Genomic DNA, 103,799 nt, shown 5'->3' with positions numbered 1-103,799 from the left:
AATCCTTTTGTCCAAGACCAGAAGATGACTGTTCTTCAATGTCAGAGACTGATGGGTCTCCTCTCCGCAGCCTTTCTTTTGACCCTATTGGTCCTTCTACACTTGAAACCCTTGCAGAGGTGATTCAGTGCTCAAGATTTACATCTCAAGGAACACAGGTATTGTTGCCTGACTGTGTCCAATGAATGCACGTGAGCACTGGCAAGATGGGGATCCCTGAAATTCCTTTCAGGTGGGAGACCTCGGGCAGAGGGAACTGGTTCAAACAGACACCTCCTTGACAGGCTGGGGAGCAGTTTTGAGGGGGTGGATGGTCGATGGGACATGGAGGCCCTGCTGGCCCAAACTCCACATCAATATGCTGTTGAGAGCAGTCCAACTTGCTCTGCTCAACTTTCTTCCACAACTGCGGGACAAACATGTTTTCGTACAGACAGACAGCACCACAGTGGTAGCGTACATAAACCTTCTGCTGTGGTCACAGAAGAATCTGGCCTCACTAAGAGCTGTGCACCTCCCAGGGAACCTGAACACTGCGGCAGGCGTGCTGTCCAGGGAAGGCCCTCCGGAAGGGGAGTGGCGACTACATCCCCGAATAGTGAGTCGCATGTGGGGATTCTTTGGGGAAGCGGAGGTGGATCTGTTCGCCTCAGAGAGGAACACACAGTGCCCCCTCTGGTTCTCGATATCCAACCCCCCCAGGCCACTTGGCCTAGATGCCCTGGAACACGAGTGGCAGAGGAAGAGGCTATACGCCTTCCCCCTGATTCCAGCAACTCTGGAGAGAATCAGGGAAGTGGGCCACCAGGTCCTTCTGATTGCCTCAAGATGGCTGAGATGCCACTGGTTCAGCTCAATACTGTCACTCCTAGCGTGGACAGCATGGGAACTACCTCGGAGGCTGGACCTATTGTCACAGGCAGAGGGCACATTGTGGCCTCCGAATCCCTCCCACCTGCAGCTGTGGGCCTGGCCGCTGAACAGCGAAAATGGTCTGGTTTAGATCTTGAGCCCTCTGTTGTTAACATCTTACAGAGTGCCATGGCCCCCTCCACCACATCAACCTATAACAGAAGGTGGCACGTGTTCTGCCAGTGGTGTGGGGAGCAGGGGGTTGCTCCAGAATCTTGCGGCATAAGAACTGTGCTCTAGCTCTTGAGGTCTTTGTTCGATGCTGGCAGGGCTGCATCCACAATTAAGGTATACACAGCAGCCATTTCAGCATTTCATAATGAAGAGCAGGATGGTCTGCTTGGCAGCCAGCCGCTCATGATAAGATTTCTTTAGGGAGTCAGTCGATTTCACCCCTCAAGAGCCCCCTCAGTTCCCAAATGGGATTTGGATCTGATTATTGGAGTACTATCCAGACCTCTCTTCGAACCGTTAGACGCTATGGACTTGAAACATCTCTCTCTTAAGACAGCGTTTCTGGTGGCCATCCCCTCTACCAAGAGGGTTGGTGAGCTCCATGCTTTGTCTGTTAGTGATGAGTGTTATCGTCTAGGCCTGGGTAAGGCGAGCGTTACTCTGCAGCCTAATCCTGCCTTCCTACCAAAGGCCCTGCCCCCAGGTCACGTGAACAGGGAAATGGTGCTAACAGCCTTTTCCACCTCCATGCCCCCTGGTGTTGATGTACGTGTTCTGTGTCCTGTGAGATCCCTAAACACATACGTGAAGCGGACTCAGGCGATTCGTCACTCTGATCAGCTGTTTGTGTGCTTTGTAGATTAGTACAGGGTAAACCTCTCTCAAAACAACGGTTGTCACATTGGATTGTAGACACTATCCTGCAAGCATATAGCCTAGCTGGCCGCCCAGCCCCACCTCCTGGGCACTGCTTAAGGGAGTCCCCCTCTCTCACATATGTGCAGCTGCCAGCTGGGCGTCCCCCAGTACCTTTGCAAGGTTTTACTGGGTGAATGTGGCTGACCCTCATGGTGTGAGCTCAGCTGTGCTTGGTGCTACCCTTCCCTCGCAACAGTAACCTGTGGTTGGGCAAGGTACTGCCTCAAGCACCTATAGTGATGTGTTGCTCTAGGCTGTGTCTTACGGGAACCGACTTACTCTGGTATTGTCATCCCATTGAGTGACTAGCATAGTCCCGCAAGCGAAATAGAACGAAGGTTACTCACATAACCACGGTTCTATGAGCTAGGGACTATACTAGTCCAGCTGTCGGTTCCCTTTGTAGCGTCGGGAAGAGTCTTGAGGAAGTGATGCTATGTGCCCAGGTATTTATAGGGGGTGGGGGCAAGCGCATCACACCCGTGGCACGGAATTACTCTGACATTAATATCTCGACTCATCCTGCCGCCAGGTGGAAGGATATCCCATTGAGTGACTAGCATTGTCCCTAGCTCATAGAACCGTGGTTACGTGAGTAACCGTTGTTCTCTTAATGACGGCAAGGGCATGTGTTCGGTGGTTTCCACTAGTTACCACAGCCACAAAGTCAAAATTGGCTCTTTCATAAAAATTCATGAAAACAAAAATGTGCTTTTTGGTCTTAATTTAAGGATAGGGTTAGCAGTGTGGTTAGGGTTAGATTTGCATGAATGCCCACATGTAGAAACGCCCCTAATTGAGGGACGCAATCAAATCAAATCAAATTTTATTTGCCACATGCGCCGAATACAACAGGTGTAGACATTACAGTGAAATACTTACAAGCACACGACCAGCTGGCTCAACTGGGTACGGTAATAGATTAGGTCCTCCGCGTTCTCCAGCACCTCGACAACACCCGAGAGGATTCACAAATGTAATGGATTTTGTAAGTGATTGCAAAAATGTGGAGCATTAAAACTAAAAGCGGATTTGTCTAGTTCGGTGGAGACCCGAAGAATCTCAAGAGTTAACCAACCCTGTGAACGGGTTTGGTATCTCGTGTTTTTATACTTTAACAACGAAGTTAGGTAAGTCGGAAGCATGTAGGCTATTGTAGAGCTTTGTAAACAAAAAGGGAGTAATGACGTGATCTGGGACTTTAATAAGGACCAGCCAACCTTTTGATATAGGATGCAGTGATGCAATATGACAATATGACCGAGCAGCGAAGATTACCGTTCGATTTCAGCAGGGCGCGCCTCCCTCACCCCTGATTATGGATATAGTGACAAGATACTTGTCTCTCCGCCCTAACAATGGGAGTCCTTGTCCACAGAGGCACGGCGGGCTGTCTAGCTCCCGCCTATCCTTTCTTTGGATTGGTGGATACATCTAAGTATTTTAATACTTTTTTGAATATTCAATGAGGGTTGTTGACGTCAACTGCCTGTAAGCAATGGAGATACTATGTTACTAGCCTCATACCATGAATATGCATAGCCATCTTGAGACAACTCTGATATAAAGTGATGTCACGTGTCCTACTTATATCAGCATTACGAAACTTCTATTCAATCAAATAAACCTCACATTGCAAATAAGCCATTACTTTTTTGTTGACCAAATTTGACACTCATTGACCTCCATACAAAAACTCCTTGCATGTTTGGCAAAAAAACGGCACCTGTTGGAGGGAGACAGATTTTCCGCTGAGTTGGGCCTCTCTTTTGACCTCTTCCTCTCTGGGTAGACTCAGCAAAATGACATTGGGCTCGTTTGAGTGGTAAGGCGAAAGCAACTGACTGTAGATGAAAGTGGAGTGAAGCCGGGGGAGATGCATCTTCAACAGCCGAAAGTCGGACATTAATGTGGTTTTCCAACAGCAAGGCTCAGATCAAAATGGCAGTGTTGCTATCGTTTACAAAAGTTTTCTTTATAATGTCGACATAAACATGGCTCCAACACCCCCATATCACATACTCACAAACTGAAATCATATGTGTGTGTACATTGTACAATCAGTCAGTGAGATAGATCATGAAATATCACATTAATTTTTATACATCCACTGTATATATGAATCGTAGCAAAGTTGGTTCCTGTTTCAGTCATGTCTTTGGTCACATTCGCGTGGATCAAACAAAAACACCCTAATGATTGGTTGGCAATAGAGCCTCCCACAATGCAGGCGATGGCTGCAGGATGAAGTTGGTAAAGACCAACTGCAGAAACTTGCAGTCGACTGCAGTCAAAATGTAATGACCTTCGATCACATGATTTTTGTGAAGTTCATGCAGTCGACATCTAGGCGCAAATCGGACAATTTTTAACCCCATAATGCAACACACTTTGAAATCCGCTCGAACGTGCCCATTGAGATGAGCGAGATGCAACACTTAGCTCTCACACAGTCACACAGTAGCTGCGCATGTGCAGAGGTTCACTTCACACTGTTCACAGCGTGGTAGTCAGGGAACCAAAACAGCGGAGAAGTTGAGCATCACTTTTCACAGCTCTTAGTTGTTGCGGAAAATTGACCCACTATGCTGTTTACGTTCTTACAGCCTAAAAACACACCACTTCGATACAGCTATGACCGAAAGTGACTTTTTCGTAGCAGGTTAGGAGAACTTATGCAGCAGGTTAAGATAATTAACGTAGGTTAGGAGAATTAGGTTAAGGGTTAGCGTAAATGCTTTCCTAACCTGCTACGAAAATTGTGACTTTGTGGCTGTGGTAACTATTGACAACCGTTCCAAATTGAATGCAATCAACACTAACCCGGTTCACCCGGGGCATTAATAGAATCCCCTCAATAAGTGACAAAATATGGAATTTGTAGAAAACATGTAGCCTATCATGTTCCAGTTTATTTTGTGATGCACACCACCCAAACAAACAACCAACCAACCAAAACATACTATTTCCTCATTCTTCTTGAGGAGAACACACTTAACATTACATTGTGTGACAACATGGATCACTTTTTGTTATAAAAATATTTGCAGCTGCATGCCAATACCATCTCACTATTGGGAAAAGCATAGAAATAAGCCTTCAAGGTTAGTGAAAGAAAGGGGGGAAAACATTTTTGTACCTCTGAAAATGGTAGTGGTGAAATCGTTAAAAATAATGAATCTTCTATGGAATTTAAACAAGACAAAACTGTCAGATAAGAACAAAACAAAAAATATTGATTCTTCAAGACATTGATTTCATCCTCTCATAATTTAATCAGGATGTCAACTTTGTCTTGCATTGAGAGAAACTGCATGAATGTCTAGGAAAATAAACAGATGAGGGGAAAAACATAGAAACTCTGACAATTACTTTAATCTGAAGCAATAAAACAAACAATTTATTCAGACACAGGGCAAAAAGTCCAGTCAAGCATGATTTCTCAATAAACAAAGTATTTTTATCTGTTGCGATATCAAACAACTCCATTAATGCCCAAACGCAAGGCCTGCCATATGCCCTACAGAGAGGACTTACAAAGAATATAATGCTTGTAAATTGAGATATACTTGGAAACATGAGGGGTATCAGGGACTGATGTCGCTGTGCTTTTAGGAGTAGATCATCTCTAGGGGTTAAGAAAAAGACCTAAAGGCGAGGTGACTGTCGAAGTTTGCACTTAAAATGTCAATGCATTTGTAAAGTCTTGTCCATACAAAAAGCAAAACATTGAAACAATCAGGGCAAAAGTGAAATGGAAAACTAAATTCATATAACATGTAAAAGTTAGTGTTTGGTTAGCAGCATTAACAAATCCTATAACAAAAGTGCTCTATTTTTGGCACATACTGTCAATTCCTCATATTGCCTAGCTACTAAATAATCGTCCCATTGATTGCTGTTGATGAACAGGAGTAGTTGGAGACGGATAGCTACAGAGAATTGTATGACTTGGCTGCAAGTGCCCACTTTTCACACTGAAATCCACCACGGAAAAATAAAATCCTACTGTGAATGTTTATCCATGGGTCTCACATACAACACTGATTGAGACAAGCGCTTGACTTTTGTTTTTCTTTCTTCCAAGTGTAGTATGTTAAGAGCAATGTTGTGCATTTGAACATTCGCATGGGATAGTACAGAGTGAATTAAAAGTAAAAAGTAGTGACTTAAAACAAGGAGCAGAATGCCGATGGACAAAGATCTAAGTTTGAAAAGAAATACTCCCCCCCACCCCCTGTAAAAAAAAGAACAATCTGAACAACATTGGTTTGTCTTTAATTTAATTTTTGTCCAAGGTAGCTAAGTCCAATTCTCACTGAGCGGCACTGAGAAAAAAAATGGACGATATTCTTGTTTAATGGGCATGCAGTCCACACGAAAACAGGCCCCTGACAAAGTCCCGCAGAGCAGTAGCCATTCAGTTGTCGGTCGCTGGGTTGAAGAGGGTAACGCTGACATCCATGCGGGAAGAAGAGCGAGAGGAGCATCCACGGGACCGAGTGCTCAGAGAAGCCTTCAGCCTGACTGGACCACCTGCTCTCCACCCCCCCCCTTCATCCCTCTCTCTTTAAGCAACATAGTTGTATTGGTTGGGGTTCTCCTTGTCGCGCTCCATGTAATCTCTGTCAATGAGAGACTCTATTCTCTTCTTTAGGTCAGCAGGCTGTTGAGAAGATGAGCGTTAGCGAACAAAAAAACATGAAACCTCTCAAAATTAGAGTCCACTATGAAGTGCTTGTACAGTTTACATGCATCTTTATACAACGGGTGGGTCTAATCCTGGATGCTGATTGGTTAAAACAGTGTTCCAGCTGATGTCTATTCCACAAGTTACCACTGGCTAAGTCTATGACGTTGAAATGCCTATTCAGCAATCCACTGTCTCATCAGCCCAGCCAGGTAATTTATGAACTTGATCTCCACTGTAAAACGCATCTAGACATTATCTCCCATTTGTTTTGGTTTTTAACAGCAGAGATTTGTATAAACCTTGCTGTCTGTCTCGCCGACATTTGCAACATCGTTTCAATATTGAAATTTGATCTCCAGCTGTTCCATAGTAATGAACGTGTCGCGAGTCGGAACGAGACAGACAGGCAGACAGCTTTTCTCAGCCAGTCGAAATCATGAATCAGCATGATTTTTATGACAAAGAAATGTCAAAGAAGTCAAACAATACAACATGCAGCTATAGTTTGCTGTCTTTCCTGCTTCAGTTTGAAGTGATTGTGTTCGCTGTGTAGTTGGCTAGCTCTTCTGGTCTGAACAGTGTCCTGGCTAGAGAGAAAATGTTCTATGCCATGCGAAATTGTGCATCATTAGATCATTGTGATGGATGTATCCAAATAAATGTCACTAGAAAACAGATTAGGCAAACGCAAATGCAGCCACTTCGCTGTTCCTTTGGCTGCACTGTTTGACTATTAGCTAGCAAGCGAGGGATAAGAACTGGCAAAGGAACATTTACAACGAACGACTGGGTGGCATCCATAGATATAGAACTAAAAGACTTCACGACTATGGCAGCCTAACCGATAGAATGAACAACCAGCTGGCTTGGGTAGCAACCCTAGATTTGCATCGGGACTATATATCTTGGAAGGATGAAATAGTATGAATAAATTAATCAAAATAACATTAATCAAAATATGTCAATCATTATTTGAATATGTTGGTAAGCCGTTGTTTAAAAGTGATAATGCCCTCGAAGCCAGTGTTTGGAGGATATATTGGCACGGTTTGCGGCCCGAGACTAAACAAATCAAATCTTATTTGTCACATGCGTAGACCTTACAGTGAAATGCTTACTTACAAGCCCTTAACCAACGACACAATTTTAAGAAAGAACACCCAAAAATATTAAATAACAAAATAATACGAAATAAAAGTAACAAATAATTAAAGAGCAGCAGTAAAATAACAATAGCGAGGCTATATACAGGGGGTACCAGGACAGAGTCAATGTGCATGGGCACCGGTTAGTCGAGGTAATATGTACATGTAGGTAGAGTTATTAAAGTGACTATGCATAGATAATAAACAGAGAGTAGCAGCAGCGTAAAAGAGGGGGACACACACACAATGCAAATAGTCTGGGTAGCCATTTGATTAGATGTTCAAAATAACACCCGTGCCAATATATCCTCCAAACACAGGCTTCTCGGGCATTGCCACTTAATTGGATCATACTCTGCATGTCTGGGGTGAGTTTTCCAAAAGCCTCATAACTAACAAGGCACTTTCTCTCGACAACCCAGCCGCACAGCGACAAGAGTAACAAATTGTACAATTTACAGTGCATTCGGAAATTATTCAGACCCCTTAGCTTTTTCCACATTGTGACGTTACAGTCTTATTCTAAAGCTGATTAAATTGTTTGTTTCCCCTCATCAATCTACACACAATACCCCATAATGACAACGCAAAAAGAGGTTTAGAAACTAGAAAATGTATTCCCCCCAGAAAATTTAAATATCACAAATATTGATTTTAGTGTCAACTTAATGTATGTAAATTAAAATTGAAATTGAAATACAAAACGTAAAAATCTACCTGTAGTTGCAAAATTGCCCATACAGTGCATTCGTAAAGTATTCAGACCACTTGACTTTTTCCACATTTTGCTACGTTACAGCTTTATTCTAAAACTGATTAAATTGTAGTTTTTCCCCCACAATCTACACACAATACCCCATTATGACAATGCAAAAACAGGTTTAGAAAATGTTAATGTATTAAAAACCTGAAATATCACATTTACATAGGTATTCAGACCCTTTACTCAGTACTTTGTTGAAGCCCCTTTGGCAGCGATTACAGCCTCGAGACTTCTTGTGTATGATGCTACAAGCTTGGCACACCTGTATTTGGGGAGTTTCTCCCATTCTTCTCTGCAGATCCTCTCAAGCTCTGTCAGGTTGGATGGGGAGCGTCGCTGCACAGCTATTTTCAGCTCTCTCCAGAGATGTTCGATCAGGTTCAAGTCCAGGCTCTGGCTGGGCCACTCAATGAAATTCAGAGACTTGTTCCAAAGCCACTCATGCGTCGTCTTGGCTGTGTGCTTAGGGTCGTTGTCCTGTTGGAAGGTGAACCTTCACCCCAGTCTGAGGTCCTGAGCGCTCTGGAGCAGGTTTCATCAAGGATCTCTCTGTACTTTGCTCTGTTCATCTTTCCCTCAATCCTGACTAGTCTCCCAGTCCCTGCCGCTGAAAAACATCCACACAGCACGATGCTGCCACCACGCTTCACTGTAGGGATGGTGCCAGGTTTCCTCCAATTGTGATGCTTGGCATTCAGGCCAAAGAGTTCAATCTTGGTTTCATCAGACCAGAGAATCTTATTTCTCATGGTCAGAGTCCTTTAGGTGCCTTTTGGCAAACTCCAAGCGGGCTGTCATGTGCCTTTTACTGAGGAGTGGCTTCCGTCTGTCCACTCTACCATAAAGGCCTGATTGGTGGAGTGCTGCAGAGCTGGTTGTCCTTCTGGAAGGTTCTCCCATCTCCACAGAGGAACTCTGGAGTTCTGTCATTGGGTTCTTGGTCCAACTGTGGGACCTTATATAGACAGGTGTGTGCCTTTCCAAAATCATGTCCAATCAGTTGAATTTACCACAGGTGGACTCCAATCAAGTTGTAGAAACATCTCAAGGATGATAAATGGAAACAGGATGCACCTGAGCTACATTTCGAGTCTCATAGCAAAGGGTCTGAATACTTACGTAAATACATTTGTTTTGTTATACATTTGCAAAACTTTCTACAAACCTGTTTTCGCTTTGACATTATGGGGTATTGTGTATAGATTGATGAGGACATTTCTTTATTTAATCAATTTTAGAATAAGGCTGTAATGTAACAAAATGAGGAAAAAGTCAAGGGGTCTGAATACTTTCCGAATGCACTGTATGTTGGACAGTCAGTCTGGGTCATCAAGAAAAATAAAAGTACTACTATAGCTACGAAGCGTTTGGGAACCTCACCCCTGAGTGAAGTGCTCTTCTTGCACCCCATTTACTCACCTTGACGGGGAACTTAAGTTGATTGTATACTTCTGACACCAAGAGGTTATGGCTCAGAGTCTTCCTCATCTTCATGATCCGGACGATGGCGGCGTCGATCTGATACTGCCGGTCCTGGTAGACTCGTTCCGTGGTGCTGGTTTGCTCCTCCACCTACCAAAGACAATTCACCAAATGAATGAGTGGCTAATATTCACTTTTCCCTGGTTTTCTTCTGCTTTATAGACGGTACAAATAAATCAGTAACCAGGTTTCCATCCAACCTTTTCATGAGAGTCACGACAGGAAATGTTTCTGTAAACAGCTAATTTGTCAGTAAACCTTCCAAATGTTGACAACACACGATAGAGAAGGTGGGAACTTTGTCTGTCAAATTAATTATGCGATAAATGGCGGTGGAAACGCTTTTAAACGCAAATATCGATATAATAACCATCATATCGGAGTACACTTGGGAGTCACACGATGACATGAGTGGTCCTCCCATTATGACTCAAGAAGGCATGCAGTTTATTCGGCTACAGATGAAATCATTTATGAACTTCACAGGGTGGTTAAAGTGCAAGGTGGTGAGCTTGATGTTCCTTTCCAATAAATATTAGAGGGTCTTTATTTTTTATAAAAAATAATAACACATTGGAGTTTACTGCACCTGGTATTCCCAGGCGGTCTCCAAATCAAAGTACTAACCAGGCCCGACCCTGCTTAGCTACTGAGATCAGGCGTGTTCAGGGTGGTATGGCCACAAGCATATTTTGTTTTACCCCATTTTGGCTCGTCGCTGCAACTCCCCAATGGGCTCTGGAGAGGCAAAGGTCGAGTCATGCGTCCTCCGAAACATGACCCGCATGGCCGCTCTAATTCTTAACACACTGCTCGCTTAACATGCAAGTCAGCCACACCAATGTGTCAGAAGAAAGCTTGCAGGCGGCCCGGCCCTGCCACAAGGAGTTGCTATAGCGCCATGAGCCAAGGAAAGCCCCCTGGCCAAACCCTGCCCTACCCCTGACGGCACTGGGCCAATTGTGCGCCATCCTATAGGGCTCCCGGTCACGGCCGGACGTGACAGTCTGGGATCGAACCCCAGGCTGTAGTGGCGCCTCAGCACTGCGATGCAGTGCTTTCACCGCTGCCACTCGAGGGTCTTATTCTGGTGACATGATGATCGATGCTTGGCTGCCGTATGACAAATAATAATAATAATAATAATATTGCTCTTTTGTCCATAATAAATCTCATCATAGGCTATACCCGCACTGTATTTGCGAGCTGTTGGCTAGAGCGCACGTGCCAATACCAGAGTGGGCACATTCGCTATATCATTTTTAGTGACAGAAAGTTAGTTTTATGTGCATTACTTCATCACGCACAGACTTATCCACAACAAGTCAATTTGATGGAAACATATCTCTGATGGGAAAATGCGCATATGTTATTTATGTGGATATTAGAATATTTGCATGAAAACCTGTTGCCAATTGGATGGAAACCTAGCTATTGGAGGATACTGATTAAGTGGGAACATACAGTTGAAGTCGGAAGTTTACGTACACTTAGGTTGGAGTCATTAAAACTTGTTTTTTAACCACTGCACAAATTTCTTGTTAACAAACTATAGTTTTGCCAAGTCGGTTAGGACATCTACTTTGTGCATGACAAGTAATTTTTCCAACAATTGTTTACAGACAGATTATTTAACTTATAATTCACTGTATCACAATTCCAGTGGGTCAGAAGTTTACATACACAAAGTTGACTGTGCCTTTAAACAGCTTTGAAAATTCCAGAAAATGATGTCATGGATTTAGAAGCTTCTGATAGGCTAATTGACACCATTTGAGTCAATTGGAGGTGTACCTGTGGATGTATTTCAAGGCCTACCTTCAAACTCAGTGCCTCTTTGCTTGACATCATGGGAAAATCAAAAGAAATCAGCCAAGACCTCAGAAACATTTTTGTAGGAGGGACTGGTGCACTTCACAAAATAGATGGCATCATGAGGAAGGAAAATTATGTGGATATATTGAAGCAACATCTCAAGACATCAGTCAGGAAGTTAAAGCTCGGTCGCAAATGGTTCTTCCAAATGGACAATGACCCCAAGCATACTTCCAAAGTTGTGGCAAAATGGCTTAAGGACAACAAAGTCAAGGTACTGGAGTGGACATCACAAAGCCCTGACCTCAATTCTATAGAACATTTGTGGGCAAAACTAAGAAAGCGTGTGCGAGCAAGGAGGCCTACAAACCTGACTCAGTTACACCAGCTCTGTCAGGAGGAATGGGCCAAAATTCACCCAACTTAATGTGGGAAGCTTGTGGAAGGCTACCCGAAACATTTGACCCGTTAAACAATTTAAAAAGGCAATGCTACCAAATACTAATTGAGTGCATGTAAACTTCTGACCCACTGTGAATGTTATGAAACAAATAAAAGCTGAAATAAATCACTCTACTATTATTCTAACATTTCACATTCTTAAAATAAAGTGGTAATCCTAACTGAACTAAAACAGGGAATTTTAACTAGGATTAAATGTCAGGAATTGTGAAAAACTGAGTTTAAATGTATTTGGCTAAGGTGTATGTAAACTTCCGACTTCAACTGTATAGTGGAGAGTGACAGACTTCTTTGAACACCCGCCTCTAGAGGGCATTGGTTAGTTCTGTATCGTCAGTGCTTCAACTACACCAGACTCTGGCACTCATATTCCTATTTGAAATGCGTTTGGATGTATTCATTATGCACCAAAACTGGAACAGGCAGAGACTACCTGGACCTGTCTAATAAAAAAAAACTGCTGTCCAATAAAAACCTTTTAAAAAACAATGATCCTAATGAAAACAACCCTGCTGTGAGTGAGAGAGAATTTACTGTTTCTTTCATCTGGATCTGGTTGATCTTGATTCTGAAGAGTTTGTGTTTGAAGTCATCGTTGCAGGAGAACTTGTCTCCGTCCTCCACGTCTTTGCTCTTGGGGACTTTGTGGATGACCCGCGCCTTGCCACACGCCAATGACTGCAGGGTCCGTCGCAGCTCGCCGTCCTCTGCACACACACACACACACAAACAGTGCCTTCAGAAAGTATTCATACCCCTAGACTTATTCCACATCTGGTTGTGTTACATCCCGAATTCAAAATGGATTACAATACCCCATAATGACAAAGTGAAAACATGTTTTTAGACATTTTAGCAAACTTATTGAAAATGAAATACAGAAACATCTCGTTTACATAAGTATTCACACTTCTGAGTCAATACTTTGTAGAAGCACCTTTGGCAGCGATTACAGCTGAGAGTCTTGCTGGGTAAGCCTCTAAGAGCGTTCCACACCTGGATTGTGCAACATTTGCCCATTTCTTCAAGCTCTGCCAAATTGGTTGTTGATCATTGCTAGACGACCATTTTCAGGTCTTGCCATAGATTTCCAAGTAGATTTAAGTCAAAAGTGTAACTCGGCCACTCAGGAACATTCACTTTCTTCTTGGTAAGCAACTCCAGTGTAGATTTGGCCTTGTGTTTTAGGTTATTGTCCTGCTGAAAGGTGAATTCATGTCTGCAAAGAAGGTGCCCTTCTTTGCGAGGCATTGGAAAACCTCACTGGTCTTTGTGGTTGAATCTGTGTTTGAAATTCACTGCTCGACTGAGGGACCTTACAGATAATTGTATGTGTGGGGTACAGAGATCAGGTTGTCATTCAAAAATTATGTTAAACACTATTGAGTCCATGCAACTTATGTGACTTGTTAAGCGCATTTTTACTCCTGAACATATTTAGCCATGCCTTAACAAAGGGGTTGAATACTTATTGACTCAAGACATTTCAGCTTTTCATTTTTAATTAATTTGTAAAAAATGTCAAAAAATATATTTCCATTATGGGGTATTGTGTGTAGGCCAGTGACAGAAAATCTAAATGTAATCAATTTTAAATTCAGGCAAAATGTTTAAAAAGTCAAGGGGTGTGAATACTTTCTGAAGGCACTGTACATGCGCACGCACATCCCACTTTAGGTCAACACAAACTCAATCCAAAAGTACTTGGCAAAAGCACGAAAGATGATATTGATAATCATTTCTACTGTTTAAGCAAAATCTCTGAAAATAAATTGTTCAACTTCAAGAAGACTGCTATATTTGATCCATTAGGATTTGTGTTATAACTGAGACATCCAGCAGAATGTGGTACATCGTGATCATACAGACCTATTCCTGTAGCTAACTTGATCTCCTCCAAGGTGAATTCCTCTCCTTCGTTGAACATGAGCAGCACTAGCGTCTGAAACAGGGACACCTGAAGCTCTTTTTTGCCCTATTTGGGAAACAAAAAAACAAGACAGGGATACGAAAAGTTAGTAAAACAAATTTCTGCCTAAACATACTACACTGGACAAAAATATAAAAGCAACATGTAGAGTGTTGGTCCCATGTTTCATGAGCTGAAATAAAATATCCCAGAAAATGTTCCATATGCACAAAAATGTTATTTTGCAAAAATGTTTTTCAAATTAGTTTACATCCCTGTTAGTGAGCATTTCTCCTTTGCCAAGATTATCCATCCACCTGACAGGTGTGGCATATCAAGAAGCTGATTAAACAGCATGATCATTACACAGGTGCACCTTGTGCTGGGGACAATAAAAGGCCACAAAAATGTGCAGTTGTGTCACACAACACAATACCATAGATGTCTCAGGTTTTGAGGGAGCATGCAATTGGAATGCTGACTGCAGGAAGGTCCACCAGAGCTGTTTCCAGATAACCAAATGTTATTTTCTCTACCATAAGCCGCCTCTAACTTCGTTTTAGAGAATTTGGCAGTCCGTCCAACCGGCCTCACAGCCGCAGACCACGTGTAACCACGCCAGCCCAGGACCTCCACATCCGGCTTCTTCACCTGCGGGATCGTCTGAGACCAGCCACCCGATGAAACTGTGGGTTTGCACAACCGAATAATTTCTACACAAACGGTCAGAAACCGTCTCAGGGAAGCTCATCTGCGTGCTCGTCGTCCTCACCAGGGTCTCGACCTGACTGCAGTTCGGCGTCACAACAGACTTCAGTGAGCAAATGCTCACCTTCGATGGCCATTGGCATGCTGGAGAAGTGTGCTCTTCACAGATGAATCCCGGTTTCAACTGTACCGGGGAGATGGCAGAGTGTTTATTGGGTTGTGTGGGTGAGCGGTTTGCTGATGTCAACGTTGTGAACAGAGTGCCCCATGGTCGCGGCGGGGTTATGGTATGGGCAGGCATAAGCTATGGACAACAAACACAATTGCATTTTATCGATGGCAATTTGAATGCACAGAGATACCGTGACGAGATCCTGAGGCCCATTGTCGTGCCATTCATCCGCCGCCATCACTTCATGTTTCAGCATAATAATGCACAGCCCCATGTCGCAAGGATCTGTACACAATTCCTAGAAGCTGAAAATGTCCCAGTTCTTCCATGGCCTGCATACTCACCAGACATGTCACCCATTGAGCATGTTTGGTATGCTCTGGATCAATATGTACGACAGCGTGTTCCAGTTCCCGCCATTATCCAGCAACTTCGCACAGCCTTTGAAGAGGAGTGGGACAACATTCCATAGGCCACAACCAACAGCCTGATCAACTCTATGCGAAGGAGATGTGTCACGCTGCATGAGGCAAATGGTGGTCACACCAGATACTGACTGGTTTTCTGATCCACGCCCCTAACTTTTTCTTAAGGTATCTGTGACCAACAGATGCATATTTGTATTCCCAGTCATGTTTCCTTATATGAACTGTAAGTCAGTAAAACCTTTGAAATTGTTGCGTTTATATTTTTGTTCTGTGTAGATGACTGAAACATCATCGAAAAGACGGGTAGCTACCTCTTTAAATTCAGCTTTTAAAACACAATGGCCTAACGTCGACTGCCACTGTAGCTTCCTGCCGCTGTGCTTGCCCAGGTAAAACGTCTTGAAAATCTCCTGCAGTCGCACCATCTGGACAAGAGGGGCAGAAGTGTTAAACAATAAACATTGAGGACAGGGCTCTAAAGTGAGACCATTTTGATCGCATATGCTTCTAAATATTTTGCTGTGCGACCTGAAATGTTATTTTTGGATCACCAGTGTGCCTAGAAAAATAAATCACCTAGATAATAATTGTTGTAATGATTAGGCTTCGCTGTACAGTTGTTTTTGAGTGCCATAGAGAAAAAAAACGAGCACAGATTCATTTTTTCTTCCTATCGTGGATTGAAGCCGTTCCAAAACCACTCAAGGGCATTTGTTTACACCTTGTTCAGTCATGTTGCTAGTTAACAACCTGGTTACTTTACCAGTATATCCAAACATTTGGGGGCACAGAAAGAAAGAAAAATGGGATAGCTTATTCAGGAGATCAATGATCATAGCAATGAATGAATGACTGATCTCTTGCATGTCATCACTCACAAAATTGACGCTCTTAAAGAAAGTGTACATTTTTCCATGTAATGCATGCCAATAGGTAGTGCTTTTACACTATATAGAAACCTAATATTCCACGAATGACTTTGTAATTTCAATGACAGGTTTCTGTAGCAACATTTTAGCTTTTTATAATAAACCAATTCCCAATATAGTGTACTACTTTTGAGTCATATGGGCCCTGGTCAGAAGTACTGCTCTATAAAAGGGAACAGGGTACCATTTGGGATACAAACAAAATGTATTACATAGCAGGTCATAAAACACCAGAGAGCCTGAAGGGTTCGATATTTGCACTAACCTCTGCGGGCAGATGGACCTCCATTGGGATGTAGGTGGGCCAGTATCCCATGGTGAGGATGTTCACCGTCAGCTCAATGTTACCAGGGATGTTTTGACACTGCATGTAATAGAGAGAAAAAATAACAAAACATAATGTGAAAAATATAGGCTAATAATTCAAAAGTTATTTTGATGTGCAAGTACTGCCTCAACTACAAGATGCAATTTTGTATTTTTACATTTCTATAGCTGACTGCGTAATGTATTTGATACTTTTGCCCTAAAACTGAGATATCACTACTGATGATCATTCCTATTCCAGAAGCATGTGTACGAACCTGTTTGAACTGCACCATGATGTCCTTGGAAAGCTCCATGTCCTTGAACATGCCTTCCAGCTTGCTGGTGAATGCTGCTCCACATTCTAAAGAAAGGACCAAGGTTACGAGTCACTGGTCTCATTCAGTATCACATGCTTCATAGTTGTTGGTAAGAGTTCTATGTGTATAGTTAATAGTAGTAGCTAGTGGTGTGTTCTGATGTAGACAGTGGTGGGGGATTGTATGGGGCAGACCTGGGCTCAATACTATTAGAAATATTTATAATATTTTGAGTGTTTGATTGAGCCTGCCTCGAGTGTCAGATGGGTAGGGTTGGTTTTGCAATTTTGGGACTGTTCCATTGCATCAGTCAATCAAGCACAGCCATTTGATAGAACATGTATACTACTTGAACCCAGGTCTGATGGGGTACACTGGGGAACACACTGACCATGTTTCAGTTTCGACAGCATGGACTTCTCGGCATCCACGGAGGCACTCTTTCCCACCAGCAACCTCTTGGCCAGATCTTTCTTGTAGAAGGCCTCAAAAACATCTTTGCCTATTCAAGAATTCAAAAGTATAAAGTACAAGTACAAAGACAGACTTCTAAGAGACCTGTCAAAGAGGAGAGCGTTAAAAGGACCTGGAAGTAGATGGTTGGCTGAATATACGGGACAACATTACCATAAATGAATATGTTGGGACGACATTACCATAAATGAATCGGAAGATGATCATGATCTTGTCCAACATCTTCTCCAGCTCCTCGTCCGTCGCCTCCTTGTTTCCCGCCCTAAGCTTCGAATCTACGTGTTTTGCTACAAAATATAACCATTTGTGTTGTTTTATTTACATTTTTGTAGTTTACTTATAAAAAGCTGGAAAATAATTGTAGCTTAATAAGGTAGCTTTCAACTGACGGGAGCATAATACACACAAACATCTATGAATGAAGACAAGGTGAGCTCTCTTTCAGTCAGTTTACGTTGTAGTAGTATCATTATCATTTCTCCCATAGCGATAGCACTCGAACTTCCTTCATGGAACTGAAACGACATTCATAACAACATGATCATCATGCGATACCAACCTATGAGCTCAGCAGGTTTGTTTGGCCTCTTGTTGATGAAGGTCTCAAAGGCCTCCTTCATGGCATTGACAAACTTCTCGTTCTTTATGAAGCAGATGTCGATGATGTGGTCCACCTTGTCCTTGAAGTCCAGCAGCTCCTGTACCATGGTCTTGTCCTTCTCAGGGTTAATGACGATCGTACTTCCAAAGGCCTGTGAGAGGTTGGTAGAGGTGTTAAGGGTCACTTCAGGTCATATACTGCACAAATTAATGATTCCATTTTTCGACTGGGAAGGAAGAAGGAAGTAACCCCACACTTCCAAAATGTTAATTAGTAAGAGTAAATGACTGATTCAGGGGTGGAATTGCTGACCTAAAGACTATTGGTCTTTTCAAGCATACCTTGATGTACTCGATCCAGTGCTGTAGGAGGACTAGCACGCCCCCTCTCACCCGACTGAACAGCTGATAGAGAAGAGACAAGTCCTGGATTCTGTTCTCATCTAGCAGGTGATTCAAGCCTGGAGATGGAAAAATAGCAGTTTAGTTCATGGTACTAAACAATAACAGTCTCTCTCTTATTATTTGAGGTCCTCGTGATAAGATGACAATAACATTGCTATTTTGACGCTGTTCAAATGTCACCGATTGTAAGTAAACAAATTGTCCCAGTGTGTCAAGTCTGTAGTTTCTGATATATACCTTTCTGCAGAGTTGCAGTGAGATGTTCACCCAGTAGTTGCTTTTCCACAGTGGCAATAAGAGGTTTTCTGAAGAAAGAAAAAGAAAAGGAGGGAGGAAATGAGTCATCAATCTGTCTCTTTTCATTCTTTATATGTAGACCGGTAGATCCCGTTGAGACCGGTGCCAAGAAGGCAGCAAATCAAACATTCATTGAGTCAAATGTAGAACTTAAAAACAGAGGACCACAATACTCATGGACTCTTGGAAGACTAACCCCTTGTATCCTAAAAGCGATCCAATCAAGCAACAACAAAAAAAAAGACTCACTGTGTGCTCTGGTCTAGATACGTGATGACTCTGTCCGCTTCCTCCTCTAAGCGTTTGCTGACGTGATGGAGATACTCTGGGACCTGAAGAGACATTCAAGAAGTGATCAGATGAACCTATCCCAAATGCTTAGTCATTTGGGATACGAAGCCAAACAGCAGCCTATCCTTACAGGGGGAAACAAACATCTAGTGCTATGTAAAATCACTCCACATCAAATCACTCTAAAATAACAAAGTAGTTCAAATCTTTTTTACCAGCAGTAACTATAGTAACTGTAAATTGACTCAAGACTCAAAATGCAAACAGACCTGGTCCCAGATCGGTTTGTGCTGTACAGCCAAACATTACATCTTCGTAAAATCAAAATTAAAGTTTAGATTTGCAGAAGATGTTATCGCAGGTGCATCGAAAATGCTTATGTTTCTAGCGCCAACAGTGCAGTAATAGAAAGGTAACATGAAGATCATAGAAGTTAGCAATAACAGGTCTTACCAACTCCTATGATCATTGTCAAGTTTGGCAGTACAATGTCATTTTTGGCTATACAGAACAAACAGATATGGGACCAGGCTATGAAAATGCTGCCTCCAGTCAGACTCAATCAGTGGTGTTACGCTGCCTGGAGGGATACATCACCTCCCTCTCCTGCATCAGCCTCTGTCCCTCGGCAGCATACAGCCGATTAGTCTCCTCCAGAAAGCGCTGCTCAAAGGAGTCCTGATAAATCTGTCAGGAGAGGGGAGAACATTTGGTGTCATTAAAGCCATTTCTCAAGTGGCGGAGCTGATAGCACATCAACTCAAACCCTGACACAGGTGCTGCTGATTGCAAATAACACAGCTGACAAACACCCCTTGCTTTGTCAGACTTTTATTAATTTTTAATTGACTTGCCTAGTTAAATAAAGTTAAGAACAAATTCATAGACACAGCAGTGTTGGAGATATCCTCCTTGTGACTGTTTGTATTACTGTCTGGGAGTATTGAATGTTGAGTAGTACAATGAATCGGAGCCAAAGAACCAATGGCATGGGTCCAGGATAAACCCCTTGCCACTTCATGCACATCTGGAAGAAATGACTAGCTCTAAGCAACATATTTCCCTCTGCGCTAGGTCAATTATTTGCCAGATTATATACCATATACCTACCCAATCCTTTCAGATCTACACAAGTGCTTAGTGGGTAGGGGCTACGGGGTGATTCTGGACCGGGCCAATAGAACAAGATATCCACTAAGTAGACTTTCCCATGTCCTGTGTGAAGGGGCAGAGCCATACCTGCAGGTCAGAGAGCATGCTCAGTAGGCTCCGGAGCAGGCTGCGGTCGATGGTCTCGCCGCCGCGCTCCCTCTCGATGAGCAGCAGGATGCCGTAGATGGTCTTGCTCTGGACCTTCATGTCACTGATTATGTAAAACCTAAACAACTCTAGGCCCATGTCCCTGAAGACAATAAGGGTTATATTAATATTAACCATAACCAATTACTATTGACATAATATGGCTAGAGATATGACATGATCAATGTTTTCTACACAGAATGTTTATTTGAGGAAGAGAAACTCACCAGATTGATGGGAGCATTGAATTTTGTAAAACATAGGTGCGGTCCAAGAACAAAAATATACTTCTAATCATGATCTGTAAAAAAATAAATAAAAAAGACAAATAATATTAAGAATTTTAAGTAAAGAAATCATGTATAATCTCAATCAATCTCAATGACACCTATCAAATTACATCCTGCCAAAGACAGAGTCCTAAAGACATACCATTTGTCTGCAGTGATCTTGCCAACACTTGTCTATTTTCTTCAGGAAGAGCGTACTGTCCAGTACATCCGTGAGCACAGAGTCAAGGATGTAGCAGGTGTCATATGCATAACAACACAAAGCAGCAGCAGTGTCATTTCAGTACATAAAAGGACATGCATTCAAGTGGCGCAGTGGTTTAAGGCATTGCATCTCAGTGCTTGAGGCGTCACTACAGATCCGGGTTCGATCCCAGGCTGTGTCACAACCGGCCGTGATCGGGAGACCCATAGGGCGGCGCACAATTGGCCCAGAGTCGTCCGGGTTAGGGGAGGGTTTGGCCGGGGGGGCTTTACGTGGCTCATCGCGCTCTAGCCATGCCTTGTGGCGGGTCGGGCGCCTGCAGGCTGACTTCGGTCGTCAGTTGAACAGTATTTCTTCCAACACATTGGTGCAGCTGACTTCCGGGTTAAGCGGGCGGGTGTTAAGAAGCGCGGCTTGGCGGGTCATGTTTTGGAGGACGCATGACTTGACCTTCGCCTCCCGAGCCCGTTGGGGAGTTGCAGCGATGAGACAACATTGAAGTTGGGGAGAAAAAGGGGGTAAAATACCAAAAATAATAATAATTAATAAAAATAAAAAAAAAACATGCATTCAATATCAAACTTTATAATGACATGATTATAGTTCCTGTAGTTCAAATGACAAAAGCTATCCTCTAGTAAATACTTGAACAAAATAATTACTTATCATAATAGCCTACATTGAGTGATCAAGGACTGAACAATGTCTAAACATATATTGAACTGTGCTAAACATGTTATCTTTCTAGTACCATCTGTTTACACATAGAAAAGGATATTCTCTGAATTGATCGATTTGTGCCTTGATGTGGTCTTCACAAACCACCCGTAGCTGTTTGTAGAGCCTAGCAGATATCTTATGGGAGCAGAGGTTCTCGACAGCCTACACAACAAAAAGAAAGGATAGTGCTTGAAGAGTTTATTGCATTTTAGAGCTAAAACACTGATGATCTATGCATATCATATCTTACAGAAGACTACACTCACACCATATAATCTAAACATCCCATAACTCAACACAGCTATTAAATACTGCAGACATATCACGAGAATTATTGTCAAGCTCTTTCACAAGATACTGGCCTAAAGACATGGGGGAAAAAATAGGTTGTTTGTTTGGACTGTGTTTAGCTTACTGACTGCGAAATCATAGGGCTTGAATAAGAAGTCAAGGTCATGAAACTCACAGGGGAGGAGGAGGAAGACTTCCCATCTGTGGCCAATCATAATAATATCCACAGGGTTGTATTCATCAGGGCACGAAGCATAAAACGTTTTACAACGGACAATGAAAACAGGCTATTCTTATTAGACAAGTCCAGGTTGTGCCACCCTGTTTCAGTTTGATTTCTTCTGTTTGGTGCCTAATGAACATGACCCACGGCTGTTCTGAAGGGAAATGAGGCAGGTGCAGAATTTTCTCATACCTGGTAGAGTTCCTCAAGATTGTACTTGATTGAAGTGCTGTTTTGAATGGCTTCGACCGCCTCCTTCAGTTTTTGCCAGGTCTCGTGTGTGTAGTTCTCTGGCAATTTGGGTTTTTCTGTGAAGAAAAGTAGAGGGAAACAGTGTGAGAACGGTCATTCTCTCGTGTGTCATTTCAACTGTACTAAAGTTACTTTAACACAGAATTAGTATAAGACAACATATCTAACTATAACAATATTCAAACAAATGAGCTGCATCATGTCAGGCATTTAAATAGTGTATTATTGTGGATTTTACTGACTCACATATTCAACATTAAAATTGCATAGCTAGATTTCCCAGACTAAAGCAGATATAATTTTAGGCAAAGTAATTAACACCATTTTAGAATAAACTTTCACTAGAAGGGACAAATGGGAATACAGCATGCATCACTTTAATGTTTTGAATAAACTACCTTTGAAGTTCTTGATGACTAGTTTCTTTGCAGCTCCAGGTTTGCTGTTGGAGAAGGTAGTGGAGCCTGCAGTTTTCGTCAGTCCGTTTGCATGATGCCCAACAACCCCAGCCAAAAAAACAGTTTTCGTCTTGTTAGAAGAACACGATGCAGATGAAGACGACTCCTCAGCCATTTTCACATCCAATCCAATGAAATCTACTGAATCTTCGAACCTCAATTTCTTCTGGATTTGTTGCGATGTGGAGGAAGAAGAGGAATTGTTGGTTTTAGGAGATGAAGATATTGAATCAATGTCTTCCCTCTCAGAACGGTTTATTTTCCTCTTCTTCGAATTCGTGATACTAGTGCTGTCGTTATTTACATCTGAAGCTGCTGGTCTAGCCTCTTGGGTTGGCGGTGGGGGATTAGGGGAAGGTAAACCTGTTGGAAACATGAACAAATTATAATATAGCCAGTCTCCTAATCATAAACCTCCAGGTGTGCCGTGGGTGAACGAGTTGTGTTTCAAAGCTTTATCTTGCTATATTCCAAAAGATTAATCCGGTCTTTTACAAGTAGCCAAGAAACATACAATAAATTGTAAACTACAGCCACACTAGATCCTCTCTTTTCTTGTTATGGTTGCTGCTAGCAGAAGAAAGATGGTTGATTACTGCTTCTTCTTGTCTTGGCCTCTCTCGAATATCCACGTTGTGGAGCTGTACTTAGTTTTATCGGTAACTAATATAGTATGTTATTTCTAGGGCAAATATTGAATGTATTAAATGGAAATAAAATAACAACTGAAAAGTTCAGTATCAAAACGTACCTTCTACAAGCGATTCCATGACCTACAGGAAGTACTTTACCCCACATGTTACTGCTGCAAAAGTGGCTTTGCTAGTTAGCAAGCGTTCTTTAGCTGCTCACTGTCATTTGCCGCGAGATGGCGCCAGAGACGGTGTAAATTCATCACCGTGTAGTAAAATCTCTCAAAACACAGATGTATTTCTGTCATGGTCTAATAATGTGTTTTAATGTACCCCGCTATGTTTTACTGTCTAATGTTTAGGTTATATTTTCAACGTATAGAAAGGACATTGAAAGGATAGAAGGAAATTAGGAAGAGGGGACGAAGGACACATCTTAAATACTCTGTGCCATCGGTTCGGGGATCATAGCTAGAAGGGATCCAGCTTTTGTCAAATGAACGCCAGAAGTTGACATTTTTAGCAGTTTAGCTAACCCTAACTCTGTTCCTAACCTTAACCTAATTCTCCTAACCTGCTGCGACAAATCTAACGAATTTGACAAAAGCTGAAACAAAGATTTTGTATAACTAAACCAAGATAGACCACAGCCTGTCGTTTCCAATCCGAACAAATGAGTCAGTGGGCAGAACAAGCAAGGAGGAGGGCAGAGCCAAGCACGAGCTAGCGAGATTCTATTAGCCCGTTCTAGCATATATCTGTATATATTTCCGTTAGGGAACGCCTACTCTGTGAAGTGCGCGTGTGCAATAACTCAATTCGCCTTTGCACTTCTAAACAAAGATATTTTTTTACAAGTCTACTCTGTTCATAACCTAGTTTTGGGAACAGAAAACTGTACTGAGATCAAATGTTTCATCGATGAGAAAATGTGCAGATTGTCGGTCAAAATCCATCTCCTTTCATCTTCTCCCACTGCCAGCCACTCTTAACTACCATATTTCCTCTCACTGTGGAAACGCCAAGCGGATGCTTCACATTTATACATCCGGTGAAATATCTGTCTCATTGTTCTATCTGTAGCTGGATCCCTTCTAGCCAGGACCCGGTTGGGTTCGGCGCCTGCCGTATTTCGCTTGAAACTGTCGAATGTATGTCGCAAGCTGACGTCACTTTTATTGAATTTTTGTTTATCAAACATCAAGAAAATAATAGATTATAGAGAAGAACACAGTGAGCGCGACCCAACTAGGATGTTTAAAAAGTAGGTATTATGCATGATTTCCCTAACTAGCTAGCATCGTTACCATTGGGGCTGGCCCCAATCCCAAACATCAGATGGCTAGCTAGATAGTTAAGCAGCTAAATCAAATCAAATGTTATTGGTCACATACACATATTTAGCTAGCTACTAACTGTAAGTCGCTCTGGATAAGAGCGTCTGCTAAATGACTAAAATGTAAAATGTAAATAAGCTAGTTGTGTGTGTGCACAACAACACCCACCAATTGAGCACTATACTCAAATGTCATGTTGACAGTTTGTGGTTTACGTTAAAGCTGGCCATGTAGTTAGCTAAACAAATACCGAGTTTAGGCTAACTAACTACATGACCAGGCAGCTTGGTAGCTAGCCACTTAACTAGCTAACTAGTCAATGTTGTTAGTCTTCCAAGAATACTTTTCAAATGATAACTCTTGATTAGCTTTCAGTTGAGTGAAGAGTCAAGCTGACATGAATGTTTCAATTTTCTCATTTCAGATTTGATGAGAAGGAAAATGTTTCCAACTGTATTCAACTGAAGACCTCGGTAATCAAAGGCATCAAAAACCAGCTGTTGGACCAGTTTTCAGACATTGAGTCATGGCTCAACCATATCATGCCAAAAAAGGACCCTGTCAAAATAGTGAGATGGTAAGTCAAGAGGATAACATTTTCTTCCCTTCTCAGTGGCTGTGTTCGAGATCATCAAATCCATTATGTATTGTGGGTAAATGCTGACTGACTGATCTACAAATAAATGTAGTTATGATGCAAGGTTGATCAGCCAGTCGGCAGTCGCCTGCACTGTTGGCTGCAATTTCGAACAAGGCCATTGTTTTTGGATATTTATTGATCCCGGTTAACCAAGAAATAAAATCTTGCATAATTTGTCAGTCCACAAGATATTTGTTGACATCAGTTTGACTAGCCCAAGATGGGCTGCTAAGGAGTGTAGGCTAGTCTACTCCTTACGGTCCAAGGCGCTTATAAGTTATATCCAGTGACGAACTGGCTCTGGCAGCCAAAACAGTCCGAAACTCCATCTCAACGTGAATGGATTCTCAATTGTGATACGGTTCTGGAAGCATAAGGCCCTCTACTTTCATATCATATCAAAATAATTGTACAAAGAAAAAACGTATACTTGCTGTACACAGTTTTAACACAGTTGCAGCCGATAACACTTTTCTAGCTTCCTTCTTCTGTTATACACAGGTGTTTGGAGACGCTGGATAGCTAATTAGCAACAGGTGGTCACCTTTCTCTCCCATAAACAAGCCTGAGAGTTGGAATAACATGGAAATATGACCGTGTGGGATCAGTGTTAAAAAGGTTTATAGTAATTCAACTTTTTGTGTTTTTTATCGATGATATGAAAGTAAAGTTCCAAAGGTTTACAAAACCATATCGCAAGTAATATTAACGTTTAGACAGAGCGTTGGGACTGTTGTACACATTGGCCGTGCCGCATTGCATGCTTCGGTTGAGAACCCAAGAGGTCTGGGTATAGCCCCCCTTGGGGGAACGAGAGCAACTGTTTGACATGTTTTGTGTTCCATCATCCAACCTGCAGCCATGAACACATTGAAATCTTGACAGTGAATGGAGAATTGCTCTTCTTCAGACAAAGAGAAGGACCGTTCTACCCAACTCTCCGACTGCTGCATAAGTGTAAGACCTCTGCTCTTTTTGATGTGCAGGTACTGTGTCTGTTGAATTACTATGGGGTATATCCATTTGAAGTCAATCACTTTTTGACAGCACCCCTTTTGATTTGAACAAAACTTTCCATACATATTTGCCCATTGTAGAAGTGCTCAGAAAGTGACTTTTTGCCAAAATGTTGACTTGAATGGGAATATCTGTTGTTTTAAATTATACTGTCAGTCCTCCATAGGAAACCTATTGAAATCATAGAAATATAGATCATAGAATAGACATGACCATTTAAGTTGATATTTGACGGTGGGTGGACCCGCGACCATCTTTATGGTAGTAATTAGAAGTTAAAATGTCAAATCAATTGACATTTCAATGGTGTACCAGCTAAATTGCAGTGGTCTGAAGGGATAGGTCCATTCAGTTAATTATATTTATGTTTATGAAATGCACATTGTTATATTTGCTAACACATTTTCCTTGACTCCAACCCCATTCGATGCGCTGGACATACAGTTGAAGTCAGAAGTTTGCATACACCTTTAAACTCAGTTTTTCACAATTCCTGACATTTAGGTCAGTTAGGATCACCACTTTATTTTAAGAATGTGAAATGTCAGAATAATAGTAGAGAGAGTGATTTATTTCAGCTTTTATTTATTTCATCACATTCCCAGTGGGTCAGAAGTTTACATACACTCAATAGTATTTGGTAGCATTACCTTTAAATTGTTTAACTTGGGTCAAATGTTTCGGGTAGCCTTCCACAAGCTTCCCACAATAAGTTGGGTGAATTTTGGCCCATTCCTCCTGACAGAGCTGGTGTAACTGAGACAGGTTTGTAGGCCTCCTTGCTCACACACGCTTTTTCAGTTCTGCTCACAAATGTTCTATAGGATTGAGGTCAGGGCTTTGTGATGGCCACTCCAATACCTTGACTTTGTTGTCCTTAAGCCATTTTGCCACAACTTTGGAAGTATGCTTGGGGTCATTGTCCATTTGGAAGACCCATTTGCGACCAAGCTTTAACTTCCTGACTGATGTCTTGAGATGTTGCTTCAATATATCCACATAATTTTCCTTCCTCATGATGCGATCTATTTTGTGAAGTGCACCAGTCCCTCCTGCAGCAAAGCACCCCCACAGCATGATGCTGCCACCCCCGTGCTTCACGGTTGGGATGGTGTTCTTCGGCTTGCAAGCGACCCCCTTTTTCCTCCAAACATAATGATGGTCAGTATGGCCAAACAGTTCTATTTTTATTTCATCAGACCAGAAGACATTTCTACAAAAAGTACAATCTTTGTCCCCATGTGCAGTTGCAAACCGTAGTCTGGCTTTTGTATGGCGGTTTTGGAGCAGTGGCTTCTTCCTTGCTGAGCGGCCTTTCAGGTTATGTCGATATAGGACTCGTTTTACTGTGGATATAGATACTTTTGTACCTGTTTCCTCCAGAATCTTCACAAGGTCCTTTGCTGTTGTTGTAGGATTAATTTGCACTTTTCTTACCAAAGTATGTTCATCTCTAGGAGACAGAACGCGTCTCCTTCCTGAGCGGTATGACGGCTGCGTGTTCCCATGGTGTTTATACTTGCGTAGTATTGTTTGTAGAGATGAACGTGGTACCATCAGGCGTTTGGAAATTGCTCCCAAGGATGAACCAGACTTGTTGAGGTCTACATTTTTTTTTCCTGAGGTCTTGGCTGATTTCTTTTGATTTTCCCATGATGTCAAGCAAAGAGGCACTGAGTTTGAAGGTAGGCCTTGAAATACATCCACAGGTACACCTCCAATTGACTCAAATGTTGTCAATTAGCCTATCAGAAGCTTCTAAATCCATGACATCATTTTCTGGAATTTTCAAAGCTGTTTAAAGGCACAGTCAACTTTGTGTATGTAAACTTCAGTCCCACTGGAATTGTGATACAGTGAATTATAAGTTAGATAATCTGTCTGTAAACAATTGTTGGAAAAATTACTTGTCATGCACAAAGTAGATGTCCTAACCGACTTGGCAAAACTATAGTTTGTTAACAAGAAATTTGTGGAGTGGTTGAAAAACAAGTTTTAATGACTCCAACCTAAGTGTATGTAAACTTCCGACTTCAACTGAATGTGGGTGGAGCAATGTCTACATAAGGGTGCAAATTAAACTCACCAAAGCTCTGACGAAGGCCTTGAGGCCGATACGTGAAGTTTAATAAAGAACAGTGATACTAGCAAGAGCAGCATGCAGGTTTCTATTTTATCTCTTATTATTGAAATGACACCCACCCTGTATTCAACTGCATGTTGTGTCTCAACCGAGGGCTGGCAAAACACAAAAATCTCAGGTTATGTTAGGGTAGGCTAACATCAAAGTGGTGACCTGATCCTGCAGGTTCATGCTCTACAACATTCGCAGAGTACGACCCTACCTTACACAGAAAGCGGCACAGGTCCTAATCCAGGCACTTGTCATCTCCCGTCTGGATTACTGCAACTCGCTGTTGGCTGGGCTCCCTGCCTGTGCCATTAAACCCCTACAATTTATCCAGAACGCTGCAGCCGTCTGGTGTTCAACCTTCCCAAGTTCTCTCATGTCACCCCGCACCTCTGCACACTCCACTGGCTTCCAGTTGAGGCTCGCATCTACTACAAGACCATGGTGCTTGCCTACGGAGCTGTGAGGGGAACGGCACCTCCTTACCTTCAGGCTCTGATCAGACCCTACACCCAAACGAGGGCACTACGTTCATCCACCTCTGGCCTGCTAGCCCCCCTACCTCTACGGAAGCACAGTTCCCGCTCAGCCCAGTCAAAGCTATTCGCTGCTATGGCACCCCAATGGTGGAACAAGCTCCCCCTCGACGCCAGGACAGCGGAGTCACTGACCACCTTCCGGAGACACTTAAAACCCTACCTCTTTAAGGAATACCTGGAATAGTATAAAAGTAATCCTTCTACCCCCCCCCATAAAAAAAAAAGTGGTTGTCCCACTGGCTATCATAAGTTGAATGCACCAATTTGTAAGTCGCTCTGGATAAGAGCGTCTGCTAAATGACGTAAATGTAAATGGTAGGGTTTAAGCTACAACACATGCGAATATGTACAAAATAGGAGTTTACCTGTTTTTAGATCATTCGTGTTAAAGGTTAGAAAATGTCAATTTCTGTGATATATATATATATATTTTTTTTTTTTTCAAGAAATTTATAAAATAGTTTGACAACCTTGTTTTCTAAGCTTTTAAATGTTATCAAACTCAACCATTGATATTTTCCAGTGATGAAGACATGGATGTCTCATGGTAAGGTGAGGTATGCAAAATGGGTCAACTTTGAGCACCTTTATCTCAAATAAAATAAAATAAAAATGTATATGCCAAATGCGCCGAATACAACAGTTGTAGACATTACCGTGAAATGCTTAATTACAGCCCTTAACCAACAATGCATTTATTTTTTAATAAAAAAGTAAAATAAAAACGACAACAAAAAAGTGTTGAGGGGAAAAAAAGAGCAGAAGTAAAATAAAACAACAGTAGGGAGGCTATATACAGGGGGGTACCGGTGCAGAGTCAATGTGCGGGGGCACCGGCTAGTTGAGGTAATATGTACATGTGGGTAGAGTTAAAGTAACTATGCATAAATAATTAACAGTAGCAGCAGCGTAAAAAGATGGGGTGGGGGGGCAGTGCAAATAGCCATGATTAGCTGTTCAGGAGTCTTATGGCTTGGGGGTAGAAGCTGTTGAGAAGCCCTTTGGACCTAGACTTGGCGCTCCGGTACCGCTTGCCGTGCAGTAGCAGAGAGAACAGTCTATGACTAGGGTGGCTGGAGTCTGTGCCAATTTTGAAGGCCTTCCTCTGACACCGCCTGGTATAGAGGTCCTGGATGGCAGGAAGCTTGGCCCCAGTGATGTACTGGGCCGTACACACTACCCTCTGTAGTGCCTTGCGGTCGGAGGCCGAGCAGCAGCCATACTAGGCGGTGATGCAACCAGTCAGGATGCTCTCGACGGTGCAGCTGTATAACTTTTTGAGGATCTGAGGACCCATGCCAAATCTTTTCAGTCTCCTGAGGGGGAATAGGCTTTGTCGTGCCCTCTTCACGACTGTCTTGGTGTGTTTGGACCATGATAGTTCGTTGGTGATGTGGACACCAAGGAACTTGAAGCTCTCAACCTGTTCCACTACAGCCCCGTCGATGCTCAGTCCTCTTTTTTTCTGTGTAGTCCACAATAATCTCCTTTGTCTTGGTCACGTTGAGGGAGAGGTTGTTATCCTGGCACCACACGGCCAGGTCTCTGACCTCCTCCCTATAGGCTGTCTCATCGTTGTCGGTGATCAGGCCTACCACTGTTGTGTCGTTGGCAAACTTAATGATGGTGTTGGAGTCGTGCCTGGCCATGCAGTCATGGGTGAACAGGGAGTACAGGAGGGGACTGAGCACGCACCCCTGAGGGGCCCCCGTGTTGAGGATCAGCGTGACAGATGTGTTGTTACCTACCCTTACCACCTGGGGGCGGCCCGTCAGGAAGTCCAGGATACAGTTGCAGAGGGAGGTGTTTAATCCCAGGATCCTTAGTTTAGTGATGAGCTTTGAGGGCACTATGGTGTTGAACGCTGAGCTGTAGTCAATGAATAGCATTCTCACGTAGATGTTCCTCTTGTCCAGGTGGGAAAGGGCAGTGTGGAGTGCAATAGAGATTGCATCATCTGTGGATCTGTTGGGGCGGTATGCAAATTGGAGTGGGTCTAGGGTTTCTGGGATAATGGTGTTGATGTGAGCCATGACCAGCCTTTCAAAGCACTTCATGGCTACAGATGTCAGTGCTACGGGTCGGTAGTCATTTAGGCAGGTTATCTTAGTGTCCTTGGGCACGGGGACTATGGTGGTCTGCTTGAAACATGTTAGTATTACAGACTCAGTTAGGGACATGTTGAAAATGTCAGTGAAGACACTTGCCAGTTGGTCAGCACATGCTCGGAGTACACGTCCTGGTAATCCGTCTGGCCCTGCGGCCTTGTGAATGTTGACCTGCTTAAAAGTCTTACTCACATCGGCTACGGAGAGCGTGATCACATAGTCATCCGGAACAGCTGGTGCTCTCATGCATGCTTCAGTGTTGCTTGCCTCGAAGCGAGCATAGAAGTGGTTTAGCTCCTCTGGTAGGCTTGTGTCACTGGGCAGCTCGCGGCTGTGCTTCCCTTTGTAGTCTGTAATAGTTTTCAAGCCCTGCCACATCCGATGAGCGTCAGAGCCGGTGTAGTACGATTCAATCGTAGTCCTGTATTGACTCTTTGCCTGTTTGATGGTTTGTCGGAGGGCATAGCGGGATTTCTTATAAGCGTCCGGGTTAGAGTCTCGCTCCTTGAAAGCGGCAGCTCTACCCTTTAGCTCAGTGCGGATGTTGCCTGTAATCCATGGCTTCTGGTTAGGGTATGTACATACGGTCACTGTGGGGACGACGTCATCGATGCACTTATTGATGAAAACAGTGGCTGATGTGGTGTACTCCTCAATGCTATCTGAAGAATCCCGGAACATGTTCCAGTCTGTGCTAGCAAAACAGTCCTGTAGCTTAGCATCTGCGTCATCTGACCACTTTTTTATTAACCGAGTCACCGGTGCTTCCTGCTTTAGTTTTTGCTTATAAGCAGGAATCAGGAGGGCGAGGGAGAGCTTTTTATTCGTCTCTCTGTGTGGAGTAAAGGTGGTCTAGAGTTTTTTTTTTCCTCTGGTTGCACATTTAACATGCTGGTAGAAATTTGGTAGAATGGATTTAAGTTTCCCTGCATTAAAGTCTCCGGCCACTAGGAGCGCTGCCTCTGGATGAGCGTTTTCCTGTTTACTTATGGCCTTATACAGCTCGTTGAGTGCAATCTTAATGCCAGCATTGGTTTGTGGTGGTAAATAGACATCTATGAAAAATATAGATGAAAACTCTCTTGGTAAATAGTGTGGTCTACAGCTTATCATAAGAGGCTCTATTTCAGGGGAGCAAAACCTCGAGACTTCCTAATGTTTTGGCATTTAGGTCTAAAAGTCACTTTCTGACCACTTCTTCCATGGCCAAACATGTATTGAACGTTTTGATTAAATCAAAAGGGAGGCTGTCAAAAGGTGATTCAATTCAAATGGATTTACCTATGTGCTTTGTGTACTTGTACTGTTTGGTAAGTTGCTTTTTCGCTCTGTTCGTATTTTACAGACCCCTTTATTCTTCCACACCAACAAGTAGACAAAGGGGCCATCAAGTTTGTCTTAAGTGGAGCCAATATCATGTGCCCTGGATTGACGTCCCCAGGCGCCAAACTCTATCCTTCTGCCTCAGAAACAGTAGTTGTATCCTTCCTTTGACCGATATGCTGATCATGTACAATGCCTTCAGAAAGTATTCATACACCTTGATTTATTCCACATTTTGTGTTACAGCCTGAATTCAAAATGGATTAAATACTTTTTTCTCACACCCATCTACACACAATATCCCATAATGACAAAGTGAAAACATGTTTAGACATTTTTGCAAATGTATTGAAAATGAAATGGAGAAATATCTAATTTACGTAAGTATTCATACCCTTGAGTCAATACATGTTAGAATCACCTTTGGCAGTGATTACAGCTGTGAGTCTTTCTGGGTAAGTCTCTAAGAGCTTTGCACACCTGGATTGTTCAATATTTGCACATTTATTCTGAAAAAAATAATTCAAGCTCTGTCAAGTTGGTTGTTGATCATTGCTAGACACCCATTTAAGTCTTACCATAGATTTAAGTCAAAATTGTAGCTAGGCCACTCAGGAACATTCAATGTCATCTTGGTAAGCAACTCCAGTGTATATTTGGCCTTGTGTTTTAGGTTATTGTCCTGCTGAAAGGTGAATTTTGTCACCCAGTGTCTGTTGGAAAGCAGACTGAACCAGGTTTTCCGCTAGGATTTTGCATGTGCTTAGCTATATTCCATTTATTTGTATCCAAATAAACTCCATTGTCCTTGCCGATTACAAGCATACCCATAACATGATGCAGCCACCACGATGCTTGAAAATATGAAGAGTGGTACTCAGTGACGTGTTGGATTTGCCCCAAACTTAATGCTTTGTATTCAGGACATAAAGTACATTTCTTTGCATTTTTTGTTGTTGCAGTTTTACTTCAGTGACTTATTGCAAACAGGACGTATGTTTTGGAATATTTTTATTCTGTACAGGCTTAATTATTTTCACTCTGTCATTTAGGTTAGTATTGTGGAGTAACTACAATGTTGTTGATCCATCTTCAGTTTTCTCCTATCACAGCCATTAAACTCTGTAATTGTTTTACAGTCACCATTGGCCTCGTGTGTAGGCCAGTGACACAATCTCAATTTAATCGATTTTAAATTGAGGCTGTAACACAACTAAATATGGAAAAAGTCAAGGGGGTGTGAATACTTTCTGAAGGCACTGTTTGTTCAGTACAACGTCTTACTGGGCCCGTATTCTCAAAGTGTCTAATAGTAAAAGTGGTTATTTAGGATCAGGCCCCGTCCATGTAATCATATTCATTATGGTCATGATGATGCTTTCAGAAACTCAGGGGTCAGAGTTCCAGAGTTGGAAATAGCTTACTAATAGATCGGCCCTCAATAAGTCTGCGTTCCAAGTGGGAAACTCAGACCAGAATGTTGATACCCAAGTTTACGAGTTGTGACGTTTCATCACTGACCTTCTAACTCTCTAACCAAAAGATTGTAAAACAAAGCCATTTACAATGCAGTTTGACCCATATGGTCTACAGTGTGTTCAGAAAGTATTCAGACCCCTTCCCTTTTTCCACATTTTGTTACGTTACAGCCTTATAATGACAAAGTGAAAATATTGTTTTATTTTTGTGCAAATTTATAACAAATAAAAATACAGATACCTTATATACGTAAGTATTCAGACCCTTTGCAATGAGACTTGAAATTGAGCTCAGGTGCATCCTGTTTCCATTGATCATCCTTGAGATCTTTCTACAACTTGATTGGAGTCCACCTGTGGTAAATTCAATTGATTGGACATGATGTGTGGTCCTCTGTAGCTCAGCTGGTAGAGCACGGCGCTTGTAACGCCAAGGTAGTGGGTTCGATCCCCGGGACCACCCATACACAAAAATGTATGCACGCATGACTGTAAGTCGCTTTGGATAAAAGCGTCTGCTAAATGGCATATTATTATTATTATTATTATTATTATTATTTGGAAAGGCACACACCTGTCTATATAAGTTCCCACAGTTGACAGTGCATGTCAGAGCAAAAACCAAGTCATGATGTCGAAGGAATTGTCCATAGAGCTCTGAGACAGGATTGTGTCAAGGCATAGATCTGGGGAAGTGTACCAAAACATTTCTACAGTATTGAAGGTCTCCAAGAACACAGTGGCCTCCATCATTCTTAAATGGAAACGTTTTGTAACCACCAAGACTCTTCCTAGAGCTGGCCGCCTGGCCAAACTGAGCAATCGGGGGAGGAGGGCCTTGGTCAGGGAGGTGACCAAGAACCTGATGGTCACTCTGACAGAGCTCCAGAGTTCCTCTGTGGCCAGAGGGAAGCCACTCCTCAGTAAAAGGAACATGACAGCTCGCTTGGAGTTTGCCAAAAGGCACGTAAAGGACTCTCAGACCATGAGAAACAAGATTCTCTGGTCTGATGAAACCAAGATTGAACTGTCTGGAGGAAACCTGGCACCATCCCTACGGTGAAGCATGGTGGTGGCAGCATCATGCTGTGGGGATGTTTTTCAGCGGTAGGGACTGGGAGACTAGTTAGGATCGAGGGAAAGATGAACGGAGCAAAGTACAGAGAGATCCTTGATGAAAGCCTGCTCCAGAGCACTCACGACCTCAGACTGGGGCGAAGGTTCACCTTCCAACAGGACAACGACCCTAAGCACACAGCCAAGACAATGCAGGAGTGGCTTCGGGACAAGTCTCTGAATGTCCTAGAGTGGCCCAGCCAGAGCCTGGACATGAACCCGATCAAACATCTCAGGAGAGACCTGAAAATAGCTGCGCAGAGATGCTCCCCATCCAACCTGACAGAGCTTGAGAGGATCTGCAGAGAAGAACGGGAGAAACTCCCCAAATACAGGTGTGTCAAACTTGTAGCGTCATACCCAAGAACATTTTCACAAATGTCTAAAAACCTGTTTTTGCTTTGTCATTATGGGGTATTGTGTGAGCATTGAAAAGGGAAGGGAAAACTGTTCTGACTTCAAAAGCACTCGAATGCATTCATGTCTTAGTTATGACTCACCAACTGGGAGCTAACGAGTTCCTGAGAACCTTCCAAATGCACCATTATGTCTGCCTGTAATTGTCATACACTAACATTGGTGTTTTGACACTTCCGGTCAGTATCAAGTGCATGTGAGTTGGTGTTTCCTTGACAATTCGTTTCAGGCCATAATGGCGGAGGGCAAGCAACAGGCGCTTTGTGTCGGAGTCATGAAGATGTCTGCAGAAAATATGTAATTATCACATGATTTTTCCTATTTACACCACAGAAATGTACTTGTACACATACACTACATCACCAAAAGTATGTGGACACCCCTTCAAATTAGTGGATTCGGGTATTTCAGCCACACCCGTTGCTGACAGGTGTATTAAATGGAGCACACAGCCATGCAATCTCCATAGACAAACATTGGCAGTAGAATGGCCTTTTTGAAAGAGCTCAGTGACTTTCAATGTGGCACCGTCATAGGATGCCACCTTTCCAACAAGTCAGTTTGTCAAATTTCTGCCCTGCTAGAGCGGCCCAGTCAACTGTAAGTGCTGTTATTGTAAAGTGGAAACGTCTAGGAGCAACAACGGTTCAGCCGTGAAGTGGTAGGCCACACAAGCTCACAGAACGGGACCGCCGAGTGCTGAAGCGCGTAAAAATCGTCTGGCCTCGATTGCAACACTCACTACCGAGTTCCAAACTGCCTCAGGAAGCAACGTCAGTCCGACGGACGAATCTGGGTTTGACGGATGCCAGGAGAACGCTACCTGCCCAAATGCATAGTGCCAACTGTAAAGTTTGGTGGAGGAGGAATAATGGTCTGGGGCTGTTTTTCATGGTTCGGGCTAGGCCCCTTAGTTCCAGTGAAGGGAAATCTTAACGCTACAGCATACAATGACATTCTAGATGATTCTGTGCTTCCAACTTTGTGGCAACAGTTTGAGGAAGCCCCTTTCCCGTTTCAGCATGACAATGGCCGTGTACAATGCGAGGTCCATACGGAAATGGTTTGTCGAGAACTTGTCGCCCAACATCAGTGCCCGACCTCACTAATGCTCTTGTGGCTGAATGGAACCAAGTCCCCAAAGCAATGTTCCAACATGTAGTGGAAAGCCTTCCCAGAAGAGTGGAGGCTGTTATAGCTAATGTTCCCTCTAAGCTGCGCGTGCAGCTCCTCCGGGACTGCAGCACAGAAATGTCAGCCCACAGAGAGAATCGCGAGATTGAATAAAATAAAATAGGAACAAGGCTTTATCATTGTTGCTTTTTACAGAAATGTTTGGCGAAAGACTAGGAATGCCTTGGAGATCGACCAGTCTATCTTGATCGACCAGTTGGTGACCACTCCTCTAGAAAGTTGGTCAGTCTCCCAGTCCCTACTAGTTTGTCAGAGGAGTGGTCACCAACTGGTCGATCAAGATAGACTGGTCGATCTCCATCTTGATCGACCAGTTGGTGACCACTCCTCTAGAAAGTTGGTCAGTCTCCCAGTCCCTACTAGTTTGTCAGAGGAGTGGTCACCAACTGGTCGATCAAGATAGACTGGTCGATCTCCAAGGCATTCCTAGTCTTTCGCCAAACATTTCTGTAAAAAGCAACAATGATAAAGCCTTGTTCCTATTTTATTTTATTCGTCTCGGGCTGTTGGTGGTAGGCGCACCCGATTCCGCTGCCCTGCGCACTGGGTAGACAAACTGTTGCCATTTGGAACCATTTCATGTGTCTGAAGGTACAAACTCTGCCTTCCCGGCGGACCTTGAGAGCAAATTAAGTGCACTATAGGCCTACCGCTGTCCAATCGGCTGGCTCAAATGACTGTGTCTGCACTAAGGTAGCAGGCATAAAAGAAAGCTACAGCAAAGTTGATACTGTGAGATTTCAAAACGTTTAAAACCATGACTAGAGAGAGGCTGTCAACGAATACAGCAAAGAGATGCTTATTTTATGAGGGAGTTCATGTTTAACTTCTTACTCATTACTGTTATAAAATGTGCGCTTTTCCTATTTCCACTCAGCACTAAAACCAATATTGAATATCGAGGAATATTTAACTTTCTCTGTTCATAGGAGTAACAACATGAATTTGTGCATGAGGCAGAAATAATGTGGTGTGACTCGAGTTTCGCCATCATCTGGAAGAGGCTGTCCCTTTTTGGTCGGTATCAGTGGAGGAAAGGGAGAGCGGAGGGATGTTGAAAGGTGGACCCTTAGTCTGCTGCGCTCTCCCTCCGTTGAGACTGACCATGAGATGCAGGCACCATCAGCCCAGTAAAATAAAAAGCAAATTATTTAAATGTATGCTCATTCAGCTGTGCTTCACAAGTAATACAACAACGGATCTATTACAGGTGTGATCATATAGCCTACCTCAAATTTAGAAATGTAATTGAAAAAAATGGCCTGAACAACAATGCATTGGCAGGGCAATTCTTGCATCAAACAGCACAACATTTTCAGTCACCTGCACTGCATGTTTTTTTTCTTCTCAAAAGTCTCATGGAATGTAAACCTGCATTGAACACCCACACATTGGCTGCTACTGTAGGCTGAATGATAGAACAGCTATGTCCATGTTAAAATGTTATGGGATGCATGTTCTCAATTGATTTTTATGGTAGGCCACTCTTGTAGGCCTACATTATGATCAAATAGCCACAGCAGCTTACATGGCCACTGTTAAAACTGTCACTTAAAGCGGGTACACCCTCAGTGTTCACAGTAAACACGTGCTGGAAGTTGCATTGCATTTTCACAACTGTAAGTTTGGGCTCAGCAGACCTGAAATTTGCTCAATACCGAAATCTTTTTGAGGGAACATTGGTTATAGCAGCAAAGGGGGGGACCAACTTCATATTAATGCCCATGATTTTAGAATGAGATGTTCGAAAAGCAGGTGTCCACATACTTTTGGTCACGTGTACTTGTATATACTACTGTACGCGTATAAACTTTCCTGACGCTCATTCCGCTTCACTTTTTGTGAACAGAGAGAAAGTCAACAAGGGAGTAGGAGTTGAAAATGTTCATTATCTTAATGACGGACTGTGGCACATGAAGACGTATAAGTGAGATGTCGTTACCCAACCCCCTGGACCACATGGAGCTCTTGACAGCGAGGCTGCCAGTCAATTGTTTACACCAATGGACTTCGTTGTGTAACTAGCTGGAGGCTATGAACCAATCTAATTGATGCAGAAATAAAAACCTGCATTAAAGTTATTTGCCTTTACATTTCATGGTTTCTTTGCTAAAGTCGTTGGGACTCACTTGCTACCAGGAGAAAAACATCTGAAATGGATTGTAGATCATAGTACGATGTATATGCTGTTACATGTATTTATGACATTAAATCAATAAAGAATACTCTTTGGCGAGTTGGAGGCTAAAGGGAGATAACTCCAAATTACTTTTGGGTAAGTTACATTCTTCTCTGCAGTGAACATTTAATTGCCAAAGTTTCGTCTCGCAGGTCTTTATTAGGTGTATGTATTTATGAAAACTCAAGTAATCTAGCAGACACGTCAATAGATGCCAGGGTGTACAAGGATGCTTGATGAGGCATGAATACAGACAGGCGTCACTGGTAAACATTCAAAAAGAATGTCACATTCACAGTTTTAATGAAATATTTGTATAAATAGCAAAACTCCAGAGTTGAGGGTAGTTTGTTTGGAGTGCTGTGGGAGAATCAATTGATTTTGCTCGACTCGCGTCCTCTACGTTTTCTCCTCACCGTGGAAACAATGTGCTTGTTTTTTTAATTTATATTTTTTATTCACAATAATAAATCAATACGAAGTTCCACGGAGAACACAAGTATAGCCTACATAAAAATATACAAAGGACAGTTGGGCTAGGGGTAAAATAACACAACATAAAGACCTTAAGGGATATACAGTGCATTCGGAAAGTATTCAGACCCCTTGACTTTTTCCACATTTTGTTAAATGGTTTCCCCCCCTCAATCTACACGCAATACCACATAATGCCAAAGCAAAAACAGGTTTTTAGACATTCGTCTTCTTGGGTATGACGCTACAAGCTTGGCACACCTGTAGAGACCTGTAGCTTGGCACACCTACCATTCTTCTCAGCAGATCCTCTCAAGCTCTGTCAGGTTGGATGGGGAGCGTCGCTGCACAGCTATTTTCAGGTCTCTCCAGAGATGTTTGATCGGGTTCAAGTCTGGGCTCTGGCTGGGCCATTCAAGGCCATTCAGAGACTTGTCCCGAAGCCACTCCTGCGTTGTCTTGGCTGTGTGCTTAGGGTCGTTGTCATGTTAGAAGGTGAACCTTCACCCCAGTCTGAGGTCCTGAGCGCTCTGGAGTAGGTTTTCATCTAGGATCTTGCTTTACTTTGCTCTGTTCATCTTTCCCTCAATCCTGACTAGTCTCCCAGTCCCTGCTGCTGAAAAACATCCCCACAGCATGATGCTGCCACCACCATGCTTCACCATAGGAATGGTGCCAGGTTTCCTCCAGATGTGATGCTTGGCATTCAGGCCAAAGAGTTCAATCTTGGTTTCATCATACCAGAGAATCTTGTTTCTTATGGTCTGAGAGTCCTTTAGGTGCCTTTTAGCAAACTCCAAGCGGGCTGTCATGTGCCTTTTACTGAGGAGTGGCTTCTGTCTGGCCACTCTACCATAAAGGCCTGATTGGTGGAGCACTGCAGAGAGAATTGTCCTTCTGGAAGGTTATCCCATCACCACAGAAGAACTCTGGAGCTCTGTCAGAGTGACCATCGGGTTCTTGGTCACCTTCCTGACCAAGACCCTTCTCCCCCGATTGCTCAGTTTGGCCAGATTGCCACCTCTAGGAAGAGTCTTGGTGGTTCCAAACTTCTTCAGTTTAAGCATGATGGAGGCCACTGTGTTCTTGGGGACCTTTAAATGCTTGAATTTACCACAGGTGGACTCCAACTTGTAGAAACATCTCAAGGATGATCAATAGAAACAGGATGCACCTGAGCTCAATTTCGAGTTTCATAGCAAATGGTCTGAATGGGTGATCTGAAAAGTCAGTCAATCGATCAATAATATAATACTTTTAGCAAGAATGTTTATTTCCAATTTACAATCTGTAGAAACTTTTGTGAAACAGCACACCAATATGGATGGTGTTAAGAGATAGATGGGAGGGGTTGAATGGAACGGAAGGTTGTGACTAATAACAACAAGATAACTAATGTAAAACATACTGTGTCTGTAAAACGTATATACGTTAAGAACTTTTGTGAAAGAGCACAGTTTGAAAGACATGGCAAATAGAAATCAAACCGGATGGACATCAGAAATAAATGGGAGAGGTTGAGGGTAGAGGAAGGACAGGAGTAAAAACAAACCAAATAGAACTATTGTAAAATAGACTGTCCATAAAATGTATATAGTATGTATAAGCTGGAAGTAGAGGCCTAAGTGTTGTTGTTCACTAGTTTACTCCAATTAGTTTATTTTGTACTAGTGGTCCTCTGTAGTGGTCCTCTGTAGCTCAGCTGGTAGAGCACGGCGCTTGTAACGCCAAGGTAGTGGGTTCGATCCCCGGGACCACCCATACACAAAAATGTATGCACGCATGACTGTAAGTCGCTTTGGATAAAAGCGTCTGCTAAATGGCATATTATTATTATACTATTTTCTACATTGTAGAATAATAGTGAAGACATCAAAACTATGAAATAACACATATGGAATCATGTAGTAACCAAAAAAAGCATTAAACAAATCAAAATATATTTTATATTTGAGGTTCTTCAAATAGCCACCCTTTGCCTTGATGACAGCTTTGCACACTCTTGGCATTCTCTCAACCAGCTTCACCTGGAATCATGTAGTAACCAAAAAAGCATTAAACAAATCAAAATATATTTTATATTTGAGATTCTTCAAATAGTCACCCTTTGCCTTGATGACAGCTTTGCACACTCTTGGCATTCTCTCAACCAGCTTCACCTGGAATGCTTTTCCAACAGTCTTGAAGCAGTTCCCACATATGCTGAGCACTTGTTGGCTGCTTTTCCTTCACTCTGTGGTCCGACTCATCCCAAACCATCTCAATTTGGTTGAGGTCGGGGGACTGTGGAGGCCAGGTCATCTGATGCAGCATTCCATCACTCTCTTTCATGGTAAAATAGCTCTTACACCGTCTGGAGGTGTGTTGGGTCATTGTCGTGTTGAAAAACAAATGATAGTCCCACTAAGCCCAAACCAGATGTGATGGCGTATCGCTGCAGAATGCTGTGGTAGCCATGCTGGTTAAGTGTGCTTTGAATTCTAAATAAATCACAGACAGTGTCACCAGCAAAGCACTCCCACACCATAACACCACCTCCTCCATGCTTTACAGTGGGAACTACACATGCAGAGATCATCCGTTCGCCCACACCGCGTCTCACAAAGACGCATATTGGCTGATATAGCCCAGTAGTCCCCTGTAGCTCAGTTGGTAGAGCATGGCGCTTGCAACGCCAGGGTTGTGGGTTCATTTCCCACGGGGGGCCAGTATGAAAATGTATGCACTCACTAACTGTAAGTCGCTCTGGATAAGAGTGTCTGCTAAATGACTAAACATGTTTAATTTTTTTATTGTACAATATTAGGACCATGTGAGAATCTCTGGTAATTTAGCCTATTTCTTAAGTTAAATTTGCGCATTTGATATTGCCTATAGGGCGCAAAATTGCTGGGACCATGGGTGGCAAGTGAGCTGCGTCACATATGCCTAAAATAACATTGCGGGACTGCGGTTGGGTTTGGGACCAGTTCTTGCAGTAGCGGGTGGGAGTCGGACAGAAAGCCAGTGGGTGCGGGATGAAGAAATCTGTCCCGGGCAGACCTCTACTGTGCACCATGACAGTGAAGCCTGTAACATTAGAGTTGTTTTATTACTGTGTCAGTGTGAAAAGTAGGGAATTATCTAGGGAAACTGACAGATCAATAACGTTACATTGCCATACAGACTAATAAAATTCACATTGCACTGAAAAAACGTCCGAATATCAATCAATCATCAATAGTTTGGCTGATGGTTTCATCGTTTGATTCAGGTATAGTTTAATTGAGGCAAAAAGAATAGCTAACGTTAGCCAACGGCCCCAGAAAATGGTTGGTGCCAACGCGACTCATGTTTTCACAAGAGCACCACTCTCTACGTGAACGTCTTGCACGATGCCAGGGTAAAAGTCCTAATCATACTCCACCACACACCACTTTCCGAACAATGCTTCACTTAGATCTTCAATGGGCTGGACGGCACTGTGAGATGTGTTAGATTTTCCATCTGGGTCTGCCTCTGTTTTTTCAACCAGAGTCACAGTCTGTGGGCTGAAACAGCTGCAGTGATGTGGAAAGGAACAGAAGCAACTGAGGATCCTCCAAGTTATCTCTCCTGGACTGTCGGTGACGATCTGGAAACACAGGAAATTCTAAAAGTTATGCACATTCGAAATATGTAATGATAGCATAGTCTATTGATAATATGTAATGATAGCATAGTCTAGTGGTACATAGTGTAGTAATAGCATAGTCTAGTAATACATAGTGTAGTGATAATATGTAATGATAGCATAGTCTAGTGGTACATAGTGTAGTGATAGCATAGTCTAGTAATACATAGTGTAGTGATAATATGTAATGATAGCATAGTCTAGTGGTACATAGTGTAGTGATAGCATAGTCTAGTAATACATAGTGTAGTGATAATATGTAATGATAGCATAGTCTAGTGGTACATAGTGTAGTGATAGCATAGTCTAGTAATACATAGTGTAGTGATAATATGTAATGATAGCATAGTCTAGTGGTACATAGTGTAGTGATAATATGTTTGTATAACAAATGTGAGATTTGACATAAAATAACCCACAACTATTACTTGGTGTCTCTTCATTATCCCACGGATTGTCTCCAGGTGATCCGGTAGGAGGGCCTCCATGCTCTCTATCTCCTCCTCTGAGATCTATAAGAGCTTGATAGCTGACTGATCTTTTGACAGTTCCTCAAATACAGATCTTCCATTTGGGAGGTCTTTGCCTTGTGCCACAATTCTATCTGCTCCTACCCCATCAGCTGGGCCTTTCCATGTCCGGCTTCTAGTTAATTCCATGTGACTCTCTGGAAGCCCATTTCAAAGGGAAATACACTGGGTTGTAGGCCCATCACTCATAAAGTGTACAGCAGTAGCCGATGGGCAGAGCTCAAGGAAGAAGACAGTGTTTTTGAGAGATGGGCCCAGATAGCAGAGGGGTCATGCTGTTTGTAAGTCGCTCTGGATAAGAGCGTCTGCTAAATGACGTAAATGTAAATGCTGCATAGAAGACCTCAGTGAGCAAAGTGAAACTATCATTTGTGGTATCTCCAACACAGGTGTGGAGGATCACCTGCTTGTGAGAATCACCAAAGTGAACTGCCTGGATTTCACTGGTGCACTTACACAGGTAGTTCTCTGCAAAGTCAATATGTGCGACGATCTCCTCTTTCCCCAGATTCTCTTTTAATTCTCTCAGTTTGGAGTATTGGTGTCGAATATTGTACACTTGTTTCCCCAACTTCTCTTTCAATCCTTTGGAGAAGTCCTCCAGTAGAATCTGCAGTGTGCCACACACCTTTTCTTTTACTGTCAAATGTACAGTGAACTTCTCCATGTTTCCTTCTTTGTTTTTCTTCTTTCTCTTCAGCTTTGTTTTTCCACTCAAACCACCATGTCTGCTCAGCAGCATCAAAGTCAGATGTTTTAAGCTATTTTGCTTGGCAAAGGGAGTACTCTCTGTACGTGCACTCTTTCTTCAGGTTCTCACAGCACAAAGACTCAATAAGGTGCTCAATGTTGCTGCAGCTCATCACTTTGTGATACTGTAGTTTGTCCACCATGAACCGGAGGTTGGCATGGGTTTTGCAGAGGCATGTGTCCCTATGCTGGACTGCTGGCTTGACAACCCAAAAAGGACGTATTTTGCAGAATTCATAGTAGATATTTGAATCTCTGAATATTCCCTCTTAAACTTCTGATAAAGGTTCTGAATTGTGCCATTCAAGAAGCACTTCTGTTTTTTCTTGTTCCTCGTTAGTGTGTCCTTTTTCCCTGTTGTTGCTCTGCTGTTGTCATCACGTTCATAGAATCTAGTGATTTTCTCTTCTGTGGCTGTGCTAATTCTGTTACACTGATTGAAGACTTGATGTCCTGTTTTCATTTGCCCTCATTGCTTTTGCTGAAAATCCAAATGATATTTTTTTGCAGCTTTGACCAGGCCATACTTTCTCAGGATGTTGCCTCAGCATTTTTGAAGCCACTTGTTTATCCTTGGCACTGTGCATTTTTTGATACTTTTGCATTTTTAAACAATAAAATCCTTCTCAAGTTCTTCGTAGTTCCCTTCATTGGCTGTTTTGTATTTGTCTTTGGGGAATCTTGTCTCTCCTTTTTCTTAATCAGTCGATCATACCTTTTTTTGTATTTCTCAGCTTTCCATAAAGCATTATCATGTTTGACATTTGTCATTCAAAGATCTCTGTATGTTTTTGAGCTACCTCTTCTACCTTTTTCCTTCCAGCAAGTTTGACTTCTCATTCCTGTTGCAGACGATGAGGAAGGGGTATCAGGGCGGGCATCAGGGGCAGGTAAGTTAGGGGCAGGCATGTTGGCCTCATATTCTGGCTGCAAGTCATCTGGTGACTGAGGTGGTGTGTTGTCTGATAGGTAGGTCTCCATTGCAACTCTTTAAATGTCTTCTATTCCGTTGGTTGCATTTCCATTGCCTTCTCTTGTTTCTTTGTTCTCGCTTTGTAAGCTCAGAGATATATTTCACATCTCCCTTCTCTTTTTTCTTCCAGTATCTCGCCCTGTCTTTTTGCAAGATGTTCCTGGTATCGTACAGGATAATTTTTGTTTTTGTTTCTATATGTCTGTGACCTCTGTGCTGTTTTATGTGGCATCTTCTAAAAACAAAGAAAAATACTACTTCGTTTTCAACTTGTGCACACCTTGGAGCATTTTCTACATTACATTTATTTAAAACATAATTAAATGAGCCTAAAGTTTTAAAAAAGTACAAACTACAATCGAATAAGATAATAGATTTTTGTAATTTCCACCACGTTCTGTCATTTCCACCACAGTTAAGTTTTGTGATGGAAATGACTGTGATGGAAATGACGCTTCTACAGTTTCTGGAGAAAAATGACAGGCTGCTTAGCATGCTTGGGCTAGGATTACAGCTAGCATATAGTTTACACTAAATACATAAAATATACACTTTTTTTCAAAATTCTACCACAAATTAAAGAAATGATAGCCTGTTTGGAAATGGCTGACGATAAAAATATTCTCTACACAAGCAATATTTACCTAGATTTTTCTTCAACTTCTGGACATCACATCTGGAACAACTGTCCACTGCAGCCATGTGCTTCAATGTCACAATATGTTTCCATGGTAACTAAATCAACATTATTTTGAAAACTTTATTAATGAGGAATTTGTCCTCAGTGGTGGAAATGACACCACTACCAAAGGACAGGTATATTTTGTGTAAAAAAAACAATATAAAGGGCATACTCACAATAAATAATATATAGATTTTATTTAACTGACTCTTTCTCTAGTATAAAACATTATATATTGTGTAATTATTCATGTTTTCTCATAGAAAAACATAGAAGCTCAAAAGTCTAGGTCAGGGACAAGGGCAAAAAAGTGAAATTGAGGTATAAAACACATCTGTAAAGTAGCTAAAATACTTGATAGAGTGGTGTTAAAAAAAAGTCTGGGGTGATTGTAGTGTGAATTTAACATATAAAGACTAAAAAACTAAAATTGAAATAAAATCCTAAATATTGACCCCGAGGACATAGAAGTTCCAGTAGTTGCAGAATCACCCAGCAGTATAGGAGAGCATTTTAGTTGACCCTAACCCTTTTCCTAACCTTAACCTAAGTCTCCTAACCTACCACGTTAATTATCCTAACCTGCTGCGTAAATTCTCCTAACCTGCTATGAAAAAGTCACTTCCGGTCGTAGCTGTACTCCCTCTAGTCAGAATTGAGGATACATGCTGCATTCTTAAACTTGGACAGTTGTTCCAGATGTGATGTCCAGAAGTTGAAGAAACTAACTTTAAGCATCAGTTGTCAGAGCACCTTACCGATCATTGCACCTGTACACAGCCCATCTGAAATTAGCCCACCCAACTACCTCATCCCCATATTGTTATTTATTTTGCTCATTTGCACCCCAGTATCTCTATTTGCACATCATCTCTTGCACATCTATCATTCCAGTGTTAATACTAAATTGTAATTATTTTGCACTATGGCCTATTTATTGCCTTACCTCCATAACTTGCTACATTTGCACACACTGTATATATATTTTCTGTTGTATTTTTGACTTTATGTTTTGTTTACCCCATATTAACTGTGTGTTTTTTTTATCGCACTGCTTTGCTTTATCTTGGCCAGGTCGCAGTTGTAAATGAGAACTTGTTCTCAAATGGTTTACCTGGTTAAATAAAGGTTAAATAAATAAAAACAAGTGGGAAGTGGGAATTTACCACCATTGAGTTAAAGGACTCTAGATCAATAAACCCCGTTTTGGCATGGACATTGTCATTGACCTCATTTACATTTTCACAGTATTCCGGATAGTAGCTCATATCCCGCTTAAGTTCTTATAGCTGTTTACATGCACCTTTGATATCCAACTCAGGAGTATCCCTGTATCCTTGAATAAACAGAATATCCCTAATTTAAGTTAATATGGGTTAAATGGAATAGTAACTGAAATATGGACACTCACTGTAGGCCTGTAACCTCTCACATGTCGCATACTATCATTAACTTCTGCAGAATTATGCATTTCTTGCAGTAGAACGATACAACAAATGTTAACTTTGTCTCGGGAACAGGAGTGGAAAAATATGATTTATTTATTTCAGCATCTCTTGAGAAACTGGACAGTTATCTCCATATCTTCATTCAGACTCAATCATGGACACTCTTACTGCCAGTTGTGGCTGCTTCGCATGATGTATTGTCGTCTCTACCTTCTTGCCTTTGTGCTGTTTGTGCCCAATAATATATGTACCATGTTTTGTGCTATTACCATGTTGTGTTGCTACCGTGAAGTTGTCATGTGGTGTTGCTACCATGCTGTGTTGTTGTCTTAGGTCTCTCTTTATGTAGTGTTGTGGTGTCTCTCTTGTCGTAATGTGTGTTTTGTCCTATATTTTTAATCTCAGCTCCCATCCCCGCAGGAGGCCTTTTGCCAGGCCTTCATTATAAATAAGAATTTGTTCTTAACTGACTTGCCTAGTTAAATAAAGGTTAAACAAAAAATGTGAATGAACGTGTAATGTGTTATCTTTGACACTTATGCAGGCAGACAGTATTTTACCGTGTTAACTAGATTACTAATGCATTCATTCTATCAATGTAAGACATTATTCTGGTGAGCACCACTTAACTTGTTGCCACAGAAGACAGTAATGACAGAAGAGAAGCTGCATGTATCTAACTATAGGTGGCAAACAAATGGCCTACCAAATGTCAGAAATTATAATATGGCCTACCAAATGTCAGAAATTATAATATGGCCTACCAAATGTCAGAAATTATAATATGGCCTACCAAATGTCAGAAATTATAATATGGCCTACCAAATGTCAGAAATTATAATATGGCCTACCAAATGTCAGAAATTATAATATGGCCTACCAAATGTCAGAAATTATAAGCAGAAACTTAAATTAAACTTAAAGTAGGCTATATGGTCCAGTATAGAGTATCAGCAAATAAATGATTATGGAATTATGGTGGATCAAACTGCGCAGGTAGCCTACTTTTTGAAGTGATTTGTTTGACAATCAGATAACATCATCACACAACACCCATGATATGCGAAACGGAGCCTGCACAGACAGCGAAAAACAACAGTAAATGGGATAAGATGTTTACGTAATAATAAAAATAATAATATGCCATTTAGCAGACGCTTTTATCCAAAGCGACTTACAGTCATGTGTGCATACATTTTTACGTATGGGTGGTCCCGGGGATCGAACCCACTACCCTGGCGTTACAAGCGCCATGCTCTACCAATTGAGCTAGAGGACCACCTATCCCGTCTAAGATCATAATATCCCAGGTTTCTCATAACCGGGATACACGTTTTTTGGGGTTATTGTAAACGGGACATCATGTAAGCTTATATGAGCCAACTCAAAAAACGGAATACTTCATTATCCCGAATAATAACGGGATATTGGTGTGCATGTAAACGTGATCATAGAGAGCTTCCACCATTTTAAAGTAGTCAACTGGGTGGGCCTTGCTATGAATGAAGGAAGGATCACATGATTCCATCCGGGTCATCAGGAGGGATCAGCCAATGAATTATACTTGTGAGCAAACATTCCATAAATGTAGGTTGCAGTAAATCGCCAACCTTTGCTTTATACCCTTTCAAACACACTAGCTGGAAGTAGGCACCCTTTTAGTTTGTTTTCCAACTAATAGAAGTAGTAGAAAAATAAAATGGACTACTTCAAAATGGAGATGGCCTCAATGCCACTGACCACATGCTCACAGATGCCATAATGGAACATATACACTGAGTGGACAAACATTAGGAACAGCTTCCTAATATTGAGTTGTACCCCACTTTGCCCTCAGAACAGCCTAAATTCATCGGGGCATGGACTCTACAAGGTGTTGAAAGCGTTCCACAGGGATGCTGGCCCATGTTGACTCCAATGCTTCCCACAGTTTCAAGTTGTCTGGATGTCCTTTGGGTGGTGGACCAGTCTTGATACACGCGGGAAATGGTTAAGTGTGAAAAACCCAGAAACTTTGCAGTTCTTGACACAAACCGGTGCACCTGACACCTACTACCATACCCCGTTCAAAGGCAGCTAAATCTTTTGTCTTGCCCATCCGCCCTCTGAATGGCACACATACACAATCCATGTCTCAATTGTCTCAAGGCTTAAAAATCATTATTTAACCGGTCTCCTCCCCTTCATCTACTCTGATTGAAGTGGATTTAACAAGCGACATCAATAAGGGATCACCTGGATTCACCTGGTCAGTCTATGTCATGGAAAGAGAAGGTGTTCCTAATGCTTTGTACACTGTGTATAAAGATGATATCTCTATCATTCTCTATGGTTACCACATGACTGGGAAAAATCTATCTGAACAGCGCTCCAACTGGTAATTACTAGTGGGAAACTTGTCTATTTTAGCCATATTTCTTTAGTCCCAAAAAGTAAGTATATATATATTACTTTTTTTAGCTTATCAATAACAAGGGGTAAGATGAAAATGCTTCACTATGAGCTAGGCCTATTTTGATTGACAGTGCTCTATATTTGGTTTAGCACTTGTGTAATTAAGAACTATGATTTCCCACAATGACTGAATGCAGCAACAGAACAGTCTCAGGACACAATTTCATTTAGTTGTTGTTATTAGGAGGATAAACATGGCTGTCAATTTCAGTCAATTTTTAATTCACCTGGTTTTCCAAGTGGGTAAAATAGTTACCACAAAATAAACAAGAAAAAACTAAAACAAATCCACCAACATTAATTTCATTACAATGACAACAATCATGTGTAGCAAACTATTTGGTTTACAGACTTTTACAGTCATCCCAATACTTGAAGATTAATTTCACCAAATGTTCACTCCATGTGGCCTTGTATTAGCCTAATTAAATAAAATTACCCACAAACACCAATGAAAGAAAACAAATTGTGTGAAATAATTAGATATTTCTTCATAGCACTGCATTAGCCTACATCTGTTTATTTTTCACAACCACAATCATATTGTGCAGAGTGCAAATTCGAAAGGTATAAAAGACTAAGACTAATGATTTGCCACCCTCCTTCATGTATACAAACTGAATAAGAAAACTGTCTTTATTCAACAGTCTGACTTGACATCACACAGCAGCAGTCTTTTTAATGCCATGTCTAGCCCAAAGGGGGAAGCCTTGCACTTTAGTCATTGTCAGAGCCCTCAGGGGGGAAAAATATCAAGGAATCATGGAAGTTGTGCCCATACGGGCGTAGTCTGTAAACCCCAAACATCATGACCTGCATCTGGTTTGGTGACATTCCGCTAAAGGTGATGGCTAGGTCAGAGCAGCAGCCCTCCACCACGTCCAAGGGGTTTTTGGACATGCCGTCTTCGATGAGTGAACTCACACTCTTACTGTTGAACAGCCCCTTGCCCTGTGTGTCCTCGCCATTCTCTGCAAAGACCCCGGTGTACTTCAGACATATAGCCAGCTGCTTCTCCTCGCTCAGCTTCCACAGGGCTCTGCCTCGCTCTGGACACTTCTCCTCGTCTTTGAACACGTTCACCAGCCTCCTGAGGGCCTCGTAGCTCAGCACGATGCCGCTCTCGTACTCCACGTACTCCAGCTCGCCCGATTTCATGGCGTGGCCGATGTAGAAGGGCTCGTTGGGGTCCTTGGCCAGAATGAGGTACTTGAGGTTCTCGATGATGGCGAAGGTGGTAGGCCGTGCCACGAAGAACCAGCGCAGGTCGCCGGAATTGTCGTACGCGTGCTTCAGGGCCTTGCGCAGCTTGGTCCACTCGTCCTGTTCGTTAAGGTCCACTGCTTCCAGGGCCTTGGCTGACTCAGAGCTGTAGAATACGGCCTGGTCACAGTGTTTACTCCAGGTGTCCTTGGCTGTGGCCCAATACACTAGGACCTTAGGCTGAACCATGATGACACAATAGACTCGCACCTTCTGGCTCAGCTCCACCATTTGGGGCTCAGACAGGCTCTGTAGCTCGTCGTTGGTGGGAGCCTTGATGTGGTGGTGGTGGTGCTGGTCCTCTGGGCTAGACTGCATGCCTGGTGTGAAGCTCCCTAACAGGGACAACAACAGGCAGAATATGCCTCCCAGGGCCATCCCCTTCATGAAGGAGCTGCCTTCCGACAACATGTTAGTTTGTCAGCAGCACACACTGTGAAAGTAGAAAACAAACATTAATTTGCTATATTACTAATCAAATGGATACTCAAGCTATAACAAGCTAGCTATCTAGCTACATAACAAGTGACTGTCATTTCATGTTAGTCGAGTGTTAGAAACTATACTGAACAAAAATATAAACGCAACATGCAACAATTTCTACGATTTTACAGAGTTACAGTTCATATAAGGAAATCTGTCAATTGAAATAAATAAATTAGGATTTCACATGACTGGCAGGGACACGCAGTCATGGGTGGGCCTGGGAGGGCATAGGCCTACCCACTTGTGAGACTGGCCCACCCACTGGGGAGCAAGGCCCAGCCAATCAGAATGAGTTTTTGCCCCACAAAAGGGCTTTATTAGACAGAAATACTCCTCAGTTTCATCAGCAGTTGAAGAAGCCAGATGTGGAGGTCCTGGGCTGGTGTGGTTACATGTGGTCTGCGGTTGTGAGGCCAGTTGGACGTACTGCCAAATTCTCTAAAGCTACATTGGAGGCGGCATATGGTAGAGAAATGAACATTGAATTCTCTGGCAACAGCTCTGGTGGACATTCCTGCAGTCAGCATGCCAATTGCACACTCCCTCAAAACTTGAGACATCTGTGGCATTGTGTTGTGTGACAAAACTGCACATTTTAGGGTGGCCTTTTATTGTCCCCAGCACAAGGTGCACCTGTGTTATGATCATGCTGTTTAATCAGATTCCTGATATGCCACACCTGTCGGGTGGATGGATTATCTTGGCAATGGAGAAATGTAAACAAATTTGTGCACAACATTTGAGAGAAATAAGCTTTTTGTGCATATGGAACATTTCTGGGATCTTTTATTTCAGCTCATGAAATCATGTTGCGTTTTTGTTCAGTATAGTTAACTTTTTACTATTAGCATCAAGTTAGCAAAGGACATGACAACTGTCAGTGCAAAATTATCAAACTATTTCATGGCTAACTGACTATGAAACTTGACCAACAGGTTACAAGTAAAGGGTCTATCAGAGTACCAAACGTGTACGCACGCGTAAACACTGCAGTGTTCTAAAATATTGGACCGTTTCTCAGCGCAGCTCAAGCAATTTATCCAACTGTCAACACATTCAAATGAATAGAGGACGCGTACCGTGGAGACGCTTTGGTTGGGAATTGTGGGGGGGTGCGCGTTCGGGCTGTGCATCCCCGGGGAATGGTGTTGGTCTGTGAGCCGCGTACTAATGTTACAATGGGACGCCGGACTACGATTTACGCTTAATGAAGCAAGACCAATAGCAGTCGCCCTACGGTTAGTATAATCTTGTTAGCTAGTGGCTAGCTACCTTAGCTATAATCACAAAACGGCAAATATCTCATTAAGACAAACGTTTCAACCAAAACATCAAGAAAACACTTACCTACAAATAACTGCCGCTGACAGATAATTTCCCCCCCCCTTCTTTATAGATTCCGCTCCTGTCGAGGGAGGTGTCAGATCAAGGGGCCAGGGTTCCGGTCTAGAAGTACGGTTTCGACTGCGCCTACAGTTTTGCTTCCGTACTGCAGTTTAACTGACGCCCGGCCCAGAAAGACAATTTCCATACATGGCTACATAGAGAAGTCAGATTTGAAAATTCCTAATATGACACTTTAGTCATCACCTTTGTGCACAAAACATTCATTGAATTATTCAATAATTGTTGCTCACAGCCGAAGATATTAACATTTTATATTCATCAAATGTCTATTTTTGGATGAAGTTATGCTGCTCCCTGTGGACACTGAGTGCTCGTGTGCAGATGATGTTGGTTCTTAGAAACCGGATGCAACCCGGATATAGGCGGTCCCATGAAATGGCATATGCGAATGTGAGTAGATTACCTTGAAAACAACGGTTGGACATCTCGGACGCAGTCTCCAGTTCTTATTAAACATGAATTGGCCAAATAGATGGTGGATTTGCAAACACCAGGAACTTCCGGGTTTTGAAGTCATTGATCATAGCAGCCATAGAGATAGATAGAGGACTCATCTTTTGTATCTGTGCCGTTACAGCGTATCTGACAGCATGGGCAGTGCCGTTGAGGCTATCTCCATTTGGAAGTAGTCCATTTTCTTCATCACGATCGGATGATCCCTCCTGATGCCAGGTTGGACATGACTCCAACAAGGTCACCAGGAGGGATCAGCCAATGAAGTTGGAAGTCCCACCCAGTTGACTACATTAAAATGGTGGAAGCCCTTAATGGTACAGCTCTTCTTCTTACATTTACATTTTAGCAGACGCTCTTATCCAGAGCGACTTACAGTTAGTGAGTGCATTCATTATTATTATTTTTATATATTTTTTTCATACTGGCCCCCCGTGGGAATCGAACCCACAACCCTGGCGTTGCAAACGCCATGCTCTACCAACTGAGCTACATCCCTGCCGGCCATTCCCTCCCCTACCCTGGACGACGCTGGGCCAATTGTGCGCCGTCGCATTCTTCTTCTTCTTCTTCTTCTTCTTCTTCTTCTTCTTCTTCTTCTTCTTCTTCTTCTTCTTCTTCTTCTTCTTCTTCTTCTTCTTCTGTGCTATTATGTCGGTCCGCAAACAAATGTTTGAGGTGCATGCCGCCACCAACTGGACGGGGGTGAATGAACTCACACAAGAAAAGAACGTTCTACATATTACAGGAAGGGAAAAAAGAACATTAATCCACAAAAACTACAAAAACAATATTATCAACAAAAATCTTCCCACTCCTTCAGTCATTCTATAACTTAAAAGCTTCCTACTCAGGCTCAGGGATAGCCTAAAGGGGGTAGACGTAACATAGTAAACGAAAATCCAGGAAAATGATATGTGCGTACAGTGTCTTAAAGAAGTATTCATACCCCTTGACTTATTCCACATTTTGTTGTGTTACAGCCTGAATTAAAAAAAACTATCTCACCCATCTACACACCATACCCATAATGACAAAGTGAAAACATGTTTTTAGAAATATGCAAATGTGTTGAAAATGAAATACAGAAATATCTAATTTACATAAGTATTCACACCCCAGAGTCAATACATTATAGAAGCACCATTGGCGGCGATTACAGCTGTGAGTCTTTTTGGGTAAGTCTCTAAGAGCTTTGCACAAATTATTCAAGCTCTGTCAAGTTGATTGTTGATCATTGCTAGACAGCCATTTTCAAGTCTTGCCATAGATTTTCAAGCTGATTTAAGTCAAAACTGTAACTAGGCCACTCAGGGACATTCAATGTTGGTAAGCAATGCCAGTGTATATTTGGCCTTGTGTTTTAGGTTATTGTCCTGCTGAAAGGTGAACTTGTCTCCCTGTGTCTGTTGGAAAGCAGACTGAACCAGGTTTTCCTCTAGGATTTTGCCTGTGCTTATACCTGTATACTGTTTATTTGTATCCTAAAAAACTCCATAGTTTTTGCCGATGACAAGCATACCCATAACATTTTTAGTTAATGGAAGTCTCTCTTATGCAAATTCAGTTGAGTGTGGTGTACCGCAGGGCAGCCGGCTAGGGCCATTATTGTTTTCTGTTTTTACGAATGACCTTCCACTGACCTTGAATAAAACCTGTGTGTCTATGTACGCTGATGACTCAAATGGATACACGTCAGCTGTATTTTGTTTATTTTTATCCTAAGAAACTCCCTAGTCCTTGCCGATGACAAGCATACCCATAACATGATGCAGCCAACAGCATGCTTGAAAATATGAAGAGTGGTACTCAGTGATGTGTTGTGTTAGATTTTCTCCAAACATGGATGCATGTTTTGGAATATTTGTATTCTGTACAGGCTTCCTTCTTTTCTCTCTGTCATTTAGGTTAGTATTGTGGAGTAATGACAATGTTGTTGATCCATCCTCAGTTTTCTCATGTCACAACCATATAACTCTGTAACTGTTTTAAAATCACCATTGGCCTAATGGTGAAATCCCTGGGCAGTTTCCGTCCTCTCCGGAAACTGAGTTAGGAAGGACGCCTGTATCTTTGTAGTGACTGTGTGTATTGATACACCATCCAAAGTGTAATTAATAACTTCACCATGGTCAAAGGGATATTCAGTGTCTGTTTTTTTTATTTTTACACATCTACTAATCGATGCCCTTCTTTGCGAGGCATTGAAAAACCTCCCTGGTCTTTGTGGTTGAATCTGTGCTTGAAATTCACTGCTCGATTGAGGGACCTTACAGATAATTGTATGTGTGGGTACAGAGATGGGGTAGTCATTAAAAAATAATGTTAACCACTACTATTGAACATGAATGTGTCCATGCAACTTATTATGCGATTGATTAATAAGCACATTTTTACAGAACTTATTTAGGTTTGCCATAGCAAAGGGGTTGAATACTTATTGACTCAAGACATTTCAGCTTTTAATTTTGTATTCATGTCTAAAATACAAACAAAATTACACTTTGACAGGGGTTATGGGGTATTGTGTGTAGATCAGTGACACAAACTCTCAATTTAATAAATAGTACATTCAGGCTGTAACACAACAAAATGTGGAAAAAGTAAAGGAGTGTGAATACTTTCTGAAGGCACCGTTTTAGGTTAGCTAGATGGTTAACGTTAGCTAGGCTAGGGGTTAGGGTTAGGGGTTAAGGTTAGGGTTAAGGTTAGGGTTAGGAATTAGGTTAAAGGGTTAAGGTTAGGGTTAGGGGAAGTTATTTTGTTTATAAAAAAAAAAAATATTAACCCATCCACTGTCTTCGGAGGACACATATCTTGTTTGTTTTCTACAGCTTTTCTGCTACATATACATACATTTTACATATACATTTTACATATACATTTTACATAAACATTTTGCATACACATTTTACATACATGGTACTTTTATATAAAGCAATCACATAACAATAATGCACTCTTTAATGCCACCCCTCAGCCACTCTCAGCCCATCCCACCTATCACCATAGACCACCCTCGTTTGGTTTCCATGTGCCATATATTTTTCAATTGTGCTGGGATGTTTTACATACATTTTGAACCTTTCTAATCGTATAGTATAGTATGATTCATCATGAAAACCTTTCCTACAAGTATTTTTATATTATTTATTGACTGACTATGGCTTTCCAAATCGCCCAACACGGTGGTTTTGTAAGGTTGATTTTAAGTGAATGTTGTGATTTTTTAACCATTCCTGAAACTGTGACCAGAAACAAGCTACATAGGGGCAATACCAGAATAAATGATCTAGTGATTCTGTCTCTTCGCAGCAAAATCTACAGAGCTGAGATTGTTGTATGCCCCATATATATAGCATTCTGTTTGTGGCAAGAATTCTGTATAATAATTTAAATGGAAAAACTCGAAGTGTCTTTTAACGATCCAATACGTAATATGGTACATTTGTCATAATTCGGTTTTAGCCCAGAGGAAGGGGAAAGGTTAGCGAACATTCTATATTGTTGCAAAGTATATAAAAAGTAGTAAGTAGTTGCAAAGTTGCTAATTAGCTAAAATGCTAAAGTTGTCTGTGATGAGATTCGAACTCGCAACCCTTGCACACTCCTTTCATTTCTGCCTTAAGTAACCTTCTGTCTTATGTAATCGTACCAAACGTAACATATCATACTAATTTGAGTATTCCAGATTTTTGTTTACTATGTTATGTCTAGTCTATGGGACCAGCCTGGGCAGATAGTGATATAGAGTCCTTTCAACTTACTGTCCAAAGGGAATGTATGAAGCCGGGTATACACTTGTATACCGTATGGACCGGTTCATACATAACACCTTCTCTATTCAGGTTGCAAAGGCGTCGATTTCCTCCTTCGAGACTCCCTTGACGCGTATGACTGAAACCCAACACATTCTTTTCTGGTCAGCAGAAACACAGGGAATCAAAACATGCTCACTTCTCGTGATCTCCACTGATTTCTCCACATTTTTAGACATTTCTAACGGATTTACCAAGTCAGACATATATCTATTTTCTATAAACCTCACTCCTACCAGATACAATGGGGTATTATCAAGACTAGCCAATTTAGATTATTTTCCCATTATTTTGGACAATAGTCCATTCCTCCTTGTTTCCACCGCCATCAGATTCAAGTTCACCATCCGCTTCCGCCATCATCCTTGCGTCCATCCACCTCCCATAGTCTTTCAGGAGGCTGAAAAGATCCTCAAAAAGTTATACAGCTGCACCATTGAGCTGCACCATCTTGACTGGCTGCATCACCGCTTGTTATGGCAACTGCTCGGCATCCGACCGCAAGGTGCTACCGTGGGTAGTGTGTACGGCCCAGTACATCACTGGGGCCGAACTCCCTGCCATCCAGGACCTCTATACCAGAGGAAGGCCCTAAACATTTTCAGACTCCAGCCACCCAAGTCATAGACTGTTCTCTCTGCTACCGCACGGCAAGCAGTACCAGAGCGCCATGTATGTGACCAAAAGGCACCTGAACAGCTTCTACCCCGAAGTCATAGATTGCTGAACAGTTAATAAAATGGTTACCCAGACAATTTACACGGATCCCCTCTAATATTTATTTATGTATCTTAATTGTTTTGCACTGACTCTATGCACACTCACTAGACTCTATGCACACACACACACATACTACACTGACACTCACTCCAACACACACACACACACACACACACACACACACACACACACACACACACACACACACACACACACACACACACACACACGCACACACTACATACGCTCACACACACAAAACCCACACACTCACACATACAGTACAGTAGAAACACTTTCACACTTCACATATTTACATTTACGTCATTTAGCAGACGCGATTATCCAGAGCGACTTACAAATAGGTGCATTCACCTTATAGCCAGTGGGATAACCACTTTACAATGTTTTTTTTTTTTTTTTTTTTGGGGGGGGGAGGGGGGTGGGTTGGAGTAAAGGGGGGGGGGGGGGGGGGTAGAAGGATTACTTTATCCTATCCCAGGTATTCCTTAAAGAGGTGGGGTTTCAAATGTCTCCGGAAGGTGGTGAGTGACTCCGCTGTCCTGGCGTCGTGAGGGAGCTTGTTCCACCATTGGGGTGCCAGAGCAGCGAACAGTTTTGACTGGGCTGAGCGGGAACTATGCTTCCGCAGAGGTAGGGGAGCCAGCAGGCCAGAGGTGGATGAACGCAGTGCCCTCGTTTGGGTGTAGGGACTGATCAGAGCCTGAAGGTACGGAGGTACCGTTCCCCTCACAGCTCCGTAGGCAAGCACCATGGTCTTGTAGCAGATGCGAGCTTCAACTGGAAGCCAGTGGAGTGTGCGGAGGAGCGGGGTGACGTGAGAGAACTTGGGAAGGTTGAACACCAGAAGGGCTGCGGCATTCTGGATGAGTTGTAGGGGTTTAATGGCACAGGCAGGGAGCCCAGCCAACAGCGAGTTGCAGTAATCCAGACGGGAGAAGTGCCTGGATTAGGACCTGTGCCGCTTCCAGTGTAAGGCAGGGTCGTACTCTCCGAATGTTGTAGAGCATGAACCTACAGGATCGGATCACCGCCTTGACGTTAGCGGAGAACGACAGGGTGTTGTCCAGGGTCACGCCAAGGCTCTTCACACTCTGGGAGGAGGACACAACGGAATTGTCAACCGTGATGGCGAGATCATGGAACGGGCAGTCCTTCCCCGGGAGGAAGAGCAGCTCCGTCTTGCCGAGGTTCAGCTTGAGGTGGTGATCCGTCATCCATACTGATATGTCTGCCAGACATATGCTGGTGCTACTCTGTTTATTATATATCCTGATTGCCTAGTCACTTTTACCCCTACCCACATGTACATCAGTGGCGGTCAGTGCTGTTTAAGATGAAGGAGGGCGATTTTTTTTTACATACCCAGAGGAGGATGGAAGCTAGCTGTCCTCCGGCTACACCATGGTGCTACCCTACAGAGTCTGTTGAGGCTACTGTAGACTTTCTTTGCAAAATAGTGTGTTTTAATCAGTTATTTGGTGATATGTGATTATATTTAGTATAGTTTTATCTAAAAAGGATAACTTTTTAAATGTTTTACAATTTAAATTTTTATGAAATTCACTGAGGAGGATGGTCCTCCCATTCCTCCTCTGAGGAGCCTCCACTGATGTACATACTGTATTACCTAAATTACATAAACTACCTCGTACCCCTGCACATTGACTCGGTACTGAAACTCCTTGTATATAGCCTCGTTATTGTTTTTATTGTGTTTATTGTCTTACTATTTCCTTTTTTATTTAGCAAATACTCTGCACTGTTGAGAATGGGCTCGTAAGTAAGCATTTCACTGTCAAGTCTACACCTGTTGTATTCGGCGCATGTGACCAATAAAACTGCATTTTATTTGATTTAGTCCTCCACTCCAGAAACCGTCATCCTCACTCCGAGAATTCAATTCATCCTGCTCTTGGAATCCTCTTGATAGCTCATATCTGCCGCGGGGTGGACTTATAAATTAATGATATGTACCCATTGATTCTTTAAGAATATAACTTATAATTGCCTCATGAGCTTTGTTCAGCTGTACCCCACCAGAACCTAAAATATAAGCTTGATTTACTCCAATGTTTGTATCAAAGTAAATGTAAAAAAACACTATATAGCCTCAAAAGATGGTTAAAACTATCATTTAGATATAATGGATGGTCAGTCCTTGCATCCAATTGCTCTGTCTATGAATTTGAGAGTGGTTGCCTTTCTCCAGCCCCATCCCTCAGCTTTTTACCGAAACGGGGGCAGGGTGAACGCTTAGTTATTGTTTCAACTGCTGATTACCGCTTTAAACTATGTGTTGACTATATTAAATTCCACTTATTTTGACGCGAACCAGAGAAATACAATGCCATGGTACAAACTTTGAAATGGATGTCATCACCATAACTCATCATATCATATTTTATTTTGTATAGCCTAACGTTGAAATGAGATTTTGACACATCATAATTGTTTTTTAAATTTAGAAATGGAGTAATACAATACTCTATGTTGGAAGTCTAGTCCTGCTTGTTTTCATCACTATTTTTCACCTAAGAATGAGCAGAGGAGATGATGTATAGAGGTAAGATCAAAACACCAGATTGTTTTCAACAGCAATTTCTGAAACCTGTAGACAACCATATGACAACCGTATCAATCACTTACAACAGTCTGGGCCTTTTGATCATACTCCTATTTCCTGTTGATTAAAAACCTTTCATTTTGACAAAGATACCTCAAACCCAGAGCATTGACACACCACACACTACGTCATTCTTTGTGCCCTTTTGAACTTTTCTATGATATTTTTTTAAGAATCACTGAGGCTATATATGATCAAGGTTATGTGTGAAATGTGAATGATAGGATGGTTTTGCATTTACAATAATATTTCATTTTTTATGTATAACATTCAAAAGACTTCCCATATAAACTGACTTTAGAAAAGCAGGGCACAAAATTGTCTTTGCCAATAGTTGGGTGCTGCTTCATTTTTGGACAACGAGAAATGGCTGAAGACTACCCAGTGAGTGATTTCCCTGAAGCTTGCCTAATGATGGTCTCTAAACACAAAATGTTGTATTCTTGGTTTAGAATTGTACTTAAAGGGATACAAACGTTTGTCACTGTAGTGGTACCCTGTATGGTACGTCCATCGTACCTTTAGTTATAGGTGGTCCTCTGTAGCTCAGCTGGTAGAGCACGGCGCTTGTAACGCCAAGGTAGTGGGTTCGATCCCCGGGACCACCCATACACAAAAAAAATGTATGCACGCATGACTGTAAGTCGCTTTGGATAAAAGCGTCTGCTAAATGGCATATTATTATTATTATTATTATTATTATAGGTACATAATTATACCCTTGAAGAGCAAATAGTGTACCTTAGAGGATGAGATAGTAGGCTACCTTTCTTACATATAGTCCACAGGTACAAAAGTGCACCTTTAGAAAATGTATAATTTGCCTTTTTAGGGTACCACCAGAGTGACAAAGCCATTTGTTTATTTTAAGTGGCAAAAATGTACCTCTAAAAATGTTTACAAAGCCTTATTTGCATATATCCCAGGGGGCCTTTCAAGTGAAATTTAGAGTTACCAGCTACACCCATGACTGTGTTTGCTAGTAACAGAGACATGATTGTTGCATTCAATGGCTTTCAGTGCTGTAGCCTTCACCAAGGGAGTGCCTAGGTAAATCTTTATGACAATATATTACATTCACTGAGTATACAAAAGATTAAGAACACATGCTCTTTCCATGACATAGACTGACCAGGTGAAAGCTATGATCCCTTATTGATGTCACTTGTTAAATCCACTTCAATCAGTGTAGATGAAGTGGATGAGAACGGGGTATGGTAGTAGGTGCCAGGTGCGTCAAGAACTGCAACGCTGCTGAATTTTTCACGCTCAACAGTTTCTCGTGTGTATAAAGAATGGTCCACCACCCAAAGGACATCCAGCCAACTTTACACAACTGTGGGAAGCATTGGAGTCAATATGGGCCCTGTGGAATGCTTTCGACACCTTGTAGAGTCCATGCCCCGATGAATTGAGGCTGTTCTGAGGGCAACTCAATATTAGGAAGTTGTTCCTAATGTTTGGTATACTCAGTGTATATCATAACGCCATACTTTGACAGCCTTGTTTTACCCCAACACAGTGGTCTGAAACTCCTGGTTTGCAGGCCATATCAGACAAGTCCCATTATGCTGGCTTGCAAAGTGATATGTAATTCCTATTGGAATACACCCAGAGTTAGGATATCCAAAAATGTGAACTTTTAATCACCCACAACCTGCATTTAGAATGACTGCCAAGGTAGGGAACATTCATAAATGAGACTACCTAAACCATTTAAACAGGAACAACTGCTTACATATTGGATTAGTTAATTTTGTGTACATAAGATCAATCAATCAATGTGCATGCAAAAACACAACATTCTAAAAATCAACCTGCAATAGAGCATGCTGGGAAATATGATAATGATTGGCGTGGTTTTTTGAGAGTGTGTTATGATTGTACAGAAATTTACCATTATACTAGATTATCCGCACATGTAGGCCTACTCTAAAATGTACCAAACAGTACAAGATTATATGTGTATCTCTGAATGTACATGGTGTATTTTGATCTATTTGTACCCCGGGGAACAATACTGTACCCTAACCGTACCCTTTTTTCTAAGAGTGTATGACTACAAGGGGAAGACAAAAAAAAAGAAACAGAGAGTCTGTGCGTAGAAGGGTCTGTGATTAGAACAGTGAATCATGTTGTCTGTGATAGGATGAACAACCCATTAGAACAAGAAAATGGTGTCAGTCAGACATAAAGAATCTGAGGATGCTGACTGGCCTCTGATTGCTATTGGAGAGTAAACATTTGTTAGGGCCCTCTGAACAAGCAGAGATAGGCCTTAGTTGCATTGACAGAATCCCCTGAATTGTGTCTATGACGATTCGGCCATCACATCAAAACCATTAAGACTGAGACTGGGTGACATGATAATGTATCGATCCCGTCATGATGGATGGTCGAGGAAGATATAAAAGTGAAGTTCCCAGTCAGGGTAAGATAGTGTAGTCCAGAGCCACCTAAGCTATTGTCATCATGCTGCCCTTAGCACTGTTCTACATTTTAGCTGTTATTTGCTCTGCCAGACGGACGCATGCTCTACCACTGTATCCAGACACAAGCTTGGAACCTCAAGAAGGTATGCAAGAGAATCTGTGTTGTCTTTGATTTCCCTTGATCTGATCATTTCTGAATAGTCTATGTCTATAATGTTCTATTTTAGGGCATGTCTTGCTGAACCTTTCTTATGAGACATATAAGGTCTCATCTTTTCTTGGTGGAATTGATAGTGTTTAGGTTTCTGGTATTCATTCTTAGATCTCTATGCATCATTTTGTGAGGGCAATATTGAACTCTGAAATTATCTGTCTGTTGACAGAGAATTTTCAATAACCATGTAGGTCTACCGTAGATGGCAAAGGGGATAGATTTTCCTCTGAGAACATTTACATTTTAGTCATTTAGCAGACGCTCTTATCCAGAGCGACTTACAGTTAATGAGTGCATACATTTTCATACTGGTCCCCCGTGGGAATCGAACCCACAACCCTGGCGTTGCAAGTGCCATGCTCTACCAACCGAGCTACACGGGACATTGAAGGCAATAGCTATTTCGACAGTTAAGTTCAGGGTTTGAGTCTGGATTTTTTACACCAAGTAGGGTGACATAATTGGGTTCACTGGAACTTTCAGCAATGGTGTGGGTCTCAGCATTGATGACGGTGATAATACTGTTTGATAATTGAGAGCTGTTTTGTCTGAGCAGAGCTGATCCAGAAGTTGGTGGCGGAGGTGGAGGATGGAGAGAACTCTGAGCTGACTGACCAGAGAGAGGTGATGAATCTCTACCCTCTCCTGATGCAGCGCAATGGCGCCAGGGACACATGGAATAAAGCAGGTGAGGAGAGACGAAACCTAGAATCAAGATACGAGGACGTGAATGTTCTGATATCCCATAACTCTTTGCCATATGTTAATCAAAAGGACAATTGGTTTTATTCTAAACAGCTAGTCACCCATGTAATGTAATTAGGTCTATATTCACTTGGGTTTATTTTCTCAATTCTTCTTCAGGAGCTAAAGATTCTGTGCAGCAGGATACATTTGTCAACATGGTAAGAGTGTTAGGCATTTTTATTGAATGTGTGATAGAGAAGAACCCTCTAGGAAAAGCCATTATATTCTGTTCTGTTCTATTTGGTTCTAAATGGCTCCATGTGTCATAAAATATATTCTGTCTGTGTTTTTTTAGGTTGATGATCTGAAGGCGGTGGTTTTGAAGCTCGCTGCAGCCGACAAGCTTCGCTCTCAGGGCTTCCTTCGGTCTGAGCAGAATTTGCCGAAAACCAACAAGAGAGGTGAGTAAGAAGAACGTTATGTGGACTGACCTTCCTTTATGTTCCTTGTGTACACAGTAAGAACAGGTGTTTGCTGAGGACAATTGAAAACACTGTCACATCAAAAACAGAATAAAAGATCATATCTATGCTGGCATATTTACAATGGAATAAAGTGTTTGGTAAGGATGTTTACCTAAGGATTGTTCAGTCGAAGATGAGATTGAGTAACTATAGCGTTGCAGGATACATACAGGATATGTTAGTACTCAGGAAAGCAGAACTGATGCACAGAATCTTGACATTTGTCTTCATATATGTCTCTTTCTTCCCTGCATAGCATGCTTCTGGAAATACTGTGTGACAAACTAGAAGCTTTGTGCTGGAGGAGGATAAGATTATTTTTGACGATACCTGGACAAGAACACCTTATCTCACCACCCTCACACCAAGCTGTGTCCCTTATTAAATATTGAACGTACAGCCCCAAGACAATGGGTATATTGCTTATACATAGAACCCTAGAGTAAATGATTGATAGTAAATATATTTTTTAATCCAGTTGAAAATGGCCTTGCATTGAGGCTGGCTGACAATAAAATGAAATATAAAGTATAATGTGGGTTGAATCGAACAACTTTGTTTTTGAGACCAACACTGTGCCAGATTGCATATACATTTCTACACAAATACACAGCGTACATGCCTAGAACCAATGCTTGGAAGCGGAATGAAGTCAACAACATTAACCTCTATAAGTCTAAACAGTAAAAAAAGTATTACAAGGAATGAGGTTTTGAAGTGTCTGTCCTATGTCTAGGATATATAAGAAAGCTCAGGAAATATACATAGTTTTACACATATTTAACCCCTTATTTTTTGGGGCACAAACTACAACCATACTTCCATTAGTTTGAATGGGTTGCCTTACCATCATCGTGTTCGTGAGAGTCTCCTCTTTCCATAGTGGGGTCACATTAGTTTGTAGCTCAAACGGATCGAACACTACAGACAGAAGTTGGCACATCAGCGTTACCGACTTCAGACGAGTCCCGTGACACTTGTGGGGGTCGTAGAGCAAAACGGAGAACACCTTTGTGAGTGTCTCCCCTTTCCGTAGAGTGGTCGTAATAGTTTTAGACCAAACCGTTCGAATGCTACAGACGATTTCACAAGAAGACCGATTTTCGGGAGGTCTTATGGTCTGACAAACACCGCTGTAGAGTAGCTTGGCCACTTTCCACCGCAGATGCGGAAGGCCGATATCGGCGGATGTGGTGGATTGAGACGCAGCCCATGCAAAAAAAGTTCTCTCTAGTTTAAACAGACTGATTTTGATGTTTTTTTTAAATTATGTTACTTAGATTGACGCACCATTGTGTCAATAGACTTAAGGATTAAACGCTAAAATTAGCTGTCAACTATATTTAAGTTGACAAATTTAGAAATGCACAGTAAATAAATATTTAGTGTAATCATACAACATAAATCAGATATGACTACATACAGTATATATGGGTTTCTTTGACAAGATTAGCAATGGTTTCTGTGTTTTCTTTTTTGCCCCCACAAGGGAGCAGCGGAGTACTAGAGATTTACACACGCACACACACTCGAGGGTCAGACTCATGAAATACATTTTATTTTATTTCACATCATAGTTTGAAATAACTAGAATCAGACAGGTGTAATGTATTATTGTAAAACATTTTGATGATTCTTTATGGTAATCATGAACAACTGTTAAAACAGGTTTTATATCACTACTTTCAATCAAACATAAACATTATTAGAATCCACTCTTATTGTCTTATACATTCTTATATTATGGGTATTCGGGTCACAAACAACATGTAAAAAATAAATATTTACACTATGGACAAAGAAACACTTTAAATTTGATTCCTAGAATGCTTATCGATTTCAAAGGCATCCTGATGCAGGAATTTTAAAAAATTGACTTGAGATACTTCGATAATGATTGCTGTGGCCTCCCAAAAAGGTGTAATATTTTTGGGTGAATGAGTTACCGTTTCCATGGAACGTAATAGTAAAGGAGGACATGTTGTGAAAATGGTTGGTTAAAGGTTGGTTATAGGTTTACAGCCTCTTATTGGCCACGTCCAGGTAAGTCTTCTCAATCTCGATGTTGGCAGGGCAGGTCTGACTGAACTCCTCCCTCTCGTAGGCATTGTTCAGGTACCTCCATACACCGGTGAACTGGACCGGGATGTCAAAGTCACAGTACTTCTTGGCAGCAATCTATCAAATAAACAGAATACATGGGAAAACAGTTGAATTGTGAGACACTATAAACAATAATAGTCATATTACACTATTTAAGTAATGTAGGCTAGAGAATAAGGGCGGAGAATGTTTATTCCCAATGGTTCAAAATTGAGTTACACTTCTCCCAGGATTAGAAAGTAAGGATGGGCCCTGTCATTGCATAGGTTGTGTACTACACTTCATAAGACATGCCTAATACCAGAAAATAATCAAATTCCTATTCTAAACCGTTTATGTTATGGGCCTATTTGTCTCACCTTGATGACATGCAGCTTGGGCAGCAGGTTGCAGTCTGCCAGGGTGAGATGGTTGCCATCCAGGAACTTTCTCTTGGAGAGGGTGATGTTTTCTCTGGAGTTGTGGTCAATCTCTTCAGGTACGGGGGAGTTCAGGTAGAGATCCAGCCGCTTGAACTCACGCAGCAGCGCCTTCTCTTGGACTATGGAATGAGAGAGACACAGGCATGTATGTCAGATATACAGTGCATTCAGAAAGTATTCAGACCCCTTGACCTTTTTCCACATTTTGTTACGTTACAGTCTTATTCTAAAATGGATTTAAAAAATCTACACACACTACCCCATAATGACAAAGCGAAAACAGGTCTTTAGATTTTTTTGCAATTTTATTTAAAAGAAATGACAACAGAAATACCTTATTTACATAAGTATTCAGACCCTTTGCTATGAGGCTCGAAATTGAGCTCAGGTGCATCCTGTTTCCATTGATCATCCTTGAGATGTTTCTACAATTTGATTGGAGTCCATCTGTGGTAAATTCAATTGATTGGACATGATTTGGAAAGGTACACACCTGTCTATATAAGGTCCCACAGTTGACAGTGCATGTCAGAGGAAAAACCAAGTCATGAGGTCGAAGGAATTGTCCGTAGAGCTACGAGACAGGATTGTGTCGAGGCACAGATCTGGGGAAGGGTATCAACACATTTCTGCAGCATTGAAGGTCCCCAAGAACACAGTGGCCTCCATCATTCTTAAATGGAAGAAGTTTGGAACCACCAAGACTCTTCCTATAACTGGCCACCCGGCCAAACTGAGCAATCGGGGGAGAAGAGCCTTGCTCAGGGAGGTGACCAAGAACCTGATGGTTACTCTGACAGAGCTCCAGAGTTCCTCTGTCGAGATGGGAGAACCTTCCAGAAGGACAACCATCTCTGCAGCACTCCACCATTCAGGCCTTTATGGTAGAGTGGCCAGACAGAAGCCACTCCTCAGTAAAAGGCACATGACAGCCCGCTTGGAGTTTGCCAAAAGGCACCTAAAGGACTTGAGAAACAAGATTCTCTGTTCTGATGAAACCAAAATTGAACTCTTTGGCCTGAATGCCAAGTGTCACGTCTGGAGGAAACAAGGCACAATCCCTACGGTGAAGCATTGTGGTGGCAGCATCATGCTGTTGGGATGTTTTTCCGCGGCAGGGACTGGGAGACTAGTCAGGATCGAGGGAAAGATGAACAGAGCAAAGTACAGAGAGATCCTTGATGAAAACCTGCCTCAGAGCGCTCAGGACCTCAGACTGGGGTGAAGGTTCACCTTCCAAAAGGACAACGACCCTAAAGACATAGCCAAGACAATGCAGGAGTGGCTTTGGGACAAGTCTCTGCATGTCCTTGAGTGGCCCAGCCAGAGCCCGGACTTGAACCTGATCGAACATCTCTGGAGAGACCTGAAAATAGCTGTGCAATGATGCTCCCCATCCAACCAGACAGAGCTTGAAAGGATCTTCAGAGAAGAATGGGAGAAACTCCCCAAATACAGGTGTGCCAAGCTTGAAGCGTCATACCCAAGTAGACTCGACGCTGTAATCGTTGCCAAAGATGCTTCAACAAAGTACTGAGTAAAGAGTGAATACTTATTTAAATGTGATATTTCAGCTTTTTATTTTCAATACATTTGCAAAAAATTCTACAAACCTGTTTTTGCTTTGTCATTATGGGGTATTGTGTGTAGATTGATGAGGGGGAAAAAACAATTTAATAAATTTTAGAATAAAGCTGTAACGTAACAAAATGTGGAAAAAGTCAAGGGGTCTGACTACTTTCTGAATGCACTGTATATGATATATCTATAGCTTTAGAGATATTCCTTATGCGTGGCTTTCCCAGACCCAGATTAAGCTTATATATTGGTTTTAAAAGCACTACAATTGAGATTCTCCATTGAGCATGCTTTTCAGTCCAGGATTAGGCATGGTCTGGGCTCTAAAATTCACACCAAACCAACATTTCATGAAGGTATACGCCCATAGCGTGTATTCCGTTGAGTACGTTTAATTTTCATATTTTCCATTGCCTCATAAGACATGGTCTAATACATGAATGTGGACTGACTGTAACTTCACTTACAAGTAGTGTTGGCTGGGCTGTTCTTGATGAAAGTGGAGAACTTGGCGAAAATGTCCGCACCCACGTCAAAGGACTCTTTGTTGAGTGGGCTAAGGTGTGGATACCTGAAGGGAGGGAGACGAGAGCAGTCTGAGTATGAATTTGTTTGAAGAAGGTCAGTGCCTTTCACTTTCTTCAATATAATAACACTATACCTGGGGGGGGCCAATGTTTGCTCCAGAAATTCCTCGATCTTGATAAAGTCTGTCTTGAGGGTGCCGTTGTACAGTAGGAATGGAGGGTTGGTCCCTGGTGCCAAATCCTTCAACTCTGCTGGCTTCCTAGAGTGTACCAGGGCAGGTGGGAAAGGGCAGGGAGAAAGGGAGTAGACAGGGTCATATATGTGATCACTCCTTTATATCAATAGATACAATGTCGATCATTCAGCAACACAATCACAATGAACACAATGGTTATCAAGCCATGTCAAAATCCAGTGTTTGGCATTCTCGATTAATGATTCCAACAATGCCCATGATTCAGTTAGTAAAACACACTGGCATGGGAGGGGCTAGCTCAAAGGGTGCATATTGTGTGTTTTCTCAATCACTCAATTATCAGCATCCTTTCAACGTTTCCTGATCTTATTTGCTCACTGGTAATGGGCCTGAGAAACTCACACTGAAGGGGGTAGATTTGTTTGTTCAATTACACACTGACCTCTTTGTCCATTCTGCTATTGCTTTAGCCTTGCAAGCTCCGCCCTCTATCACCTCTCTGTATCACACCTTATTGAGTGTTACTTTTACCCTATTAAACGGTTTGGTTTCTGAAAAACATCCTTGTTCTCACTCCACTCTTAATAGAGCCCTGTGTGAGTGAGGGCTTTGTCTAGAAGGGATACAATTTATGTCAAAATTGACTTTTCGTAGCAGTTAGGACAATTTATGCAGCTGGTTAGGATAATTAATACAGCAGGTTAGGATAATTAGGTTAAGGTTAGGAAAAGGGTTGGGGTTTGGGTTAGCTAAAATGCAAAATATTGACGTCAATTTTACATAATCTAGACATGACCCTGTGTGAGGGGACCTTTAAACAGATGCACAGGAAGTGGAAGGGTGGGAGGCGGGGGGCTTACTTCCTCATGTCGACGGTGGTCACGGTGAACTTGACTCCTTTCAGCCACAGGACCATGAAGAGCCTCTGGCAGAATGGGCAGTTGCCCACGTTCTCTCCATCGTGGCCAGCCTGAAGGACAAGCAGCATTATTTATTGGGTTTAGGTTTAGTTATAGCCTGGTCCCTGATCTGTTTGTGCTGTATTGCCTACTCCTTTGGTCATTGTTACACCAAACAATGACCATAGGAGTTGGCAATGTTTGTTCATGTAACATTGTCCATGTTATCCATTACAGTATGTCCTGATCTCCAACCTTATCATGCAATTCATATTCATCTCATGTCATGACAAAAGACACACATATACACACTTGTAGTGGTGGGAGTGGCTGTGGTATTTTAGGAGCTGCCACTTGATAGGAAAAGCAGGCATTGTGTCGGAGAGGAAGATAATGGTAGATAACGTCCCTGGTATTGAGAAACAAATGGAATGGTTCACTCACTGTTGTACGCAATTGGATTTTGTGTGCGTGCGTGTGCGTAAATATGTACCATTACGCACATATATGACTTTACAAAGAGATATATTTATTGTATTTATCCTTTTTCATTGTGTGAATGTGCGTATGTGTGTTAGAGCATGTGCGTATGTGTCAGTGTGTGGGCGTGTCTGTCTCATCTGGGGCCAGGGGTTCCCAGTGTGCTGCCTGCTCTTCTTGGGAGTGTGGTGATAAGGTGGCCTCCAGTGTCTGGCGTCATTACACAGTGATAAAGGCCACTTTCACTGTCACTGAGGAGACACACACACACACACACACACACACACACACACACACATACATACATACATACATACAAGCACACACATACAGTACATACACATTCACACCAGCCTCTCAGGCTTTGCGTAACCCTATATGACGACCATTCATGGAGAGCCAACCTCGGATTGATGGTGCCCATAATGTAGATATCTGCCTCTCTCTGCCCATTTACAATGCTGAGTGCTGATAAGTGAACTACAAATCTTGGTCAGATTCCAGTTTTTACCAATCCTGAACACAACACTACAAGCATTGAGCCATTATTTGAAACAGAGCCTATGGCTGAAGTGGCTGAAGCTTACATTACAGCTTGATATTGTACATTTAATTTGCTTTCACATGAAACACTTTTGAGTTATGTTTTTCTATATTTCAATCATCACATAATTTACATATTTTTACATGTTGTTGAAATAATAGACATTCATAGATGGTATGTTAGAATTAATACATATTATTATTTTCTTATTCTAAACTAAAAGATGAACACAATACTGACCTTAATGAAGAGTTCAATAGTTGGGTCTTTGTCAGAGTTCTGTCGTAGTGCCATTTTGTCCAAAAGCTGTGCTTTGTGGTGCCAAGTTCAGAAATGTTTCTCCAACAAGTGTCTTCAGACCCAATCAAAACCTGTTAACTCTGAAAACTCCAAGTCCATTGAAGTAAAACCTCACTATGCCACTATGAATCTGCTATATATCTGTTTGCTCTAGTGTTCTGGTTTACAAATGGATCTTAGGAGGCAGTGTAAGCTGGTATGCTTTGTCTGAGGGCTTCTTGAGGCTATCACTTTGAAAAGTCAGAGGAGGGGGTTGGTCCAGAGGATGGGTGTGGTCCTCCCTTATATAAACACAGTTCCAAGCTCTCTCTATGAGGAGAGCCTAAAATAGGTCCAATTACTTGTCAGTTGATAATGGTTAATCAAACAACGTAGAAATATAGTTTCACCACGTGACTAAAAACTTAATAGATGGCCATCATAGCCCCCATACTGACAGTATAGCCATATTGAATACACTGCTTTGATGATTTGTCACACTAGTAACAGTGTACACTTTCTACTTATTGGATCTCCCCATTCAAAGCATGTACTGTGCTGGAATATACTGTGAACCATTTACACCTAATTTGATTTGGAAATGTTAAAATACAAGTGGCTCTCAGTTCCACTTCTAACTAGTATGTCAACAAAAACAGAACGTGCTCATTAGCTTACTTTCACTGGATTCTATTGTTTCACATATACTTTCTGATGAGGATATTTTTTGACGAGACCCAATTGCGCATGAGACACAAATATGTATCACATATTTTTTATGCTGTGTTATGGCAAGGATTTCTGTAGAGAAAAAGAAGACATTTGCCCATAATTGCCAGTAACCTTTAAGACTACACGATTAGTTACCTTAATATAAAACTAAGATCTACTGACATCAACAGAACTGTTTTCCCTGGAAAAATAAATCTGTGATAAAGCGTTTATTGAATTACATTTTTGAATATGTCAGGAATGCATGATATCTTGCCAGCAGTAGAAACTGGCCAGCATGATTTTAGTGAAATCACATGGGTGTTTGTGGTTAATGTTGGTGCTTGGTGAGTCACAGGGGAGGTGGAGGTATGGGTCATTGCACCAGCCTACATCCCTTGGGTAGAGGGAATGGAGCAGATTACTTTTGCTTTCAGTCACCATCTGAAGGTAGAGTGGTGGAGGGGGGAAATGTAAGGAAACCAAAGGGTTTGTCCATAATCCATAAATAGGCACGAGTTGATCTAAGGAAGATGGTTTGTCACGAGTCCTTAGCCCATCGAATAAAGCAATGGTCTACTGATTATTTGTGAGGACATAGGTAAATGTAAATGAGCCAGTCAACACTTTATCAATGATAATCCATTATAATGCAGTTATCATAAGCATGTATGATCCCCTGTCATTTAGTCAGGATAATGATCCTGACTAAATGACAGCCATTTTGAGTCAGTTGAAAATACTTTATAATGGCCCATACATGCTTATAACAAATAAAGCATTACAACTGCACTGTGTTATATTGTTATATCTACATTATATTCTAGATGTGAATTCATTGAATTACGTTGATATGATTGTCACTTTACACCTCATTGGAGACAAGAGGTTTTAGTTCTCTTTTCACTGAAGTGAGTGCATCTGTGAGAAATCAGTTGGCAGTTGCAACATCTGAAGGGGAATTTAGTCACTGCAGCTGTTCATACATAAACCCAGTACAAATAAGTCTAGGGGGGAATTCTGGGCCATTATAAAGTGTGGAGATGGCTCAAGAAACACATGCCTTCTGAGGGGCTAAAACCTTGATAAGACAAGGGGTCCAGGGACAAGTGACTGAACTGAACGATATGGACCTCTTAATAATAATAATAATAATAATAATAATATGCCATTTAGCAGACGCTTTTATCCAAAGCGACTTACAGTCATGCGTGCATAAATTTTTTGTGTATGGGTGGTCCCGGGGTTCGAACCCACTACCTTGGCGTTACAAGCGCCGTGCTCTACCACTCTTGTCAGTGTACTTCTGGTCTCAGATATACAGTATCTGCTGCCCCAGGGGCTGATGGGTATTTCCACAGAGAGGGGAAGATGAAAAGCAAACGCTTGACATGGAAACTCCCAACAAATCCTGGAAATTAAATGAATAACACGTAGCCAGAACAGGAAACTAGCAGGCAGAGCAACAAAGCATCCTCCTCCAATGAAAAAAGAGTCACGGCCCTGAGTTGTACGGTTATGAGCTACCTCATCTCTTACACACACTCCTCTCACACGTCCCACTAATCCCATTAAGTAGTGATGTCCGGTATTCTACAGTCCACCCAGCTCCACCATGGTCGTCATACCACAGACATAGACAAAGTTCCCTAGAGGACTTAGTCACCGTATTGACACTCATTGGGAGGTGTTCTGGATTTCAGTGGTGCCGTATGTTGGATCACTTGTCATGTTAAAATAACTTATTCATGGTAAGGGAAAGGTGGTAAGGGAAAGGGTGGAAATGTGGGATCAATAGGTTTTCTCAATAGGATCAAAAAGCAGTGATGTGTATCTACCCAAGCCCCTATGAATTAATTCCATCTGAATTACTGTATCAGTCCATGAGTGTCCAAGAGTGTGACTCATCTTGGACTTGGTTAACGTTTAGAGCAGGGTTCTCCAACTGGCGTCCCGCGGGCCGAATTTGTCCCGGGGGTGGTTTCATTTGCCCCCACCCCAAGTTTTCTGAGCAAAATATATACAGTGGGGAGAACAAGTATTTGATACACCTACAGGAAACGTATGATCTCTGTAATTGCAAACAAAGGTTTCTGTACCAAATATTAAGTTCTGCTTTTCTGATGTATCAAATACTTATGTCATGCAATAAAATGCAAATGAATTACTTAAAAATCATACAATGTGATTTTCTGGATTTTTGTTTTAGATTCCGTCTCTCACAGTTGAAGTGTACCTATGATAAAAATTACAGACCTCTACATGCTTTGTAAGTAGGAAAACCTGCAAAATCGGCAGTGTATCAAATACTTGTTCTCCCCTGTTTGCAATTACAGAGATCATACGTTTCCTGTAGGTCTTGACCAGGTTTGCACACACTGCAGCAGGGATTTTGGCCCACTCCTCCATACAGACCTTCTCCAGATCCTTCAGGTTTCGGTGCTGTCGCTGGGCAATACGGACTTTCAGCTCCCTCCAACGATTTTCTATTGGGTTCAGGTCTGGAGACTGGCTAGGCCACTCCAGGACCTTGAGATGCCTCTTACGGAACCACTCCTTAGTTGCCCTGGCTGTGTGTTTCGGGTCGTTGTCATGCTGGAAGACCCAGCCACGACCCATCTTCAATGCTCTTACTGAGGGAAGGAGGTTGTTGGCCAAGATCTCGCGATACATGGCCCCATCCATCCTCTCCTCAATACGGTGCAGTCGTCCTGTCCCTTTTGCAGAAAAGCATCCCCAAAGAATGATGTTTCCACCTCCATGCTTCACGGTTGGGATGGTGTTTTTGGGGTTGTACTTATCCTTCTTCTTCCTCCAAACACGGCGAGTGGAGTTTAGACCAAAAAGCTCTATTTTTGTCTCATCAGACCACATGACCTTCTCCCATTCCTCCTCTGGAATATCCAGATGGTCATTGGCAAACTTCAGACGGGCCTGGACATGCGCTGGCTTGAGCAGGGGGACCTTGCGTGCGCTGCAGGATTTTAATCCATGACGGTGTAGTGTGTTACTAATGGTTTTCTTTGAGACTGTGGTCCCAGCTCTCTTCAGGTCATTGACCAGGTTCTGCCGTGTAGTTCTGGGCTGATCCCTCACCTTCCTCATGATCATTGATGCCCCACGAGGTGAGATCTTGCATGGATCCCCAGACCGAGGGTGATTGACCGTCATCTTGAACTTCTTCCATTTTCTAATAATTGCGCCAACAGTTGTTGCCTTCTCACCAAGCTACTTGCCTATTGTCCTGTAGCCCATCCCAGCCTTGTGCAGGTCTACAATTTTATCCCTGATGTCCTTACACAGCTCTCTGGTCTTGGCCATTGTGGAGAGGTTGGAGTCTGTTTGATTGAGTGTGTGGACAGGTGTCTTTTATACAGGTAACGAGTTCAAACAGGTGCAGTTAATACAGGTAATGAGTGAAGAACAGGAGGGCTTCTTAAAGAAAAACTAACAGGTCTGTGAGAGCTGGAATTCTTACTGGTTGGTAGGTGATCAAATACTTATGTCATGCAATAAAATGCAAATTAATTACTTAAAAATCATACAATGTGATTTTCTGGATTTTTGTTTTAGATTCCGTCTCTCACATTTGAAGTGTACCTATGATAAAAATTACAGACCTCTACATGCTTTGTAATTAGGAAAACCTGCAAAATCGGCAGTGTATCAAATACTTGTTCTCCCCACTGTACTACTTATTATTTACTTTCATCCTTTCTTACTTTTGGACAGCTGAAGCAAGCACACAACTTTTCTTCAAGTAATGTACATTTCCTAGTAAATATCTTTCTTTCACCAGGAAAAGAAAAACAGAAACAACAGGTAAGTCACGAAATTATGGAGCAATGAAACAAGTATTAACAAACATTGTGAGAATTAAGTGTGAGATCTGGGAGTCGTGGCTGAACGACAACAATGATAACATTCAGCTAGCAGGCTATACGCTACATCGGCAGGACAGAACGTCTGACTCTGGTAAGACAAGGGGCGGCGGTCTGTGTATATTTGTAAACAACAGCTGGTGCACAAAATCAAATACTAAGGAAGTCTCTAGGTTTTGCTCGCCTGAGGTAGAGTATCTTATGATAAGCTGTAGACCACACTATTTACCAAGAGAGTTTTCATCTATATTTTTCATAGCTGTCTATTTACCACCACAAACCAATGCTGGCATTAAGATTGCTCTGAATGAGTTGTACAAGGCCATTAATCAACAGGAAAACGCTCATCCAGATGCAGCGCTCCTAGTGGCCGGGGACTTTAATGCAGGGAAACTTAAATCCGTTCTACCTAATTTCTACCAGCATGTTAAATGTGCAACCAGAGGGAAAAAAACTCTAGACCACCTTTACTCCACACACAGAGACGCATACAAAGCTCTCCCTCGCCCTCCATTTGGCAAATCTGACCATAACTCTATCCTCCTGATTCCTGCTTATAAGCAAAAACTGAAGCAGGAAGCACCAGTGATTCGGTTAATAAAAAAGTGGTCAGATGACGCAGATGCTAAGCTACAGGACTGTTTTGCTAGCACAGACTGGAACATGTTCTGGGATTCTTCAGACAGCATTGAGGAGTACACCACATCAGTCACTGGCTTCATCAATAAGTGCATCGATGATGTCGTCCCCACAGTGACCGTACGTACATACCCCAACCAGAAGCCATGGATTACAGGAAACATCCGCACTGAGCTAAAGGGTAGAGCTGCCGCTTTCAAGGAACGGGACTCTAACCCGGACGCTTATAAGAAATCCCGCTATGACCTCCGACGAACCATCAAACAGGCAAAGAGTCAATACAGGTCTAAGATTGAATCATACTACACTGGCTCTGACGCTCGTCGGATGTGGCAGGGCTTGAAAACTATTACAGACTACAAAGGGAAGCACAGCCGCGAGCTGCCCAGTGACACAAGCCTACCAGACGAGCTAAACCACTTCTATGCTCGCTTCGAGGCAAGCAACACTGAAGCATGCATGAGAGCACCAGCTGTTCCAGATGACTATGTGATCACGCTCTCCGTAGCCGATGTGAGTAAGACTTTTAAGCAGGTCAACATTCACAAGGCCGCAGGGCCAGACGGATTACCAGGACATGTACTCCGAGCATGTGCTGACCAACTGGCAAGTGTCTTCACTGACATTTTCAACATGTCCCTGACTGAGTCTGTAATACCAACATGTTTCAAGCAGACCACCATAGTCCCCGTGCCCAAGAACTCTAAGATAACCTGCCTAAATGACTACCGACCCGTAGCACTGACGTCTGTAGCCATGAAGTGCTTTGAAAGACTGGTCATGGCTCACATCAACAGCATAATCCCAGAAACCCTAGACCCACTCCAATTTGCATACCGCCCCAACATATCCACAGATGATGCAATCTCTATCGCACTCCACACTGCCCTTTCCCACCTGGACAAGAGGAACACCTACGTGAGAATGCTATTCATTGACTACAGCTCAGCATTCAACACCATAGTGACCTCTAAGCTCATCACTAAGCTAAGGATCCTGGGACTAAACACCTCCCTCTGCAACTGGATCCTGGACTTCCTGACGGGCCGCCCCCAGGTGGTAAGGGTAGGTAACAACACATCTGCCACACTGATCCTCAACACGGGGGCCCCTCAGGGGTGCGTGCTCAGTCCCCTCCTGTACTCTCTGTTCACCCATGACTGCATGGCCAGGCACGACTCCAACACCATCATTAAGTTTGCCGACGACACAACAGTGGTAGGCCTGATCACCGACAACGATGAGACAGCCTATAGGGAGGAGGTCAGAGATCTGGCCGTGTGGTGCCAGGACAACAACCTCTCCCTCAACGTGACCAAGACAAAGGAGATGATTGTGGACTACAGGAAAAAAAAGAGGACTGAGCACGTCCCCATTCTCATCGACGGGGCTGTAGTGGAACAGGTTGAGAGCTTCAAGTTCCTTGGTGTCCACATCACCAACGAACTATCATGGTCCAAACACGCCAAGACAGTCGTGAAGAGGGCACGACAAAGCCTATTCCCCCTCAGGAGACTAAAAAGATTTGGCATGGGTCCTCAGATCCTCAAAAAATTCTACAGCTGCACCATCGAGAGCATCCTGACTGGTTGCATCACCGCCTGGTATGGCAACTGCTTGGCCTCTGACCGCAAGGCACTACAGAGGGTAGTGCGTACGGCCCAGTACATCACTGGGGCAAAGCTCCCTGCCATCCAGGACCTCTATACCAGGCGGTGTCAGAGGAAGGCCCTCAAAATTGTCAAAGACTCCAGCCACCCTAGTCATAGACTGTTCTCTCTGCTACCGCACGGCAAGCGGTACCGGAGTGCCAAGTCTAGGTCCAAAAGACTTCTCAACAGCTTCTACCCCCAAGCCATAAGACTCCTGAACAGCTAATCATGGCTACCCGGACTATTTGCACTGCCCCCCCACCCCATCCTTTTTACGCTGCTGCTACTCTGTTAAGTATTTATGCATAGTCACTTTAACTCTACCCACATGTACATATTACCTCAACTACCTCAACTAGCCGGTGCCCCCGCACATTGACTCTGCAACGGTACCCCCCTGTATATATAGCCTCCCTACTGTCACTTTATTTTACTGTATATATAGCCTCCCTACTGTCACTTTATTTTACTTGTGCTCTTTTTTTCTCAACACTTTTTTTGTTGTTGTTTTATTCTTACTTTTTTTGTTTAAAATAAATGCACTGTTGGTTAAGGGCTGTAAGTAAGCATTTCACTGTAATGTCTGCACCTGTTGTATTCGGCGCATGTGACCAATAAGATTTGATTTGATTTGATTTGATGTGTTACTGGAAAAGCAGAGCTGGCTGGAAATGTGTTACTTGCCATTGACCTCTCTCTTCCCCTTCCACAGAGCAGAGGAAAAGGAAAGGCCTATCTCAGGGAGATAGACTAGCCATATCTCCATTAGACACACCGCAGCAGGAAGTCAGCCCCTCTGGAAAACCACCTCTGTGTGTCCCAAATGGCACCCTATTGCCTATATAGTGCACTACTTTTGACCAGGGCCCATTACAAGTAGTGCACTATAAAGGGATTAGGGTTCCATTTGGACAGAAGTGTAAAATAACTAATTACAAGTACTCTCATTACTGTAATTGACTAGCTTTTCCGAGTACTTATATTTTTTTGAGTATTTCTGAAAGTCAGTCATTTTATTTCTACTTGAGTAAAATTGCATTATAGTAACAGTACTTCTAGTTGAGTAGGATATTTCAGTACTCTTTCCACCCCTGGTGAGTGAGTGAAAGAGGAATTTTGTGAGTGAGGGACTGAGTGTGTGAAGGAAAGAGTGTGAATGGGGGAGTGACTGAATATCAGTAACAATTAACAGAGGGGTGAATGAGGGATTGAATGGGGGAAAGAATTAGACATGTTTATTTCTGGTGTCTGAAGTACTGTATATTAAAGTCTGGCAACTTTATTGTTTATTAACTTTATTTTGTATATATTTTTTATTTATCAATTCATCTTCATTGCTTTGAATGTTTAATTGATTTTCAAATGTTAATAGTATATTTTTGACAAATCCTTCATTTTTTTACATGCAGATGGGCCTTGTTGCAACTCATAAAATAAATAAACGTAGTTCCTACTGTACATACATTTCCTCTCATGTGTAACGACGTTCAGGTAACCTTAGCGAAATTAGCTAATTACCAAGGTCAATGTTTTTATTTTAAAAGTAACTAAATTACTTTTGCTCTGAGTACTTTTTCAATTAGCAACTTTTTACTTTTACTGTAGTATTTTTTTTACACCAGTAATTTTACTTCTACTTGAGTCAAATGTAATTAAAGTAACAATAGTTCTACTTGAGTAGGATATTTCACTACTCTTTCCACCCCTGCATTTGGAATGCAGATAACCTCTTTATCTATATGAACAGGACCCTCCATGTTGACCAGTGGGCTGCTGGGGGTCTTGATTCGGCCGCTACACACACACACAGGGTCAATACATGTTATCACACTAAACAAAGAAGGTATTCCTGTGAACCTAAAAGCTGTGTCTTGAGTTTAATTATCTTCACGTCAATAACAAGGGTTTTCACACCTTGGATGGTAGGTTGTAAACACACAAATGGACAAAAATGCTTGCATGCACACACATACTGTACATACACACAAGCACATGCATGCACACACGCACAATTGTACACACACGCATGTGTACGCACACACACACACACACACACACACACAGAAGCAGTCAGCTGTTCCTTTTGACTGTGAAAAGGGGGACTGTTCAACGGTGAAGACAATGGGCATCATTGACCACTTGTTCACAGTCAGTAAACAGCCAAGCAGCATCTCATAGTGATACACCCCACTGGTGGTCTGTAATATAGGATGGGCATCATGACAGTCCCATGGAGCTTCTGGAGGTCCTGCTGGTCTCTTTCCCTCTTCCTCATCCTGGCTCTGAACACACACAGCGCATGGTCCACTCCAGATTTCTCTGGTAAGTGTGTTTTTGGCCTTTGTTATTGCTGTTAAAGAGAAAAAGTGGAGAAAATAGATACTGGTATGGCTCACTCAGCACTACATGCTGTGTAGAGAGGAAGCCTTCGCAAGACACTGGCCGCTTTCCAAATGGCACCCTGTCCGCTCATAGGGCTCTGGCCAAAGTTGTGCACTATATAGGGAATAGGGTATCGTTTGGGACTGTACATTCCCTGATTTTTCTCCTGGACATCCTGTGCCAACAAACAATGGCAGCGGTTCACCGTGAGAGACAAGAGTCAGGGTTAAAGCACCCTGTCCTCCTCATTGACAATAATGTCATTATAATAACCATTATAATTCTGAAAATATTATAAATCTTGTTTACTTCTCAACATATCACTGATAATGGACATGCGCGATGATCTGTTTCAACACACATATCAAGTAATAGTCTTTTTTTGTAGTTAAATAAGAATTACATAGACACCCGTTTGAGATGATAGCAGTGATATACACTCAGTGGTCAGTTTATTAAGTACACCACCCCGTTCACGAAAATGGTTCGCTCATACACACAGTGAGTCACGTGGCCATGGCTTTCTATATAAAGCAGGCAGACAGGCATCGAGGCATTCAGTTACTGTTTATTTGAACGTTAGAATGGGCAAAATGAGTCACGTAAGCGACTTTCAGCGTTGCATGATCGTCGGTGCCAGGGGTGCCGGTTCCAGCATCTCAGAAATGTCTGGCTTCCTGGGCTTTTCACGCACAACAGTGTCTAGGGCTTACCGAGAATGGTGCGACAAACAAAAAACATCCAGTCAACGGCAGTCCTGTGGGCGAAAACAGCTCGTTGATGAGAGTTTTAAGGAGAATGGCAAGAATCGTGCAAGCTAACAGGCGGGCCACAAACAGGCAAATAACGGCATCTCGGAACGCACAACTCGTCGGTCTTTACCACGGACAGGCTATTGCTGCACACCACCACACTGGGTTCCACTCCTATCAGCTAAAAACAAGAAGAAGCATCTCCAGTGGGCACGCAATCAACAACACAGAACAATTGAGGAGTGGAAAAACATCGTCTTGTACGATGAATCCCGGTTCCTGTTGTATCATGCTGATGGCAGTAAGGATTTGGCGTAAGCAGAATGAGTCAATGGCCCCATCCTGCCTGGTGTCAATAGTACAGGCTGGTGGCAGTGGTGTAATGGTGTGGGGACGTTTTTCCTGGCACATGTTGGGTCCCTTGATACCAATTGAGCAATGTTTCCATGCCCCGAAGAATTCAGGCTGTTCTGGAGGCAAAGGGGGGTCCGACCTGGTACTAGATGGGTGTACGTAATAAAATGTGTATTTGTGTTGTCCTGGTTGCATCTTCATTGATGAATGCCAGACACATCAGAATGACAACAAACAGAGATGTTACATGATGATTTATTTGGACAAGATAGACAGCCAGTCCATGCGGGGGTGACCACCACTGACCAGTGTTGCCTTTGTCTGGGCCTTACAATTGTCACTCCATCTCTATATCTGACCATTACAGGGATCAACATCTGTGTATGGGTGTGAGCTATGAGCTGCTCTAAGAATAGCTCATTGTGAGGGAGAGCCTGGTACTGCCCTACTGTGGCTCTGCGGAGCTGTATGCCATTGGGGAACAAAAAAAAGAGACAGCCAGGAAGACACAGACAGGGGCCAGGGATATTCCTTGTATTCATCATATTTCTATGGCCCAGGATATTATTGTGACAATAGGATGAGGGCAAATTCAACCATAGAATAAGAATGACTAGAACGGATAATACCCTTTTAAGTCAACATTTTGTCCTTTCTAGGGATTCTATTTCTATGGATCCAACTCTGTTATGAACTCTGTTATCCTATGTGTTTGTGTATCATAGCACAACACTGCTCAGGAGAGCTACTCCCAGTGTTTGGGACACACCCTCTTGTAACCAGGGCTGGGTGACTATGAGTACAATGACACAGGACACAGAATGTGCAATGTGTCAAACTGTTGGTCATGCTTCACAGATTCAGCTTAGTCCTTGATTAAGAAGCATTTTCAGGGCCTCCCGAGTGGCGCAGTGGTCTAAGGCACTGCATCGCAGTCCTAGCTGTGCCACTAGAGATCTTGGTTCGAGTCCAGGCTCTGTCGCAGCTAGCCGCGACCGGGAGACCCATGGGGCGGTGCACAATTGGCCCAGCGTCGTCCAGGTTAGGGGAGGGTTTGGCAGGGGTATTCTTGTCCCATCGCGCACTAGCGACTCCTGTGGCGGGCCGGGCACAGTGTTTCCTCCGACACATTGGTGCGGCTGGCTTCCGGGTTAAGCGAGCATTGTGTCAAGAAGCAGTGCGGCTTGGCTGGGTTGTGTTTCGGAGGACGCACGGCTCTCGACCTTCGCCTCTCCCGGGTCCGTACGGGAGTTACAACGATGGGACAAGACTGTAACTACCAATTGGATACCACGAAATTGGGGAGAAAAAGGGGTAAAATAATTAATTAATAAAAACAAAATAAAGAAGCTTGTCAACTAATAAAAAGCTGATTAAAACCACTCCCAGGAGATTAGATACAGAGCCTTCAGAAAGTACACTATATATGCAAAAGTATTTGGACACCCCTTCAAATTAGTGGATTCGGCTATTTCAGCCACACCCGTTGCTGACAGGTGTATAAAATCGAGCACACAGCCATAGACAAACATTGGCAGTAGAATGGCCTTACTGAAGAGCTCAGTGACTTTCAACGTGGCACCGTCGTAGGATGCCACCTTTCCAACAAGTCAGTTGGTCAAATTTCTGCACTGCTAGAGCTGCCCCTGTCAACTGTATGTACTGTTATTGTGAAGTGGAAACGTCTAGGAGCAACAACGGCTCAGCCACGAAGTAGTAGGCCACACAAGCTAATGAAGCGCGTAGTGAGTAAAAATCATCTGTCCTCGGTTGCAACACTCACTACTGAGTTCCAAACGGCCTCTGGAAGCAACATCAGCACAAAAACGGTTTGTTGGGAGCTTCATGAAATGGGTTTCCATGGCCGAGCAGCCGCACACAAGCTTAAGATCGCAATGCCAAGCGTTGGACTCTGGAGCAGTGGAAATGCGTTCTCTGGAGTGATGAATCACGATTCACAATCTGGCAGTTCGATGGACGAATCTGGGTTTGACGGATGCCAGTAGAACGCTACCTGCCCCAATGCATAGTGCCAACTGTAAAGTTTGGTGGAGGACGAATCTGGGGCCTGGGACTGTTTTTCATGGTTCGGGCTAGGCCCCTTAGTTCCAGTTAAGGGAAATCTTAACGCTACAGCATACAATGACATTCTAGACGAATCTGTGCTCCAACTTTGTGGCAACAGTTTGGGGAAGGCCCTTTCCTGTTTTAGCATGGCAATGCCCCCGTGCACAAGCGAGGTCCATACAGAAATGGTTTGTCAAGATTGGTGTGGAAGAAGTTGACTGGCCTGCACAGAGCCCTGACCCAACCCCATCGAACATCTTTGGGATGAATTGGAACGCAGACTTTGAGCCAGGCCTAATCGCCCAATATCAGTGCCCGACCTCACTAATGCTCTTGTGGCTAAATGGAAGCCCCCGCAGCAATGTTCCAACATCTAGTGGAAAGCCTTCCCAGAAGAGTGAAGGCTGTTATAGCAGCAAAGGGGGGACCAACTCCATATTAATGTCGATGATTTTGGAATGAGATGTTCGACAAGCATGTGTCCACATACTTTTGGTCATGTAGTGTATTCACACCCCTCAACCTTTTCCACATTTTGCTGTGTTACAGCCTGAATTTAAAATTGATTAAATTGAGTTTTTTTGTCACTGGCCTACATATAATACCCCATAATGTCAAAGTGTAATTCTGTTTTTAGAATGTTTACAAATGAATTAAAAATGAAAAGCTCAAATGTCTTGAGTCAATAAGTATTCAACCCCTTTGTTATGGCAAGCCTAAATAAGTTCAGGAGTATACAATTATCTGTAAGGTCTCTCAGCCGAGCAGTGAATTTCAAACACAGATTCAACCACAAAGACCAGGGAGGTTTTCCAATACCTCGCAAAGAAGGGCACCTATTGGTAAATGGGTAAAATAAAAAAATTGACATTGAATATCCATTTGCGCATGATGAAGTTACTAATTACACTTTGGATGGTGTATGAATAAACCCAGTCACTACAAAGATACAGGTGTACTTCCTAACTCAGATGCCAGAGAGGAAGGAAACCGCTCAGGGATTTCACCATGAGGCCAATGGTGACTTTAAAACAGTTATAGAGTTTAATGGCTGTTATAGGAGAAAACAACTTTGTCATTACAACACTAACCTAAATGACAGAGTGAAAAGAAGGAAGCCTGTGCAGAATAAAAAATACTCCAAAACATGCATCCTGTTTGCAACAATGCAGTAAAGTAATACAGCAAGAAATGTGGCAAAGCAATTCACTTTTTGTGCTGAATACAAAGTGTTATGTTTGGGGCAAATCCAAAGCAACACATTACCGAGTACCACTCTCCATATTTACAAGCATAGTGGTGGCTGCATCATGTTATGGGTATGCTTGTAATCGTTAAGGACTGGGTAGTAAAAAAAAGAAGAAGAAACGGAATGGAACTTAGCACAGGTAAAATCCTAGAGGAAAACACTGGGAGATGAATTCACCTTACAGCAGGACAATAACCTAAAACACAAGACCAAATCTACACTAGAGTTGCTTACCAAGAAGAAAGTGAATGTTCCTGAGTGTCCGAGTTACAGTTTTGTCTTAAGACTTGAAAAAGGTTGTCTATGATCAACAACCAATTTGACAGAGCTTGAAGAATTTTCTATAGAATAACATTCAAATATTGTACAATCCAGGTGTGCAAATCTCTTAGAGACTTACCCAGAAAGGCTCACAGCTGTAATCGCTGCCAAAGGTGATTCTAACATGTACAGTATTGACTCAGAGGTGTGAATACTTATGTAAATTAGATATTTTTGTATTTAATTTTCAATAAATCTGCCAAAATGTCTAAAAACATGTTTTGACTTTGACATTATGGGGCATTGTGTATAGATGGGTAATAATAATAATGATTTTTTTTAAACCCATTTTCAATTCAGGCTGTAACACAACAAAATGTGGAATAAGTCAAGGGGTATGAATACTTTCTGAATGCACTGTATGACAGGGTGTTTGTTTGACCAGTGTTATATTGTACTGTTGGCATTTGGCTGAGATTGCCTGCCTCTTAAATGTAAAATCAATTATAGTACAATATTTCTGCATAATAATCCCCATCCTTGCTTTATAGGGCCTATTTATTTGAACAATTTCTATGTGCAATTTATGCTACATTTTGAGAGGTGGTGAATTCGATCAAAAGCATTGACAATTGTCAGGTTGATCTTTGAGGTCTAAGTCTCATCTCCATGCATACCATCTGTTCCTTTTCAGTGTACCTCCACACAATACTAAGAAACCACACTGCTCATGCCTGTGATGGAGACACCCTGTCTATCAAGTGTCCCTCCAGAACCTCTGTGTCCGTCCTGTCAGCGTTCTACGGACGCCGTGTCCCCATTAAGAACTTATGTCCCCCTGCGAACACAAACATGACCGAGGACAACACTGGATGCACTTCCTCTGTCGCTATCCAGGTACAGTACAGTAATTTGCCACACAGAGTTGTCCTCTATTACTGAAAGCAAAACAGAACCCTGAGACCTAAGGACTTGCTCTTAAATGTGCATATTTTTCTCTCACTCAGACATTGTTGTATTGTCCCTGCAGAAGGTGGTGTCAGAGTGTCAGGACCGGCGTTCCTGTCATATCCCTGTCATTAGCCAAGTGTTTGGTCAGGACCCCTGTCCCCTCACCAGCAAGTACCTCATAGTGTCCTACAAGTGCCGTCCAGGTGAGACTAGTCCACAGGGTTTGATTGTGTGAGGGCAAAAAAAAACCTGTCATAAACTGTGATTGTGAGTTTAGGAGACTCGAACAGTACTCCACAACTGGATACATCAGATGCATCAGGAAATGTATCATCGGACACAGAATTATATTTGTCTGTTTCTATTTAACTGAATAGAATAATATTATCTAATTCTATTGAAATGTACAGTATTATACAGTACGTTTGTCAGTGATCGATACCGCTGTTTTTATCTTTCAGAGCACCACCGTACTAGGTTGGTGTGTGAAAATGAGAGACTGAGGCTGGTGTGTAAGAATAACACTGTCCTGGCTATCTACTCGGCTACATTTGGCCACCTGCTGCATGGGAGTCCCAACTGTCCTCAGGAAACTGCGCCACAGCCTGACATGGGTCTGAAACCATAGTCATTGGTCTGAAACAGGGAACTAAAGTGTCATCTAGTGGTCAAATACTAGGATGAAAAGAATGTGCATTTATCAATATATAATCAATAGTGTGTGTTACTATGTTACTTACTACACGTGAGTAACAGATGAGTAGGCATGAAGTACATGGACATACCCTTGACCTATGCATGTTTTCAACCTCTATAGCCTACTGTATATCAGAGTCAGACCAGGATCAAATACCTATTTCAAATACTTGTGCATGATTAAGCTTGGAGTTTGTACTTTTGGGACTAGACCATTTGCTCATTTGTACCAGACTATATCAAGCACAGCTCAAGTTTTGGAAATATTTGACTTATTTGACCCATGTCTGATCAGAGTATACATCTATCCTTCAGAGTGTCTGTCACCATCTGCTCTGAGGAAGGTGTCACGCAGGTGTCATGGCCGAGCCAACTGCTCAGTGCTGGCTGACACTCAGAATTTTGGGGACCCATGTTTTCCTGGCACCAGGAAGCACCTGAGAGTGTCCTTCACATGTGGTAAGTGACTAGAAGTCAAAGAGCCACTACCATGTGAGACACACAAACATCATGGTGTCTATAACCCACAGTCGAATCAATTACCCATTAGCCATCGTTGAGCTGTAAACATCATACGATTTGGAGTTCTGAAGAAAGAGTTTTTCATAAAATCTTGCCCTCTGTTTTCATGGTCTCACCAGATTACTGAGAAAATGATTCAGGAGAAATTGATCAAAATGAACCCTCTTTTGCCTCACCAGTTCCTCGATATCTCTTGGAGGATGTGGGACGGAGCGGAACAACATCCGACCCTTTCTTGATCTCAGACTACACACATGGTAAGACACCTACAAATACATGTATCCAAGTAAATGTAGCTTCAGCACAGATACTAGCCGTGTAATTAGGTCGGTGGACAATATGATTTGCAGCCGTTAGGCAGAAGGCACAGTAAGTCCCCTCTCATCTGCAGGAGGCTGGTACACTGGCCCCGGCGTCATCAGGCCTCAAAACGTGCTTTATACCAACTCTCTGGAAATTTTTGACAAAATACTGGGTAGGTCTATTGTTTGCTGTGTGCATGTAGGCTGGTTACTCATTAGCAGGGCCTCTTTGTACTTTATTTAATATGCCTTGTCTTACTTAATGATCAGCAGGCGCTGGTCCCAGATCTGTTTGTTCTGTATAGCTGTAGGAGTTGGCAAGACAGCAAAACAGATATGGGACCAGGCCAACCAATTGTAACTCTCTTGATTGTATAGCTGTCAATATAGGCTTTGTCTTCTATCTATTCCTCATTGATCAATATCATGCTAGTTTCACCCCAGACTAGTGTATCATCCCTCCACCCACAGGTCTTCCAGAGAGAGTGGCCCTCTACTTTGTCTCAGGGATCTGCGCCGGTCTAGTCTTCCTGCTCTGTCTGTTCGGCCTGCGCTCCACCGTGGTGAGAGACGTCAAGGACTTGGCAACAGAGCTGGGGGACGAGCTCAAGGCCAGCCGCAGACCCCGCCGGGAAGTCATGGAGGACCAGTATGACGACGACACCTCTGATGCTTCCTCCTTCCGCCGCCTCACCCAGTCCTACCGTGCGGCGGATATCTTTAGTCCAGCGACCATGACGGTGGAGATGGTGGAGAGGGAGGGGGAGGAAAAGGAGATGCCCAAGTTCGGAGACATCTGGCCCCACAGGGACTCCAGCCCATACGCCATCCATAAGATAATAGGGAATAGAATAGAATATCCATAAAATAAAAGCCTGCAGTGCCAGAGAATCCACAGGAGTAGAGTAGAATATAATATAATCAAATTGAATAGAATAGACATCAAATAAAGGCCAGCAGTGTCTGAATATCTATAGGTATTTTATTGTATTGTATTCTATATATAAGATAAAAGGCCTGCAATGTCTGAGAATCCACAGAGAAGCTCGTGGGAATAGACAGCAGCAACACATTAATCATGGACTGAAAATGAATATTTAGTAGACATTATTTTCTTGTCATTTCATGTGATCTATCTTTCCTTAATGTACGTTGTATATGATATGGTGACCTAACCTCATTATAATTCAGATAACTTGAGTGAAGCGCACACACAATAAGAAGTTCAAAATGTTTTTGGGTTGGTGGGTTTCAATAAACTTAATAACTTTTTGCCTAGAAGTTTTGGGAAATTGTAGGCCAATTTCAATTGCACTGGGACAAATCAAATGTTTCTTTGATTTAGGCCTTTTTTGTACCATTAAATTGATGATCTTCGTGTTGCCTACAGTAAACGTTCCAGTAGATGACGCCATCCTCAAGCAGGTAGGTCCAGCTCATGCTATGGTATGGAAAACAGACCCCATTGTTCTCACTGTTTTTCTCACTCACATTATTGATAATCTTAGTCCAGGTAAGAGATTAGTAGCTGGAAACATTTTTGAATACATGGATCGAAGGGCTTTGTCAATGTCGTCCCTAATTAGGTACTGCATTGGCCTAATAAAGTGTATAGGGGCTAGAGGGTTTTTGTGGGCTCATTCCTTATGGTATGGTCAATTCACACACACACGCTTTATAATTATCATAATGATATTCCATTGACTGTTCTGATGTAGCCTGTCTTCTTTTCCCATATGACCCGGTCCCTACCTCTCTAAAGAAAGTATCCATGCGCAAATGCTGCGAAGCTCACATGAGCGAATCTGTAACCAAACGTTGTACATCATTGGTCGCAAGTGCCGAGTTTGAGTTTATGTAGCCGCTGGATGGCTAGCTAGAATACCTTTGAAGAGGAGAGAAGACATCACTGCAGACAAGGTGCCATGGTGGAGGAGTTACTAGCAATATAATTACATTATTATCAAAGCTAGCTAGCAAACGGTAGCTAATTATGCCGCCGGCATTTTGATTAGCACAGCTAGCACACATACTTTGTGTGCGCGTGGATAACACATTTTAATCCAGGACCAGACTAGCAATAGACTAGCATGCAGCCTACCTCTTGCAACAAATTATTGAACCAGCTAGTTAGTTAACTAGCTAGCTTACTAACTACACCGCACTGGCTGTCAAGTGGTTGATGGTGGAATTAGTTAGCTAGCTAGACTACTGCAAGCACTACCCCCCCGCCGACAGCTGTCAACCGGAAGGCCGCGGGTCAGGGGTGGGGATTTAACAACTTTCCTTGTCTAAAATGTCTGGATGGACCGAGTAAATATAGCTAGCTGCCTATAACTACCACACATATCTGTTTCAATATATATATAGCTGAGAATGGATTCCTCTTTGGACTTCGGACGTGACGAGAAGTGTTTGGCAATATCCTTTTAAAAGTCTGCCATTTTTTGTTTTGCTTTTAAAAGCTAGCTAGCTTGCTAGCATAATGGTAGCTAGCTAACGTTAGCTTCCTAAATATTGTCCAACAGTTTAGATTTGCTTGCATTTTAATGTAAACAAACAGTACAGTGTGTTTAGCTAATACTGTCTTGCAGGTCAAATATTTGGTTGTGTTATTCTGAATATTTCAGATGTTTATTGATTTGATAACCCAGCTTGCCTAGTTACTAAGCCAGTTAGATTGGAATGCTATGTTCAGCAGTGCATGCCATGGTGTAATGGCAACAGCCTAACGTTACTAACGCTTGCTTTTTGCTTCAGTTTACAAAACAATGTAGCTATCAATGTAACCAGATAACCAGTTGCTTGGCCCATACAATCTATGATCATGTTGCCTTACTCTGAGGGTTGTGCAAATGTACTAACTTTAGCTAAACAACATTTTGTTTATTCAATAATACCACATAAGCATTACACACATTTTCCATTGTTCATAACAATTAGCTGCATTTGAAGAATTTCACAACAGTCTTGAAAAATTAGTGGGTTAGATATTTGTTCACGAAGTCATAGCCAATATTGTGGTCGCTAGGCCTATTTATAGTTTTATGTTGAAGTTATAGCCTGCCCTAGCCTGTGTCCCTGCCCTCTCATGATTGCTGCTGGTTCCTTAATAGTGATGTTCAAACTGTAAGAGGACAGGAGCTAAGGCTGTCTGGTCAGAAGGAGCCCAGGCTATTGTCACTGATTGAGCGCTCTGGAGAGTTTATGTAAGTACTAACAATAGAGTACTCAGTGTCTGAAATGTAATATTCATTAATATCTAGGGCTGTTGCGGTGACGTATTGCCGGCAGTCATGAGTGATGAGCGCAGTCAAATTTCACGTAACCGTTGAGTCATGGGAATCTCATTTTACGCACTCTGGACATGCGTTAGTAGTACCCAACTCTGTAATACTGTCAGGTCGCTAATGGCCTGGTACTCGGTACTGTATTGTCCCTCTTACCACTTTGACATCAATGCAAATGAAATCGAAAATCACAACAAACACTTGTCAACAAAACAGTACCATGCCTTTAAAACTCACCTCACTGTGATTGATCAATTTGAAGAAAGAAGTTCAACAACAGGTTGAAACAGAGTGGAAAACATGGTCTTTGTGGATGTGTTTTCTAAGCCAAACACAAAGAAATGGACAGCGCTTTCTAAGGTGATGATTAATTCAAAACACACATACGCATAGGCCTATATATGACCACAAACCCATAAAAAAACCTAAATTCAAATAATGATTGTGGCGTTTAACGACACATAGCCTAATAGCCTATCGCATATTACGCAGGGTGGTTTAGAGTTAAGCCCAAATCAATAAACGTTTTTTTGTTTGTTGCATGAACAAGCTGTTAGAATGCACTGGCGTGAACGTCTACGGCGTCATAGCGCGTCAAATTTGAAAGAAAGTATATTTTTCTTGCGTCTACGCAGAGCAATGCATGGGTTGTTTGTAGAAAAGGAATTAGAGGAATTGTTATGATCGTCCCTATTCTAAGTAGACTAAATATGTAGTTTAAAATGTATTGTGTTGTAAGCTAAGGTTTATCAGTCAAATAGGCTACATATTTGAAAACAATTGTTGATTTCGATCATCTACGGCTTCCTCGAGTTTCAAGAGCGAATACTGTTATGTAGACGAACGAGACTAGCTAAATTCTTTATTAACTGCTCGGGTGTACGAGCTACTACTCTCCTCACGTTCGTAAGCTATTATAACTGTTTAGCGCAGGCAGGTACGGTGGCTCCCGTAGGACAGACAGTTGAAGTCGGAGTTTACATACACCTTAACCAAATACATTTAAACTCAGTTTTTCACAATTCCTGACATTTAATCCTAGTAAAAATTCCCTGTCCTTAGGTCAGTTAGGATCACCACTTTATTTTAAGAATGTGAAATGTTAAAATAATAGTAAAGATCATTATTTTTCAGATTTTATTTATTTAATCACATTCCCAGTGGGTCAGAAGTGTACATATACTCAATTAGTATTTGGTAGCATTGCCTTTAAATTGTTTAACTTGGGTCAAATGTTTCGGGTAGCCTTCCACAAGCTTCCCACAATAAGTTGGGTGAATTTTGGCCCATTCCTCCTGACAGAGCTTGTGTAACTGAGTCAGGTTTGTAGGCCTCCTTGCTCGCACACGCCTTTTGTCCTTAAGCCATTTTGCCACAACTTTGGAAGTATGCTTGGGGTCATTGTCCATTTGGAAGACCCATTTGCGACCAAGCTTTAACTTCCTGACTGATGTCTTGAGATGTTGCTTCAATATATCCACATAATTTTCCTTCTTCATGATGCCATCTATTTTGTGAAGTGCACCAGTCCCTCCTGCAGCAAAGCACCCCCACAGCAGCCACCCCCGTGCTTCACGGTTGGGATGGTGTTCTTCGGCTTGCAAGCGTTCCCCTTTTTCCTCCAAACATAACAATGGTCATTATGGCCAAACAGTTCTATTTTTGTTTAATCAGACCAGAGGACATTTATCCAAAAAGTACGATCTTTGTCCCCATGTGCAGTTGCAAACCGTAGTCTGTCTTTTTTTATGGCGGTTTTGGAGCAGTGGCTTCTTCCTTGCTGAGCGGCCTTTCAGGTTATGTCGATATAGGACTTGTTTTACTGTGGATATAGATACTTTTGTACCTGTTTCCTCCAGCATCTTCACAAGGTCCTTTGCTGTTGTTCTGGGATTGATTTGCACTTTTCGCACCAAAGTACGTTCATCTCTAGGAGACAGAACATGTCTCCTTCCTGAGTGGTAGGACGGCTGCGTGGTCCCATGGTGTTTATACTTGCGTACTATTGTTTGTACAGATGCATGTGGTACCTTCAGGCGTTTGGAAATTGCTCCCAATGATGAATCAGACTTGTGGAGGTCTACAATATTTTTTTCTGAGGTCTTGGCTGATTTCTTTTGATTTTCCCATGATGTCAAGCAAAGAGGCACTGAGTTTGAAGGTAGGCCTTGAAATACATCCACAGGTACATCTCCAATTGACTGAAATGATGTCAATTAGCCTATCAGAAGCATCTAAAGCCATGACATCATTATCTGGAATTTTCCAAGCTGTTTAAAGGCACAGTCAACTTAGTGTATGTAAACTTCTGACCCACTGGAATTGTGATACAGTGAATTATAAGTGAAATAATCTGTCTGTAAACAATTGTTGGAAAAATTACTTGTCATGCACAAAGTAGATGTCCTAACCAACTTCCAAAACTATAGTTTAACAAGAAATGTGTGGAGTGGTTGAAAAACGAGTTTTAATGACTCCAACCTAAGTGTATGTAAACTTCCGACTTCAACTGTATAAGGAGAGCCAAAAAAAAAAAAAAAAAAAATTCGTCATTTAGCAGACGCTCTTATCCAGAGCGACTTACAGGAGCAATTAGGGTTAAGTGCCTTGCTCAAGGGCACATCGACAGATTTTTCACCTAGTCGGCTCGGGGATTAGAACCAGCGACCTTTCGGTTACTGGTACAATGCTCTTAACCACTAAGCTACCTGCCGCAAAAGGAATGCAATGGTAATTCACAAGGGCTACATAGCGAACATAACAAAATACAACTGTTTATTATGGATTTTCTTGATAATTAAGTTGGCAAACGCTACGCAGTGTATATGAATTGACGTTCTACTCTCGCGCACAATAAAAAATTTTTCATGTGTTTTCGGCTGTAGCCTACAAATATAGTGAAATTTGTATTTGATTTGTATTTGCTTAGTAATAGGGCATTTTTTATATTTTCATAATTAATAGGCTGACCTTTAGCTACAGAATATCTCACCACCGTGCGTTTCTATCTCCTCCTCTCTCCTTCATTCCTTTCTCGAGCGTGCAGAGAGTGTGGCTGTCAACAGTTTAATGAAATATGTTTCGTTGTGAAAACATGTTACTATAGATGTTCCCGAACAGATTTCACTTGGTTTCCCAAATTTAAGCGCTGGGTAGCTGCAGGAACAGGGTTGGAGAGCCCATGGCATACAGAGTTTGGGTGGAATATCACCTGCCGCGCAGCGAGAGGCTGCATGCTTCTCAAACAGTGGTTGATGCGTGGAGTGAAAAAAGTCTTCTTATAAACCCATACAATTCTGTATGCAATCCCGTGTGAAAGCAGAGTTTTTATGGTTCCCTCTAAAAAGAGGATCCCAGCTTTCTACTGCTTCGATATTTATTTCTCAGCTGCGGATATTAATAATTCCTCCGCTATAAAACTGCTATATACCCGGCATGATTAAAAAACAAACCATGGGAAAGCGGCCTTCATTCACTATTCGAGTGCATACGGATGACATATTTTTTCCCCCCTGCCCCTGCCCATTTAATAACTGTCCGTTCTAAATCTAAACACATTTAACATATTAGCAAAGACAAGGTTAAAATGAGAATAGTCTGAGCGGTGAAAATATGTTTCCGTGATGAGAGAACAGCATGTTCAGCCTGAGGCAAGGAACAGAGCGCAAGCTTTTTTGCGACTTTTTCATATCAATAGCCTATAAACTGAGTGCACAAAACATTAGGAACACCTGCTCTTTCCATGACATATACTGTCCAGGTGAATCCAGGTGAAAGCTATGATCCCTTATTGATGTCACTTGTTAAATCCACTTCAATCAGTGTAAATGAAGTGGAGGAGACGGGTTAAAGAAGGATTTTTAAGCCTTGAGACAATTAAGAAATTGATTGTGAATGTGTGCCATTCAGAGGTTGAATGGACAAGACAAAAGTTTTGTGCCTTTGAACGGGTTATGGTAGTAGGTGCCAGGCGCACCGGTTTGAGTGTGTCAAGAAATGCAGTGCTGCTGGGTTTTTCACGCTCAACAGTTTACAATGTGTATCAAGAATGGGCCACCACCCAAAGGACATCAAGCCAACTTGACACAACTGTGGGAAGCATTGGAGTCAACATGGGCCAGCATCCCTATAGAACGCTTTTGACACCTTGTAGAGTCCATGCCCCGCAGCATCCCTATAGAACGCTTTTGACACCTTGTAGAGTCCATGCCCCGACAAATTGATGCTGTTCCGAGGGCAAAAAGGGTTGCAACTCAATATTAGGAAGGTGTTCCTAATGTTTTGTAGTCGCATCATGCAGCCCATATGTTTTGATTTCTAAGACATTCTAAGGTTTGTATCATTCACAACTAAAGTTGCCAAATAACTCTAAATCTAGCGTATAGGGCCTTAAATTATCACCTTTACGCTCAACGTAGCCACTTCATATGTGGACTCGCTCTGGAATGGTAAAAATATCCTTTCTGTCTTATTCAACTAAGTTCAATTATATCCTTCTTACTATAAAATCATATAAAATAATGGCACAGGACATCTAAGCATATCTTGTCTACTAAATTAAGTAGTCTACAGCCTATGGTATGGCGCATAACCAGATAACATACAGTAGGCTGACGTGTATTTTGTTTTTTGAAATACATTTTCTTCATATCATGTTTCTTTAGACCTGTCTAAAATAAATAATGGATGTTTTGTGATGGTGTGTATTAAATTGATTTTATTAGACTACACTGCTCAAAAAAATAAAGGGAACACTTAAACAACACATCCTAGATCTGAATGAATGAAATAATCTTATTAAATACTTTTTTCATTACATAGTTGAATGTGCTGACAACAAAATCACACAAAAATTATCAATGGAAATCAAATTTATCAACCCATGGAGGTCTGGATTTGGAGTCACCCTCAAAATTAAAGTGGAAAACCACACTACAGGCTGAACCAACTTTGATGTAATGTCCTTAAAACAAGTCAAAATGAGGCTCAGTAGTGTGTGTGGCCTCCACGTGCCTGTATGACCTCCCTACAACGCCTGGGCATGCTCCTGATGAGGTGGCGGATGGTCTCCTGAGGGATCTCCTCCCAGACCTGGACTAAAGCATCCGCCAACTCCTGGACAGTCTGTGGTGCAACGTGGCGTTGGTGGATGGAGCGAGACATGATGTCCCAGATGTGCTCAATTGGATTCAGGTCTGGGGAACGGGCGGTCCATAGCATCAATGCCTTCCTCTTGCAGGAACTGCTGACACACTCCAGCTACATGAGGTCTAGCATTGTCTTGCATTAGGAGGAACCCAGGTCCAACCGCACCAGCATATGGTCTCACAAGGGGTCTGAGGATCTCATCTCTGTACCTAATGGCAGTCAGGCTACCTCTGGCGAGCACATGGAGGCCCCCCAAAGAAATGCCACCCCACACCATGACTGACCCACCGCCAAACCGGTCATGCTGGAGGATGTTGCAGGCAGCAGAACGTTCTCCACGGCGTCTCCAGACTCTGTCACGTCTGTCACATGTGCTCAGTGTGAACCTGCTTTCATCTGTGAAGAGCACAGTGGCGAATTTGCCAATCTTGGTGTTCTCTGGCAAATGCCAAACGTCCTGCACGGTGTTGGGCTGTAAGCACAACCCCCACCTGTGGATGTCGGGCCCTCATACAACCCTCATGGAGTCTGTTTCTGACCGTTTGAGCAGACACATTCACATTTGTGGCCTTCTGGAGGTCATTTTGCAGGGCTCTGGCAGTGCTCCTCCTTGCACAAAGGCGGAGGTAGCGGTCCTGCTGCTGGGTTGTTGCCCTTCTACGGCCTCCTCCACGTCTCCTGATGTACTGGCCTGTCTCCTGGTAGCGCCTCCATGCTCTGGACACTACGCTGACAGACACAGCAAACCTTCTTGCCACAGCTCGCATTGATGTGCCATCCTGGATGAGCTGCACTACCTGAGCCACTTGTGTGGGTTGTAGACTCCGTCTCATGCTACCACTAGAGTGAAAGCACCGCCAGCATTCAAAAGAGACCAAAACTTCAGCCAGGAAACATAGGAACTGAGAAGTGGTCTGTGGTCACCACCTGCAGAACCACCTCTTTATTGGGGGTGTCTTGCTAATTGCCTATAATTTCCACCTGTTGTCTATTCCATTTGCACAACAGCATGTGAAATGTATTGTCAATCAGTGTTGCTTCCTAAGTGGTCAGTTTGATTTCACAGAAGTGTGATTGACTTGGAGTTACATTGTGTTGTTTAAGTGTTCCCTTTATTTTTTTGAGCAGTGTATTTCAATTTAGATGTTCCAAAGGTGCGCATCAGTGGCTTGTATGCGTGGAAGCCTGGAGATTCTAAACGTGTTTACGTTAATTAACAGTCAATTACCATGAGATCGGCAGTCATTTGCATGACAATTACCGGCTGACACATTTTCATGACCGCCATATCCCTATTCATATTTGCCTTTCTCACACAGACTGGGTCGACAAACATGGACGGAATGATGAGTTGCACTCAAGTGGTCAGGTTTATTTTTGTCAAGCTGTGGTGTACAATAGGAGATGACACATTGCATTGCAAAACCTCTTCCTCTCCGACTGCTACTTGTAAGGCATTTTGCTTTTGTGAACCATCTCTACAAGACAATCTGCAGAACGACAATACAAATGTTGGCCATGGTGTTGTCTATAGTCGACCTTGAATAACAAGATTGCGTCATGACGATTTTAGCAGTATAATGTTTGAGGGTGAGTGATAATTCACAGGTATGCCTCTAGAGAGAAACAGTGCAGCACTACAGCAAAAAGTAATAGACCTCAGTGCATCATGCCAGAAAGAGCCTGAATTGACCCGCGGTGCCCTGGCTGTGTCTTGATGAGAGTTCACTGTCAAATGCATGCAGGCCATTTATTACTAATCTCAGATAGCCTAGTGGTTTTCATGGCGGAATCTCATGTTGATGTAGTCTGCTGCCGAAGTGGCTTTTTCTGCAATCAGATGTTTCAAAGTACTGAACTCATGTTGTTGCTAAGTTCTTAATATGAACAGGAGCAAGCAGAACAACCACAGTCTCAAAGTAAGGCCCACTGTTTACAGCACCACTCTTGGCTTTATCTGACAGCCAGCACATGAGGAGATTCTCAGCCAGCAGCTCAAGCACAAGGTTGCTTGTTGGATGATTTTGTTTAGCGAGCAGTAAGACTCAGGACCATTACATCTGGTGTGTGTGTGTGTGTGTGGTAGAGAGAGAGAGCAATAAACCTAGTACCAGCCACCGTATTATGCCTGCATTCTACCACCATGTCCTAGATTCGAATAAGACTCGCATGAGAGCTACCTAAATGCATCATAACTGTACATACTGAGCTACGCCCTGCTCTACTCTGAGTAGTAGGCCTATGCTATGCTTTCATAGGCTGAGAGAGGTCCCAGGCCCTGTGTATGGCTAGCCTATAGTTGGTTACCAACAAGAAGGAAACGTGCTGAAAGTGCTCATAAGGTAGTGATTGCCAGGAGAGGTGCCATCAGGGGATGATGTCAGGCTTGAATACTTGTATACTTCAATTATGTCATGTATTGAATTGATAGTTTCTTGCTGGAAAAATGGTGAGGGACAAGGGTTGTCATGGTAATAGAGGCCTACTTGTTGATGTTAAATGTAGCCTAAATTACGAGGGGATAAAACATTGTGATTTGATATACAGTACCAGTCCAAAGTTTGGACACACCTACTCATTCAAGGGTTTTTCTTTATTTTTAATACACTGCTCAAAAAAATAAAAGGAACACTTAAACAACACATCCTAGATCTGAATGAATGAAATAATCTTATTAAATACTTTTTTCTTTACATAGTTGAATGTGCTGACAACAAAATCACACAAAAATTATCAATGGAAATCAAATTTATCAACCCATGGAGGTCTGGATTTGGAGTCACCCTCAAAATTAAAGTGGAAAACCACACTACAGGCTGAACCAACTTTGATGTAAGTTGCTGAAATGTATCTTCTGTTTTGTAAGTGGTATAGGACCAGTCAAGTGGGAGGGTAAAATAATGTGCAGACATCCAATTTGTAAGTCGCTCTGGATAAGAGCGTCTGCTAAATGACGTAATAATAATAATAATAATAATAATAATATGCCATTTAGCAGACGCTTTTATCCAAAGCGACTTACAGTCATGCGTGCATTCATTTAATTTGTTTGTGTATGGGTGGTCCCGGGGATCGAACCCACTACCTTGGCGTTACAAGCGCCGTGCTCTACCAGCTGAGCTACAGAGGACCACGTAAATGTAAATGTAAATGTAATGTCCTTAAAACAAGTCAAAATGAGGCTCAGTAGTGTGTGTGGCCTCCACGTGCCTGTATGACCTCCCTACAACGCCTGGGCATGCTCCTGATGAGGTGGCGGATGGTCTCCTGAGGGATCTCCTCCCAGACCTGGACTAAAGCATCCGCCAACTCCTTGACAGTCTGTGGTGCAACGTGGCGTTGGTGGATGGAGCGAGACATGATGTCCCAGATGTGCTCAATTGGATTCAGGTCTGGGGAACGGGCGGGCCAGTCCATAGCATCAATGCCTTCCTCTTGCAGGAACTGCTGACACACTCCAACCACATGAGGTCTAGCATTGTCTTGCATTAGGAGGAACCCATGGCCAACCGCACCAGCATATGGTCTCACAAGGGGTCTGAGGATCTCATCTCGGTACCTAATGGCAGTCAGGCTACCTCTGGCGAGCACATGGAGGGCTGTGCGGCCCCCCCAAAGAAATGCCACCCCACACCATGACTGACCCACCGCCAAACCGGTCATGCTGGAGGATGTTGCAGGCAGCAGAACGTTCTCCACGGCGTCTCCAGACTCTGTCACGTCTGTCACATGTGCTCAGTGTGAACCTGCTTTCATCTGTGAAGAGCACAGTGGCGAATTTGCCAATCTTGGTGTTCTCTGGCAAATGCCAAACGTCCTGCACGGTGTTGGGCTGTAAGCACAACCCACACCTGTGGACGTCGGGCCCTCATACCACTCTCATGGAGTCTGTTTCTGACCGTTTGAGCAGACACATGCACATTTGTGGCCTGCTGGAGGTCATTTTGCAGGGCTCTGGCAGTGCTCCTCCTGCTCCTCCTTGCACAAAGGTGGAGGTAGCGGTCCTGCTGCTGGGTTGTTGCCCTCCTACGGCCTCCTCCACGTATCCTGATGTACTGGCCTGTCTCCTGGTAGCGCCTCCATGCTCTGGACACTACGCTGACAGACACAGCAAACCTTCTTGCCACAGCTTGCATTGATGTGCCATCCTGGATGAGCTGCACTACCTGAGCCACTTGTGTGGGTTGTAGACTCCGTCTCATGCTACCACTAGAGTGAAAGCACTGCCAGCATTCAAAAGTGACCAAAACATCAGCCAGGAAGCATAGAAACTGAGAAGTGGTCTGTGGTCACCACCTGCAGAACCATTTCTTTATTGGGGGTGTCTTGCTAATTGCCTATAATTTCCACCTGTTGTCTATTCCATTTGCACAACAGCATGTGAAATGTATTGTCAATCAGTGTTGCTTCCTAAGTGGACAGTTTGATTTCACAGAAGTGTGATTGACTTGGAGTTACATTGTGTTGTTTAAGTATTCCCTTTATTTTTTTGAGCAGTGTATTTTCTACATTGTAGAATAATAGTGAAGACATCAAAACTATGAAATAACACGTATGGAATCATGTTGACACTGTCTGTGATTTATTTAGAATTCAAGACACACTTAACCAGCATGGCTACCACAGCATTCTGCAACGATACACCATCCCATCTGGTTTGGGCTTAGTAGGACTATCATTTGTTTTTCAACAGGACAATTACCCAACACACCTCCAAGCTGTGTAAGGACTATTTTACCAAGAAGGAGAGTGATGAAGTGCTGCATCAGATGACCTGGCCTCCACAATCCCCTGACCTCAACCCAATTGAGATGGTTTGGGATGAGTCGGACGGCAGAGTGAAGGAAAAGCAGCCAACAAGTGCTCAGCATATGTGGGAACTCCTTCAAGACAGTTGGAAAAGCATTCTAGGTGAAGCTGGTTGAGAGAATGCCAAGATTGTGCAAAGCTGTCATTAAGGCAAAGGATGGCTATTTGAAGATTCTCAAATATAAAATATATTTTGATTAGTTTAATGCTTTTTTGGTTACTACATGTTTCCATATGTGTTATTTAATAGTTTTGATGTCTTCACTATTATTCTACAATGTACAACGTACTGTGAGACGCCTAAGACAGCGCTACAGGGAGACAGTACGGACAGCTGATCGTCCTCGCAGTGGCAGACCACGTGTAACAACACCTGCACAGGATCGGTACATCCGAACATCACACCTGCGGGACAGGTACAGGATGGCAACAACAAATGCTCGAGTTACACCAGGAACGCACAATCCCTCCATCAGTGCTCAGACTGTCCGCAATAGGCTGAGAGAGGCTGGACTGAGGGCTTGTAGGCCTGTTGTAAGGCAGGTCCTCACCAGACATCACCGGCATCAACGTCGCCTATGGGCACAAACCCACCGTCGCTGGACCAGACAGGACTGGCAAAAAGTGCTCTTCACTGACGAGTCGCGGTTTTGTCTCACCAGGGGTGATGGTCGGATTTGCGTTTATCTTCGAAGGAATGAGCATTACACCGAGGCCTTTACTCTGGAGCAGGATCGATTTGGAGGTGGAGGGTCCGTCATGGTCTGGGGCGGTGTGTCACAGCATCATCGGACTGAGCTTGTTGTCATTGCAGGCAATCTCAATGCTGTGCGTTACAGGGAAGACATCTTCCTCCCTCATATGGTACCCTTCCTGCAGGCTCATCCTGACATGACCCTCCAGCATGACAATGCCACCAGCCATACTGCTCGTTCTGTGCGTGATTTCCTGCAAGACAGGAATGTCAGTGTTCTGCCATGGCCAGCGAAGAGCCTGTATCTCAATCCCATTGAGCACGTCTGGGACCTGTTGGATCGGAGGGTGAGGGCTAGGGCCATTCCCCCCAGAAATGTCCGGAACTTGCAGGTGCCTTGGTGAAAGAGTGGGGTAACATCTCACAGCAAGAACTGGCAAATCTGGTGCAATCCATGAGGAGGAGATGCACTGCAGTACTTAAAGCAGCTGGTGGCCACACCAGATACTGACTGTTACTTTTGATTTTGACCCCCCTTTGTTCAGGGACACATTATTCAGTTTCTGTTAGTCACATGTCTGTGGAACTTGTTCAGTTTATGTCTCAGTTGTTGAATCTTGTTATGTTCAAACAAATATTGACACATGAGACGGTGAGAGGACGTTTCTTTTTTTTGCTGAGTTTATATTTAAGTTGGGTGTACTACTCACTGAGCCATCTCCAGCTAGCGTTTTTGGAAAAGAGTGTCCCGGCTCAACACATTCCGACAAGCAGCCAGGGTTGAATCATTTTCCACAACTCCACAGTAATCACATTTCCTGTTAGAGTTGAAAGGAAGTGTGGATGTGTTCTGCTGAACCTGATACCCTTGCTGTTGCTGCACAGTCATTGTTGGGGAGTGAAACATGACCTACATTAACCCACATAACAGCTCGGAAAGACTCTCCATTTTATATGGATTAAAGCTCAGGCCTTGTAAGCATTTCATATGAGGTTAAGCTCTTTTATTTGAGTGTCTTGCATGGATTTAAATTGGAATCGACTTCAGTTCGCTGATGCTTTGGCTGTTGCATTGTCAACATCAGGGAGAGAAATATATGACCCTATATTAACCCACACATCACAGCTCTGAAGCTCTAATATACAGACCTAATCATTTACATTTCGTTTCATTGCACTTGCATTTGAATGTCTTGCATGAAAAAGCAATAGTTTTTCGGCTAAGTTACGTAAGTTCTGTTGATGTATTTTTTTCCTCCCTGTTATATTGCATTAGGTTTTATGCAAATTGGATCAAATGAAACTTCTTAGCTGAAAACCAACAATATAATTTCTTCCTCTCCCTCCAGATTGGGTGTTTTGGCTAACCCTGATGCTGTTGTGTCCTGTCCGGTACCTCAGTTGTCCATACCCATCAACAGTCATTTTCAGATAGTGCGACGTAAGTGAACATATGGTTTCTCTAAGTTATCCTTTGAGGCTAAATTCCATGTAGTTTGTAATGCAACCTAAGTAATAATATTAATATGCCATTTAGCAGACGCTTTTATCCAAAGCGACTTACAGTCATGCGTGCATACATTTTTTTTGTGTATGGGTGGTCCCGGGGATCGAACCCACTACCTTGGCGTTACAAGCGCCGTAAGTAAATGTTTTGGAAATGTTATTGAACTGCAACAGGCTAGTTTTCAGAGATGTTTATATGAAATTGTTGCTCTTCCAGTCACAAAACTGGAGAGCAACAAGAGAGCCCCTCTCTCCTCTAAAGCCTGCATTAATTTACACTTAACATTCCTTAACTCCTTACCAAGGTAGCAGTATTTACTCAAGGTTAATGCTTGTCGTAGTGCAACAAGTCCAAGGTGCTTTATTTTCTCTTGCTGGACAACAGCTAGTAGCAAGAGCCTATTAGAACCTTCTCACGACATATTCACACCCCCTTCTTTTTTTAACCACTTTATTT

General features: G+C 42.5%; 6 protein-coding genes across 6 annotated transcripts; 3 read left to right on the top strand and 3 right to left on the bottom strand.

Moving 5' to 3' along the window:
* Window positions 1-4,657: 4,657 nt before the first annotated feature.
* Window positions 4,658-23,535, bottom strand: cul4b (cullin 4B). The gene is made up of 21 exons (XM_084147161.1): window positions 23,474-23,535; window positions 22,663-23,085; window positions 22,205-22,320; window positions 21,557-21,660; window positions 20,716-20,785; window positions 20,511-20,584; window positions 20,224-20,386; window positions 19,582-19,671; window positions 18,943-19,025; window positions 18,634-18,701; window positions 18,334-18,452; window positions 17,951-18,143; window positions 17,574-17,678; window positions 17,309-17,419; window positions 16,876-16,961; window positions 16,557-16,655; window positions 15,674-15,787; window positions 14,015-14,120; window positions 12,680-12,852; window positions 9,806-9,958; window positions 4,658-6,451 (listed from the first exon to the last, which is right to left on the bottom strand). The coding sequence occupies exons 1-21, from the start codon at window positions 23,490-23,492 to the stop codon at window positions 6,356-6,358; spliced, it is 2,565 nt and encodes an 854-aa protein (XP_084003287.1). The 5' UTR covers window positions 23,493-23,535; the 3' UTR covers window positions 4,658-6,355.
* An 850-nt stretch (window positions 23,536-24,385) lies between these two features.
* Window positions 24,386-38,879, top strand: mcts1 (MCTS1 re-initiation and release factor). The gene is made up of 6 exons (XM_084147486.1): window positions 24,386-24,618; window positions 25,116-25,268; window positions 26,191-26,288; window positions 32,472-32,605; window positions 35,690-35,757; window positions 38,504-38,879. The coding sequence occupies exons 1-6, from the start codon at window positions 24,608-24,610 to the stop codon at window positions 38,583-38,585; spliced, it is 546 nt and encodes a 181-aa protein (XP_084003612.1). The 5' UTR covers window positions 24,386-24,607; the 3' UTR covers window positions 38,586-38,879.
* Window positions 38,880-49,963: 11,084 nt separating this feature from the next.
* On the bottom strand, window positions 49,964-53,695 carry c1galt1c1 (C1GALT1-specific chaperone 1). The gene is made up of 3 exons (XM_084147485.1): window positions 53,356-53,695; window positions 52,893-53,082; window positions 49,964-51,492 (listed from the first exon to the last, which is right to left on the bottom strand). The coding sequence occupies exon 3, from the start codon at window positions 51,468-51,470 to the stop codon at window positions 50,514-50,516; it is 957 nt and encodes a 318-aa protein (XP_084003611.1). The 5' UTR covers window positions 51,471-51,492; window positions 52,893-53,082; window positions 53,356-53,695; the 3' UTR covers window positions 49,964-50,513.
* Window positions 53,696-63,062: 9,367 nt separating this feature from the next.
* On the top strand, window positions 63,063-64,735 carry urp1 (urotensin-related peptide 1; the record flags this gene model as incomplete). Its single annotated transcript, XM_084146486.1, has 5 exons — window positions 63,063-63,165; window positions 63,793-63,924; window positions 64,101-64,141; window positions 64,279-64,384; window positions 64,704-64,735. The coding sequence occupies 5 exons, from the start codon at window positions 63,063-63,065 to the stop codon at window positions 64,733-64,735; spliced, it is 414 nt and encodes a 137-aa protein (XP_084002612.1).
* A 1,248-nt stretch (window positions 64,736-65,983) lies between these two features.
* Window positions 65,984-71,706, bottom strand: LOC311105279 (chloride intracellular channel protein 2-like). Its single transcript, XM_084147371.1, has 6 exons — window positions 71,438-71,706; window positions 70,135-70,244; window positions 69,212-69,337; window positions 69,018-69,121; window positions 66,910-67,091; window positions 65,984-66,625 (listed from the first exon to the last, which is right to left on the bottom strand). The coding sequence occupies exons 1-6, from the start codon at window positions 71,489-71,491 to the stop codon at window positions 66,464-66,466; spliced, it is 738 nt and encodes a 245-aa protein (XP_084003497.1). The 5' UTR covers window positions 71,492-71,706; the 3' UTR covers window positions 65,984-66,463.
* An 8,863-nt stretch (window positions 71,707-80,569) lies between these two features.
* LOC311104826 (protein eva-1 homolog C) lies at window positions 80,570-88,761 on the top strand (the record flags this gene model as incomplete). The annotated part of the gene is made up of 8 exons (XM_084146753.1): window positions 80,570-80,681; window positions 86,119-86,321; window positions 86,455-86,578; window positions 86,837-86,989; window positions 87,387-87,530; window positions 87,773-87,850; window positions 87,985-88,068; window positions 88,367-88,761. The coding sequence occupies 8 exons, from the start codon at window positions 80,570-80,572 to the stop codon at window positions 88,759-88,761; spliced, it is 1,293 nt and encodes a 430-aa protein (XP_084002879.1).
* Between the last annotated feature and the right edge of the window lie 15,038 nt (window positions 88,762-103,799).

This window comes from Coregonus lavaretus (assembly GCF_964263955.1).
Source record: "Coregonus lavaretus genome assembly, chromosome: 29".
NCBI lineage: Eukaryota > Metazoa > Chordata > Actinopteri > Salmoniformes > Salmonidae > Coregonus > Coregonus lavaretus.
Note: the sequence above shows the minus strand (reverse complement) of the source record. Positions and strands in the feature narration are given on the sequence as shown.

What these genes read in the sequence shown, in the direction of transcription:
- cul4b (XM_084147161.1), bottom strand. An exon ending in AGATCCAGATGAAAGAAACA is followed by an intron (nt 9,959 to 12,679) that starts GTAAATTCTCTC and finishes TGTCTTTGGTAG; the next exon opens with GTGGAGGAGCAAACCAGCAC. An exon ending in AACTTAAGTTCCCCGTCAAG is followed by an intron (nt 6,452 to 9,805) that starts GTGAGTAAATGG and finishes TCTTCTCAACAG; the next exon opens with CCTGCTGACCTAAAGAAGAG.
- mcts1 (XM_084147486.1), top strand. An exon ending in TCTCCGACTGCTGCATAAGT is followed by an intron (nt 26,289 to 32,471) that starts GTAAGACCTCTG and finishes CGTATTTTACAG; the next exon opens with ACCCCTTTATTCTTCCACAC. An exon ending in CTGCCTCAGAAACAGTAGTT is followed by an intron (nt 32,606 to 35,689) that starts GTATCCTTCCTT and finishes AATTCGTTTCAG; the next exon opens with GCCATAATGGCGGAGGGCAA.
- c1galt1c1 (XM_084147485.1), bottom strand. Translation starts at nt 51,470, where the DNA reads ATGTTGTCGGAAGGCAGCTCCTTCATGAAGGGGATGGCCCTGGGAGGC.
- LOC311105279 (XM_084147371.1), bottom strand. Translation starts at nt 71,491, where the DNA reads ATGGCACTACGACAGAACTCTGACAAAGACCCAACTATTGAACTCTTC. An exon ending in CAAACATTGGCCCCCCCCAG is followed by an intron (nt 69,122 to 69,211) that starts GTATAGTGTTAT and finishes CCCTCCCTTCAG; the next exon opens with GTATCCACACCTTAGCCCAC. An exon ending in CCAAGCTGCATGTCATCAAG is followed by an intron (nt 66,626 to 66,909) that starts GTGAGACAAATA and finishes TTTATTTGATAG; the next exon opens with ATTGCTGCCAAGAAGTACTG.